The sequence below is a fragment of the Notolabrus celidotus genome, chromosome 12, assembly GCF_009762535.1.
Source record: "Notolabrus celidotus isolate fNotCel1 chromosome 12, fNotCel1.pri, whole genome shotgun sequence".
Classification (NCBI taxonomy): domain Eukaryota; kingdom Metazoa; phylum Chordata; class Actinopteri; order Labriformes; family Labridae; genus Notolabrus; species Notolabrus celidotus.
Window position 1 is genome coordinate 29,546,615 of NC_048283.1, and position 122,294 is coordinate 29,668,908.

At 41.4% G+C, this 122,294-nt stretch overlaps 2 protein-coding genes across 2 annotated transcripts; both read right to left on the bottom strand.

Moving 5' to 3' along the window:
* Positions 1–29,696: 29,696 nt before the first annotated feature.
* On the bottom strand, positions 29,697–113,132 carry LOC117823220 (eukaryotic translation initiation factor 3 subunit H). The gene is made up of 8 exons (XM_034698322.1): positions 112,969–113,132; positions 95,934–96,090; positions 61,949–62,116; positions 54,439–54,538; positions 50,095–50,244; positions 38,746–38,866; positions 30,477–30,609; positions 29,697–30,013 (listed from the first exon to the last, which is right to left on the bottom strand). Exons 1-8 carry the CDS (start codon positions 113,068–113,070, stop codon positions 29,919–29,921), a joined length of 1,026 nt encoding a protein of 341 aa, XP_034554213.1. The 5' UTR covers positions 113,071–113,132; the 3' UTR covers positions 29,697–29,918.
* Positions 113,133–114,243: 1,111 nt separating this feature from the next.
* Positions 114,244–121,503, bottom strand: LOC117822626 (double-strand-break repair protein rad21 homolog A-like). The gene is made up of 14 exons (XM_034697461.1): positions 121,185–121,503; positions 119,646–119,836; positions 119,426–119,555; positions 118,548–118,647; positions 118,321–118,427; positions 117,953–118,150; positions 117,705–117,830; positions 117,474–117,599; positions 117,094–117,317; positions 116,400–116,553; positions 116,101–116,246; positions 115,767–115,937; positions 115,432–115,515; positions 114,244–115,192 (listed from the first exon to the last, which is right to left on the bottom strand). The coding sequence occupies exons 2-14, from the start codon at positions 119,787–119,789 to the stop codon at positions 115,001–115,003; spliced, it is 1,902 nt and encodes a 633-aa protein (XP_034553352.1). The 5' UTR covers positions 119,790–119,836; positions 121,185–121,503; the 3' UTR covers positions 114,244–115,000.
* Between the last annotated feature and the right edge of the window lie 791 nt (positions 121,504–122,294).

A 122,294-nucleotide genomic window follows, 5' to 3' on the forward strand; every position in this document is an offset into this window, starting at 1 on the left:
GAAATAAAAGACCCTGGAAACTTATTTACTTAGCCAGTCTTATTGTCAGTGGCAGGAGGAAATATCCAGATGCTTAATTTTAGGTACTAATGCTGCTCTGTAATATCACTATTAGGGTGTTTGGTTCAGAAGTCTAACTTCACACTGCTTGTGAAGGAAAAAAAGGAGGAAAAAATCCCCACATTGTGGAAAGTGGAACCAAATGTTTCTCATTTTATTGTCAAGAAAAACATTTTTACATCTAAAGAAATATTTCCAATTTATTTTCTGTCAATCCACTAAGCCATCAACAAATTATTACGGTTCCAGCTGTATGTTTGGATAGCTCAATCTTCAAAAACCCATCTCAGTCTTTCTCTTTCTTAAGTAAACCCTAAAATTTGAAATTCAGTATGAATCAAGCCATCAAAAAAGTGAACAGAAACGCTCAAGGCAAGTACAAGTTCCTTGGCTTAATGTGAAATCCAATATAAAAATGACAAATATGCTTTGTCTTGTGAAATGATATTATATAGATACTATTTATTGTATGGGTTTACTCCATAGACTGTATAAAATATGGACGTAGTATCAGTGACGTCACCCATCTGTTTCTGAAGCGCTGTTTTGAGGCCAATCGCAGCGAGAGCCATATTGCTGCTGTCGAGTGATTGTGACGTAAAGAGGCGGGCTTTGAGCATCCTAGCAAACAACTACAGTGTTCCCGCCTGTCAATCAAGTCAGTTGTGCCTCTCACTGGAAGACTCCTAATCTAAATATCTTCAAAATTGATGTGTTATAAAAAAATTCACCCCCGTACAGTGTGTGCCGATCGAGACATGAGCCATCCAGACTACACTCGTCTTTTGTACCAGGCTGTAAACATGTTTATTTCTGCTGTAAAGATCGGCTTTTTTGAATTGGTGTGTTAGTGGTTTACAGTGTTTCTGCAGCCAGCCTCAAGCGGATCCTCGGTGAACTGCAGTTTTAAACACTTCCGAATTTGACTCATATTTTGCTGGTTTACTCTTGTATTTCACATTGGTCCAAGGAGAAAACTGCCAGGGTTGCTAAACTTTTGAGCAACAGTCCAACGACAGTCATGGGATCATAGCCCAAAAAAAAAGACTGTTGGATAACATGGGGTATGGTTGTCCTGCTGTTTCAGGTAGGACAACTTAACCTCTTTAAATCAGCTGACAAGACAAGTCACAACAACATCATGTGACTCCTCTGAGGAAGACTGCATGAAGTTTGTAGTTGAAACATGTCAAGGTCAAAAGAAAAGACTAGTAACAAGAACTGTCTTACTACAAGTCACAAGACCATATTTTCCCAATGAAGCAGATTAACAGTTTCAAACTCTTACAAAGTAAAGCCAGAAAGGTGCTCTGGCATTATGTACCATTTCATAACATCTAGAAATGTATCAGACGGTGTAAAGACATCAGTAAACTTTAACTGGTTAGCTTACTCTGAATCTGAAAACAGCTGGTGTGAGGTAACCTCTCTCTTTCTTCAGGACAGTGAACTTATCACACAGAGACGAGTACTTGGGTTTGATAAACTGACAGAGTGACAGGGATGAAAAGAGCCACCTGTGGACGGACTGAATCACTGATCACAATGGGAGATGGAGAGAGAGAGGAAGAGGGAGGAGGTGAAGAAACAACACACACTAAGAAAAAACACTCATGGAGGGTTTGGTGAGAATGAGAAAGGAAGAACAAGAACAGGATGACATAACCCACAGAGAGATGGCAGTGATGACCGAGCAGCGGTATCAGTGTGATACAGCTAATGAGGTGGTGCTGAGTTGTTCTGGTATTTCAGCCTCCACGTGGCGGTCACCTCTGTCGCCACTGATCGCTGCAGGCGAGGGGCCATAAACCATGTTGAAATATACATCGCTCTGCAGTCATGGTCGGGATACAGGTGTGGAAATTAGCCAGTCGATCCACTCGCAGTTACCTTGACAACCAGCTTGGGTATTTGCTACTTTGTTCTATGTTGCCGACCTGAAAGTTACCTCTATGACAGGGAGAAATATGAACCACACTTTGTACTCAGCCTGGCCTTTCCTTTCAATAACACATTTTATTTTTATCTGAACTTGGATATTAAGGTACTCTAAAGCGCAGTGAGTTCATATGTTTACTCGTACTTAAAGCTGGGGTTGGTAGTCAGATTTAGATCCACTTTTTTGTTATGCTGGTTAAAATGATCTTTATATCCTGATGGTAATCAATACATAATGTGTTCTTAAAAAATAGTGAAAAAAAGCTGCTATCTACAGCCGGAGTAAACCTGGGAAAACACCAACCAATCCCTGCCATCAGGAGCCAAATTATGAAACCAATCAAATCCCGTCCTGCCGTTCTGTGTTTGTTTGTTTGTGTTTTTAACTTTCACTATGAGTTGACGTAGTGCAAAACACAAACGATGTGCTGAGGACCCGTTTTGGATTAGTCACCATCATATGGTCGTGAATCAGCAGCGCTCATGCATGTGAGGGGGGGCGTCGTTTTGGAGGAGCTCCGAGGGGGGGGGGGGGGGGGGGGGGGGGGGGGGGATAGACGGAGTCCTGAGGAAATGTTACATTCAAATTCATGCTAGTTTTCCGTGACTACCAACCCTAAGAATAATGGTTCACTTTACAATGTTACAATGTTACATTGTTACGATGTCATTTGGCAGACGCTTTTATCCAAAGTGACGTACATACGAGAACCAGAACAACTCAAGCAAAGATCTAGACAAAAGGAAACAAGGTCAGTAAGAGTAACTAAGTGCTGCAAGTCCATTTGGATGCAGGTACTGCCAAGCAGTGTAAAGGCAATGCACAAAAGCAAATACGTTCTGTTTTTTTAAAGTAAAGTAAAATAAGGAACATCTACAATGAAGCAACCAAATATTTAAGACCTTTGCAGTAATTCAAGGCGCAACCAGGGACGTGTCCAGACTTTTTTGACTGTGGTGGTCAAATTGGGGCACTGATTTATGTGCAGGGGAGGCATGAAGTAGATGTGTGCACAAACACGGATGAAAAGCAATTCTTTTCACTTTCTTTCTCCACTTATCTTACAATTACAGGTACTGAAGAATCAGATGAATTATCTATTCTTGTGTTAACACTCTTAATTTTGAAAAGATACAGATTGTCATTATGTAAATCTTCTAAGCTTGATTCTTTAAATACTCAACAAGAGGATGCATGTCCAAAGTCACAACTAAATGTATTAGAAGGGAAAATGTGCTGCATTGAAATTCAAAGACAGCTACCAGCAGCTTGTTGCACCACAGATCAAATAGTGGATCTAGACCATAGACTGTATAAATAATGGACGTAGTATCCGTGATGTCACTCATCTGCTCCTGAGCGCTGTTTTGAAGCCAATTGTCGGCGGCAGCCATATTGGAAATGCTGAACTCCACCAGGCATAGTGTGAGGTAAAGAGGCTGAGTTTAAGCCTCCTAGCCAACAGCTATGTGTCTGGGAGTCAAGTCCGTCATGTCCTTATTTGGGCAAAAACTCGTAATCTTAACATCCTCTGAACTGTCGCATTAGAAAAAAAAATCACCCCCGTACAGAGTGTGCTGATAGAGAAATTAGCTATGTAGAGACAAGCCGTTTTTTGAACCAGGCTGTAAACATGTTTATTTCTGCTGTAAAGATTGGCTTTTTTGAATTGGTGTATATGTGGTTTACGGTGTTTCTGCAGCCAGCCTCAAGCGGATGCTCGTTAAGTTGCAGTTTATAACACTTCCGCATGGGCATCATATTTTGAGACCGTAGGTTGCAGCTTGGTTGCACTACAGCTCAAATAGTGGATCTAAACCTAAGTCCTGCCTCTCATAGGGTAAATGGCCAATCATGGTTTAGGATTCTGGGGCAGAAAGCAAGCAGGCAATCAGATTTCAAGGTGGGGCCTTCCGGGCCTGAAACTTAAAGTAAAGGTTGATGTGCTTAAAAAGTGCAGTACCTTGATTTGCCACTTGAAGCTTGCTATAAAGGCAAGTCAATCCCCATAGGGACCCATACAAAAATGGCATACTTTACTTTCTTGGTCTCTTTACCTGACTTCTCTATTCAAGACCCATGTATGGGTAAAAGGTTTCTAACTGTTGTGCTCATGTTATGTGAAGATACAGCTCACAGTCATGAATTAGTTGGGGGCACTGCTGCTTTGAGGGACAGTTTGGTGATGCTAGGTCATATGTGCCTGACCTGATTCAAGACACTTTCTCTATGCCATTTTCATAGCTGGTGCCTTTGGGAGATTTTTCATTCAATCATCAAACAAAGTCATACCTTGCAGTGTTGTTTACAGCGCTAACTCAAAGAAGACTGTAGTAATGAAAAGGGTAGTTATTGTAGGTTACCCAGTCCTTGTTGTCTATGTTGCTCGCTCTCCCACCACAATTATAGATTAACAAGCTGCAAATTCTCAACTAACCACTCATTGATGTGCATTTTTCTCAGTCAAAAGAGCTCCAGTCATCAAGCAACACAAATAAAGCATCATGCTGCAGGGAGAATGACAGTAAAAATGCTAATTTACGAGCTAATGAATTAGCCATGGGCACAGACTGTTGAGCTTTGATATCTTGGCTAACCTTGCCAACCCCTTTGCTCCTGTCCTCACTCCTGTCCAAATATTTGTCACTCCTAGCTCTGGGAAACCAAATATTGGAAGGCCAAATATCAAACCTTGAGGCCTCAAAACAAAACTTTATAAACCAACAAATGACGTCAAGGAGGCTACTTCTGTTCTTTTGAGTCTATGCACTGCAGCACACTCGCAGTCACAGAGTTTGCTTAAACCCACAGTAGCAGACTTATTTAGAATTCCAGTGTTGTCGACCCTTTTCGCCACTTCTTTTTTCATTCTCCGCAACTGTTGGGTCTGAGGTGGAGGCTGTGTATTCATTTTCTTTTCTCATTCGTCTCCCTTCACAAAATGGATCAGAAGTGGATGATGCTATTGTGTGCATTCTTTGCCTGCCTGCTGAAGCCCCTGGTGGAAGATTACTAGTCTTCTGTACTCTGTAAAGTTCAGGTGCTGCGTGCTTTGTGCTTCATCTCAAGGGAAGTAAGAAGCCCGAGAGATAACTTCAGACAATTTGTACATTTTCCATTTTAGACATTTAGCCGATACACTCATCCGACACAGCATATTACAAGCAGAGTGCAAGTGGGACAAACACGAGTTCATGCCTGAATGGGTACATTTATTCTTCTTTTTCCCATTAGGGGATTAACTGCATTGTCCCTGTCTAAGGTTGCAACATTTTTATGCATGAGGCTTAAAAGATTCCATACAGGATGGCATTCATTATAGTCTAAACCAATCCATCCGTCATAAAGTTTATTCTTTATGAAAGCTTGGTTTCAAAGCGACTGAAGATCAAGGTGATTCGGAGCAGAATAAAGTAAAAGTCCATAACTTTGATTCAGTCCTGCAAACATCATACAATATATGACGTAATCACTAATGAAAATATGATTAACATAAACTCAGATTACAAAGATTGTGAAATGCTTTGAATTTAGTTTCATTTCCGTGTTTCTAATGGCTTTGGGCATTCATGTACTTGAATTTGTACCATCCTATCTCCACTGGAAGCACTTTTGGTATGGCCCAGCAAACTTTTGATCTAAGAGGGGGAAAAGTGTCTTTAATCTTAATGCAACTGTGCTCAGCAAGTTGAGTCCCGGGGGTTCCTGGTGAGAGCGGTGGAAGACTGAGTGGCAGTAAAGCCAGTGTCATCAATGCAGAGCCAGGCTCACTGATTCCTGGTCTTATAATACAGCACGCTGCAAGGCCTCAGCTGTGTTCTTGCTCCCCTCTCATCTTGTCCATCTGTGTCTGGGACCACAAGGGCACTCCAGTCCTTTACCTAGCTCTCTCTATATCCACATCCTCCCTCCATAATTATAGAGTGGAGCCTAAAATATAAAAGAGCCTGGTCTTTGAGTGGGTTTATTAGGGATGTATCTGAACCCATTTCTTTGCTCAAGAGAGACAAGCTGAGTTTTAAAAGCTGAAACCTTTTTTTTTAGCTTTAGTATGATTGAGCCTACGTGTGATGGTTCACATGTTAAGACAAACTGATTGACAACAACAAGAACGCCCTCAAAGACCCCCAAATCTCTCTCCCGAGTGTCACTAACATTTCAAAGCATCATCAGTGAGTAATTGTGCACGGATCCGTCCAGCTCGGCAGCACCCTGGTCGAGGCCACACCAGGTTATCAGTAGAGATTTTGAGCTTTGGCTGACTCGACAAGAGAGAGAAAGGTTAGTACGAGAGTATTATGACACAGACATGCAGCAGCCTGATATGTTGGCTGGCTTATCATTCAAGCAAAAATGAAAAGACACAGCTTTTAAATCATCCTCATTTAAAGTTAGATTAATGACAGTAATACACTTCTTAGAAGCAGGATAGTCTCTGAACTATATTTAAATTTATTTTTTGTTGAAGAGGATATTTTTTTCTCAGGGAATCAACAGCTCTCTGTTAAAAATGAAACAGTAAACAGAACAAAATCATAGCCTGTGTTTTGAACTATGCGTCACTGGCTTCTTCTACTGATCAAATATTCATATTGCTAGTTCAAATATTTGATTGGCTTTAGCACTGCCCTGTCTCAGCTTTCTTCTCGCTTTTTAAATCCCCTCCTCTGTAGCGAGAGCATGATTCAAGAACACACACCTCTTTATTATTGAAATGAACTCCTACATCATTAGTATGTGAAGACATGATTCACATTTAAAATGCTCACCTCTGCTCATTAAGCTCACTCATTCTGTAATTACTCACCGGCAGGGCTTGTTCTGAACGTGACCAAGGTTAGGAACAGTTACAGCAGTGTAATCATTTTCACTGTATCTCTACATGGATACATATCCACACCGTGTGGTAATTGAGCTCGTATCACGCGGCTTGGTTTAATTGCTGTATAACTGCTCAAGTGTCCATGGTAATAACATTCGATGAACCAAGCCTTGTAATGAGAAACTTTTTCTTCATGCTTAATATTTGCCTCCCAGGTGATCAATATGGGACTCGGTGTGTTTGCAAAAAGAAAACTTTGTGTTGTTTCAATGTTGAAGGGCAAAGACAGCCAAAAGCAAAATATGGACCTAAACTAGGGTTTAATTAAAATTTAAAAGGTATTACTTTTAGAGTGATTTAAAGGTGGTTATTGAGATTCAATCCTACCTGTGGGGGCAAGTCTGATTGTAGATTTATTACTTAGAAACTTTGGTCACCAAGTGCAAGATAGGATGCACCAAGTTCATTCATAATTTCAAGAATTAATGAAAATCAAACATGTAATGTAGCAACATCAATCAAAAGCAATCAAGCAACAGAAATGTACCCTACCATCATGAGCTTCCAAATAACTGCCAAACACTGTGGACGACCAACCAGTGTATCAAACTTAGAATTTATATCAGAGGTAATATTACTCACGGTCTATAAAGAGCAGCAAATGTCTGATTATGCTACCATACCTGACGCTATGTAGTAGCTTCAAGTAGTGTTATTTTTGAAGTATCAAGCGCACTGTACTGAGAAAATAAATCGCCCATCTTTTATAGCTAAATGTAATTTGGGTCAAATGTCAGGGTTATTTACTAAAGCAGGGTGCACACTACAAGATAACCAGGCTGATCTTTGATCCTGCAAGACTGTCCTGTGGTGTGAGGTATGTTTAGAGTGCTTCATCTTCCCTTGATCTACTCAGAAGAAGATTATGGCTACACCTATTTGAATTGTAAATGTTATGCATGTTAAATACTTATAATCAGATATCCTGTTATGTGTGCGAACCCCAAGGACAACTTTGAGCACACACTCTCTAGACTGTCCTGTGGAATGGAACCATAGCCAATCGGGATGCAAATGAAACAAACGAAATCATGGCGATCCTAATAAACACAAAGCAGAAAGTTAGATAAATGTCAGGAATGGAGAAATCATCAAAATGATAAGGAGAAGAGTTGGACAGACATTGCTATCACAATGGATGTACCAGGTGGGTAAGCAGCTAGCAAATAGCTTGGCAACTGCCCACCAGGTTTGTTTTAACTAGGGTTGCCAACTTTCTACTTTCTACTACTAAATAAGAGATAGGTGCACGTGGCCATGGTGGTGTGAGCACGATGTGTGAATTCAACACATATTCATATTCTGATTCAACTGGAAATGCAGAAAGTGTGTATACTCCCTTTAATACTTATGGTATCATTATGTAACCTCATATGAACAAACCTCAAAGAAACCAAAGTTTAGCTCTTTACATCAAAAAACAGGCAAAAGACAAATTGAATGCAAAAGAGGAGTATGACTCACTAAATGTATTATTTCCATGGATACTTTTTGCTGCTCTTGACTGACTCAAGCAGTCTTTTGTCTTTTTGCACAGTCAGAGTTTTTGCATGACTTGGCGCATTTGCGCTGTGTACAACTGATGCGCGTGAGGGGGCCTGTGATTGGATGACAGGCGGTGTGATTGGCACATGATCTGCCACTGCTGTTTAATCTGATCTAGGATCTGTAGAGTGCAGTCTGCTGTATATACAGGAGTTAATAGTCAATATATGGGACAATTGAGGTCCTGTATGAAACAAACCAATTTAGCCCAATACATGGGATATTCCGGCTAATGCAGGACAGTTGGCAACCCTAGTTTTAACTCTTAAGTCACATTTGTCCGCAAGAGATTTCGACTTTGACTTTGAATTGGATCTGTAAGTGTGTGGTGCGCTGGGTTGGCTATTTAGTTGCACTCCACACACATTTTGAAAAAACTATCAAAATCTGTCATTATTTGTCATCATGTGAGGGGTGACACATTTTCAACATCTGTTAAGATTTTAAAACTCTTTAAGCATAGGCCAGGCCAAAGTGGGAACTCACTTAAACTTCAGTTGTTTTTCACAGCCATTATTATTATTAGCATGCTAGCATGTTTGTTAGCATTGCAAGAGCTACACCTGTGTTAAGCATCATTATATTTTTATGTAGGAACTGTTTTGTCCGATGCAACCTAGTTTAATATGGTAATATGTGTGTCTGCACTCAGTAAACACTTATGGTATACCTAGGCTGAGCCTATTAATAGCTTTTTGAGAGGTGAGGTTCAACCAGCTCCAGGCAGCTAGCACCCTCAAAATGTCAAAGGATTAATTAAAAACAATGACATCTGAGCTCACTGCTCTTCATCTGACAACATCTGCACGGAGCAGTGATGTATATGAAGAATACATTTTACTGCTAAACCAAAGTAAATTATTTTTCTTTCTGGCTCATATGAATGAGGTGTGGGTGAGGATGAAGGTCATTAAAATCAAAGTAATGAAGGGATCTGTGTTAATGTCCTTTTGTTGAAGCATTACATTTTACCTCTTCTTCCTCTGGGACACCATTCAGGCCCATCAATGAGGTTGTTAATTTCTTCTCCACGGCCTAATTGTCTTTCTTTTTGTCTGCTTTTTATCTGAGGCATGCAGTCTCTGTTGCTTCAGTGAATTTTTGCCGGTGGCAAAAGGTCTATTACGTGTTGATCATGGCTTTTTAGTGCATCATTTGTGGGAGTTATGTGCAGAATAATGCATTCAAATGAGGTCATTTGAGTCTGTTTGCCATTGAAAGGTATTCTAGATGTCCCTTAGATAGCTGATAGATGTTCTGGGTAAACATCCAGCTCAAAGGCTAAATAATGGTTGTGTTTGTTATGCTAGCTCTGAGCCCACCAGCGGAGGGATTTCCCTCATTTATAGCTCTGTAATGGCTTCTGTTTCTGGCTTTTGCTGCTCCTCTTTAGCGGCCAAGGCTAATGTTTATCACCACCACCATCATAATTCTGAATAATCACCCTGGTACTCCATTTTTATGTTGGCTAGTAAAAGCTCAAATGGGATAATATCTGGTTGTCGAGGAGGGCGAGTGTAGTGCTGTAGCCTTATGATGGAGTAAAGAAACCATGCATAAACAGCAGTAATGATATCTTACTTGATCCTAGCCCTGGTCTGTCCGCCTACTGTGGAAAAGAACACCAACATCTAATGTGGATCAATGAAACATCTTTCACATCTTATTCTTTGATTCCCAACACAGTCAACAAGGTCTAGCTGCTACTTTACCACAGGGACACGAGTTAAATCATACATGTGGGTAAAAAAATGTCCATGTGGTGAGTCTTGTGACATAAAACCATATAGTATAGAATTAGATGTGCAAAATCCTTTCATTTCATAGACTTAATTTCAATCTCTGGTACAGGGGTTAACAATAATCATAAAATAATGCATTTCAATCCGTAAACTGTAAGAGTAAAACCTCTGAAATTGATTTTTAATTGGCAAATATAATGACAGAGCCTTTGCATCACATCTTTAACACTATTGATAGCCTACAGGCTCATGTTTGATGGCTCGAGACCCTCGTCAAAGCCTTTTATGTTGGGTCCCATGGCGGTGTGATTAGACTGATTAAATGCAGACTGCATGTATGAATCAGATATATGAGCGGCCATGGGAGACTAAAATAATGAACTGACTGCAGCATCAATTAGCAACAACCATGAGGCAGTCTCAGATAATGCTTAGTAATGCATTCTGAAAAGTCAGCCAAACTAATGGGAGTGAGCTGCAGCGTTTGTGTGTAAATGTGTGGGTTTGTGTGTAAGTGTGTGTGTGGCTGAAAATGAAACAATAAAATGAGTTCTGAAAAGAGATACATCTGACTGAATTTTGCCTGAGCCTTGAATCCTGAGGCAGAACAGAAAGTAATATTTTTTCTTTTGGTTAAATGGGCCTGCAGCTTGATGGATTTCCTGCAGTGTGTGTGCTTTCTTAAGAAAAACTTTTTAAGGGAACTAACAGCAGCTGTCACTGCCATGTCAAAGGTAGGGAGCATGTAATGAAATTCATGGTGTGTCTTCAAAGTCATGGCGCAGAAGACGTGTGGACCAATGGATTAAAAGCATCCTACTGCTGACCCTCCAGGAGCCTCCAAGGTGAGCAGCAATGACTTGTGCACACTCCCTGCGGATGCTGTAATTGCTCATTTTCTAAATGCTGCTACGCTGCCTTCACTTTCCCTGCATGTAAAAGCAAGTTAGTTCAGAATAAAGAAAATACCTTTAGGATAGTAACAGAATTTTGAGCTTCAAAGTTTTAAGTGCACTGTTTGGGGGTCCTTTGTGTTATAAATTAAACACGCTGAAATCATTTTTAAACAGGACTCAAGCATTTAAAATCTCATACTTTATTTCCACTGCAGTATTTCCCTCACATATCATGGCAAATTAGGTAACACTGAATTTTAAAGCAACAAGCCTCCTAATGTTTGGACTGTCAGCAAAATCTGCCTTTACATTTTGAGTTTGAAATAAGGGTAGACAAGATAGGAAGCATATTTTGTTGTTGTATGTGTTAAGAGCAAAAAGCCTTTCCAAACTTATCAATTATTTGTTCTGCCTGTGCACCCATTCGACATGACTAGAGTCTTACACACAGTTAGAGTCAAAATTTAAGTTACAGAGCTAGCTGCAATGTGATGGCACAAAAAGCATGTTGGCTACTGTCAGCAATGAAAACGTCATGCTGTGCTCGTCTAACAATGCTCTCTCATACCGCGTCATCCAGCATCAGTCAGACAAGCAGTGCTGATCTTTTTTGGGCTTTTGCTTTGGATGGAGAACTGAAGAAAATGACAAGGATTCTTCTGATTTGATACTTGTTTACTCATTACTCCAAAGTTGCTAACTCTAGCTTTAAGGGGGATTATTTTCCAGATTTGATGTTAAAAAGCTTCTCAAACACCAGTTAAATCAGATTATAAACCATATCAGAGCAGTAAATCACCCTGTGGAAAGATGAAAAACCCATCTCTTTTTCCAATCTCAATCCTTTGTAGAAGACAATTCTAGACACAATAAACCGGCTCTTTGATGGGAGAATCACATCCATTTTATCTCCCCATGCTGCAATTTCACCGATCCCAACAAAAGTTATTTTCTCCTTCTGCTCTAAACTACTTCTGTTCAATATAATATCCAATTAACTAACTCCGGCTTGCCTCTGTGTGCTCTCCTATCCCTCTGCAGTCAATGAAGAGAATCAGCCCACAGGCAGACTGCATTGTTGACTTTCTGGCTCTGATGTTGGCTCAGATTAATTAATCAGCGGATGTTCTTGCACTGCTGCAGAGATGTGTTACAGCAATGAATGGTGCAAAAGAGGATCTGCTACATGGAGAGGCAGGCTTTGTAGGTTCGGTGACCTGGTGTTGTTCAGTGTGAGCCGGCCGACAGGAAACAGGCTTCTAAGTGGCATGGGAGGTTGCCGGTGGGTGTGAGACTGTGCCTGACCCTTTTATCAGGACACAGCACTGAGCTGCAGACCACAGACTGCCACGGTACTAATCACCCAGCCGCCTGGCAGCAAAAGAATAGGCTAAAGCCGGGGCTGGATTCATTCAGCCAGCTAAATGACAGCCTGGTGGAGAGGAAATAACTGCTTTCAGATCAGTATCACTCATATTAGTCAATAAACACTGTGGGCTTTCACCTGCACCTATGCCATCAAATTTTCTACTGCACAATAAAGAGACCTTTAAGATGCTTGGCTTGAGATGGGTTTTTTTCTTGTGACTATTGGCAAGCAGCTAACCTGAGGGAAAACAAATCATAACATTGCGTGGTGCCAGATGACAGCTGAAGTTGAATCTCTCGTACTCGGCCCGGATTCAGATGCCGTGATACTGTCAAAGCATGAAGAAAAAAAAACAGCAAACAAGCAAGATGCTAAAGGTTGCAAGAAACTGGCAAAATCATCACACTATATCTGCAAGCCATAAGAAGCGGTCTAAATACTTGTGAACATATCTAACCTGCACACCTCTAACAGCTGACATTAACATAGATAAAGTATTATTCTGAAATTAATGTTACATTTTTATCTTAGCCATAACTTTTGAGAGTGTGCTCTGACCTCCATATTCATTTCATTTTCTGGCCCATTAAACACAGATTGCAAAACCTGAGTGAACGTTTTCAGCTCATTCAGATGTTAACAACAAGTAGCTTATTTACACATCCAGCAGATACAGTCTGACATTAGTATTCGTTCCAAATCATGTTTATGGCCGCCTAACGATTATAAGTCCAATATTCGCCGCCATTTAGCTCTGCTTTTAGTCTCTACCAACTCCTGAGGGAAATATCTGCCTCTTTAGCTCTAAGTGTTAACTATAAACACTGCTTTTTCCTCAAACTGGTGGCTTACAGCAATGTTTTAGAGCTTTGTCACTGAGAACAGCAGTCTGCTGCAGTTAAAAATAACAATGTGAGAGCAGTGAGAGTGAACCAAACAGTAGAGTTGTGAGCTGACAGTTAAACAATGAGCCGAAACTTGTTTAAAGCTCCGTGAAGTAGGCGGGAGCTGAAGGTTGGGAGGTTAATTCTGTGTTGGTAAATCACTACAAACTGCCCTTTTTACAAAGTCAGGCTGTTTTCACAGGCTGTTATTTCGAAAATATTGGTCATAGCAACTTTAACAAACAAACAAAGGGATAAGTGTGGCTATAAGCACTACAGTCAGAGCTAATTATCAGTTTTTAATGAGCAGGGTGAACAAAAATAGGGCACATTTACCTAAATGTTTGGAATCAACATGGAGCTAAAGACAGTAGCTGCCTGAGCGTTGTACAAAGAAAGGGTAAAACAGTGTTGTTCTGTTAAGACAATGAGCCATCGTGAGTTCTATCTACCTAGAAGGCAAGTATTCAAATGATCTGTTATCACTCACTCAACTTTATTTATATAGCACCTTTTATACATATAAACATGCAGCCCAAAGTGCTTCACAAAATAACAGTAAGACAGAAAACAACAGCAATGGTACAATTATAAAAGGCATGATTATAAATTAAATATTTAAACATAAAATAAAATCAATACATCAATATAGTTATGTTAAGTTTAACTATATGACTTAGAGCTCCTTGCTTCAGGTATTTTCAGTTTCAATGCTGAGTAATAGTAACATATTATGCAGTATAATATGTAGCCACTATCATATCAGATTAATGCAGCAGTAAATGTGCATAGAGTTTTACACAATGTCTTTCTCTACTACTTCATCCATTACTGGCTCAAGAGGTCGCTCAAGAAACGACGAATGTAAGAAGAAAAATTAAAACTTAATGGTGTATAAAAGCGGTCAGCGATCTTCTGTGTAAAAACTGTAGATGATGGGTTTAAAGATGCAAAGCCGGCTCTACGCCCTCTTCAGATCTTTTCATTATGCGTGACTGTACTTACAATCCAGACATTCAAACTTCTCATTCAGTTTTTAGACTCAGATGTCATCTTTCCCCGTCTGATTTGTGTTAAGAGAAATATAAAGTCGGAGATCAGTGGCCTTCTGGTCAGGGTCGGTGCTGATTGAACAGTTGAAGGAGACGTGTCAAATGTGATAAGCTTGACTGCCCACACACCAGCTAATATTCATCTCAGCACTTAATCCGTGATATTCTCTGTATGATCCCTTCAAAGAAAATGGTGCAATTGAGTTTTTTTCTCTGCAATATCCAAGCTATTGAATTTTAATTGAATTGAAAGCATACCTCACACAGTTGACATGTAATGCATCCAGTATAATTCCATTTGCCTGGAAACTTTGAATTATACCCACTACAAAAGACATCGTTTCAGTGAAGGGCAGACAGTATTACTCATATTAATGTATGTCTTTATATCGGCAACTGTAACTTTCATATCTCTTTACAGAGTTTCCTTGACACTTCATGTTAGATACAATAACTACAAGCTTTTAATAAATATTCTTCATAAGTCAGTGCACCAATTATCTTTGTGTGGGTTTGACAAGGTCATAATCTGTCTTCTAAATGATCCCATGTTCAACTACTTGTGATGGGATGTGAAAAATGGTCTAGCTGCATTCAGGCAAAATGGCTAAAATGTTGTACAGGATGTTGACAGCGTGTCAGGATTTTACAGACTTCCTGTGTACCTGTTTATAAGCCTAGGCTACCTGTCCAGTTGAAGCGAGCCTTAAAGCATCAGATATGCTCCCTGTTTTGTGCACAGACCGTGTCAAATCAGCCCTGTGCAGCATAGCCAATTCCTTTTAAATTGGGTGAAAGATTCAGAAATTTCTCTTCACTGAGTATGTGAATCAGGTGCCACACCAAATACACAGAGACAAGCCTCCAAACAGCAATCTTGGACAATTTTTAGAGGTCCAGAAATGAAAAAAATAGAAGCACAAAGAATGACCAATTTCAGCTCTGAAAATTGTTCAAGAATGGATTCCAGCCGAGGCTGAGAGAAGCGATGTGGAAAATGCTGACACTTTGAGAAAATTTACAACTGCTTGGCCTTGGCCCATGCTTCTCCTGCAGAGGGTTGGAGAGCATCAACCTGATTTTCTCTAAATCACTTACCTGCAGGCCATCATGCCCTTACAAAAGCCTGTTATGGCTGCTATAAGCTTACGCTCTATCACACTCCTGCAGTTACAGGTCGGCAGCTGCATCCAAGTGGTGCCGCATCGCCCTTCAGGTGGCTTGGGAGTGATTGAATTAAAATATTGAAGAAGGGGATGAAGTGCAATCCTCGATGCCTGCTTTGTTTATTGATGTGCATGTGATTATCTCTGCTGCTGGTCAGGGTCTCGCCGTGAGATTCAGTCAGGAACGTCTATGTCCTGGTGGTTTGATTTACACAGCCCTTGTCATGCACTGTGTAATGTGCGATTCAGGTCACAGGTGGAGGCAGCGAATCATTGTGCCAAAATAATGTGATTGAATGTCAGTGGGCTTGCTGGTTCCCTCGAAGGAAATAAATGGGCACCAGATGACAAGGTTCAGGGCCCAGGCATCAACATCTGTTATAATCAAAATGTGTTGGGAAAGAAAAAATAAAGCTGAAGGTGAAAACTGCAACCAATCTTTTAAGATGAGCTTCTATACAGGGTTTATATTTGTGTTAGTCAGTCTTAGAAGCTCAGGGATAAAGTGTAGTTCGTACAGCTAAAGGTCAGTGACGTCTGCTCGGTTTTCCTCTCTGACACATGTAACAGTCTATGGCCCATATTTAGAGACACTCAAGTGAGCAAAGATCTCATTTCTTCAACGTTGATGCACTCAAAAATGTTTAAAGCCAACAGTGCAGCTATTTCTGCTTCAGACATACAAAAGATCAGAGAGACGACAACCACAGAGCGAAGCGTACATGTTGCTGCTTGTATAGTAAAATCTGACTTACAGCGATGAGTCAAAAATAGATGAAAAAGCTGAAAAGCCAGAGGGAGGAACAAAAAGGAATCAGGAATGAAAGGGAGAGCGCTGATCAATTCTAAGTATGTTCATAGTTCAACAGTGCTCAGCATGGATTGTATGGAAGCATTTCTATTGTCTTAAAGGGTCATATGAATCTCCAGAAAAACTCAAACTGAAAGAGTAGTTTAATTAGCACTTAGCATGAAGTATCAGCGATGACAGTTGCCTCCCTAAGTGTTTACAAGTGGAATCGTTCTGACAGCAGGGACGCGTTCACTGACTGTAACTCAAAATAATCATCAGCAGGATTTTGTGAATCAAACCAATGAGGAAGCCTCGAGGAAACGTCTCTCTTGAAGTGACAAAATTAATCAAATTTAACAACATTTTTACTACCCTGTACCCCCTAAGACATCCAACCTCTAACCCATCACAGATTAGAGGTTTAAAACATGTATACGGTATTTTTCCATTTATCAACAATTTGTTCAATGACCTAAGAGTGCAATTATCACATCAAACAAAGTATTTCATTGAATCTGGTGTTACATTCTGTGCAATCTATGTTAAGCACTTCAACACTGTGATTTATTTTTATTTTTCCTAAAGAATCTGTACTTTTTTGACAGTTTTATCTCTCATTTATTTTTTATGAACCCAGGTAAATAAAGCATTTTTGATTTTAATTAACCTGAGAAAAGCAAAGGACGTTTTTGAAACAGTAAAGTAGAAGATATAAATCTCTCTGAGCTCGGCACTTCATTATCCATCAAAATGTCTTCCTGCTTCCCTGAAAATCTACAAGTCTGATCATCACCACTCTGACTGTGTTTAACATCAGCCCCTCTAAGACTAAAATCTTTTGCTTCAACGCTTCCATGGATGTTACTTACACCACAAGTTGTAAAGCCCTGCAGGCTATAGAGGATGCCAGGGCAGCAACATCAGCAAATACGACTGCATGCAAAAAGAAATCCTGTCTTAGAGGTCCAAGTACAATCTGATCTCTATCATCTGTTCAAACAAGCTCAACAACACAACCCTTGTGTTCCTCGAGGTCAGTCATCAACCTCAGTGTTGGATTGGACACATTCTCAAATGCCCTAGAGTCAAAACGAAGTTTGTATTAAGATGGACTCCCCTGCCGATAGGAAACCTAGTTGCCCAAAGAAAATGTAGTGCAGGACAACATAAGCCTGAAGAAATGAATTTTTTATGGGTTGAGGTCCAACACGAGTCGAGAGACCAGAGTGAGGGGCCAGCAGCGGTCAAAGGCTAGTGTTCCACTGGATGGAGGGGAAAATGAGTAGACCGTAAGGATGGGGGTTATTTTCCTGTCCAAAATATACAAATATATATATTTGAGACAAAGCTGAGTATAAAGAAGGAATGAAGAATAAAGAATAAAAAAGCAGAGAAAGAGAGAGAGAAAAACACACTGTCCATTTCCTGTACTATGTGATGAATCATTCCAATATAAAAGGATGCTCAGTTCATTTGTCCTGCTGATACGCAGCATGAAAATAAACACACTTAGATTAGGTGCTGGTTTCCCCTGAGAATGTCTGTGTGAAACAGACAGGCTACAATGAAGCCAGAGTGAGGAGGAGTGAATGCATAAGCGGAGGGAATGTTAATGTTTACCTGCGTAGAAGAAATATTCAAATGCACATCAGTCATTCTAAGGACACAAGCTGAGAGCGAGGCGTGGAGTGCATGATTGAGCATCAAAGGGGAGGGTGCTATCAGCATTTATCTTCCAGAGTCACAGCTGGGAGATAAGGCGCGCTTTAATTGTGGGTCTGTCTATTGTAGGTCACAAGCACCCCATCAATCACTTACTGAGGGTAACTTGGCATCTCCAGACTTTAAGGAAGAAGAGGGGAGGTGATCATGAATTATAATAAATTACTCCGCTTGGCATTTTCTCATTTTCTTCATTAGGAGGGGAAATATGATAAGCCAGCAAAAAGAGGGAAAAAGGGCAGAATTTGAAATTCAAGGTTTCGACAAGGATGATTGATAACGTAAGTTGTAGCGCTGAATAAAAAGCAACAGGCGCATAAAAACATCTTTAGTGGAAACTGGAGGTCACAAACTGTGTGGAATATGATGAGCAGAGTCTTTAACAGGGGGACAGCTGGTATTTGTCGTACAGTTACACATTCTTTGTCTAGGGTCGCCAGCCATCCCGTATCGGCCAGGACTTTCTGTGCTTTGAACTAAATTGGTTCGTCTCCAGCGGGATGCCCCTCGTCCCAGATAGTGACTTTATTTCTCTGTAATTACTAGGTGACACTCTACTGATGCTAGATCAGCTCTGACACAGCCAGTAGTGCAACATGTCCATAAATTGACACCTGTCGTCCAATCACAACGCTCCTCACGTGAATCACATATGCCTATACTTTTAAGGCACCAAATCCTGCTGAAATGAGTTGCATTCATGGATGGTGTTTGACCAGCTTGTTGTGCACAAGTGTGAATTAAAAAATGGATAAACCAGCAGAAGAGAAAAGACTTTGCAGCTTCAATAAGCAACAGGAAGCAAAGATGACGTGGGCTAAGCTGGACAGAGGACTTTATATGAGCCTTCAGCAGTTCAAGGCTGTGGGGATTGTTCAATAAGCCATGGAGGTGAGTGTGACCTAACACAGGGTGCTGCTACAGAGGTGCACAAGAAGGTCTTGCTGGTAAAAGGTGCTAGTGATATCTATTATTCATGGTTGCATTCACTTTCTGGAGGTCTGTGGTCAAATTTGTCAGTTAATGGGGTCTTCATGGGAGAAAGAGAGGTTTATTAATATGAACTCACATTTTAATAGATTAACTACAGATCAAATACACATTTCTTGTTCATGCGCTACTGAGTACTCTAACACAGGGGTTCCCAAAGTGGGGGTTGCGAGAAACAATTTTTTTTTTTTTTAAGTTATCTAAAATTAGTACATTTTACCCATTATAGTAAAAATATTGATAAAAATAGTAGCTAACCTTTAAATAAAACCTTGAAAATAGAAAATGTAATGAGTTTTCTGCCTTTCGTTGTTGCCAGATGACTCCTAAGTTTAGGGTTAGTGAACAGTGAATTATCTCAAGCATCAGTAGCAGTAGGTTCATTCATAATGGCACTGGAAACACAGACACATGCTCATATAGGTAGGGTCATTTTCTGCAGACCAGCTAAATGAAGCCACATTAAATCACTTTGAGGCACAGTGGGGGTCGCAAGTCTTTGGCACCTATATTTTGGGGGTTGCTGGCTGAACAGTTTGGGAACCCCTGCTCTAACACATCAAACCCAGACCGCTGTGGCACTGAGCTCCAAACTTAATATTTAGCCCCTTATTTAGCACTGTCTCTATCTGTGTCCGATGAGCAGCTAGCTTACACAGATAGCAGCAAAAGCAGGGGTTTGATCTCTACTCCGTTAAAGACAGATAACAGCTATCAGTAGAGAGACATTAGTATGATGCAGTGTAATATCTGTTTACATCTGGGGATCTGCCTTCACTATTAAACCAGCAATGACTGAAATTTAATTCACTTGGAGGCAGCAGGAAAAAATCAGAGAAATCATTAGCATATTATAACCTCTAAAGGTGTTCGGTTTACTTTTTAGCTGCTGTCATTTTACACATCCTACAGTCACCTCATAAAATATGTAGTCCATTATACACTCTCCTCTTTCACTCTGTTCTTGTCCACACGTTCTTCTGAAGAAAGCTGTAGCTTCCAGATGCCCCCCTGTTTACAAGCTAGCTGCTAACTACTTCTGTCTGCATCAGTAGGGAAGGCTGATTAAATTAAGTTTTTAGGGATTATTAAGAGAAAACAGCTGCTGTGTCTCCAAGCAGTGCTAATTAGAGTAACCACAACATTAAGGTTATGGATTGAAAACCAAAACAATTAGCTTAAAAGACTAAATTGCCACATAGAGTAATTCTCTGTGTTCCCAATTCACTTTAATTTAAATTGTAAGTTGTAATATGAGATATTTTCAACATGATTATATTTGACACTTATAGCTGTTTTAACCCTCCTGTAATGTTTTGGGTCAAATTGACCCTTTTTAAAGCTCAAGAATCTAAAAAAAGAAGTTAAAAGTATTTATTCGGTATGAAACATCTTTGCTTGGCTTATTAGGTGAAATCAAAATATAAAATCAAAATGGTTCATTTTGCATTTTAAGGCAATATATGCCTTCCAAACCAGCTAAAAACAGCCTAAAAAGCTGGGCAGCATGTGACAGAAGAGGTGTCTCATGTTAATTTATCAACATCACTTCATAAAAAAATTATAATTCAAAATAAAATAAAACAAAACCTGTCATATAAAACTATTGTATTTATATTTAGGTCTTTCCAATGTACATTTAAAAAAGTTTTAACAAGAATTTTCATAAAGAAACGAGTGAATTATCCTCATTGAAGCATGATCCATGAGAATTAAAGATCACCAATGCACCAAATATTGATTTAAATGGTTAGTATTGGAGTTAATAATGAGATTTGTTTATTGGGATTTTTTGGGGTTCTGACACTTTTGGATAATTAAATATGCCCCAGGTCAAATTGACCCAGGAACATTATTGCTGTCCCTAAGAAACATACATAACAGGAGAGTTAAAGGAATTTTTCCACATCTTACAATGTTTGCAGTGATAACTACTCACAATAGCTTGTCCGTCAAATATTTGATATAGATTTAAACAAATTTACATGCATTTATGCTGATAATAAAGCTCTTTGCTAATGTTTATTAATATTGCCATGTATGTTTTGTCTTGTTTGTTTAACTCACACAGAAGTAAATAATCCAGGAAGTTACACACCTGAACATGATACGAGCATCCAGGCTCCTGAAGTCTTGTCATCATGACTTTAGTGGGATTAAACAACGTGTGTCAGATGAACCGGGAGAGATATTAGTTGAACTGTGGTTGAAGTAAGACTGGCTGTTTTTATTCACTCCCCTACCTCAGGTTGTCATGCTTAAGCAACACTAACTGACTCCTTGCTGTACCTCTCAGACGTGACTACAGTGGCTTTAATCTACTCAGATAACAAAATGGCAAACTATTCTTCTAAAAGAAATAAAACATGCCAGCTAACAGCCCTGGATTAAAAGAAAACAAGAAATAAATAATACATCAGATAAATAGACTAACAGGCATTTCTTTCAAAAAACATTTTGACTTCAAGATCAAGACATCAATAAAAACATAATGAATCATGTGTTACAGCAAAGACCAGCTCTGAGTATCAATGGCAGAGACAAAGCGCAGCTGAAGATTACACGCAACATGTGATTGATCTTCAGCAGAAGGACATCCAGTGCATTTGTCTTGGCGGATGGGGGATAAGACAAGACGTGAGTGATGGAGTGGGATGACAACAATGCACTGTAGCCTTGCCTGAAGCCCACGGATGCATGTGACAGACAGGGTATCATGCTCCGAAACCCTCCTTGAAAGGCTTCTGATGCTGCTGTTGTGGGGATTAAACCAGCCTCATAATGGCCTGTGGGATTTGTGCCACTGCTGGGTGACAGCCGTCGAATTGGGTGGCAGGCAGAGACGAATTGCAACTAGAACACAGTGCTCGATCCATACAGTTGCCAATCACGAGCAGATCTATTGACCGGAGATAAGGTAAGTACAGAGCTGCCTCAGTGACAGGTGGAGCATTGTTATGTGAAGAGCTGTTTTTACACGCTGTTTGTGTCAGTCCTGAGTGAATAATCCCATAGATGGTAAATTCCCCCTAACCAAACCCACCCTGCTTCAGAAACTGCATCTGGCTCCCTTTCTGCTCTGGTTTTGCGGATTTGCAAGATTATTTTTCCACAAGAACTACTTTACATCCTCAACAGCTACTCCATACAAGATCTACAGTTGCCATGGCAATATCTGGGGCAGAAAAAAAGACACAGAGAGGGAGCAAAAAAAAGAGAAAAAGTATTCAGAGTTGACAGGGAAATAACTGGTTTCATTATATTCAGCCAGCTGATTCTCTCGATCACCGATGACAGGGCGACGGCAGCACGGTGAGAGAGCTTGTGTTTGTGTTTGAGCGGTAATAAATTACTGCTGGGGTCAGGGCTGTGCAGGCCGCACTCCCTGATTAAATGAGACCAAACTTATATCCCTCTGACATCTAGCAGCCTCCTTCTCAGGAATCTGGAGGTGCAGAGACAAATCCCATAATCCTAATTAAGTATTTCCTCCTATTGCAGCGTACAAAACTCCCGGCTGTTTACACAGCTAAAGCCTTCATTCGGTTCCCAGACTCAGTTCAAACATGTAGTTTAGGGTAATCTGAGCAAATGTTGAGAAGAAAAGTGGAGTGATAAAAAAGATAATCAGGATAGTGATGAGTGAAATCACTCAGAAGAAGAAGGGGTGGAAAGTTTAAGCGTTGCGTAAGCGGACCACAGGCTCGACATCTGAACTATCCGTGGGTGAGGAAAATTTGTCTCGTATTTGAGGACGTCGCTCTCATTTCCCCGACTTACTGTAGTCTCACGGTCAATTGAGCTGGGAAGTGTGGGAGAGAAAACCTCAAATGCAGCTGCTGCTGCTGCTGCTGTGGGTTTCTTTTCCAAGCAGTTTAACATTTCAAAAGGAGCAACACAATGAAGCAGACACTCGGCACTTCTAAATCTGCATCAGAACTTCAAGTGGGCACATTAGGTGAGGCGTCTGTTGGTATGGAGGGATGCAAGTGTGTTTCAGCAGAAAGTCTTTGTTGCATTATTACAGAGTGCAGTCAATGAAGGAAGATGAATTCACTCCAAACAAGAACTAATTATTCCTGTTCTATGGGAAATAATACAACAGAGAGCAGCACTTAACTTCAAAACCTCTTTTTGATTTGCATTCTTAGCACAGTGTCAATCGTAGAATTCACCCCATGGTAGCTCTGGCATTCAAAAACCATCTTCACTGAATATTGTTGTTCTGATACTAAACTGTATGTGCAGATTTGAATACTGACATGAAAGAAACTTAAAGCTGTATGCAGAGTGTAGTTATATCTAAATCACATGTTTTCTGTCGCTGATATTGAATGGCGTTGAAAGAAGTCAGTTGTCCTCTTCCACTGAGGATGCCATCGTGCACCTCCATGTTTCTACAGGAGCACAGAACCAACAAACTATAAACCTGTGTTTTGTTTTATTTAGTCGAAAATGCACCAGCTAGAAGACGAAGAAGAAGATGAGAGGAGTGGTTGTTCTGTGCAAAAGGCTTGTATTGATTTATGTTTTTTAAAGGTAAAAACTTCTTGTCCTTGAAGGCCACCGTGAGAAATATCACTAAAGATTCTCATCTCTACAGACTGTACCTTTAAGACGGGTGAATACAGTGAAAGTCTGACATCAACAGTGTGGAAACAAATGCTGATCTGGCATGCATCTTACATTACTGTGATTTATTTAAGGGGTGAGACATAGATGTAGCAGTAAGACCAATAAGAAATTAACATTGAATACTTACCCGTGAATGATGTGTATCCATGATTTGTATTTGACTTTAGTTTAAGTGTTTCCTTTAGGAAAGTCATAGAAGTGCTTTTAGGTTTGAAGTTTAATCCTGGAGACCACATTATTTTGCCTTTAAGACCTCCTGATTTATTAGTAATAACCATAAAAGGTGAATACATCATCTTTATCTTTGTTTAGCATGACAGTTTACAGCTAATGTCATGATTTATAGTGACTGCTGAGTAATGTGGAAGCAAAACACCAGTTTGACTCTCATGCACTTGCACTCTGTTGCCCTTGAGCTCTGCCGTGACTACATGAATCAGTCCAAACTGCTTTCCACGCCAAACAAAACACTGTCACTTTAAATACAAGCTGAGCCCTTCTGTCACCGTGTTTGCACTCTGCAGGAGCGAGCGAGGCCTCGGCGGCTCCACACATCGCTCCTCGGTTCTGTTGAGGGCATTTTAAAGTTTGTAATTCCTCACACATCTCAGGATTAGGGACATGGGGGGAGGCTGTGGCCCCAGACGGCCCTCAAGGGCAACGTCCCCCCCACAGAGCCGCTTCAGAATTACAAACACAGATTCAGCTTAAGCAGGAGCCACTCATCACACCCCAGTCAATACCTGCTTGGAAGAAAGGCCTCACATCATAAAAGACATCAATCATCAGCACAGGTATGCTGTCAGCACAGCAGATACCCCAATTAATAAATATAAACTGATCCCTCTGCGGTGAATTAATATATGCCATCCTGCCAGCCCGCCGGGCAAACATGTTATGATTTGGGGAGGAAATCATTTCCGGCTCGAGTGTCACTGTTCCAATAAGCGTTCATCATGTTGCTCGACTTGTAATTATTGTTAATGACATTGTGCTGATGACAAGCAGGAGCACTACAAGTTATTACTCGACTAGGCGATGCTGATGACAAGTTAAATAACATCATCTGCTGAATTAGATGATGCTGTTTAACCACAGGTCGAGGAAGAACAACGGACACACTCGCGCACACACACTCACACACTCGCACACACTAAGATAGAGCTGCAGTGTAATTATTATACAATGAACCACACGCTGGCAGCTTCTTTATTAAATGGAGCACGAAGAGCCATCATTTCAGCCTGCTGTTGTTTGGCTGGAGTGGACGCTGGTGACAAGCTGCACAAATGAGCTGGGCTTTTTATGGCTGCAGGAGTAATACTACGATATGTGATGCTCTGCAGAGGATCAGCACCAAACAGCTTACAGAAACATGTGAGGTATTTAGCTGATGCTCTCATGCAGGATTCAGAGAGAGTTAGTCGGTAGAGTTTCAGACTTGTTCAAGGACACAGAACTTGTTTACTGACGGACACACTCAGTCCTGCATCATCCAACAAGTTATTCCTTGGTTTCGCGTCAGCAAAAGTTCAAGGATGACTTTCCCCATCACTCTGAATGGCCTTCATAAAAGTTATGATAAGGGTTCATTTCATTAGCAATGCCTTATTTCAATTTCACTTCAGCTGTGGATGTTTTACAACACCACAATGCAGTAGTCATCTTTATTTATTCCTGCCAGGATGACTGTACAACACAGTCCACCTCCAAAGTCACAAACATGCCTGATGACGAAGAAAACACATTCAAAATCCATGAGTTTCAAAACCATTTCCAACTTCTGGGAATAAAAAACTAAACTTATCCAAAGTGACAGATGTAATGGTGGCACAAGGTCGGCAGCAAAGGCTTTGGGGAGGGGGGACACAACTCCTGGCAGTGTTGTAGGACTAAAGTCAAGGACTCAGATTTGAGTCTGATGCGGGTCTGATTATCAGGACTCCAGCACAAACAGCATTCTGTCCAGGGAGATGTAGAGGACATTGACTTATGTATTGATAAAGACTGTTATTTTGTGTTATTAGTTTTTTGGTATACAGTGCTAATAATTTGTTCAGTTTTCAGTAAAGGCTGGCCTGTGTGTTCATCTGCATGTGCTTTCATGTGCTCTCTTGTTCAGCAACAGTTCCTCCCAGGATTCCTGAAGAGGCATCACGAATCATGAGTTTGCTTTTATAGACTTTACAGCGAGCAGTGTGACATGTGCAATATGTAAAAACACAAAAACAAGGAGAAGATGTGGACAACCTCAAAAAAGTTTTAAATTGTCTTATCAAAAGTTTTTAACATATGCTAGCAAAGCAGTGCTGACACCCACTTTAGTCAAGAAAAACACTGACATCAATGGCCTTTACATTTGGTAAAGGATTTTCGTCTATAATATTAATAATGTTTGCGTATTTATGGTTTGGATTTAAATGTGAGCACAGATGTGGCATGGTTCAGGTATGATTGACACCCTGCAGGTTGAAGCAGAATTACTTTGGTGATCAGTTGTTTTTTCTACATGTTGTTATCAGGTCAGTATGTTGTTTATGATCCTACACTCACAAAACTGTTTACATTCCTATCTCAGCTGCACTTTGTATTCAATGTAAATGATTAAACATCATGAGTAAACTCCATAATAACATGGGCATGTCAATTATGTTTGCATTTTCACTTTTGAGTATGTTGTGATTCTGATAACAGCCTTTAAATGAAAGCAGGATTATGTGGACATACAGCCTCAAAGGGCCATCGAGCCTTATCTGTGTGTTATGGTCCAGGCTGTATTTTCAGCTATTTTGACTTTTGTGTCAATCGTCTGTTTGTATTCAAGTGTGGGCTTTGTCTGTTTTGTGGATCGCTGGCTGTCATCCTGTTTTGTGTGTTTTGAGAGTGTGCTCTGTGGGAGTGTGTTGTGTGTTGGTCCGTTGTCACATCCAGACATTCAAAAAGAGATGTTTTTTCACTCTGGTTTGGTTTTTCTCAACAGCAGCTTGTTTATTCTACAAAACCATTTGCAAATTTTGATTAGTTTGGAGAGAGAGGTTTTGTGAAAGTTCTTTGTGTTTGGTTTTACGTTCCATTCAAGATTTGGGATATTGGTAATTCTTTCAAAGTCTGAGAGTGAAGTAGTTTAGTGTGACCTGCTGTTTTCTTTGAAAGCTTTTAATTGGGGATTCAGGTTTAAAATATGTTTTCTGTTTGAATTAATTTTATTTTAGGAACAGATTTTACAGGAAATAGTTCTTTTGTATGTTGTTCTAGCCTTTGTCCACCCTCAATTATTATTTGCTATGGTTTGGTTTTTGTAATTCGTTTAATAGTTCTCACTTTTTGAAAACATTGTCCAGCCTTTGGTTTGGGGACCAAGGAGGGAACATCCTGTTATAATTTTCAGTTGCACTCCTCCCTCCCTTGACGAATGTACAAGACCGTAAAATCACTTAGCACTCCCTTGAAAGCGGTGTTGATACTAATAAAAAGTATAGTGAAATTGAAATTAATCAAGGGCAGCATGGTGATTAGTACTGTCACCTCACAGCAAGAAGGTTCCTGAGCCATATTTCTACTCGCAGAGTTTAAATGCTCTCCCTGTGCAGAAGTGGGTTCTCTCTAAGTACTCCAGCTCCTGTAACAGTCCAAAAAATATGCTCCTTAGTTGAGTTATTAATTCTAAAGAGCCTGGAAGTGTGAATATGTGCACAGGTGTAAGTCTCTGCAGCCCTCTTTACAGTGAGGTTACACTGCAGGGCCTTTACAACTCTGCTGCCACTCTGCTGTTGTAACCTCACATTAAACCCCACAGCGGTGTAATATTGTTGCCATGGTGTCTCTTTTTTGTTGCAGAAGCTTGAGACACACAATGTGTAAACTAAGAGTAGGGGCCTCACGTAGACCCAGAACAGACCTATAATGCTGGCTCTGACAATTAACAGGGAAGTTTGTACATCTCTGTGATGCCTCTGTTACGACTTAAGATGCCGGCTCAGTAGGGAAACGTTTAAGCCCAACCATTATTAAATATTATATACTATTTTGTCATACTACATTATTGTTTACTGCAACTGATCATAGTACTATTATACAGTCATTTTTATTTTTACTATTCTCTTTATCTTCATACAGTCATGTTATATACCCATATTTATTTATATTGCTTAATCCTTCATAACCAAACCATAATCACACCATGTCAACCTGTCACTACTGAAACATTTCTAATACTGACTGTAATTACTGCTATTGAAACCATTTGTAACATTTGTATTTATCTTAAATCAGTATTCTTCAATTTATCTATATTTATTTTTAGTTATTTTATTTTAAGTATTCTTGATTGTACGTCTGGGTTGCTGCAAAAAACGAATTTCCCCACAGGGATCAATAAAGTAATATCTTATCTTATGCCTCACGTCTCCCACGTCTTGTAAAGAAAACAATAATTAAAAGAGAACACAGCAGTCCAAAAGCATAAAATAAACACTGGCGTCTGGAGATGTTGGAAGGCTGATGAGATGAACCTGAGAGCGTGCATGTTCTCCCCGTGCGTGCATGCATGAGTTTCCTCCGGGTACATGGTGCCTCCTCTCTCAGTCTAAAGATGTACTCATGAGCTGAACTGATGACTCCAGTTTGCCTGTAGGGGTGAATGCGATGACGTGTCCACTTCTTTGTGTCTGCCCTTTAACTGACTGTTGACCTGACTGGTGATTGTACACCCCACCTCCTGCTCAAGGACAGCTGGGATTGGCTGCAGCTACCCTTTAATTCTAAAAAGGATGAGTATAGATAATAGACGGATGTAATTTAATTAAATATAGTGAAGGTTCACAAAAGCTTAAAACAAACTATAGAGTCTGGAGTGGATGAAAGCAGATTGCATGGAGACTTGACATTTCCTACTTTTTTTTTTTTTTTTTTTTTTTTTTTTAAGACAGAGCATGGCATCATCCTGCTTCCTACAATGTGGTCTGGTGGGTTCAATAGGCTCATTGATTTCATTGTCACTTGTTGCTCACAAAGGAACCACTATGTTTGACTTCAATAACAACATTGTTCTGGCTGTTTCTGTCTCTCTCTGATAAGCCGTTTAACAATAAAGAGGTAACAGACTCTCAATAAAGGATTTGATTAATGTAAGAGTGACAGAGTGAAGAGAGTCAGGTGTTTGAAGGTGAGCGTTGTGATGGCCACGCATCACAATGAGGTGGGAGCAGACTGTCTTAAGAGGTGTTGATTGAAACCATCATCATGTTCTCTTTGTTTACCTTTAAGCATTGATTATTTGTGTATTTTTAAGAATAAAATTCAACAACATTTAATTGGTTCCCTAGTTGTTAATTTCTCTGAAATTATGTTGCCAAATAATTTGTGTTTTTGGCAATTACAGACACAACAGCGCTTAATAAGGGGCGCCTCCTTGTACATAGTTTTTCCTCAGACTTTCATTTGGCACACCTGCAGCTCCTCTGTCAAATGTTTTCTCCAAAACTCAACAATGGAAGAAACCTTTTATCTGAGCCAAATTTCACTTCTGGGGCATCATTTATGCATCCCAAAAATAAACGTGTTAATTGCTACCTGCATGGAGGAAAGGCAGGTTCTGATGTGCTGGGTAATTGCAGTTAAGGAAAAAAAGAAAAAGAAAACAGAATCAAAAGTCTGTTTAGTGCTGTGAGACGGTGTGAGCAGAAACATGGAGAAGGCATTTTATTTAACGCTTAACTTTCAGTTTTCTCTGCAGCACGTCTGTTTACAAGGAAATCACTGTTCCCACCATGCAGACCCACACTTCAGCAAATCCACTAATAGTGTTTCAACCCGCTTGATGTTTGAACCACAAGATGAAAAGCATGCAGCAATAAAACAACATAAATACCATTGTACAGTAAGATTATTTGTGTAATTCCCATTTAAGAAAAGGTTCTTTGAGCAAATCACGATACTCGTTCCCGTACGCAGCAATTACCTTCACAAGCAGAATCAGTTCGGCTGTTAAATAAATAAAAAAATAAAGCAAGAGCCAAAAGATGTGGAGATGCAAGAATTTTATTGGATATTTATTTGATCATGGGATCTTCAAAGATAGTTTTGTTTAAAGATGGGGTTACTCATAAAAACAATGTATAAATTCTTAGGAAATAATGAGGATAGTAATGTTCCTCCAGTTGCTGAAATGGTTTTACATCTCTTCCTGCGCTCTGTTCCTCTTCTCTTCCTCTCCTGCTGATGGTTTCACTCCGTCTGATTCCTCTAGTTGTTCTCTTGGAGAGCCTCCGCCATGAACAGCTTCCCGAGGTTCTGCGATGTGAACTCCTTCACATTCTGGCAGTAGTTGTTAATTTGCCCTGTTGGAAGGTAGCAACATGCATCCACACACCCCCACACAAAAACACACCCACAGACATATGCATACATACGTACATACATACATGTGTACACGGATATGTACACAAACACGCGGGGGAGGCACAGGGAGGGGGGGAAACAGCAGCACAGAAAAACATCAAATTAGTGGGGGAGCAGAGTAAACGGAAGGATCAGAATTGTTGTCAGAAGGCGGAGGAGAGCTGAACAGCGTGAAGCGGCTGGGGAAGGGGCGGTCGAGCTGGAGATTGAGTCAATAAACTTTAAATTAATGTAATTTCAAGATAATGGCGGAGATAATTACAAAACAGAACCTGAGCTCCTGTGAGAGGAGCAGAGGCGGCTGATGGAGTTCGGAGAGAGGGAGGGGGAGGGTCTCTGTGGTGGAGACGACGAGGGCTGTGCGTGTGTGAAGGTTGTGTGCTTCTGTCAGTGTGTGCGTACCTGCGATGAGCAGCGTGTCCATGCGTGGAGGAGGCTGGGGGGGCTTGAACATTTTGGAGATGTCCTCTTCAGGCAGCGGGGGCTCTCCTCTGCTCTGCCTCTGGGCGTTCTCCTGCTGACGCCTCTGGAGATACTGGAGGGAGAGACAGAGAGAAAGAGGGATCACATTAAAGTTTTGAGAGGGCACGAGAGAAAAGGAGAGATTAAAAAAAAACGTGTAAAGAGGAATGTGTACGGGACAGATTATCAAAGAGAAAACGGAGGAGGGGAGCGGGAGGGGAGTTGGATGGTAGGATTAGGAGACAATAAAAGGGGGAACAACAGCCACACATTTGGTAAACGTGTGAAAAAACTGACATTTTTATGTCAATAGTTTACATAATGCCCGATCCAACACATCCTGATGTTTACACGAGTCTGAGCATTCAACTGAAACAGCGTGTGACACACAAGAGTCATGAATACATCATGCTTTTGTTTTTCTCAGGTACGACCTTGCATCACTGACCCATTGAGCAATATCTTTTTGGGATGAGTTTGATCCATCCTTGTAGAAGGATATCTTTAGTCTGTTAAGTATAGTATTTGCCAGGGGTGCAATGGACCACAAACTAGGGATGGGTACCTTTCACATTTGAACCAATACGGTACCGATACCCGGTACCTGGGAATCGGTACCAATTTTCAGTACTTTTGTGTGTTTCTGTGGTAATAAATGTTAATTTAAAAAAAAAAAATCTCAAATTTGTTTAATTTAACATATTTATTTAATTTAACATGAAAAGAACAGAAACAGGATTATATAGGTGATTAGATATATTAGCTGACACGTGCTCGTGGCGTCTAATTGCTCTTTCTGGAGTTTATCAATGAACACACATGAACGCCTGCGGACAGGAAAAAGTCAGTTCTCCGTCTCTTTATAATAACAGGACACACAACTTACTTGTTGGGCATTCGCGCACACAGGAACGGTTATAAACAGGGCAGGTAGTCGGAGCGAGAGGGTGAGTCTCAACCATAGACTGTATAAAATAAAATTAATCCTCCTGCAGCTCTGCCTCGCGGTGAGTGTGTGCGCCCGTCAGCTGCAGCTCCCGCGCAGATGCAGAGAGCAGAGAGCAGAGAGCAGAGATGTCCACCCGATCAGTCTCTGACTTTATTACAGGGCGAAAGTATGGAAACTCGCCTACTCTTCCACTCCCTCACAGTCACAGGGATGCGTTCAGGTACCAAAACATGGTACCGTTTGATTTTACGTGAGTCGGTACTCGGTAGTACCGACGGAATTCGGTCTGTACCTATAAAAGTACCGAATTCAGTACCCATCCCTACCAGAAACCCTGTGGTTTGGATTGATCAGGGATTGAGGATCAGGGTTTGAATCATTGTTAGATCAGTCCAAAAAAAAGGAGTTATTTATAAAACTTTGCTGCTCCTCAGTAAGCCATCACTATGACTGTTCATTTCAAGTCTCAATTAATCAAAACATCTCCAGAGAGTTTCCTGCCAGCATTCTTCAACCAAAGCCTGAAAAAGCTGTACCCAATGAGTTAGAGGACTTTTGGAAAGACTATTTCATTATTGCTTTTACATTAAATTATCAAAATTAACAGGTAAATCCCTTGACTTAAATCAAAGATCACCTTAACTTCTCTTAATGTGTGTGTGTGTCTGTGCGTGCAGTGTGCACACTCTGGAGCCATAATATGTTTTCCTGCACTCATGTTGCTGTGACTCAGTGAATTAAAGGTCTTTGTGTTCCCACTCTGCTCCAGTTTTGGGACTTTTACCGTGCAGAATTATTGTTCCCTCTCTCACACAGAAGTGTTTGAGTGAGTGGAGTGTTGCTTTTTCTCTGGCCAGCAGCTCAAAGGAGGAGAGGACCAATACGGTGCGATCTATGTTTACATCAGTAAACAGCTAAGCTGTCTTTATCACTTCATCAATAAATGTCTGTGTGGCGTATTGGGAAAATTTTGTGTGGGCATCACGTTGCTGCCACCATCATCCCTCCCAGTGCAGCAACATGCAACCGTTCTTGTTTTAGTTTTTGTTCACACCGTATTGAACACTGAAGTTTGTGCCGAGTGCTATCCTCTTCATGCTTGTATTGATTTCAATTAGAGGGCACTTCAGAAAACCGTAAAAGCTTGGCAACTTGTTATTTTACACCATGCTGATACATTGTCCCTTGACTCGCAGATCGAAGAGATAATGATAATAATGATCCATTGAACGGCTAGTAATTTCAGTGTTTCAGTGAAGTCTTAGTGACAGTCATTTGTTTCTGAAGAGGCTTTATGAAGCCCAAAGATGGCCGTCACTTTACTGGAAATACTGACAACTAACTTGAAGCTAATCTAGAAACCAGCAAAGAGGTGCAATATCTGCCTTAGAACAGACACAGCGCACCCACCTGTCAGTCAAACCAGCCAAGCCCCTCATTACACAAAACTCTGAGCCTCCAGTTGATCAAATGGATGAGTTACAAACAAAAAACATTTGTCACAAAGAGACCAGAATGGTTCCTGCACCAGGCTGTAAACATGGACGTGTTAATGTGGGTTTGGATTGGGTTTTCTTTCCCGGCTCTTGGCTTTTCGAGCAGGCCTCGAGTGAACACTTGAGAAACTGCAGTTCTTTGCACTTGCACATTGGCTTCATCTTTCAGCACCAGAGGTTGCCACTTAGTTCGCCAAAGCTCAGCCTAAAACAAAGTTTGTTTCCAAAAAAGCATGAACCAAAGCATGCAAGTCAAGATGGAGAATGAACAAGGCCAGGAAGTCTTCAGAGTCAATCTGCTACATGGTACCATTTTACTTCTGATGATTCATGAGTTTTTATAACAGCTAAAATCAACACGTCTGAGCTTTCTTATCCTGACGGAGATATTTATGGGGGAGGGTTTTTGTTCTGTTTGGGCTTTGGAACGATCATATCTGAATATTGAGCTCAATGTTCAAGGAAGGTAATGATGTCAAGAAGATGAAGTATGGGAGTAGCAAAAGTGAGGATGAAGAAGGAATGAAGAAAGGAAGTCAGGAATTGGGAATATGTGGAAAACAAAGGGAGAAATGAAGTTACGAGTTCCACAGAAAGCACTGACAGCTGATAGTAGAAAATGAAAAGGGAAGAAGAAGAACAAAGACAATGGGAATGACCTGAAAACAGTAAAAGGAAGGGAGTGAGATGTAAAGAAACATAGTGATGAAAGAAGAAACAGACACACTGAGGGTTATAAGTGCTGACAGGGGTGGAGTGATTTGTGGAAGGCTGACAGTCGGTAAATCAGTAAGGTGCCGGGTCTCTGGAGATCCTAAAAGCCTTGTTAATTTGTTGAGATGGAGGAGACACTGATACAGACTGGTGGATTGGGAGACTGCAGCAGATGAGGAGGAAAAATGAGGTGGGAGCAGCGGGTGCTTTCGACTGAACATCCCACAATGCACCTGCACGGGTGACTGAGGCTGATAAAAACTGCTAAGACAAATAACAAAGACAAAATGTAACTATTTGTTCTAATGAATCGATACTCCTCCGGTTTCTTTTTTCTCCCAATGTGTCACATCACGACTGTGCATCATCAAAATGCTAATGTATGCAAATTTAGGAGACAAGGAAACAAAGACTTTTGCAGTTGTGCTCCACTTCTCATATAAATATAGACAAACAGAGCTTAAAATGTCCTCACAACCCCCACTGGAAGTAAGTATCAGAGTAAATCTATTCAACTGATCTAATTTAAGAAGAAATATGAAACGCTCTCCTTTAAGTCAGCATTTAAAAGAAGCATCTATTTTCCTTTATGTTCTTCTTTTAGAAATGGCTCAGGCGATGTGAGGTTTCATGAGGCACAGCGAGGGGGTTTAAAGTCCAACAAAGAGTCTGAATTGGATTGAGGTCTTGACTCCTGTGGAGCTTTGCTATTATGTTTGAGGGCGTTGTCTTGATGGAAAATAATCCAGTCCTGAGTTGCACTTCTTTACAGACTGCAACAAGATTTCTATGGAGTTTGTTATATCTGTTTCCCTCCTCTACCTTCACAAACCTTCCAGGGCTGGCTGCAGGGAAGCATCTCCTCAGCATGCTGCTGGAACAGCCACACGACACGCTGAGGATGGGGTGTTTCTGGCTAGTGCTGGTTTTGGCTTTAGTCTCAAGGGTAGAAAGTACAATACCAGGATCTGGACAAGAAGTCTCCTCAAGGAATCACGAGTTTGAAGGTGACGACGTCAAAGGTAGCATTGGCGTTGTTCTTCTGTAGGTTTCTAATGACCTGATGGTAGAGGCCTTCTCTGAGTGTCTTAGCGCTCCACTGATTCTTATCTGGTATCTTCTTCCTTAACACATTTCAGACTCTGGATTCATTGAAAATTGCTCTCTCATTTTTCAGTACCAGGCATCACCTCATCCCCTCGGGTTTGCCACCTGGCAAGCCAAGATCCTGGTGTTCAGAGAGGTGATCATTTATCATTTGATGTGATCCTGAAGTTTGTGAAAAACCGGCAGAGAGCTATTCTTTTGGACTCTAGTTAATGAACAGACTCTCACATAGCTCCCTCTCTTGTTCAGTTGAGACACGATGGTGTGGAGGATGTGCTCTATGATGTTGATGTTGGTGGTGGGTTGAAATATGTATTTAGTCCAGTTTGCAGAGTAGCGAGGAGCAACTGAGTCACAGGATGACAGGATTCTTTTGCAGCACAGGTTTATGAAAGGCAGAGCCATAGACAGGATGAATATCACCGTTTGTCGCATTGTTAGAGAACTTCTTTCTGCTCTTTCTGCTCACAGCCTTGGAGTCATCAACAGAAATGATTCTGTGGATATCTGCAGTCCACAGCGTCACAGACTGTTAAAATGTTAATCCAGTCGCTGGACACTGGACTTTGAGTTTTAGTAAAAGGAGAAAAATCAGGTTCTATGATTTGAATTTAGATCTCTGGCTTTCATTTTCATACTGAAGGTCTTTTAATAGTGACTAATTGCTAATGGATGGTGTGTATTGTGATGTTGCCTGTTTTGGTTGACTGATCTGGTATTACTATTTTGTGATTTCACACTGAACGTCGTCTCATTTTCAAACATTTAATCATGCATGTCAGCTTCATGTTATCAGACCATTAAACTTCCACACACTTATTTCTGTTAGAAGCCAGGATGAGATTTTCTACAACAATGAAGCTGGAACAGATGACCTTTTCGCTGATTTTCTAGCAGATCTATTTTTCTTCTACTGCATCAAATTACCCTGAAGCATGATTCCACTTGGCTTTCATGTATTTGTTTTCTGTTAGCATATGCAAAACATACATATAAAGCTAAGAAGTAATGACTGGAAAATTATTTCTGAATCATTAATGGTGAGTGAATTGCATCGTTAGCCATAAATCATGATTTAATGCTTCATAAGAGTAACACATTGCTCCATATCTAATCTAGTGCAGAGTGTTTTTCTGTGGATGGAGGAAGAGAACAACATGAAAATAACAAATGAATAAAAAAGGGGCCATGAGACATACACTCCTGAGTACACAGAACTACTTGGCCTCAGATTGTACCTGGGTTTCTACTATTCACCAAATTCAGAGAACTATAAGTGATAAATGGAGCCCTCTCAGCACGGCTTCTTTTGAAACTTTCTATGATGATAAATACGGTTCCATTTTGCCGGGAAGCAGCGGGGTCAATAGCACAAGATTGCATGGAGCAAGTGTAGCGAATGTCTAAAATGTGTATTAGAGGCTCACTTCGTCTCTGTGTGCGCTTGTTGGTTCATTGTGGTGGATTGCATAACACATGAAAAAAGTAAAGGGTTTCTGCTTGTGTGATATTGTGTATGACAAGAGTGTGTGTGTGTGTGTGTGTGTTTGTGAGGGGTAAGGCTTTGGGGCCGTGATGAGAAGGTCAGAAGGGAAGCATGATAGATCATAATGGCTGCAGTGTGGGTGACTGGCCGGGGGATGTGTGGCTGTGAAGGTGTGTGTTTCTCAGCGGTCCAGGTTGTAAATGTGTTGTGCGCGTTCGGCCGACAACCTGTGGTCACAAATTCATGTTTGTTACGAGCCTGCCAAATGTGTGCAAACTTGGCTGCGGTTTTATCCTCTGTCGGCCAGAGAGATGATGACTCAGTCGGATTAACATTAATATTTCAGACATTCCTCGTTTGCACTCGCAGAGGATAATGACAGAATAATGTAGTTGTTTAAACGTAGGTGTAAGTTGGTATGCGCTCACTCGGCGCACAACAGTGAGTCACCTTGAGCCTCTACACTTCCATTTTCCTGAGTAATGAGTGTGTGTATGAGTGTGTGTATGAGTGTGTGTGCCTCTGTGTTTGCATGTGTTGCCGGATGTTTGTGATGCATCTGGCTGAGGTTGAAGTTGCAGATGGTACATGGCTGACTCTTCATCTCTGTGTCTGTACGTTTTGTTCTGGTCTTTTTGGCGCTTCAGGGTGAATTTGGGCTTGTAGGTGGTGTGAGTGTTTAGTCTTAAGCACATGGAGCATGTGTGTGCCTGTGTTTGTTTGTGTGTGTGTGTGCGTGTGTGCGTGTGTGTGTGTGTGCGAGATACTGCTGCTTAGTAATGGCTTCTGAGTTTGTGATGTGTCTCGATGGTACATTAACAAAATAAAAACTGGATTTTATCTCCACTTATTAAAATTAAAACTTCATTTATTAATGCCACAGTTGAGTCTGTATGAATCAGGAGTCCCTGGGTGTCACTGCTATTTGAAGACTCTCTGAGTGTGACTCATGGTGTTAAACCTTTTGAACCTCCTGTTCTTTATAAAAGTATAAATTAACATCTGCATCACAGAAGCACCCTTGTGGAAATATAAAATGACTGACTCCTGATGGAGGTAGTGGGGAATAATGGGAGTTCATTATCACCGGAGAGACAAAGAAACATGACCTCGGAACTTAAATTTAAGAATGATCCAGTAGTTTGAAGGTTCAAACAGAATTATTGCAAAAAGATTTCACAACTTTGGAAAGTAATTGCCACTTTAGTAGTGACACTGAGTAAAAACACAAGAAAAAAGGTTATTACTTTAATAGAAGTACTCTAAATCTGCACCCAAGGCCTGATTAGCTTGAATACACTTTGGAACCAGTCCACTTTGGGTCCTATGTCCAAAACACTTGTGACTGAAATCAGAATCAGTCATCCAAAGCTTTTCATTGTGTTGAAGTAATAAATACTGCATCATTCTGTCCTTATAGAAACACCCCATTCCTGTCCTTAGCCCATGTTTTTAACTCCCCACAAATCACACAATTACAGCCACCATCGCTGGGACAGCCAACAGTCTGTGATTGTAGAAAATGGGACCTGGCTTTCCCTTCTGGCGTAACCTGCAGAGCTTAAGTGATTTAAAAAGGTGCTCAGTGGCGTAGCGGGTGAAAAATTGTGAAAAGCATTACTGCAAATTTCCTCCGATGCAATGTGAACAACAAGCAGGTGAAAGCCAATCACGCTCATTTTACAACCCGCAGGAAAACAAGCACAGAGTCGTTTACAACGTATGGGAGGGAGGATGACTTCCTGGGCAGACACATGACTGAAATGCCAACCAGTCCTGTCTGCTCAGGAGTCACTGGTGCATTCCAACAGTGTGTAGACCACATGCTTCACTGATGATCGTCTTTACCCTGGAAATAGCTGTGCTACAGCCGATGAGTGATGAGCAGAGTACGACAGCTGTACATCAATGCGAGCTGGATGCTGCACTTATAGAAGTGGATGTTTTCTCTTCTATAACCTTTGCTGTTTACTGAAGTTGCTTTTGCGTTCAGAGGTTGCACCTGTATATGTGAACCTTTGGTATTATATTTTCTGAGTCCGTGTGTGTGTGTGTGTGTGTGTGTGTGTGTGTGTGTGTGTGTGTGTGTGTGTGTGTGTGTGTGTGTGTGTGTGTGTGTGTGCTAGTATGTGTTTGTTATTTTGCTACCTGGTGCTTCTGCTGCTTGCCTGCTGAGATTATAGCTGCAATTGGTTGTATCCATGGCTCCGAGAAATATTCCTGCTGTTTTCCTGCTGAGCTTGTGGCTGTAGGTGCTTCTGTGCATGAATGTGTGTGTTTGTGTGTTTGCACTTTTTCCCTTATATGCATTGTGGCAAGCTGATGTTTCTGCTGCAGTTGCTTGCTCATTGCATCTGCGGGAGGTGTGAGCCCTTCAGTTCATAAAAGCCTGTGTGTATTCCGAGTGTCTGTGTGCGTGTGCGTGCGTGCGTGTGTGTGTGTACGTGCACGACTTACCTGGTGTTTCTGCTGCGACTGCTTACTGACGTTGCGGCTGTAGGTGTTATATTTGACAATTTCTTGGCTCATGTCATCCACTCTGTCCATCAGCAGTTGAAGGCTCTTCTCCAGGTGGTTGCTGGAAGAGAGATGTCAGAACGTCATTCACATGTTCTGTAGTGTCATCAGCAGCAGTGATGTTTAATAAGTCTTTCACTCCCTTAGCCCATGATTGTAGCCTAAAATAATCTTTACCTCCTTTTAGCACAGTTTGAAGATGGAACTGAACTTATTTTTTAAAGGGGCAATGCGACTTGATTTAGTTCCAAGACTTTCCAAGGCTTGATATCTGGGCTAATTTGATTTACGTTGGTAATATCATCTTGAGTTGACAGCTATTTATGGTTAACTGTTTGTCTGAATTTAGATCTACAGTGTTGTATGTTAAACCTGCCGCTCACCATGCTTTCAGTTTCTCATGACACACAATTGCTTGGAAATATAAAGCTATAAAGCTGGTATATCTCACAAAAAATGAAAGCTGCTGGTCTGACAATGGGGAACAATTATTGGTTAAGTATCTCGCCCAAGTACACTTCAACGTGTGGCAGTTAGAGCCAAGGCTCAAACCAACAATCCTGTGATCAGTGACAGCTTTGCTGAGCTCAGCTCTCCACCATCTCCAGCCTGGGCTTTTGCAAGTTCGTCAAACTGGGTGCAGCAAACGTCTGCAGTCATGAAGTGGTGGCTGCTGCGTATACTAAGTATGCCTTGAAATATAAAGTAGCAGTCTGTAGTAAATAAGCATTGGATGGCTTGGTCTAGGTCTTTCCTGACTTCAAGTCTTTTCCACCTCAATTCTTAAAAAAGAAAGAACAATGAGGGAGCATTTTAAGAACAACGTACAAACTTTATGTTGCGACTTGTCTGAGTAGATGCATTTTTGGGAAAGCAGTCTATGTAGAGAGCTAAAGACGTGGCTGCATGAGCTTCAGCTCAAACACAGAACTCACAGGCTACCTTCAGGTGACAATTTACCTTTTCATCTCACTCTACAAACTGATATCTACGTATAAGAGCCGATTACAATCTGGTGACAGACGCCATCTCTCAACTCTGATCTTGCTCTCACTTCAAGTTGCAAGCAGGATTTGAATCAATGACCAGTTCTAGAAAGAGGATATCATGATTATGATATCCTTCATTGCAGAATTACTAGAATATCATGACTAAACCAGAACCACCAAAACATTTGTGTCAGCACTTAAAGACTATATAGTCCTGAAACTAGTAGGTCTGCGTGTCCTGTGAAAATATGTGATTTGTTATGTTGTTCAATATCATGATCACAACATTAACAAATATTAAGAGTGGATATTAGCTGTAATGCAACATTAATAACTGTTCATGTTTCACACAATATCTGTGTTTACCATTTGATCCTCCTGAATCCAGAATAAATCCTAATATTGATATGTTCTAGATCAGCTGACTATTGAGGTTATAGATGACTGTACTTTTCAGAGGCTGTCCACTCTGCATTTTAAATCCTCGGTTTGATTGTCTTGAGGAAATATTCTAATAACTTGAGATATTGGATTTCTTGATTTTCACAAGCCATGAGCCACAATCATTATTAAAACTAAAAAGGATTATAATATTTCACTTTATGTGGATGGAATATGAAATTTAACTGTGTTGAATTGCAGAACAAGAAGTCATGATAGTCTAATTTGTTGAAAAGCCTCTTTAGTACACAGTCAGCAGTTATGGTCCATTTGATAAAACATGGGTAGACAAGGTCTCCTGGGTGAAGTCTCTTCTCAACTCTATAACCATCTCCTGTTCAAACTGTCACAATCTCATCATGTCACATTTCAGGACAGATAAGGAGTACTCTGTTCGAACAAGCAGCAACCTCTATAAATGAAAACAGTTATTTATAGTCCTATTCAAGCTTTTAGGTCTCCTCTTCAGAAACCTGTATTTGTGATCTAAAAGTGCTACGTACACATGTTTCAGCAGTCTGTGTTGGTGATTCAGTCTGACCTTCTCTTTGAGTTCAGCTCCTGTTTGATACGTTTTCTGGTTTGTCTGCCGAGACTTCTGACACGAAGGCTCTCTCCAGGGGTCTGACAGTACTAAGACCTCCGGACCTTTATTCTCCTCCTTGTGCTTCATTCCTCTACTCGGGAATCACATCCCTCATCTTTTCCCCAACGCTGCCATGCTGACAACACGCAACTCCGCCAGCCTTCCTGTTCTCTTCCTCCCATGAGCCCCATTTTTAACAACATGTCTCACTACTGCCTTAAGTTCAACCTTGACAAGGCTGTAGAGCTCTACTTCACGACGTCTCCCTCTTGTATGCTCCTCTGTGGGAATATAATCTTTCATTTATGACTGTTTGGGTGCTACATAATGCAGCGTGTACTGTGGGAAAACAGATTCTGACTGTTTATTTAAATGACAATTGTACCCGCAAGGACTGCCAGCACCGTGTATGCTTTGGCTGTGTGTGCTCTTTCGCTGACGAAACTGTTGTGTGTGTTTGTTTGTGTGGGTATATGTGGGAGAACTGTGTATTCTGGGAGATTTTAGTTACTTTATACTTTGCTGTGAGGTTTTTCAATAAGTAATTTTATAAATCGATATCTCTCTCTTCCTCCCAGCTCCACAGTCTCTCCTGTGCTGCAAGCAAAAAATGGTTGTGTCAAGAAATAATGTACCCTCCCTCAATTTTCTCAGACTCTCTGAGGTCTTGGATGACGAAAATTGCCACTAACCATCTCAAAAACAGCTTCACATTTTCTAGCAGTAACAGCTTATTGTTAGAGGATGAAAAAGATTTTGGTATAAACGAGTGTCGATGTAACTACAATTGACCTGAGGAAAACACATTTACCTCCTCAATTTGTGCCAATTTGTCTCTTATTTAAAACTTGAGTCTCTTTGTGAGGCAAACATTTTTAACTTCCATGTTTAAATCCAACAAAGAAGCATATTTGTGCTTTGACTGTGATTAGAAATATAATTACGAGAAGAGTTGAAATGGATTTACATAATAAACAAACCACAACACAACATACTGATGAAATCAAACACAGTTTTACATCAAAGGTACCAAAGCTCTGACTTTTTTACATCAACTTGATTGCAGAATAAACCCAACATCTGCCAGCATTTAAGCGATGTTTAAATGTAGTGGAGTTTTCAGTGATTGTCAGAAAGTGTTAGTGAAATGCCAGAATGTGAAAAGACACTACAAAGGAAAGTAACACTACATATATGTGCATAAAGTGAAGCTTCCTCAAGAGTAAAATAATGTAAAATCTGCACGTCCTGGAGCCACTCATCATAATCATCTCAGCTAAACATTTGGCTGACATCAACCCCCGTTCGGCTGATAACACTTTAATTACATTTACAAGCAAACACGCATGCATATGAAGTCCCTCAAGCTCGCATGCACAGACAGGAAAAACTAATGTACCCACATGGATACAGATAATTGTATGAACTCTGCTGATGATGATTTATACAGCTTTTCTCACATGCTTGACTTTCTGTAACACCATCCATATTACTACCTGGCACCTGAATGAGGTGCGTTTTAGCATAAGTGATCAAATAATCAGACTGAACGCCCGCCTGCTGCCCTCATTTTGCAGGATTTCAGGCAAACCAGGTTTGTGGATGAGGATCGCAAATGGGTTTTCAGTCACATTTCATTGCTTGTTTCACCTTTTGGAATAAAAATATGTGAGGAGTGTATTGTTTTTCACAGCTCCCATTGTCTCTCCCGTAGTTTAGACTGCTGAGCCGTTTCCTCTCCCATCATGTTTGCCTGTGAGGGCCGCTGTGTGATCAGTTTGTCAACCCTCCACTGCGGTGTCAGAGTTGCAAACATGAAAACTGATGGCCCAGGACCAAACCTCGCCATAACGCTTCCCTGCTGCGTCCCTCCGGCTGTGTCAAAATTGATTCTCGCTGACGAGAGCCCATTTAAAACTATTTCATCAAGCAATATGGTAGCTAATTTGTGAGATGTGCATTTATAATATATGCAGAGGAAATCGTTTAGTCAGAGCAGGATCCTTCAAAACATCTGCTGTTTATATATGTGTTGAGTGTTAAAGCTGGACCAAACACAAATGTGGGAGTCTGTTTGTGTGTGTGCATGTGAGTGTGATTGAGAGTGCTGCATTTGGTTTTCTTTGGTTATCAGTATGTACAGTAGGGTGTCTATTTCAGTCAAACTGAAAAATAATGTTAGATTTTAAGGGCTTGTGTTAAGTCTTTTACACACACCAAGTACAGAAGCTTTATTTATTTAAAGCCCGTGTGAGTTCTTAGCTACTTATGAAATAGACTGAAATTAATATGAATACCTTTTTATGACCTACAGAAGTCTATCAATAACAGAACTGACAAATTCTGTTTTATCATTTTAAATGTCTGTAACCACCACTGGGGGGTCGGTGTCGGAGCAGACAGCTGACGGCATAACGAAGCAGTCTGACTCGAGTCACGTTTTGCAGGACTCGTGACTTGACTTGGACTCGAGCGCTGATGACTCGGACTTGGGGTCGGACCCGAGCATTGACTGCAAGGGACCCGGATGATAGAGAGGAGGACTCGGGCTTATATATTGATGCAGACTGTTTTAATGTTCATTTTATATTTTGTATGTTTCATAAAATGTATTCCGTTCAGAGCGAGGGCTGGCACAAGCATTCGCCTGCATGCGCGTTCATGTAGCGCCTGCCAGGATTAAAAGACGCTACCAGCCGTGCGTTTTTCTTTCAAAGATTTTACAGTAAATGCAGCGAGAGCAGAGCGACATGTTGGAGATTTAAGAGACCCACCAAGGAAAGGAAAGAGACCAGCTCAAACTTTAACAGACATCTGTCCAGGATGAACCTCAAAAGGTCCCACACAGCCAGTCTAACAGTCAATAGTTTGGATTTTAACGGCTGCCCTCCTTGTAATTTATAATATTACCGGTGAGGACCTGACTTGGACTCAGACTCAAGTCAGGAGGACTCGACTCGGACTCAGATTTTTCTCTGGTGACTTGGACTCTAACTCGAACACAGAGGACTGAGGACTCGACTCGGACTCAGATTTGGGGACTAGACTAAAACACTGTAACGAAGAAACAAGATTATTTTACTTCTCCACAGCAAGTACTCACACTGATACTGTGAGTGATACTGTTGACTGTTAAGAGAGGGCAGGATGGAACATTTGTTTTGTCAGAAAAGACTACTTTCAAATGTAGAGATCAAAATCAGTAAAGAGATGACAGATATCACTCTGTCCACAGGGGGAGCCAAAATCAACACAAACAGAAAGTTCCTCAGGAGCTTTACAGAGATTCACTACTTTGATCTTTTAAAAGGTAAAAATTGCGAGAGTTTGAAAAGTTCTAATAGACCTACTTTCTCTTGATGGAAAAAAACATTGGATTGGTGGATTTATTTGATCTGTCGCTGAATGTTTGTATTAGTACTTTGATGTTTCCACTCTTATCTGTGTGTCTATTGAGGATCCAATGAGCATGAACAACACTACGACTCATGCATAGGCACACCTGGATTGTTAGGGTTCTCAAAAGTTAAAGGGAGTATGAGTACAGAAGCAAAACTACATATTTGTAAAGTCTTTACTGATATTCTTATAATATAATTCTTGTTCATGTTCAGATGTGTCTGCACTCTTGCTATGAATACTTCTGGTTAACATTTCATTGGTTTACAGAGTAGGGGTCAGACAAAATATGAATATGGCAATATGTTGGTGACCTGACTGGTGTGGCATTTGATTACTATTAATATTTATTACTACTACTATTTGTATAGTAGTATTTTGTATCCTTTCACCCCCTGTGTTTTATGTACTGATCTCTTTTTGACTACGTTTTATTACTTATTAATGAGCTGCTTTAAGTGAACTGCTCCTGTGGGAGATCAAGAAGCTTATCATATTCCATCTTCAAATGTAATGTTACACATTGGTTACACATGCTAATAGATTTATCATGCTGAGTAATGCAGCCTGCACTGCACAGTGTGTGGTCACAAACCACACAGGGTTAAATTATTTAGACGGGTCAGCTCTTCGATCAATCCTGAATTAGAAATCAAAGTCCAGCGAGGGAATTCCTGTCATCACTGATTCTGTTTTAAGGTCAAATTCAATGGCAGCTCATACAGTATGTATGTGTGCTCGCGCCTGTGTGTGTGTTCGTGTCCACACAGGACAATGGAGGACAAACTCTACAGCTGTATTGATGTGGGAGCAAAAATGGGCTGACATTCAGTAAATTGAAAGTTCACCGGATGGTTGTTTAACAAAGCTGTCACAGAAGTGACTTCCATTCTTGTAATGAGTGTTTTATTCTGGCGGAGCCTGTTTTTAACTGATGGAGTGGGGCGTGATACGGGCTCTCTGGCGTTTTCTCTGCAGCTGAATAATATATTTTAAGAGGTCGTGAAAAAGCCTTAATCTGAAAGTGTCCGCGCAAAAATGTACAGCATTATCTCAGTGGAAATATTAAATAGAAAGTATGACTAACATTTTGGCAGACGTTTCTATGCTTTATATGACTGAATATCTCACAGCTCGGTAATTTCGGGTTTAAATCTCTCAGTCCTCCCTTCCTTTACATTTCCATTACTTTAGCAAAAAAAGAGAGGCAATTATCAAAGAAAACTATTATTGGCTGTTGATCAAAAGTTCTGCCCCACTGAGAAGTTTTCCTCTTGAATGTCATTTTTTTTAATGCAGAGCAAAATTCTGTCATCACCTCCTCTGTGACCCTATTTCCAGTTATTTCTCCTCACAGTCCTCACTTGACTCACTCCTCCTACACCTGCAGCCCTCATAAAGCCTTACAGTTCCAGTCTTTTCTCTTCCCTGCACCCCTCTCTCTTATTGAATTCATATCATCCCGGTACTCCTGTCAAGCATAAAGCAGTGTTTACATATCCTTACTCTGTCCGAAATTTTTATGCAGGAGGCCAATTACGCTAATCAGACTGGAGGTAATGGACGGAAGAGCCGCTCATTCACGCAGAACAAAAAGTAAATATGAGGTTTAAAGGATGATTTATAATGAGAAATGTGAGCCACTCGACACTGAACATATTCTTAGACAGGTGCAGACCACATACCACACATGAGAAGCTTTGTGACCTGACATAACATGCTGCTTTGTAACATTACAAATACAGGGGCATTTTAAGGCTGTTTAGGGGGGAAAGGGTTATATAAATGAATCTACGTTCATGCAATCCATCACCACGATCAACATCATCATCTGGGGTAAGAAAAACCCTGTTTGCTGGAGTGAAACTGCATTCACTCAGCCTTAGACGTCCATGACATTGACAAATGGGGCTGCAGATTGGAAAATGAGACAAAAGGAAAAACATTAAATAAAACCCATTATCATTATCTTTTTTTTTGAAGGGGTGGAAATGAGGGAAAGAAGGTGGGGCTGTCAGGGGAAGATGTGAAGAGAGGGACGCCACAAACCAATACTAGGAAACAATTTCATCTCGTCTGACATCCCGTCGGCAGTCATGCTGGGGGAACCTTTGGGGAGGGCCGGGTTGCTTCCTTCCGCCCACATTTTAGGTCATATCAAACGCGACGCCTCAGCATCAGAGTAGTCATTTGGAAAATGGAATAATATGCAAGAAAAGTGAGTTCTTCCTCAGTCTATTTGACAATTTCTAACAAATGACTGGTGCCAGGCTTGGTCAACCACATGCATGCTCTCCATGAGCTCGGTGTACGTCTGGAGTCTTCATTTAATTCATGACTTGGTAACTTGTTGGCTGTTTCAGGACACAGACGAGAGGACTCAAAACAAGCCTTGATGTGCTACACCGAAGTGTGTAAGTAAGCACAGTGTGTTTTTGCGTATGAGCAGTGTGTAAATCAACACTTTGAGTCGTTATTGTACTAATTTCTCACACCTGCCCCTGGGAAGCTTCACAGCTGTTGCTCCACTTGCAGCGGTTTATCTCCATAAATGATTGCTGATAAATTCTCCTGAGACGGATGCTGAGCGCCTCTGAGACCTAAACGAGAGACTTAAAGTGCCAGGCTGTGAGCTGAGATGCTGGCGTGATATTTGTTCATATTGTGCTCATTAGTGATGGAAGACAAAGTTTGAAGGCAGTTTCCTGTTTTTTTTTTTGGAGACATTTCTGAATAAATTGGTTTTGACATTTGGATGTGGCATTTACAGCATCAAGTTTTGGACTGTATATCCTCCATCAAACATTTGATGGAGCAGGAAGGTGCACTGGAAAGTTCCTCAATCAGACAAGGTGTCAGAGGCAGAAAATGCTAAATGTATATGTGGACTGACCTGTTTTGGTGCGGGTCACACTTCTGATCCAAACAACAAACTGTTGTTTTTTGGGAGGGTTTGTTTTATGCACAATAAAAAGTTCAAGTATTCAAAAATCACAGAAAACATTTAAATAACCTGTAGGCAGTGGTTTAAAGGAAGGAAATAAAAGTACTTTGTTACAGTACTTCGGCAGTTTCTATACTTTACTTGAGTTTCTATATTTTTTGCAACTTTCACTTTTACTTCGCTACATTAAAAAGAAAAAAAAAAGATCATTTTACTCCGCTCCATTTATATTGTCACCGTCGTTACACGCTACAAAATAAAAATGTGAATATAATTGTCTCATGATGTTTGGATTATCAAGACTGTGCGTGCTCTTGTGCGAATAACTGGCACTCTCCAATCAAGCTGGGGCTCATCTCAGTGAGACCACACAGCCTGTGAATATTCATCAGTCTCAACAGGATGATGGAAGCAGCCTCGTCCACTGGTGATAGTGGAGATACCGCCACTCCACCACCTGCTAGTTGTGCTTCAGGAGAAGACGGACTCCCGTGGCCATATCTAAAAAACCTTTTCGCTTTTGCCGGGATGAAAGATTCATCCTACGGGATGAAGTGCCTCCTGTGTTTGCAGAAAAACACAGAAATAATGGCGTTCCAAAACTCATCGTCAAACCTAAAAACACACATTGCAATAAGTGAATGAACTAATCGCAGTAATAAGTATGTTTACCATATTGTCAATACAGAAATGGTTCCCTGCTGTCTGCAAGTTGTCTGTGAAGCTGAACCCACCTCGACCTGCCTCTGTAGCCTGTCAACGAATATTTAGCAGTGCAGGGCTTGTCTTCAGCCCACGAAGAGCAAGACTCAACTCTCACAACTTTGAAAACCAACTTCTGCTGAAGATGAACCGCAAATTTATGGGCTTTAATTAAGGAAGGGAGGGAGCAGGGGGGAGAAAAGGAGGGAGCACGAGGAGAAGGAGGAAGGGAGGGAGCAAGAGGAGAAGGGAGTTGAGGAGGGAGAGAGAATTAAACTTAATAAAGCTTGTGATAGAAACAACTATTTCTATCTGTTTTGTTTCTTTGTACTTTTACTTTTGATACTTAAGTACATTTAATTTGAGCTCCTATAAGACTTTTACTCAAGTGTTTTTTTAATGGGTAGATTTCAAGTAAGATATCTACTTTTACTCAAGTATGGCTTTCAAGTACTTTATACACCACAGCCCATAGGTTTGACTTTTTGAAATGATGATACACTTTCCATCACACGGCAGTCCTACAAGATCAAAAGAACTTACAGTACTTGGATTGTGGTATTGTTTGTATTTCTGTATTATTAGGAGAAAACCTCATGTAAAGACAAAAACAAGTAGAGAAAAAGTTTTGTCTGTTGAGCTAAAGCCTCGTAGATGATGCTGAAAACTATAATACCCACACATTAGAGCCGTGGTGCTGTACTGGGTGACATTTTCCTTCATTAAGACAAAAACAGCCTCTGTAGTTTCATGTAGTTTATACACTCAGCTCCATATTGTTGTTTCTTCTAGACACTGCTTCTACAACATCACAGGTCCACTGAATCTGTCTCCTCCTTCATTATTATTGTCAACCGCATATTTATACTTGTGAACTGATCTGAGTCTGACCCAGGCCGTGCACATCTTAATGATAATTCTGCAGCTAACGACAAACCGTAATGCAACCTAACAAAGCAGGTCAAACACAGAGCAGCTTCTGTAAGCATTTGTTAGCAACAGATCAAAAATGCATCTACTGTTATTAGTGGATGGTGTTGTTTCTCAGCAAAGTGCAGCAGCTGTGAACATTGTAATGAAGGAATATGTCACCCAGTAATACAGCTTTTATGAGTTCTTTTATTTGTTTTGGAGATAATGGCACAGAAGTGTGAGCTTTGGCTACACAAACAATACTTGTTATGAGAAATGTTAAAAAAAATGTAGCAGGATTTGGTCTTTCATTAATTTTTTGACACTAATGAAAAGATAAAATCCAAGCAGCCCCCCGTAGAAGTCTTTGTACAGCACTGAAGCTCTGTATGGTGCCTGTACATGGGACCAAATACATCAATAGTGCTTAGTCTTTCAGCCAATCCTGTACACTTCAGATGCAGACTAATGCCCAGGAGTTCTCCAACGTCAAATCAATTTTAATTTTCAAACAGCTTTTACTCATGTCTGTGAAAGCAGCCTGCAGGTTCAAAGAGATACCATGACATGGTTTTAAAGCTTGTCAGACACTTTTAAGAAGACGCTATTCTTCACCAGATATCTTTGCACAGAGCCATGGAAAGCATGTGCAGATGAATAAAATCAAAGTGACACCTGTTTCTGGAGCTGAATTGTTTCGTGATGATGAAACATCCATCAATAAACTGTGTTTTCCTGGATTTGATTTGACTCTTTCTTACATTTATTTGTCCTGTGTTAGCTCTCGCTCGTGTGCTTACAAAACACAGTGATGCAGGGGGCGCACTAAAAATAGGAGGCTGTTATGTTACCGTGTCCAAAGACTGAAAAGCCCCCGAACAGTATGATCTCACAGAGGTTTCTCAGAGTGCAATACAACATTATTAAACTCCAAAATAAACAGAAATAAGATTTTCATTTGGGAGTAAAAGACGTAGGAAAGTGGGGAGAGAATCTGAATCACTCCTGGGTATATACAGCAGTTAAATCTGTCTCAATCACCTAACATGCTCCCTACAATGTTGGTGTTAAGATTGGAAAATTTACAGCCAGACTGAAGGTCAAGATTTTTATTGGGGACGGATGTTGATAAACCCACGAAATGGCTCACAACACCACGCAGAAACATCTTGTAAATGTTTTTCCCCTGAGAGAAAGCTGTTGGAAACAGCAGCTCAAGAAAGCAATTGTATTTATACTGAATGCTAACATATTTACACAAAAGATGTCTGGCTTCAGACCATCTTTGTTAATGTCTACTTGACGTCGTGGCTCACCTGCTGGAGAGATTGAGCAGTTCGTGCTTGTCTGCGACCGTGGACTTGTCCTCCAGCTCCCACAGCAGCGCACTGATGAGGTGTGAGTTCTTGATGATAATGGGCACCTCCTCGAACATATGCTCGAAGCCGATGTTGGCCTTCTTCAGACTGGAGGGCGACAGGACGAGAGGGACAGAAGCAGGGGGAGAGAAATTAAGTTACAATTTGCCTTCAATATGAAAACAGACAAACTACGTGACATAACAGTAATGTTTGGGCCTCTTTCAGTAACACTTGATCACTTCCTGTTTACATCTATTTTCTAAACTTATAAAGACTTCAAACAATTCAACACAAAGAATCGCAGAACAAAGTGCAAAAAAGTGTTTTTTATTCTCATGCATTCTCTGTGACTGATTAGAGTGAATACAAAATAAATTAACTTGATGTAAATGGTAAACAGACTTATGTCTAGTCTTTTGACCACTCAGTGCTTTTACATTAAATGTCACATCCACGCCACATTTATATGCTAATGGCAGAGGCTGCTATGTAAAGAGCCCATTAGTATCAACTAATCCCAATCACACACAGGGGCAGCTCAGGGTCAAGTGTCTTCCACATGTGTTTGTCTTTTTTGTAAAATTCGGAAAAGCCGTCAGAATCATAATATGAACAATTTTTTATTGGTGAAACTGAGTGAAAAAATACAACTAATATTAAAAACACATTCTAAAAAGCTGAAATCAAATTCAACATTCCTATGTGACATCACTCTGGGGAAACATTATGCTATACATGCTATATTGTGTTTTCAATAACACAGATTTCATGATGAAGTTAATGTAAGTTTATATAACTTTCTTTATGAAAAGCTGACAGCTTGCTTGTCACATACATTAAATACCAGAAAGGCATCCAATAAAAAAATGGAAGCTCCCCAATAACATATATTCAATGACAGGACAGGACTTAAGCTGTGATGAAAATGTTCAGGGTTCTTTTTTTCAGAAAAATCTCAAAATGGAATCTTTCTTTTGATATACAGGGGGAAGGATGCAAGAAAGTTTCAGTGATGGACAGGGAATATCCTGTAACCTCAGAGATAAACAGAGAAAAAGATTGAGACATACACAGAGAGAGACAGAGAGGAAGAGAGATGCTGTGCTGCAGCTACTGAGTTCAGGACCCTGGCGACATTAAAGCCGGTTACAGCTTTTGTTACCAAGACAGGCGGAAACGAAGCGCTAATTGTAACCGGATTATACTTTATTAGCACCATGTCTCTGGCTGTAACGTTAGGAAGCAGCTGATGGACCATCGTACTCTGAAGCACATGCACAGCCTGCTAAAAAACCCAAATAGCCAACATGGCCCTCTGCTGTCGGTCTAAGACGGGTTGAGTTAAGGTTAACACAAACATTAGCATGAATATCACATTTTAGCCTGCAGATGTCCTGAAATCCTCCTCATTTCACCGTGCAGTTTATTACCCGCTTCATTCTAAATACATTAGATATCCATGATACGTATGATTCAAAGGTCACCTCTTCAGGAGGAAAAATCAGAAATTCAGCATAAATTTGGACAAATCAGATCCCTGAAGTTACACAAGAACATAAAAATGAGAGTGACTCAGTGTGGAAATGAGCCCACTGTGAAAGGAAAACCTAGACCTGATCCTACGACAGACATTTTAACACGATGTCAGAGAGTGAGGTTATTCTATCTGAAGTTGTTATCAGTGTCCTTTAGTTGTTTACTGTAACTCAGCATGAAATCAAAAGATAGAAAGAAGTTCACTGCTTCACTCACTGAAGCTGCAGAATGACTCCTGAAGGAATTATAATTACCCAACAAACAACAACTGCTGACTATTTATACACTTCTGGTTGCGGTCTCTTACCTGTCCACCTCTTTCTCCCTCAAGGCCTCAGAGAATGTTCTTTGCATCCGTTAATTATCAATACTCAGTGTATGACACTTGCAGCAAAGTGATGCGTCTCATGGCAGGTGTAACTTTTTGTACTCATGTGTGTCACATCAGTGTTTGTGTTGCTGTGTGCATGGCATGAAATGTGGGGAGGACCCGCAGGTCACCTGTCATGGCTGATTAGAGTGAGCATTTTGATAGCTGTCAGTAGCTGGTTGATTAACGCTCATCTTCTAATCACCTCATAAATAACTGAATGTACAGCTCGGTACTGTCAACACGTGACCTGCATCAGAGCAAATAAAAAGAATGCTGTCCCACACAATTACATCCCACTTAGATATCTGACACTGTGTGATACAATCAGCTGTCCATACTGCAAAACGCGAGCACCACCAGACTCAGTAGCCTCAATGACTTTTTTATGGGCTCTGCTGAAAAGTGTGCAATGCATCGACCAATTTTAAACCACCTCTTCTTGTTCCCCAGGAGCTGAGAGCTTCTCTCTGTCTCTCTCTCACTCACTCACTCACTCTCACCCTCTCTCTCTTCCTCTGACATGGGCCTGTTAACACAAAATGGAACTTCAAACTTTGCTTAATGTCTCACATAAATCCAATAGCATTGACTGACTGCATTGGTTCAGCCTGTCACTTGTGCACAGGGCATGATACAGCGACAAACTAATGTCTGTATATGTCTAATGTTAGCTTGTTAGAGGGCTCTTGTCTGTTATGGGATCAATAAGCTCTCTGCATTAATTCAGTGTGTGCACTGTAGCAGGAAACAGAGATGTTTATGTAACGCTTGTCAGAGTGATGAATCAGGGCTTGAGACATCATCTGATTGTGATGAAGTAATATAAAAATTCAAAGTACAGCCTCACCCCTGCAAACTTTAGAGGAAAGTCTAATGCAACTAAAGTGGACATCCCTGCCTCAGGCAGTGGGCGAGGAGAACTAAAATCAGTATGGAGCTCTGCAGCCTATAGGGGAAATCTATAGTTATATAAATACAGTTGGTTATACATATTGGCACAATTATCCATCTGCAGTGCTTTCAAATATTTCCTGGAGATTATGACCTTTTCAAATGCCTGCAGAGCCATCTAAAAAAGATGCCTATGAGGAAATGGGAGTCCAGCACATTTCTAGGCAGGACAAATTGCTCCAACCCTACTGGACTTTGGCACACTTAATGCCATGCTCTTTCCAAGCATGGCCCCGCTGGACAGAGCCAAAGGTTGACTCCACGGGCCGACTAATTTGAGGCTTCATATTGTGTGCTGAAGTGGAGGCTATTGACCACTGCCTCCATCCGCACAGCAGACTGGCAGGACAGTTCAAAGGGACGGGTCTATTCAACACTCGTCCATGCCTGCCTTTCATTTCAGAGAGATGCACAATATATGCACGCTTAACATCAAATATACCAACATGAAAGAGATTGCTTTTTCCACATATTGTGGAGGGAGGGAGAAACCAAACGCTTTTGAAGTTTTGCGTCTTTAGTAGAAAAAAAGGAAGCGTTATTAATATTCAGATTCTATCCTGAAAATAAAAGGACAGGACAAGATTGTTGTTACGTGGTGATATTGTCCTTTCCTGCCTGGAGCTGCCCTCTTTCAATCACAGGTTTATTGGGAACAGTGATAGCTACAGATTGGAGCTGTAATAAATCATAGGAACTAATGAAAAGCTGCAGAAATGAGAAGGTTCCTGACTCTGGGCCAAGCACACTGGGTCAATAACCAAGTAGTTGGCAATAGAGACACACAGGTGGAGAAATATAGAGGAAAGAAGAGAGAAAAATGAAATGATGCAGTTAATTTGTCCTTTATCCCTCCTAATCTACTTGCTTTTAGTGGATTTAAAAATGCATATCCAAATGTTCTGAATGGGTGGCAGTTTGATACTGCTGGGACTTCTTCATAATTCTGTTTTCTCAGTGTTTGCACAGCCACACAGTTGCATGTGTTTATGCATGTATGAGATTGTGCACTTGGACTAAACTGAACTGCCTTGAAAATGGCCTCCTCATTACATTTATTTTTTTAGCTGCAATTTAAAAGCAATTACAATAAGCCTTGGGGTCAGAAAAAGTGTAAACACGGTACATTTGTTTGTCGGGCAAGGGCGGGCTGATAAATCATCAGCATCAGCATCAATCTCCAACTACAGCTAAATGGCTCCCCTGTGGACACAGCAGCCAATATTTGCATCCATTGAATAAGTGGAGCCAAAAGAGCAGAAAGGCTCAAATTCTCATTCTGTGTTCCTGTAAGAAATGTGAGCCCATTTTTCTATAGACTATACTGTGTATGCATACATAACAAGACAACTTTCTGAACACCTCTCTTCATGCATTTAATCATGAAACTCATACATTCAGTGTTTTAGTTTTGTGTTAGGTGCTATGAGCTCACTCACGCCTCAGGTGTAAAATCCTTCTCTTTGCAGATCTCCATGAGTTTAGGGGTAAGCCTGTAGGCCTTGAGGGACAGGGAGCCTTGGGCTGTCTTTATGGGATCTGCAATGAAAAGAGAGAAAAGGAATGAAAGATGAGGGTTCAAAAGAAAATATTAAATTCAGTAGACAACAATCCTGGCACACATTCCATTTCAGATATTTAACAAAAACAAAAAGAGTTTTTTTGATCAAGCTTTTTAAAAATGTCAGACGCTTTTGGCTTTCTTGTTGATCCTAAGCAGTCGGTACTCTCTTTATCCAAAATGATAGAACATATCTGTCTTCAGAAACACACAAACTGGTCTCTAAGCGCCCACTGAAGATTTCAGGGGGTAAGTGCCTTGATAAAGAGAACCTGAAGGACGATTGAATGAGTTGGAAACGTTCACTATTCAGCATCTGCTTCCCACGTTTTATTACAGGTTGATGTTTCTGCCGCATGCTCGACTTCTTCCAACTGACAACTCTAATTCTTCTAGTACATAGAGCTAAAAATAAAAGCAATGTCCAAAGTTTATTTGCAGCTCTAGATTCACATTTCAAAAGTGTCAAGCATCAATTTAAAAACATAGGAAGGAGTCTGAAATCACAAGTTTCCATGGTGAACATAAGTAAAAACAGATCTCAAGAGATGGGCTGCACAACAAATCACAGTGTCATAGTTATCAGTCTGATGTCTGCTATAAAAATATAGCAAAAGTCTGAAGTTTTCCAAATAAAGGAGACTAGTCAATCGATGTAAACAGGCAATGCTTTCTTACTCAGCGTGCATACATTTGTATCTGGCAGTTGGAGACCTGGGTTTAACAGCTATGCTTCTGCAATGTTTTGATGCAGAAGGAAGAAGTCTGAGCAAACTCAGCAACCCTCAGAGGAGTTAGTGGTATTTCAATCTTGGGATATAAATGTGTTGGGGATATTTTGGGGGTTCAGGAGAGTCATTTTGCAAACAGGGATAACATAAGGAACAAAAGATAGACAGAGAAACTATGGTCAATAGATTTGATCAGGATTTTTAAATCAGTGCTTTTTAAGACCTTCATTCGACCTCAACAAGGTCGAATGAAGGTCAAGGTTTTCAGTGGTGTGAGTCCCAGGGACCCACAAGTGGTGGTTTTAGTGGGTCCCTGGGTATTTCAATTATTCACAGAAGTGTTTGTTTCTTTAGAAATTGGGGCATTAAATTAACTTTTTGATGATAGTATGGTGTGATATGTTTACAACCGACTTACAATTCAAAATATGGCTGAAATTGAAATAAAATTCAAAATCTGAAAAGTTTGTTTGGAAAACATTTGTCAAATTTACAAGACATACAAAATTCAAATAAAATTGCATTTCTGCAGCCACATAAATGACACCAATACAAATTCTCACATAACAAGGTTAATATTAAAAAGGTGAACAAGATGTTTTTCCTGGTCTTTGGTGGCATTTGTACAATGTGTTGTTCTCACTGCTGACATAGAAAAGAAACAGATCAGGCCGGTTACAGGACGAGGTCTGCTTGAGGCTGGCTGCAGAAGCATTGGAAACCACATGCAAACACATATTCAAAGATGACAACCTTTACAGCAAATATTTAAAATGATGAGTTTCGAATAATTAAGAGCATGGCCAATTAAGCTGACATGCAGGCACACTGTAGCTGTCAGTGAGGTGGCTGAAAGATCACCTCACCTCAACTCGACCCGTTTCCCTCCTTATAGGTCATCAAAGAGTAAGGCTGAGTCAGCATTTTCAATACAGTGTCTGACGACGATAGGCTTCAAAGACCAACGGGTGATGTCACGTAGACTACGTCCATATATTATAGTCTATGGACACACCACATGACCAGCAATTCAGGTTGGGAATAATAAAAAATGCATTAATTGGTTTAATTGACTAGTAATTCTGGTGCCAATTAGTGAGGGTGCCTACGTTTAATCATTTAGCTGACTAAACGCACACATCAAGAGCTCTTCCTACAGCAATACTGACCAATCCAATCACAGATGGTCCATTTGTCTCATACTGCACAGGCCCACTTAAATGGTTCTAGCTGGAGAGGAGCTACTATAAAACTCATCAGGGAAAGAACACAGCCTCCACCGTGTGTCCTAATCAGCAGGTTTACTCACATTACAAATGATTGTGCCTGTAAGGAAAGTCTCTACATGCTTAGAAGTCTGAGCAGGAGAGGGAGGGAGTGGAGGAGCGAATGGTGTGTCAATTCCAAGAAGAAGGTGCCACAGCTGAGGTTCTATTATAATAAATCAATTGAACAAACTGAAGGGTAAAGTTACACTTTTAAAAAGGCTGAAAACTTAAGAGCATCTAGACAGACTCTGAGGAATAACTCTGTCAAATTCTATTTCACTTCCTGCTTGCCTGTTTATGCTGCTTGCTAAAGAGAAAAAAAAGTGTTTTACTGGCTCAGGCTGGAAAGGCTGACAGCCAGCAAACCGCAGTCTACCAAAAATCTTAGTGTGACTTATTCACTTCCCAAAAGCCAACTGTGAAAAGCCATTTGCCCAGAGCACAGCCGATCTCAAACAAGGCGCAGCCAATCTCAATTCATGCTGGCCAATCTCCACTGAGGCTGGATGGTGACAGCCACATTTGATTAAGACAGCTCTCTCCTAGCAGTTGGAAGCTTGGCGACTAAATTAAAATCTTGCATGGTCTAGCATGATGGGTATTTTTAATTTGAGAAGGGGATGCTTCCAGAAAGGGAAGGCTGGTCTTTATGAGCGTTTTATTTTTATTTTGCACACATTAAATATAAATGTGTTTTTTGTGAATATAAAGAGGAAGAACTCTGAGCAGATCAGGGAGTAGGCTTGTTTCAGATTTTTCTTAAATATGACAAATTAGAAAAGTGAAATACCAAAATAAAGTTGATATTTAGGCCACAAAGCTGATACAGGGGTTGGGAATTTCAAAATGTATCAAACCAGAATAACAAAAAATTCCAGTAAATAAAGAACAGCCTATAATAAGGTCTATGTTGTTTAAATCTCATGAATATTGGTCACATTTGAAGTCTGACTCGAGCATTAATGTGGACAGTAAATTGAGACGTTTAAAGCTTAATGCATTCAGTTACAAAGAACCATTTAAGCTTTCCTTTCCTGATGTTTGAGGCACAAACTGTTGTACTTAATGTCCCCGGCTTGCTAAGAGCCGTGGCAGGTTTTCTTTGCTCCTGTCGATTCTTACCTCTCCAACTGTTCACCTTTTATAAGTAAAGTGTTTCTAAGGCAAACGTTTTTAGCCAATTGGTTTAACAACCTCCTCTAATTCCAAACTGTCATTGGACGGAAGCTATTAACTCGCCGGTTGGTCACTTGACTGATTTGTCCCTCGGCATTAAAACGACCGGGGAGCTAATGACGAAGGGAACAAAAACCAAATCCATTTTCTTTCTCTTTGACTTTAAACAGAGATAATGTCAATTCCTTTGAGGTGCTTTGATCCATTAAGCGCTGCATTATTGACTGACATTAACAGGAGAGCTCGTTTAGAATGAGAAAGAGCGGGATGACTGACTTCCTTCCTCATGGCCGGCTGGATGGCAGCACTAGATTGAGGGGTTCATACTTCAGCTGGTTAAAATTAATCTTTGTCTGTCATGGTTTTATACGATCTGGGAACATGACAACCCTGAAAGAGATAAAGAGCAGGGCCTGGGGAAACATTGATGAAATTCACAGCTTCTTCCATCAGTTTGTAAAATGACACTTTGGTTTGCCGGCTCTGTCTTGACTTGAGGTGAGTAGATAAACATTGAGCTGTTTCAATAGAATATCGTATGTCACTCAATTATTATTTTGAGTTCATAAATCTAAAGGATGGGAAGTCTGCACATTAAGAGGTGTACGATCTCAGAACACACTGACTATCCACTGGCAACAATCTTTGCCTCTCATAATGATGGCCAACCTTTCAGGCATCCCAGATAGGTTGTCAAAATGTTCAATACTTTTCAACACCATGTGCTTTTAAACAATGCTATATCTGTCACATTTACATTTGATAGTACCTAAAAACATGAAGCCTGTGAAAAAAGGATCCACACTCCAAGGGCATGAAAGTGAGAGGGGGCCGGCAGTAGCGGCCGATCAACAGAAATAATGTTGAGCGAGATCTTTGTAAAAGAAAACAATGCAGCAAAACTGGAAAAAGAAAGGTTATTTGCTGACCATTTTCAAGGAGGTAGAAGAGTCATAAAGCTAAATATCCTTTTGTCTTGTCACCAACGTGCAAGGAGGGGCCAGATTTACTTTGCTTGCAGCTGAAAACACACTTCATCCTGCTTGGTGTGTGTGTCTATGTTACAACCACCAGTACAGTCTCTACACAGCTAGCTCTCCTCATTCATTGGTCAGCAAATCCTTACTATCTGTTAAGTCCTTTAGCATTTCATAAAGACACACACGTTTATGTCCGTTGCAGACAGACCGAGAGCAGGGGAGCGAGACAACAATGTCACCCAGTCCTTACATGTTTTCTTTCAGTCCTGACCTGTTGACAGGGAGCTTCACAGCACAGCACAGCACAGCACAATGACCATTTTATCAAGTAACTACATTTAACATGCTTGTTGGTTTCACGGAGGTCAGACTGATCGTCTCTGATGCATCCTCGAGTGACCGGTCCAGAATCTGGAAATCTATGCTGATTGGCCTCTGTGACCCGGGTTCAAGCCGATGTGTTCAAATTCAGAACAGATTAGCTGCATTTGCATGCAGATACCTGTTTAGAGAGATAAATAAATCATCATCACATTAGGTGATGGGAGCCCAGATGCCATTGAATGGATTCTGTTCTGCCTGCTTTTACTCTCAATATAGACTGTGATCCAACATACAAGCAGGCTGTTACATGATTGGTCAACTTCCCATGCTGAAATCCAGAGCCCCACTAACAGATCACACATTTGTATGAAGAATCTGTTAAAGCAGATTAGAGCTGTGTTAAAGCGGCAGGAAAACAGCCTTGGTTCTGTAAGGGCCTTTTGTGTGTATGTAAGTAGCTGGTATGTGACTTACTCACCAGACTTTAAATATAGACAAACATTCATTGTACTATAAAAAGACAATAATGTAGTCTTGTTAATTTGTGGTGATGAATTAGAATTTCGTGAACACAGAGGAGTTAAATGCACGCTGTTTGAAAGTGACAGGTGTTAATTTGCTGTCATCTGAAAGAAAGCTTACACCATCTGGGATGGCATTTGTGGTGTGGTAATTATGTGCAGCTCTTAAAGGTTTTTTCTGTGAGGCAGGTGCATACACATGATGCCCATAGGTGTCATGTTAGTGGCTTCCAGCCTCCCTGTTAATCCCGTGTATTTTCCCTGTTTTCTGAATGTCATTGCCTCCCACGCTGTCGTCCTTTCATTTGCTGCGGACAGACATGTGCTACACCTCCATGAGACAAGGCGTCACCTGCTGCTTTCTTTAGCTGCCATTGATGAATTACTGGAACCACAGGTCTTTGTGGTGTTTGATGCAGGGGTAGTTATTTGCAGGTCCCCGTCCCACTTGTACACTGCCACTGTGTTCTTTGATAGCATTTGGCAGAAAAGGACATTTTTCCCATCAATTCTGCACTTAAAGTAAGGCTTCATCGTTTTTCTTCAAGCTGTGAAGATTAACTTTGATGTGATGTGAATGTAAATGCTGGCACGATTTACCTTGAAACGGAACGACTGCTTTTTAAATATTTGCTAACCTCAACTAATCTTTTGGAACACCTGGAACTCCAACTTTTCTCAAAGACTCTCTACACGTCAGTCACATCGGAATATTTTAAAACTTCTATGAGGCGGTCCTATTTTGGGGAAGCTTTTGAATAAAAGAGACTAAATTTAACTTGTGATTGTTTGATCATGATATAAATTAATATAAACTATAAATGCCTGCTTCACATCAATTGTAATGGTTCCATTTTAGAGCCTCAAAAAGTCAAACAAACACTGACCTGACTTATTGAACCTCAGCATGCCTTTGTGAGTTTTTTTCCCCATTGTTACAAAAGATTATAAAGATTTGGTATTTCTTTGTGGTGTAATGTGCAAATCTAAACTATGGCTTCAACACTTCAAGCCTGTTTCCAACATGAAGATTTGTCATTGGTGGTCGCCTTGAATGGCTGAATGGCCGGACAATAAAGAAGCAGATCTGACCTCTTGTTCTTTTACAGCTTTGTCAATAAAGCTTTGTCTGCTAAAGACGGCAACAGATTGTTAAAATTAGACCCGCCTATTGAACCACTGACTGTACTGACCCACAGTTGAACCCGTCATGGCTTTTTAAGCACATTTCATATACACACAGGTTTCTGTTTTAAAGAGAAGACACTAAGACGACTAAAGACACTTACCAGAAAGAGACAGACTAATATTTTCAACCTTACAAGCATGTCAACTATGCTGCTATAATAGACTATAAATCCTTTTTCAAATATATTTGATCAGGGCTTAAAGTTCTGTGTTGTAATGACACCACAGAACACTGATAATAATTGTATTTTCAACTCACAGTACGTAGTAGGGTGAAATATCCATGTTGTCTTGCTCTGGAGTTTAATTGATTATGATAGGCTTCTTGTAATTCACCCAACGAAATAGTCTGAAAGTTAGAGGGGGCGATTGTTCAAGGTGTTCTAACTTTTAAATGAATACAAGTCATCAAAGATTTGAGTGATTTATCTAGTTGGGAAACACCAGACTGGAATCTGGTGCAACCTCTTGCCTTCAGTTAAACTGTATCCAACAGATTTCTGCTTTTTGAACTTCTCCTGTTAGATATTCAAAAAAGCCCAAATGAATCCCAGATAGGTATAGATTATAACACTCTAAAATGTCCAAGAGGGTTGGAGACTTGTGTACGGCAAGGTGATGGTCTCATCCAGTGAAACCAAGCAGCAACCTCCGGATGCGAGAATTGAAGCCAATGCGGAAGTGTTAAAAACTGCAGATTGAGCGTCTGCTTGAGGCCGGCTCTGGAAGTACCGGAAACCACATACACACCAATTCAAAGAAGCCGATCTTTACAGCATAAATAAACATGTTTACAGCCTGGTACAAAAGACGAGTGTAGTCTGGATAGCTCATTCCTCGATCGTAACACACTGTACGGGGGGTACATTTTTTCGTAACTCTGCAATTTTGAAGATATTGAGATTACGAGTCTTCAAATATAAGAGGCACAGCTGACTTCATTGACAGGCGGGAACACTGTAGCTGTTGGCTAGGAGGCTCAAAGTCCGCCTCTTTACATCATGCTTGCTCAACAGCACTTATGTTGAGTTCAACATGTCCAATACAGTCTACTGTATGTGTGAAACAGAGAAAAACATATTCTCTAGAACTTATTCCAACAGTGTTTGTCTGTGGCCTCCTGACTGAGGGTGATGATATAATTTTAAAAACAATCCTTCATCACAGTCACTCTCCAGTAGTTTGTGTGGGTCCTCTTACCATAGATGAGAACAACTGACTCTTCAATGGCGTGCTGGTAGCTGAACTGGGAGTCGAGGAGCGCTCTGCTGACAAAGGAGCCATAGAAGGTAGACTGGTACCAGCCCACATGCAGATGGTCAATGTTGACATGACGCAGGGAACGCATCATCTCCATCTGGTACTGGACTAGAAGCAGGAAGAGAGGTAGAGAGAGGGATGGGACAAAGAAAAGGAGAGAGAGAGAGAAACCATTAAATTAAGAATTTCACTTCATTGATATCAGCTTGGTGGTTTTTCTTTTGGATCTGTGAATATATCTGATCTCCATCTGGAAGTGGACATGGTGTACGAACAGAGGGGCGGAGATTGAAGATGTGAGAAATACAGTGAAAAGCTGAGCAACGAAGATGTGAAGGACAAATGCACCAAAACAAAAGGAAAAACAAAGGCTTCGTCTCTTGTTATCAAGGAGCTGTGGTGGAGATTTCTAAAAACAAACTTCAATAAGGGATCACCAGTCATCCTTTCATTCCTTATGTCAGCAATATATTCTGGTAGAGGGAGAAAGACTTGATAGATACACGGGCAGGCTTCAGCTCCCGCAAAGAAAGCCAGATACATTGCAAGGGGAGTCATTTCATTTCGCCTGACACATCCTAAGGACGCACAGCCAGAAATATAAACAACCTGCCTCGTCGGCTGTAAGTAACAACACAAGCAAGCGAGCAAAACAGCATCTCCATGCAGGCTGGCTGGAGGAGGTTGATAAATCAGGGTGTTATTGGGCAGCTGTGGCCCCCTAGACCCCGGCCTGTGTAGCACATCCCTCTCCTGCTGGAGCTGTTAACGGGAACAAACTGCGAAGATGGAAAAAGGGATGGTGGGGATCAGATGTAAAGAAAAATAGCAGAAGCCGGGTTGTAGAGAATAGGGAAAAAGAGGAAGAGGCTGGGAGAAGAAAATAGAATAAAGGAGGGGGGGTGGAAGGTGGAGAGTCTGAAAAGGGAGTAAGTGAGGGAACATGTGATGTCACTTTGCAACAAAAGGTGACATTTCTGTGTTGGCTCCTTTCTGAAGTCCTGAATTCGACCCCTGGTTGTGGCGTTATGTAAAGCAGGGGGTGACTTTGGTCAAAATATATTAACGTTTCAGTTGGTCACTTCTAGGCATTTGACCTCCCAGAGCAATGTCGCACTCACAAAGAGGCTCAGAACTGTGTTTTGGGATCAAGTGGAGAGGGAGTTTGCAGTCACGCACACAGCTTTTTCCGGTGTATTTGGATTAATTTATACAGCTTTTAACAAACCTCCCACAAACACACACACACACACACACACACACACACACACACACACACACACACGCTTCTCACTCACAGTACATGCCGCTGCCTCTGCTAAACTCAACGCAGAAAACAAACAGCAATGTTCTGCCCACGAGAAAGGCAGAGCTGAAGAGCCTCTTCCTCATCACGATGAAGTCTCACTGAACTGTAAAAACATCTGGATTGGAGCACATGTTGGGGACAGACAGGCTGACAGGCAGAGACACTCTGCTCACCGCCCATCCTGTACCAATCTAGCGGTTTAATCTAGCCTTTTATAAAGTGATTGGCATGGTCAGTGAGACAAAGTAAGCGGGGGAGATGGATGGTGAACACAGAGAGGTGGGGAAGGGAAGGAGGGAGAGGAATGGAGAAAGATGGGGTACATGAAGGGGGAAAAAGAGATTACAGTCCATGAAGCAGTTCTGTGACAAACCAAGGGAGAGGGAGGAGGAGGAGGTGTCAGTGGTGTCTGGCTCTGCATGTCTTTCCTGGCTGTGATCATAAGCATAGTGACAAACCCACTGCAGAATGCAGTATGCTACCTTTCATAGAGAAAAATTAGCGAGTAGGGGTTAGCAGGTGGGAGAGGTTTCAAGTGTTGTCTTAATAAGACAACTGAGTCTGCAGTGACAAATGAGAAGAAGGGAAGACACACGGAAAAAGAAAGCTAAGTAACAGAAGTGGAAAAAGAGAGAGCCGGATGAAGGTGGAGAGTGTTTGTGGCACTGAGTTTGGAGCAAGTGGCTCTGCCCAGGGGCAGGCCAGCAGCAGACCCAAAGACACACAGAGCTCAATGGAGAGGGATGGCAGCCGGCCACCAAAACACTGTATTTGCACTTCTTTGCCATTCAGTATGTGTAGTTACCTCTCAAACACCACTGATGCGTATACGTGCCCCAACACCCCTTCATTAGCAGGGAAATTGAGCACAAAGTGATCCGTCTCTGGAGCGAACTGAAGGCCGGAGGATTGACAACAGAGGCAGGAAAACCAATCAGCTCTGTCCTGTCTTATCCAACTGTCAACTCGCTGCACAGTTCATTATAACCTGACAATGTGAACAATTTCTTAATGTGCAGAGTCACATTACTTTGGATTAATAAAAACAAAATCAAGTTTAGAAAAATCCCTTATTAGATCAATAGATTGGATTCGTTTCAGGCTTTCACCTACAAGAGGACTCTGCTGTCCATCTTCTTTATCCATCAGATACAACAACATCGACAACCCTGCAGACTCCTGTCCAATACAACATTATATACAAACTAAATAGGCCTGCACTGATGCTTTGTATGCTGTTCACTTATTGTACTAAATGGCGTGGCATGTTAATCCTAGTGATGAAATTACAGTGGAAATGCAAGCTTATGATAGCTTATTATTCGCCCTGTAATGGTTTAGAAACATTATGGGTACAGATGAAATACTCAGTTTCCCACAGAGAATGTAAGTTGGAAGGACATTCAAGTACATTTTTAGATGTTTCTTGTTTTAACTGTATAGGATTGCCATCCAGGATCAAAGATTTAGAGGCTCTCTCATCACTCTACCCCTTACTATGCACTGCAGGTGATCAGACAAATAGAGAGGTGCTGCAGTATGCATTCATTGAAGCCTGACGTCCCATGTTAAATAAGAAACTTCTCATACCGCTGTGTTAAAAGTTACGTGCAGCTGGTTGCTGCCGATGTCACTCTGCACACTTAGTTTTGGATCGTTGCCGGTCATTACCGAGCCTCGTTTTCACTCAGACCACCTGTTGTGATAACCCAATGTGGAGTGATAGATTGATGGCTGTCTTTATAAAACCTGCTGCTGATGAATGTTGACAAAAGTTCAGACACAAACAGTGAGGGAGAACGGCAGGAGGGAGGCAGGCTGCTGTGTGAATAAAGAAAGGAAAGCTGTTGGTGCTTTAGGGAGAACAGAGCTGAAGAGCTGAACAAATTGAAGATGTTTGTGAATGTAGACTAAAATAAGCTGCAGAACAAATCACTATTTATATTAAACTAACCTTATAGCATTATTAGTAGATATATGGATAGATATAGATACTAAAGAAACCATAACATAAGTAGGGTAATGAATTTCAATATATTCACGTCATCAAAATGCCACTGGGAGTTCTATGCAAGTAAGCTCAATCTGCCTGTGTATGTACACAGGATTCAAAGGCATGGATGTAGAACATGTCATGGAATAACTTCTAAACTGCTGAGAATTTCAATAGCGAGCACAAATTCAAAGAAGCCGAGACAACACAGTGTTTTCCCTGAGCTGGCAGGTCAACTGAGCCTCTGAGAGCCACGGAGTGACCAAGAGCCCACCGAGCAAACACAAGCGCACACAGAGAGAGATTCTTGGCAGAAATTAAAGATCATTCTGCAGAAACAGCAACATGTAGCTCTTCACAAATCAGCTCTAATTTGTTATGGAAACAGAAAGGGAGAGCCAAGTGGACGTGCTAACGCTTGAGGTTCTTGTGTATCACAAATAACTGTATTTGGATAACGGTTTGTCCTGCTGGGATTTCGGGGGAAGATTTCTGCTCTTCTGAAACTATGTCCCTGAGCGTGGAGCTAAAGCAAACAAAGCATTGGCTTGAAATCAATTCTGCAAACCCACATATGCATATCTTTATGTTAATTGAACGCTTGCATTTGCTTTGGGTTTTTAGTTTTTTAATTATCTTGCATTTAAAAACATCAGTGTTGCACCGTGATATTGAGGTTATATTGAGTTGTGTTGTCACTTTCAGTTTGGTTGTCTCTATAGTAAGACCTTCAAGAAGACTAACTCAACTTCTACAGGACTCTTTGGCAGACAATCAAACAAACAATCTATTCCTCGCTGTACCCCGGTCAGAAGGAAATAGACTGAGGAGACACACAGACACACACACACACACACACACAGAGCAAACTGAAATACAGCCTGATAGCTTAGCTGAGATTCAGATGGCAGAGTGAGAGAACAGGCCAGTGGCAGAGCGGCCAGCTCATCCTCCACAGATCCAATCCAGAGCACAGAGCCCGGGAAATGCCGCAGGATCACTACCTTGTTTGTTCATGAACCAAGACCTACAGCTGCGGAACAAATAACAAAACAAACTTGGGGACCGTCTGACTTAAGTTGGTATATGGGTGTATGCACTCCACAATATACTTCAAAGTTAAGTTTTAGAGAACTCGCACAATATGAAGCAGAAGAAGTAAAGTAGGGATGGGCATTTCAAGCCAAAATAGTATTTGATAATCATTGGCATCTATTCAACACTTATTCGAAATTTTTACTTTTAAAAGGAGAAAATATTCAAAGTAACACCTAAGTTTTTACTAAGTGAATAAATATTCAAATATTCAAAAATCATTGCCCATCCCTAAAAGTTAGGTGTACATATGTGCACTGTTTCCCCTACCATTGACTAGGGTGGATGGTATCTGTTTATACATAACTTGTTGTCAGATCATCATCGATGGAAGGTGGGACGCCATGATGGTGGATTGTCTGCCTGCTTTTGCTCTCCTGATAACCTTTTTGGTTTAACTTTCAACTGACACAAGAAGCAGTTTTTCCTGTAAACTGTATTGACCTTTGTGATCTACGCTGTGTTATCATTAAGTCAAAGTTGGTTAACTGAAGGGACGGGACGTCAGCAGCACAGTGCCATAGGATTATCTCTACTTCGCAGACCACAACTACACAAGATACCAGCATCCACGAGGGAAGAATTGAAGCGTTCGTTTCAGCAGAGGGAGGAAGGGGAGATGCACGGTCCAACCTTGCAGTCCATGGTATGATGTGATTTACTACCAGAATATAAGATACATAGGAGAGGTACCTGAACGTGACATATCTGTGCTTTACCTTTTCCCTTTGTTTCTTTAACAGCCACCCTGAGTCAAAGACCTGTACAAGAAAGATCCTCAAATGATGAAACTGCTGCATTATATTTAACATAATCCAGAGTGTCCGTAGTAAGATACAACTGTCCTATAAACAATAGAGTCAATAGAGCCAGTAAACAAAGCTAGATTGAAGAAGTCTTTCTGTTCAAAGAGTAAAAAAAAGGGACTTCTTGCTCCCCATTAATGCGTTACCATGACAGCTGGTAACATTGCGTGGATGTTAATGGCAGCATTAAACAGAAACAGCCAATTGAACAATACCATCAAAGTGCAGAGGTAAGAGCATGCAACACTGTTTGCTTTCCTTCACTTATTTCTGCTGCCCTGCTGCCTCTCCTATCAATCATTCCAGGTCCTGGGGCCAGGCAAAGAATGAGTCTGCCTGTATCACGCCTTGATTGTTCATGTGAGTGTGTGTGTGTGAATGTGCGTGTCTGTGTGTGTAAGACAGAGAAAAAAAATTAATGTTTATTTAAAAGGAGAGAGCCCATGGAGAAGAGAGGAAAATGTAGGAGACGGGATGTGATTCGGAGTGAAGGTGCAAAGTGTTGGAGAGCAGGGGTGTGTGTTTTTCTAAGCATGTGTGTGGTCTTAAATGTGTGGCAAAGCAAAGTGTGAGATGTGTGAAGCCTAAGGATGCATGTTCTGCAGCATGCTGTACATCTACAGGGGAGTGTGTGTCTGTGTGTGAGTGTGTATGTGTGTGCGGGGGAGTGAGGGTATTTATCAGCTTCGAGCTAAACTCCTCACCTTGGGCAGTAATGTTAAGAGTGAAAATCAACAAGACACTACCAGCATGTGTGTGTGTGTGTGTATGTGTGTGTAAGGGTATTTGTGTGCCTGTGCATGTGTGTGCCTGTGTGTACAGCTATTTGTGTGTTTGTGCATGTGTGTTTGTGTGTGTCTCAGCAATGAACCAGACAGATAGTCTATACTCTAATACTCAATGACACAAGAGGTGAACTGCATCAGACCTTGCATGCTGCTGCAGGCCACAACATCTCGGCACGAGCAGCGGGACGTGTGCTGGTGCGTGTGTGTGTGTGTGTGTGTGTGTGTGTGTGTGTGTGTGTCTGCATGTAGGGATGCACGTATTTTTGTGTGTGTCTGTGTTTGTGTGTGTCACAGCTAATTCTAATCACCCCCTTGACAGGCTGACGGGTCTTGCCTGGAAAGTCTGCAGCGGTTTAAAACATACATTATCACACACACCCACACACTAGGCAAAGTTTATTTCCACTTAGGTTGAGTGGGGCGGATAAATAATAAGACAAAATGATGTTAAATGTCTGTGACTTGTTGCTCAGTTTTCTGAAGAGAGGTTGTTAAATTTTTAAAAGTGGTTACAGGGCAAATAAGACCTTTATAAAAAAAATATTCCCGCTCATGGATGCAACAACGGTAGAATGATGATTAAGGATTTTGGATAAATGCTAAAAAAATGATCTTCAAAGCTTAGTTTCATAACAAATCTAACTGAACTCTGGAGAGAAGTAGTGCTGTTCAGCCTGATCAAAGTCAAACAGTTTATCCCGATGCTTACTTTAACATGAAAATGACTTCCCTTACTCTCAGAGCTGACACTAAAAAACAACCTCTTCTCATGACTTGTAGGACTGTGATTTTGCTTATTTTTGCAGTGATGACAGCAAAGCATGCTCATCCTGGCATTTCATAAATACTTCAGAACCAAGAGAAAAACAAAACAAATGTTTATGAGCATTACGTATTAAAGACACACTTTATTATACCAGTGTTCGGCTGAGTGCAGAAGGCTGTAATTCCATGGCTGCCTTGTTTTTTTTTTTTTTTCCTCTTGCCCTCACACTTAGTACACCAGGCGTTATTTAACACACTCTTGACCCATTCACACGCGACCTCCTTTCCCTCTGCACACTGTTCTTCTGACACACATTTACTCTTCAACACAAACTCAGAGCTGTTTGTAACTTTAAATGAAAAGTGTAAGCTTCTGTAACTCGCTTAAGCATTCTACAAATACATCTGGCCTAACTTTACCCCTTGTAAAAGAAAAGAAAACACTACATGTGTTATTGTCTACTATGGAGAATAAAGTGAATTTCGATGTTTGTAGACCTTGAGACCCGCTGCCTGTTCCGCCTTGTTGTTGCATTGCTGCGATCCTGTTTACTCATCATCCTCTAACCTTGCTACTCCTCTTATATTCCCTGAAGAGGAGTGGAGAATACCTGATGATATTAATGTGCTTTCCCTCTCCTCTGAGTGAGTTTATCGCATTACAAATCCCTGATAAACTGTAGAGTCCTAAACTCCTGAGGACCCGGTGTTTCTGTGGTGCCCTTTGCATTTTTAGGTCGATATAATTCCTATTTGAGACGGGAGATGTAATTCGTTTTTGAGGGGAAGCCGGTCCTCGTGGACTGAAATATAATCAAGCAAGAGAGTGAAAACAATGTCACCACAATGAATGGAAAGGATGGAAATGACGCAAAGTTATTCTCAAGGACACTTCAGATATGAAATCTGCAAATGCATAGCAATCTCTCTACCCTGCACCCTTGAAGTGACACGTTTGAAACAAATGCACAGCTGAGATACGTTTGACATTCTTAAAATGCTTAAAACTGCACGAATCCTTTCCATCCCCGCCCACCTTTCCCATGTGACAGAGATTTAACATGATAAAGGCATTGAGAAGGTGTCTGAAAATCTTATTTTCTCCATGGCCAGACACTGAGGGGGAAACCTTCAATGAGTTGTCAGGTTCTGTCCAAGCCTCATTTGTAAGGCTGAGCGTCTTTGTCCCAACGGCACAATACAATACGCCAATTAGGCCTTGAGCTAACAGACATTGCCCTTGAGCAGGCTCATAAGTGCTACCTACATAAGCCTTGCATTGATTCCTTTTATCTGTTCTCTCTTCTCTCTTTCTCTCCTTCTATGAAAAACACATCCAAAATAATTTTTGCTTGTGGCCAGAAGCACACACAAAAAGACACACCAATGAACGCACACACACAGACACATGCAGGTACTTCAAAAATAGAAGACTGCGCTGACTCATGTGCTGATAAAGAAAAGCCAAGCTAAAAAAAAGGATGAAAAATAAGCTGTATTCAAAAAGAAAATGAAATTAACATCAGACATACCTGAAGGCATCGTCAATAATTAAGATCAGTGACCCCTTACCAGAAATCATTAAAGGATTAAGGAGTACATTGCTTACTTTGTACAAACAAAAAAGAGCTAGCGATAACAAACGGATACAGGGTTGAGATAGTTAGCTCAAATTATAATTTATTCAAATAGTAATTAAAAATAATTGAAACTAGGGATGCAACAATCAGAGATTTTGGTGGTATGATTCTTGTGAGAGAAATAATCACGGTTTCAAGATTACCCCGATTATTATGCATTAAATTTACCAACAGGTCTTGAGGGTCCTTCCCCAGAGCATTTAGAGTGACAAACACGTTATTTGTGTTCTGGAGTATTCTTATGTTCCAGTTTGTCATGAAACTGTCAGCAGACACAAACAGCGACAGCTATATGATTGATTCATCCACAGGTCTAACGTGCACTCAGAGATCAGCGTGTTATATTTTAATTTCCGCACACAGGTATCATAGGGACGACCTCACCTGTAGAGAACAAAAGAGATGCACTCCGTGGAATATTTATTTAGTCCTTTTTCTTCTTGTGCCGTTTTGGCGGGGCCTCTTCAGCTGCACTGGACAGATTTTAAAGGTGACATATCACGCTTTTTTCATCAATATATATTGGTCTAAGAGGTCCCCAAAACATGTCTTTAAAGTTTATGCTCAAAAAAACACTTTGAAATCAGATTTTGGCATGCCTAAAAAAAACTCTTTGTCAGCCCTGCTCAGAACGGTCTGTTTTCTCTCTGATTACGCCCTCTCAGGAAGTGGATGTGCCCTCGGCTCTCCGGCCCTCGGCTCTCCGGCACGTTGATCTAATGTTTACATGTTGGCTGAATATACACGGCTGCTCACAGACCGCGTTACTTCAACCCTCTGAATCTGATCCTGACGAAGAGGTGCCTGCAGCAGGACCTTTCTGAACGATTGTTCACAGATTTAGTGTTTCTTGTTTTATTTGTCAGTATGTAGACCAGTGTCTTCGTACACAGCTACTAACATGTAGCTATGTGGCTATGCTAACTAGCGCTAGCATTTATTCATGATAAATAAAAATCCTCCACTAGATCTTCAAATCTGCAGACGTGGGGAGTAAAACCGACCTTTGTGTTTATTAAGACAGCCTACAACTAGCATGCCTCCCTCCTAAGCTCCTTGTTACCACACACGTGTGCAGGGAATGAAAAACGGAGGAGGAGTTGAGTTGTACTTTATACATTGTATGGGCTGAACAAGCTCCGAGCTCTGACTCCGTGACAGACCGGATATTGTTGTTACGTAACAAAAACACGGAAGTCTGAAACGGCTTGTTTCACACACATTTACAGAAAGGTGGAGAAATCAGAAAAGGGGCAGAATGGATTTTTTTCATTCTCGGGGGGTTTGTAGACATGCCAGGGACACATATTTCAGGTAGAGAACCATTAGAAAGTCCATTTTGCATATGTCACTTTTAATAAAACGCCACCAACACATCGATGTAATGTTGCAGTTAAAAATGGAAACATTGTTCTTCACGAAAACACTTTCTGACTCTGATGGGACCTTAACCTAACCGTAACCTTTTGTTTACAAGTTGCGCCGAACATAATGTACCGGCCCCTTTTTGACAGAGACCATAGAAACACTTGGTGTATTGGGGCCTTCACGATTAGATTAACCGTGACACTTTTAAGCGTGGTTAATAGTGAAACTGGTTAATCCCGACATCCCTAAATGAAACAGTTAAATAGTTTCCAAACACAAACAGTTAAAATACGAGCTAACAGGACTTGATTATAGTTTGATGTGTTCTTTAAGCATTGGATCAATGTTTGGATAGTGGGCTTCAAAATAGTTGATAAATAGTTAGAAACTGGAAGCTAGTAGAAGTAAAGTTGTTTGCAGTTATCGGTCATGGATGATAGTTTGAAATAGCTGGCTAAAAAGAAGTAGATTTTATATGTTGTTACAAGTGTTGGATAAAATCTGCTGTTGCTAGCTAACTGCATCTGAAATATCTTATTAGTTGTTAGTTAAAGTGACTTTATTATGATTGAGGATCAGGGTTATTGTTGAGAAAGAAGAACACTGAGATTTCTAGATATTAAGTCAGAAATGAATGAGGATAAAGAAGTAATTTTACAAGATTGAAGTCATAAATGCATTAGAATTAAGTCATCTACTTTGGGGAATAAGGTTGTTTGATTCTAAGGTTAGCATGTATGTTATTCTGAAGGGGAGATGAGAGCAGCCAGCTACCTGCATTAAAATGAGGAACATGGCGCATCTTGTGAAGTCATACAGGGTACTTCAGCATGGATGTCATGAATGACTGAATAATCATTCCTCTGGGTCTTCAGCTCCTCGTCAAAAGTATTAGGTTTCTGAAAAGACTGTACAAAAAATTCTGAATCCATTCCTCGGGAGGGAAGTCTGATAGGCAGTAAGAACATTTTTATGTTAATGTTTTAAATATGTTCAAGATTTTAATCAGCTAAAGAAAAACATCTGAGACTCGACTGTTGACTCAAGTGTGCTTGATTCTGTCACACAGGACAGAGAAGACACATCAGAAGAAGAAGAAAGTGGGGAGCGGGGGTGCACATACAATGTTCGTATGACATCACACCCACTAGATTAATGAGGACCACCACTTAACGTCATTGTGACATTCATAGAGGAGAGAGACAGAGAGGTGACCGAGCTGCGTGACCACGAAGAAGTGATGCGAGAAGATGCAGAAGAAGGGAACGAGGAAGTGTGACAGGTGAAAGGAGAGATACGACGGTGACGGCCTGTCTCTTATCTGTGGAGGCAATTTGCTAAATGGAGCACACAGTGGGGTGTGTGTGCGTGTGTGAACGTGTGAGGCAGAGATAGCACTAGAGAAGCTGACCTTTGACACAACTATTGATCTTCAGAGATTCAATATGGACAAGAAGATTAGTCATGGTCGATAATAGTCTGACTTTACATTTGACAAAAATATGTATTAAAGAACAGCAATAATTATTACTGTTTATGACCAATGTGTATGTGTGTTAATGTGTATGTAAATATGTATGCATCAAACTGCAGCAGACCTTCCAGGCAAGCCCCATCAGCTTGTCAAGGGGGTGATTAGAATTTCCTGTGACACACAAACACAGATTTGTGCACCCCCACATGCAGAGACACACAGATTTGCACGCGCCACTTTTGATCATGATAATGTGGGAGGTTTAGATTTTTGTTGTAATCTGGTGTGGAGTGGGAGGTAAAGGGTTAAACTCTTCCTTTAGCTGATTAACTCTCAGGGCTTTGCTTTTCCTGTTTGAGTTTGGAATTTTGTCTGTCTTGCTAGTATTACAAATACTTTCATCATCATCATTGGCATTAAGCCATCTGTCGGTATTATCTGTTGTTCTTGTTGCTGTTTGTTGGTGCCTCTATCATTTTCTCGCTGCATCTCCCTCCAACCTCCTTTTTTGGCACATCCAGTTATTGCAGAAGATTGTTTAACACATGTCTGGTTCAGCTCGAGGGTTCTGCCTGTACAAAGGAAGTTCTTCCTCGCTGTGGCTGCCATATGTTGCACAGGGCTTGCCCATGGTGAAACAGTGTTGGCTCTGTGTAAATATGTAAGGTCTATCTGGACAAAGTAAAACCTCATGATTGCCATAAACAGTCACTGAGGAAGAGAGAGTAACAGAGGTGAGGTTTCATAATAGCAGGCTACAGTCAGGTCAAGTAAACAGATGGACATATCAGTGACTGCATTCAAGACCTGGGAATGGTATTGCCATGGACATATGGCTGTAGTGGAAAAACAAAATAAGTCATTCTCATGACAACGTTTAACAGTCCCTCCAGGAAGTTGCGATTTCGCGATCGCAACTATCAACGCAAATTCAACCAATCAGCGCGATTTTTTCGCGGCCTTGCAATTTTTTACAATCACCGCAACTTTCCCGCAAATTTGACCAATTACATTAATCTCAGCCCCTGTACGTCATCGGTTTTGTCATCAATTTGACTTCCTTGGAACATAAACACAAGTCCTCACTTGATCGGCACTTTTCAACAACAAAACACGCACAGAGAACGGGTGAAAAGAGGAGACAGCAGGCAGGACAAGTGACCATGACAACGTTATTATTTATAGATTGAGGGGCTCAGTGTTCGCTTGGTCTCTACCTGCAGCAGGTGTGCTTTATGAACCAGCTCTCCTCACCTCCATGCATCTGTCTCATCTTCATTGATGATTTTTATCCCCGGTGTGCGTTAGTGACAAAGACACAACCGGGGGACGTCTGTTTACTATTTGATGTTTGACGTTGTTGCTGTGGTTACCATAAAAAGCTCTGCGTCTACAGCTTGATTTAATCCAGTTTGGTGAAACATCAGACACAGTCAGTAAGTTTTGATCAACTCCTTGCCATCAAAGATGCAGATTAATTTCAGAGTGCCGTGAACTGACTGTGCATCAGTCGCTGCGAGGTGCATTCAGGGACCGTCGTAAATGTGCAATACAGCCCTTTCATGGCATTTTTCTGTGAATCAAGAGAATCAAAATACAGTCAGTGGCCACATCAAGAATGTTTTCTAAAAACAACTGTGATTTAGCATATTTACTTGCCCCTGAGATGTTATTGGGGGAAAAAAGCAATAAAAAAACAATCGCAACTTTCACCGCAATTTTTTCAAAAAGCTGTCGCAAATTCAGGCTTTTTGGGCCGCAACAATCACAAACAAATCCCGCGAAATCCTGGAGGGACTGGTTTAATAATGCTTATGACCCGGCTTTCTTACTGATCTTACTGTTGTGTAATAAGTTTGATTCTGATTGGTCAAAACTAGGGATGCACTGAATGAAAATTCTTGGCTGAAACCGAAAACCGAAAATGAGGAAACAAAGGCCGAAAACCGAAACACGGAAATAAATAATTTTGCCAATTATTAGTAGGGAGACCGGGGACAGTTGTAACATTTCACTTCTTGGATTTAAGATTAAGCCATGCATTTTCTGTTTGCATTGCACAGGCATTTTCTAGGCCATTAGCAGACACTTGAAGCTAGTTTGTATAGCAGTTTGAACACACTGGGTTAAAAGAGCTCAAAGTTATAGACAGAAATGTCAAAAATGTTACAACTGTCCCCGGTCTCCCCTTCCATTGCATTTATGGCTCCGACTGTGTACTAACCTCACTAAAATCAAGGATCTCATTGAACACATCAGACAGTGAGGGTGTATGCCCCTCATCTGGTTCAGAGACCAGTCCTTTTTTCTGTGCTCTGTTCTCTTTCTCCTGCGCTGTGCGCTTCTCCGTCTCCAAGCGGGTTCTCTGCATCCATCGCGGCCTGGATCATTTCTTGTGCGCGCTGCTTTATTCCCACATCCAAGTAATGATTTTTATAACACAGAACAAGTAAAGTCGCGATGAAGTGCAGAGGATCTGAATAGATCTCATTGAAATGTGTGCTGACAGACTAAGAGTGTACTTTTCATTGTTTTCACTCTGTGGTCCGTCTCAGCCTCTTTGCTTAGAAGACACTTTAGTGCTGCAATTAAAGGAAGAACGGATGCAGACATGTTGGCCCTTATCCAGACAAGTGCGTACTGGCCGCAGTTTTTGCTTGTGTCATCACAACATTCTGTTTTGGCGATGTTGTTTCAGTGATAAAAGTATTTTTCCACCTTTGGGACATTTTTGGCTGAAAATTTTCGGTGGCCGAATTTTCAGTGCATCCCTAGTTTACATATTGGATCCTGTCCAGCATTATTAGCAACTGCAGCGGAGCAGGCGAGAGCCACTTTACGTTACCGATCTCTACAAAGAAAGTTAAACCATAAGCGGTGGTGATGATAGCAGCAGGGTTCAAAGTTGTGACATTTGCCTCGTTTGTTTTTAAAGGTGTGAGAACCGCAGAGCTCAGAGAAGGAGGAGAGCTGGAAGAGGACAGTTTCCCCAAACTGTCCGCACTATGTACTAAACAGGTGAATATGCTAACAATTAATAATTCAGATTATATCATTATTAATTTATGTAGCAAAACATTGACATAACCCTAGTATTATTATTTTAAGTCAGCTTATTGCTGCTCTTATCTCTCTCACCACCAGCTCAGTGAAACTCTGCTGTGCCTCAGATTTCAGGGGTTCCTAAAAATGTGCTGCATCTGTCAAAGGCGCTCAGTTTTAGCACTTTGATTCTTTTGATTCTCCTGCTACTCGAAAGAGAACAGAGAACAAACAGCTTCTTTATACATATTGTCAAGGTCAGCTGGTGCTGATGGGAGAGAGTAGAAAGCTCATTCTTCTATCATGGCATTCTGTCCATCCACGTGTTCATCCGTCCGACAGAGGCAACAGTGATGAATGTGGGAGTTGTCGGGGAGTAAATGGTGGTATCGAGTTGTGGTCTGGTCCGGGGTGTCAGGAGAGGTACGAGGCTAATTTTCAGCAGCAAGGCTATAATGGGATGTGTGTGCCTATTTGAGCCGTTTGTGTGTTTGTGTGAGCGCACCCACCATGGTTCTTGTTCCACCTGGCACAGTGGATTAGGTGCAATTAATCTTAGTTAAGCAAGCCCTGCAGAGAGAGACTGTGGCTGGTGTACACGCGCATGCACAAATAAACACACAAGAGGCGACAAACAGGCAAACAAACACACTCAGTGATGCACAGGAGAGAGAGAGAGCACAGTGAGGCAGCTGCTGTGTGTGTATAACACACTGACGAGTTCAGCATATGCACATCCACAGCGCCGCTTGTCACAGGGCTTTGTTTTTACAGTGGGAATAGGGAACTGATGTGGAAGGGAACATTTTGTGTGCGTGCTTGTTTGCTAACATAAAGACATATTCTACTTTACAGTTTTAATGGGAGGAAGGAGAAAATGATTCTGTTTGATGTCTTAGTCAATGTTCATTTAGAAAGTATATATTATATTGAGGAAGTACAGTGTGCATGTATAGAGTTGGTGGCAATTTACTTCTGCTGTACTTTTTAAATGTCCGAGCACATTTTAGTATAAATAAAGGCCCTGAAGGAGCTATGTATATCTCTTTACGTTTAACAGATGCCACTGTACAATACAAATAAACTAGTGTAGAAGGGACATGCAAGAAAGACCGAATACCTCTTAGAATTTGGAGAAAAAAATTAAAGCGTGACCGTGTTTCTCACCCTCCCTGCCAAAGCCTTATGTGTCCTTCCCTTGAACACCATCATTATCCACCATCTCCTCTCTGGCGCATTTTGGCCTCCACCATTCAGTCTTCAGTGCCTATCTAGAGGTTATACTGTGAAGCATCACCGATTCATTTGAGCCATCCATATCTCATGCGGTCTCAGCTGTTAAGAAAGCACATATCTGTGAGACATACACGAGTGCACATGAGAGCATCAATACCACATAAAGAAGCTTGTTTAAAGGAGGACGTCCGAACTAGGGATGTACATTTCAAGTATTTTCCGTCATCGATTTTTGGAAATGTTAACGATCAATTATCGATTAATTGATTAAAAAAAAAACATTATTCTTACGTCAAAAACAATGCCAAATACGTTGTTTTCCCCCTAAATTTTATTTTCTACAGCAACAAAATGCATAACTGACGGGATTGAATACGGGTATATGTTTGACACGCAGAATATCAACGATCAGGCTCATTAAAATATTCTCCGCGGACATAATCTTATAAAGTGAAGGCTCATAATACTAACAGAAAAGTACTTCAGACTCATAGTGTCCAGTTTTCTGTCTACTCGTTCTTATTGAGAAAAATAAACATGTGTATTCGGTCAGGTGTCAGCCAGGAGCACAACCGGGTCATAATCAGTCCCGCTGGAGAAAAGCCCAGACGGCTCTGATGTTGCTGGTCTGTAAGCGTAGCGTACCAGAATTTCCCACCTGTCTGTTGCCTTTGTATGCAAAGGTTAAAATGTCCTGTTTAAAGCTGTCAACCTTTGTGTCCGTGTTGTTGTTGGCAGCAGTTGTATTGATCCTCTTTTAAAAAGCGCACGTGGAGACCTGACGAACAGCCCGCCAGCTGAGCGTCTCCGCTGTGCGCAACACCTTTAACAGCTGATTCACATCAAAACATGCTTTAAACTTAAAACACCTCCCTGATAGATGAGTGTAATATGAGACCACATGATGTTTGTTCCACGTGACGGAAAATTGATAACAAAAATGTGTGTTTCGAGTAATTTCTTAATCAATTAATCGATAGTCGATTAATTGTGGTCATCCCTAGTCCGAACATACATTCTCTGCCTGTTTTCAGCATGCGAGGTATGAGCTCACAGGGAAACCACCTCTTAGGCTTGAATGGGTAAGATGGTTGAATTAAGCAGTATCACACGATGGGATGTTAGACTGAATATCAGCACTGCTGGGATTCAGTGTCCTATGGGAGGCAAAAACAGCTGACTGCGGATAATCACGGCGTGCTGGTATTTGGCTCGTCTGAAGTGTGATACTTAGTGATGCACTGGAATGGATTTTTGCCAATATTCGATCTGCGGATACTTTTAAACTGATTTTGGCTGACATCGATACCAACACTGATACCAATCCAAGTACATCATTAGCCTGTGGAAGACCGCATCTTCCACCCCACTGAAGAGTGGGTAACAAGGGAAATGAATTCAGTGATTTTCTTGTTAAGCACCTTTAACCTTTGGGTGTTTGCTTTCTTAGCCGTTGAACGACTGAAGTAGAAGCTGCTGACAGGTTTCCACTTTTTCGCTCTTACTGTCAATTATTTGACAGTCAGCATGACGGTTCTTGAGGTGCAAAACAAATTGGTGATAATAAAGTGGTGTTGTTTTGCTTCTCGCATCACCCCCTAAGCATTGCAAACAGATGTTTATGCCATCTGTTTCCAAAACTTCAAGATACTTCCATACAGCTGACATGTTGAAGCCCTTTGTGGGTGCACGTAAGCGGTCATGGCATGTGCATCATTGATGTCACCTTATCGGACTTACATGTTGGCTAAAATTTTCATATCAGCCGGTGCTGAAAATGAATCTTTTGAGTTTCAGTCTGCCGCCGTCGATATCATGCCAATATTATCATGCATCCCTAGTTAGACTGCTTCAGTATAACGGTTGTAAAGTGGCAGATAGTAATGGACAGTCATTACCTACATCAGATTATTTCTGCTCAACTTTTACATGTTCAACACAGACTGAGTACTGAGTAGGATGAACAACGTGACCGCTCCCAAAAATGAAGGCAGAGGATTTAGAGCTCCTCCTGCTGAGTGGCTGCAGTTTAGGTTATAAAGCCAGCCTCCTCCATGTCAAACAGATAGATAAGAGAAGACATGAGTTGAACTTTAAAATCAAAATGGGACACAGTTCAGCTCTAATACTGGAGCAGACGCCCCATGTACAGAAGCTACAGTGCTTATGGCACTGGTTGTGGGATTGGTTCCCAGTAATGCATGATTTTCTGCATGTCAGGTGGAGATGTGTGGTCCAAAACATACATTGGACAACAGTTAAGACCACATTAGTTATTTAATGAATCTTATAGGGACAAATGTTTCACAGTCACAAAAGTTGAATTGGGAAGTGAAGCTCTTACTGTGCTGGTTTCACCCCAACGGGGGCGAAGAGATGATTTGTTACTGTTCCCTTTTTAAAGACAGTTTTATAATAATGGTGTCTGTTTTCCTCCAACTTTGCTCATCATTGCCACTTTCCTTCCTTCATTTACCGGCTCCATGTTTTGCTGTTTCTATGCCCCAGCATCTGTTTACTTCTTTCTTTAGTTGTTCCTGCCCTAACTCTCAATCTTTTGCTTGGCTGAACTCATTTTCCTTCCTAACTTGCGCTCTTTCAGCATCTCCTATCCTTACACCTCAAACCTTCCTTCCTCTCTCTCTCTCTTTCTCTCTCTCATACCACCCTCAGCCCTTTGCTTTATTTCTCCCATCCTTGTCACATCCTTCTCGCCTTTTTTACCTTTCGCCCTCCCTCTACTCCCACCAGCCCACCTGGATTAGCAGCCGTCTGCAGTAATGCATTGTGACCACCCCTCTCCCCTGCGCACACAGTCACACACAAAATTTAATGTGGGGCAGAATCGTGATGAGACAAAAGAGCGGATGAATAAAACAGTGGAACTGATGGCGATGGTGACGGCACCCAGGGGACCCACACTCTTGATTTATAACGCTGGGTGAGCATTCAAAAGCAGATACAGCCCCAGCTCGCTGCTAACAGCAGAGTTCAGTTGTATGCTAACGTGGGAGAGACAGCGAGTTCAGACGGCGACGTGGAGAGGGGGAGGAAGGAAAAGTGATAGGCAGGGGATATGGAGAAAAAACAATGAGTGAGATATTTTTTGAGCTTGGGGAAAGGCAAAGGTGCCATCTTGAAATCCCAAAAATAACAGCTCATGTGATATCTTCAATGTTTATTTATCTCCCATAAAGGTGGGCTGCCAAGTGATTTCTAATTAGCCTTACTGAGGGAGTGCAAGGAAAACGGAGGAAATCAATTTCCCATTTGGGGCAGGTAGAGTGATCTATTGAAGAGCTAACCCCAAGGAAGACCTTATCAGACCGGGAGAGGGCCATGCTTTTTACAAAACACCCCACACACACACACCCACACACACGTCTGCCTCACTGCATACTGAATAGTGTATTTACAGAGAAGAGTTGAGAGATCATGGCAGAGACGTTTTTAATCCCCCTGACTTCAATTAACCCACCGTGAAAATGTCCGCCACAGACAACTATTAAAGTCCCAAAAATGAAGGACTAACCTCCCAGACCCCACTGCAGGAAAAGGCTGATGTAATTGGCCTTAATTAGCTCCGTTTGTGTTTTCACTTCCATTGCTTTGCATTACTGTAAGAAGATTAACATTATTTATTTGTTTTTACAAACATTCCCTGCAGTGGACACTTGCCAACAACTTTCATAATCATTCAAAACAGTGTAGTAAACCAGCTGGAAAAGAGACACACACAAACAGGATTTTCAATCTCACCCAGCTCTGTTGTCCTCCACTGCAATCTTATGTCTTTTAAATGTGTAGCACAGCACAGCGTCGTTGTACTCTGTGAACACTATTTTAGTTTTTGTGATGACTTCACTATACCATGGAGAGAGAAAATTAAATCTTGGCCAACTATTGTTCAGCCTGGTATTGGGTCCATTTCAAATTTGGCTTCTTTGATATCCCCCAAAAAAGGCAAGGTAGGGGGGCTCTAAATAATGAAAACACCTGCTGCAGACTGAAGGAGCCAGAAAAAGAGAAAGGGAAGGGTGGATAAGAGGATGCTAGGAGACTGCAATCATCTAAAATCTCAAGAGGAGTAGAATATCCAATGGAGGTAGAAGAGACGAGTGGATGGACAATGATGGGTGGAGAAGAGCCAAAAGAATCTGAAGCAGATGATGCAGCTTTCCTGCCAGCTACAATCAAAGAAGAGTTGAAGTTCCCCCAACCAAACACTCTTACACTCCCTTTTCGACCGAGGCAGTTTCAGGGCCGGTTCGGAGCCGGTGCTCAATTGAGAACCGGTTTTTCGTGTTTCGCCTGTGAGTGAATTGGCTCCCGGCCGGGAAACCGGTTCCAGAGCGGCTCCAACTCTTTGCTGGTCTAGAACCGCGAATCGTTCAGGTCAGGGGCGATGGGAGGGGTTGCCGTGATCAAAAACCAAACGTGTTTGTCCTGCAGCGAAAAAAAATAAAAGAGACTAATGGATTCCTAGACAAAGCAGTGGTCGGCCTAGGAGACAAGCTGCTGTTGTCCGCCATTGTTGTTGTTGTGAGGCAAAGTTTGTGCTAGCACTGCTGGGAAAAGCGGGCACGTAAATCTGACGTCACGGGAGCTGTGTTGGTTCGTGAGTTCAACCAGCTCTGAACCAGCGGGAGCACCAGACCTAAAATACAACCTGGATTGCGTTGGTCGAAAAGAGGTATCAGTATTCCTTCATCTGAGCCAAATGTGAACCATGACATTAACACAAGTCGTGTTGATTTCACTTCAAAACATTGACCCAAGGAGTACAGAAGGAAGACTGTCTGCTACCTGATGGTTTTTCCATTTTGCAGACATCATGAAAGCCAGGCTGTGCTGCCTGGGCTCGCTAACATGCAAGTAAGCTGTAGTGACCCCCCTAAAGTGACTGAACAAACAGTTAAATACTAAACTGGCTGTCTTACATTCAGTGTTTCTCAAAACAAAGCTCTTTGAATATAAGCAATGTGGTAAGAATACAAAAGTGACCTGACATGTACAGCCACGCTGAGAGCAATAGCGTGTGTCTGCTAACTACTGCATCATAAATGTCAGGTCTGAGGAAAGAGTAAAATAAGACATGTTGAGTTGTATTTATCCAACAGTTACGAGGTGACCTTTAATCTGGAAAATTGCTTTCATATTGTCTAACATGAAAGGTCACACCCATTATAGTGTTTTAGAGCAGACTGGATGACGACAACGTGAAATGTAGCAGTAAATCAGGCCGACCTCTTTAAACTGCACCAGGTGGTTAGTCTCAGGAGAATAGGATCGTTGGCTCTTGATACACCAACGCCCCTCAAAGAGCTTATACCAAATACTGCAGTGAATAGACCAGCCAATAGATGGACTCATGAGAATCTGATTTAGAGTGGGTACTCTGCACATTGGACGTGGTATTGTGTTTGTGAATGACTTGAGGGGTCTTTTACACCGCTTTAGCACTCACTGCTGTCACACATGACCATGACAAATGATGATGTTTAAAGACAACACTTCTTTGCAGGTGGCACTAATAGCTCTCTCTCCTGTACAGCTTTCATGAACATGTTAAATTACATATATTCAGTTTGGCATGAGACGTTTTCAGCCTCTTTGCAGACACTTTGTCTTGCAATAACATGATTTGCTAGAGTGCAGTAGTTTTCAGTATGCACCATAACACTTGGATCAAACAGAGGCTTTCTTGAGAAAAGTGCTTCAAACGAAAATTGAACTCTTTGGCCACAACCACAGAATGTAGAGGTGGCGAAAAGAAAGAGAGACAGAAAAAAAAAATCCCTTTGCAAACTGTTAAACATTGCAGTGGATTTATTATTATTTGGATTTATGCTGCAGCCAGAGGCACGCAGGGGGCAGACTTTTCTCACAGCAAACATTTTGACTTGACATTCTGGAAAGGCACAGGTGTTCTAATAACATTAATGATTGCTCAGTGCAATTTAGGTTCCAGCACCTCCACACTGAAAGCAGCCATGATTTATGTAGTTAGTTACACCTTGTCATGTCAGTGTGCCAGGTCTGAGAAATGGCTAGTTCTGAGACTTGTTTAGAATATGCTTCTTTTTTTTAAAAATGCCAACAAGTCCAGGATGTTAATGGTACAGAGGCAGAACAAAATTGGAAACTGCTACAAAACAGGGATTATTAGCATGCTTTGAAATGAGCAATAATCGGGACCAATAATTTAATTAAAGCAGACCTAAATGATGAAAGTGAGACCATATGATCTGTTAGATTAATTGATTAAAGCAACACTGAAACATCAAATTCCATTATGTGCTTTGTAAGCGTTGATTAAATCACTAAACGTGTAACTGATGTGAAGCATAAGCTGTGTCATGGTTAAAAACTGAATTAATAACAATGGTTAATAGTTGTTTAAGACACATCCATGAAAACAAAGGAGCCTCTGGGAGATTTGGCGCTTTGTCTCTAGTCTTTCAGTTTCTTTTTTCTGCTTTAGTCTCAGCAGCCAGATATCCCATGCAGGGAGGCAGTTCTCTATCTCGCAGCCCAATCGTATTCACTTCAATCCAAAGTTGTGTGGCTAATTAGTTTCCTGAGTAATTCAAAGCATGGCAGCAGGAGTGACACAAACAACAAATAAACTGAAAAAAAAGAGTGCCAATCAGCAAAATCAACCCTGGTAATGACTACAGGTTGTTTATACATCATGACAAATTTCCATGCTCTTTTTAATTAAGTGTCTCATTAAGCCTGAAATGCGTACAACCTTTAATATGTTTTCTTGTCAAATGACCAAATAAAACACTCAATGGCCAAAATAGGAGCTTGGTGAGGAAACTAATGGGCAAGATAACCACCAAAACATTTATCTTATTACTGAAATCAGGACACACAGCAAAACAAGCACCCTTAAAAACTTGTTTTTATTAGCAGTGTGACAACTGTTCCTCTCCTCTGAGCCAATGTGAAGCAAGATGCGAGCCCAGACAGGGGGCCTGGCAGCCCCTACCACCTGTGTTGGGCAGAGAGTGAGTGAGCAGCTTGGCATGGAGAAGCAGGACAGCCAGAAGGAAGTGCAGATTTAAAAAATACTTTCAAGGACTAAACAAAACAGACATACATGCATGTAAATTATCCCTATGAAGTTTGTAAAATGAATTTTCTCTTATATAAAGTGAAGAATTGAAAAGTGACATTTCTGAATTGAAGGAGTATTTTTCTATGGTTGTCTTCAAGGAGAGTAAGAGGAACTGTATGAGGATCAAACAGAGAGAAAACTGTATTTTCTCGCATGAAATTCATGAGAATGCTGAAAGCTTGCACAGAATTTAAGACACTGCCAAAAATATAGATGTACTAAATAAAATTTTGAAAGCTGTTAAAAGGATTGGCTGCCCTGCTGAGCAACCTGCGACGTGAAATATACTTCCTACAAAAGGTTTTCATAGAAACGTAAATCTAACACAGCGGAAAAGAAGCAATCTGTTAAAATATCGGAAAAGGGTAATGGATGATGAAGTTGCTAAAGAGGGACCTGCAAATGATGAAGATGCCAAAAAAGGGTGTTGTAAATGATGAAGCTGATGCTTTTTGGATGATAATGATGAAGATAGTAATAAAATGAATGAAGATAGTGCTGAAACTGATTAACTAGTTGTTGAAGGTGATGCTGAAAATGAAGATGATGGTGAAGATATTGTGCGAAATAATTAACCTGTTGCTGGGGGTGATAAAGCTTTCAAAGATGATACTGAAATTAATTAGAATAAAAATAATAATAATAAATTCTATTTATAAAAGCGCTTAAACAATTTCTCAGACACTTTACACAAAAAATAATTTATAAAACAGATAACTAAAGAAAAGCAAACCAAAAAGAAAAAAATCAATCAATTATATGTTAAAAGCCTTTCTATATAGGTGGGTTCTGAGTCCGGATTTGAATGTGGTGAGTGAGAGAGAGACTCCCTGGCCCTGTCCCCCCAGGTTCGGTGCTTGGGTTTGCTGAGGTGGGGTAAGGAGGTTGGCATTGGTGGAGCGGAGGTTGCAGGAGGGATTGTACGGCTGCAGAAGGTCAGTGAGGTAGGAGGGAGCTCGGTTATGGAGGGCTTCATAGGTGATGAGGAGGATCTTGTACTGTATTCTGGAGGTGATGGGAAGCCAATGGCGGTTCTGGAGGACTGGGGTGATGTGGTCTCTGGAGCGGGTGTGAGTGAGGAGGCGTGCAGCTGAGTTTTGTATGTATTGTTATTTGTTGAGGAGGGTGTTGGGTGAACTGGCGTAGAGGATGCGATTGCAATAATCAAGTCTTGAGGTGATGAAGGCGTGGGTGAGTGTTTCAGCAGCAGTGAAGGAAAGGCAGGGGCGTAGACGGGCGATGTTTTTGAGGTGGAAGAATTCAGTTTTTGAAATATTGTTAATGTGACCTTCAAAGTTGAGTGACTGATCAAAAATGATACCAAGGTTACGGATGTGGGTGGATGCTGGAACAGTGGATTTGTCAATGTTGAGTGAGAAGGTTGGGCAGGTGGATTGATGGAGATTCTGATGAAATGATGGAGACGATGATGAAAATGTTGAAGATAGTGCTGGAGATGATAAAGATGTTGCTGAAGATGATGCAGAACTTGACAGTAGTACTAGAAATTGAAGAAGACGATGGTGAAAATGACGAGGATGGTGCTGAATCAGCAATACTAATAATAAGTTTAGTTTTGTAGCACTTATTATCATGTACCGCTTCCTCCCAAAAACAAAGCCTCCGCCGTCTATTCAAGCACACAATGTTCTTTAAAGTGATTGCTGGACTCAGGGACATCATTATCTCAGGAGGACATTGGTTGGGTTGTTACATCATTCCTCACTTTAAATGTATGTTGCTTTATCTATCAAGTAACTTGTGTTGAGAACAGAAGGTCAATCCGGGGGTAGATCAAACAATATGGTGCAGCACAAAGCAACGTGGGATAATGAAAGAAACCAAGAGAAGTACTTAAGGAAGTAGAGAAAGAAAGAGAGGCACATGGCTGGAGAGCAGGGCGGAGTGCGGCCTACTCACCTGCAGTGGAGAAAAGAAGGGGGGCGAGAAAGGAGGGAGAGGGGGAAAGTACTGAAGGATGAAAGGAGAGAAAGAGCAGGCTAATTTTGTTCTACCTTCAGGATACCTCGTCCTGCTGCTGAACACTGGTGACACGGGCTGAATATCAAACACACTTACTAAAAGTGGTGCTGAGCGACGCTTAGTTTGATGTAATCCCTCCTTACGAGTCAAACAGGCAACCCAATCATGCTTTATAAGCCTGCGAATTGCAGTGAGCAACACCCCATCAGCTGTTTAACAAAGTGGAATTTACAATTTACCCTGGTTCTTTTAGTGTTCACTGGTTTCTCTGTCAGATCTAACCAAGGAATCGCATCAATAAACACAACATCACACCATTGGATTGGAATTAGGTTTAAAAAGCTTTAATACGGATGAATCCTGGTGTCAGATTTGACCTTTTGACCTGAACTTTTGTTCTTCCTAAACTTCTCGGCCCCAGTCAACACTTCTTACAAATACATTACCAAAAGTATTCGCTCACCCATCCAAATGATCAGAATCAGGTGTCCTAATCACTTGGCCTGGCCACAGGTGTATAAAATCAAGCACCTAGGCATGCAGATGGTTTTTACAAACATTTGTGAAAGAATGAACCGCTCTCAGGAGCTCAGTGAACTCCAGCGTGGAACTGTCATAGGATGCCACCTGTGCAACAAATCCAGTAGTGAAATTTCCTCGCTCCTAAATATTCCACAGTCAACTGTCAGCTTTATTATAAGAAAATGGAAGAGTTTGGGAACAACAGCAACTCAGCCACGAAGTGGTAGGCCGTGTAACCTGACGGAGAGGGGTCAGCGGATGCTGAGGCGCATAGTGCAAAGAGGTTGCCGACTTTCTGCACAGTCAATTGCTACAGAGCTCTAAACTTCATGTGGCCTTCAGATTAGCCCAAGTACAGTATGCAGAGAGCTTCATGGAATGGGTTTCTATGGCCGAGCAGCTACATCCAAGCCATACATCACCAAGTGCAATGCAAAGCATCGGATGCAGTGGTGTAAAGCACGCCGCCACTGGACCATAGAGCAGTGGAGACGCGTTCTGTGGAGTGATGAATCACGCTTTTCCATCTGGCAATCTGATGGACGAGTCTGGGTTTGGAGGTTGCCAGGAGAACGGTACATTTCGGACTGCATTGTGCCAAGTGTGAAATTTGGTGGAGGAGGAATTATGGTGTGGGGTTGTTTTTCAGGAGCTGGGCTTGGCCCCTTAGTTCCAGTGAAAGGAACTTTGAATGCCTCAGGATACCAAACCATTTTGGACAATTCCATGCTCCCAACCTTGTGGGAACAGTTTGGAGTGGGCCCCTTCCTCTTCCAACATGACTGTGCACCAGTGCACACAGCAAAGTCCATAAAGACATGGATGACAGAGTCTGGTGTGGATGAACTTGACTGGCCTGCACAGAGTCCTGACCTGAACCCGATAGAACACCTTTGGGATGAATTAGAGCAGAGACTGAGAGCCAGGCCTTCTCGGCCAACATCAGTGTGTGACCTCACAGATGCGCTTTTGGAAGAATGGTCAAAAATTCCTACAAACACTCCTCAACCTTGTGGACAGCCTTCCCAGAAGAGTCGAAGCTGTAATAGCTGCAAAAGGTGGACCGACATCATATTGAACCCTATGGGTTAGGAATGGGATGGCACTTAAGTTCATATGTGAGTCAAGGCAGGTGAGCGAATACTTTTGGTAATATAGTGTATCTGGATATCTGTGAACAGCTGTATGTTGGGCTCTTCTTCCCAGCCAGCTGTTTGAAGCTGGTCAGTGAACTCCGTGCAGTGTGCCGCCGTTTGCATGAGATTGTAAAAATGGGAGCAGCTGCCCGCAGTTTTTTTTTTTTTTTTTTATCACAGCGGTTTAGAATATGAAAGATTGAAGACAGACCTCTGTAAACCCGTATGAGAATAGACAGGTGCATGGCGGAACATGCGAGGTTGAAACCAGAAAAAAATAAACGCCCACACGCTGTCAAAATTTGAGAGTGCAGTGACATTTTCAATAAAGGTACTCCCCATGTTGACAAGGTGAAGAGGTTGGGAACAGCCAACGGGAGTCAACCATATGGACCGACACACTGAAACAATGAGCTCAAGCTGCAGATGTAGGTGTCGCTTCTCAGTGGGATTGGCAGCAGAGATGCCCTTAGTTGAAGATCTAAAATTAATATTGAAGTATTGAAAACGTAGCTTTCGGCGGCGTAATAAAAGATGTAAATTTCATGTTGCTGTAATTTCTTTATTAAGGAACAATTCCCTGTGGTAAACTCTGCTACAGCCCTCCTGAATCAGCACACTCCCAGTGGAGGTTGTCTTTTTTGTGCCTGTTTGAAGGGAATAGAGGGATACAATACAGTGGTACAATACAGGGCTTGATGTAAATTTCCCATATGTCGTCATTGTGAACACTGTGTGTGTGTGTGTGTGTGCCAGCACAGCTCTTAGTTTTATCCCTGCAGAGAAGAGAACCACAGCAAATTAATATGCAACTTGTGTTCCTCCAGAGCACAAAAAGCCTCAAGAAAAACGGCCTGCACTTCTACACACCTTACCCCATATGTTCTGAAAATGATACAAGGACAGAGTATGCAAGGACATAGGAAATAGGAGGATTGGGGTCCGGCCAAGGTTTTATCTGAGGCCGACTGCTGCACGCACTCGATTTCTCTCTTTCTGTATCTTTTTCTAACTCATATTGGTCACACTGGCTGCCATCAACTGTCCTGCAAGTGCAGCTCCACAGTGGCACCTGTTGATAAAAAGCAGCATAGCAGAGACACACAGAAGTGCTTCCTCTGACACACACACACACACACAAAAAACACAGTCACGAATCCACCAATCCTGTCCATCTTTCTTTAGAGAGATTGAAGGAGAGGAGTAATTTAGCTCTGAGAGGCCTCTAGCAGGGAATGAGTCAGTGTAAGATGATACAGGTATACAAACACTGACACACAGAGACAACCCTGGTTCAGGCAAACACACAAACATAGAGCAGAGAGAGGTGTTCACACGTGCAGACCTGGCAGCTAAACGTGTCTGGAGTGTGTGGTTGGGGTTGAAAAGAGTGTGTGCTGCTCTGCTGAGTCTTTCTTGCCCTAAATCTGGAGCTTTATCTAGGGATGTAACGATTAGCTGGTGCGTATCAGAGAGTCAATACGGCAGTCAGAGTCAGGGCTCCATGGATAGAAAATACAGATTCAACCAAATTTAGCGAGAAATTAATTTTGAGAGCATTTGATGGCCCTCCCTTCTCCGCCAGGCTTCCAAATCACACACCTACTTCAGGCTGCAAACTTAAAGAACAGATAGAGAGCAAAATACTGAAGACTTATTGAAAAATGTACTTTTAGTGGATGGGCACTTCTGTACTAGTAACACTGGAGTTACTCCTTTTCACAGCACAATGCTCCTTACTCCAACTCCTCCTATTGAGGCCATTATTTAAAGTTTCTCTTTTTGCCAGATCATTATTTTTTCTAACTCAGTTATAAACACCAACTCTGTCGCTGCCCGTCTGCACCAGAGTTCGTGTCCAGTGAGACATCTTCAGGGACTGTTTATAATGTTACTCATTCAGAAGTCACTTTGTTCATCAGAGCTGATGTAGCATCAAGTATTGCTCATGCATACATGTAGCTTCAGTGCGTACAAGTTTAAAGTTTCAATAAAGTTCCAGGTTTTTGTATCATATAGATTTTGCATAGCTCGTTATCAGAACACCAGTGCTTGGCCTAGATATGGAGAAGAAGTTATTTTGCAGGTTTTCCTACAGTTTTTTTTAAGTGTGTCATTTCCTGGAGAAAAATGTTGATGAGTCATGCTGCACCTGGGGATGTATACTGATTTCTCATTTAATGGAATGCCTACTTGAATTTTGATGTGAGCCAGCTGGCAGTAATAGACTGAACTGTGTTTGTAGTTGATTTTTCTCATGGCACAAGCAAAGTCTTTATTTAGAGAGCAATTTTTAAATCTCCCATTAAAAACAGAAGGGGGTGTCCCAATCAGCTTTTATGGCCCTGATTTGATTCAGCTTTTTTCTGCCAAAAATTCCTGATCCAATAATTCGATATGCCCAGATACAGACAATTTTTTTTTTTTTTTTTTTTTACAGTAGAAACTATCATAATTGATCAATTATGAAGCATAAACTCATAATATTCAAAAAGTACATTATCTACTGGACTTGTCTATCTTTGTATTTGGGATCCACCAGTGTTGCAATTGAATTCTGTGATTAGTCTCATTCTGGCTGATTGTCGTTCCATGGCCTCAAGTAGAGAGCTTTTAATGGTCTTCATCACCTGGTCAGTGATCTGCTCTGAGGAAGAACATGTTTCAGGGCTGTTAAGGCTCACATCAGCTGTCTGCAGCTTCTGCACTTACAACCTGCATCAGCTCTTGAAAGAGAGATAAAACCTCCCCTGCCTTCTCCATTGATGCTGCTGGTTTGCTGTGAGTGATGTTGTGAATATGCCCTTGCATGTTACGTTGTTTGGACGGTGTATCAAATTGGTGGTATTGAATGTGAAACTATAGCTACCATTTGCAAAACACTCATATTTCATATATTATGGGTGACTGTTGCTCTCTAGTTTAAGATGCACTGCTGACATTATACCCACAGGGTTGCTGATGTAACAAACTGTCCTGTGTTTGGTTTATGATTTCACCTTTTGAACCATGTGTCCCTGGAGAGGAACCATTGGCTGACCTAAAGTGGTTGGGGTTGTTGCAATCTGGCTGGCTGTGCGTGTGTGTGCAGTAAAGTTTGAGCTGTGGATAGAGTTCCAGATCGATGTCCTGTTTATATTTTTCTTACTAAGAACACTTGGTTACCCTAATGTTAAGTTACAGCCAAGCACTAATCAGTTAAAAAATGCCACGGTCGGCTCTGATCCAATAGTTTAGATTCGTATTGAGACATCCCTAAAAAGAACCATACAGAAATAAAAGAAAGCTCACAAAGTTCAGTGTCACAGGCATCTGGAAATATAGCCATGACCAGTCTCACCATAGCTTCCCCCTCAAGAGCAAACATGTAAATATGCAGAATAAATTAGCACTGCTAGCTAGGGATGTAAGGATACACTCAACCCACGATTCGATTCAAATCCCGATTTTTGGTTCAGGTTACGATTCACTCACGATTCTCTAACGTTTTCAAGAAAACTGGATTGAACTCAAAATTTAAATAACTTCTTTTATTTCAATTCTCAGATATGGACAGTTGCAATATTTTTCTCTTATATTTCTTTGTAAACATAGTAATCCTTTTTCATTTTTAAGGTGTGTTGTAACTTAAATAAAACCACTGCACACTTTTTTCAGCACCTTCAAAAAAACTCAAAATGACTGTTCAAAAATACCTTGTTGGAAAATTTCAGAACAATTAGAGAAATGGAAAGTGAACGATTCCCAAATGAAAGTATTAAATATTAAATATAATGCGGTAAATCTTTTTAAATAGACTAAAGTGCAGATTATGCTCCTGGTTTGGAATTGAAATGTTTTTCTACAGGAATATCAGGGAAAGCCAAAATGCTGCCGTACCTCAGACTTGAAACACAAAGGTGCATCCTGACCTGCTCAGTCTTCACCTGCTGCCGCCATGTATGTTACGCTCAACTCAGCGAGTGACGAGAGAGCAGCACAAGAGACTAAATGATGTTGAACAAGCGGAGTATAATGCAGATAGCTTCTTCTATTGTTTAAAAATAATATTGCAACACAAATTGTGTTGAATGGATTTTAATCCACCTGTAGTGGCTTGCTTTCGCCAAACGAAACAAAACACCTATAAGCCACTGAGGGGCTGCTTTACCGGGACTCAGTTGACGCGTCCTCCTCGTCAGGATGAATGAATGAAGTCCGCTCGTGCTCTGACATCAACAGGTTTATTATACCGACATACAATATACGGACAGCCGATCAATCCACACTTGCATCTAATCGAACTTGTAGAATTACAGGCTTACATCTATTGTAGACAATACGATGACAAAACATAACGAAACGGAACGAGATGGAACGTGACGGAACGAGACGGTCAAAAACTGTTTGCTACCCGGTAGGCAGCTCACCTGCCACTGATTGAGTCTTCTTCCCTATATGCTTTCTAACACCTGGTTTGACACACCCGCCACCTAGTGTCCACACAAGTGCATCAAACACACAAACAGTCCACACATAATATTGACACACACATGGCTCTAACACCACCCTTATTTGTATTGATATTTTACCGTCTTGTGATATATCCTTACATCCCTACAGCTAGATGTTTAATGGGAACTCGTAACCGATCAAACATTATTTCTAAACATGGGGTTGTTCGGGCATTTATTTCACAGTACAGCGCATCTTTAAAAAGTATTCATGCTCAAGGATGAAGTTTAAAGATCGTCAGTGAAGATGTGACTGCTTTGAAGCCCAACTCATACTTTCTGTACAGACTGTTGTTCTGGCATCGAGCCCAACATCAGCACTGATGAGACACTGACAGTTGTGAGAGAGCAAGCAAGAGAGTAGAGAGAGTGAAGGAGAGAGAGAGAAAGAGAGAGAGGGAGAGGGTGGTATGGCTGGTCAGTTGTGTGCGTGGGAAGACAATTCCGGCTGAAGTAGGAGAGAACTAACTGAATGTACAGACATAAAATCCATTTTGCATGTTGCAGTGGGATCATTTCGAGTTGCATTTGTTTCAAGTAACTTCTGTTTTCTGTGGTTGTGACTGAGTAAATAAAATTCTGGTGTGGAATGCACTCATTTCTGCAAACAGAGACGGCTGCATCCTGACGACTGCACCGACATCTACTGTACGCTGTGCTTTTCACAATTTGAAATCGTTCCGACAACACGCGACATAAACAACATGGCTGACTCCCAGCAAATTATCATGTCGACTGTGGCTGTGTAGTGACAGTTCACACAGAGTCGATGACATTCTGCTGCTGGATCCAAAAGCCTGTTGAAGTGCTGTACGTTTTTAAAAGATTTCATAGCGAGGCGCTTCTCACTGAAGACCTTGTTAACTTAAAGAGAGTGACAGATGGAGAATTTTGCGCATCAAAAGTCAACAACACAACAAGATTGGACACTCAGCAGCACAGACGCACAGGGTGAGCTGACACTAACGACCTTTAGCCACCACTGCTGCTTGTGTGTCTGGGAGAATTTCTGACAGTTGCTTGTTAGCAGAGGAGGCCTGTTAGAGCAGGATTTTCTCCCTTTCCTCTGTTTCCCACATCTCCTCACCTTCCCATCCGTCTTCCTGGCTCGCAGCAGATTTTGTTGCGCTAACAAGGAGCGGGTAACAATGAGGCAACATATGGCACAGGTTTAGGTCAGAGGACACGGCACCCTTTGTTACAAGAGCTGATGCGACGTGGGAGGTGAAAGAGGAAAGCGTGCGCGAGGTGATAAAGGCTAAATCAAATCCTGTGCACGTTTGTACCACCCACTTGTAGCACTAACTCAGGATGCATTCCATCTCTGCACCACTGCCCTCACACATCAAGCCTGCTACTGACAACATAGGACACTGAGCTCCTACTTAGCTTAGTTTAAAGTCAGCGTTGTCCTTAACTCTACACCTGGGGACGTCTTATGTACACAAACCTCAGAGAAAACACACACTGACAATTCAACAGCTGCTGATATGACTGTTTTCTGGCTCCAGGCATTGGTAGTCTTTTCTGACTCCTCCAGCATCGCTCTCAAAAACACATCCAATGAACAACACACAAGTTGGCATAACAAGGAGCATTTCAACCATGAGTTCTGGGGTCTTTTAGCCCCCTGACCTACTTTCCCCTGAACTAAAAGGTTCCTGTGCCCCCCATTGTTGTCTGCATTTCAACCACAGGCTGAAGTCTCGGGTAGATTGTGCAAATCAGGCCAGTGACGTATGGAGGGGGAAAAAAGGTAAATGCACTACACCACCAGACCAGTAGAGGGCAGCAAAACAAAGATGAATGCCATTCATACAGATGACACCATAGAGGCAGACGGACAGGCAGGTATCATTATGAGTAACACAACAGTTAGCATGAAGAGACTCAGCTGGCGCTGTTTTAGATGGTGCTATATTTCATCAGATGGATTCACTGAATTAACACGAGTCGCCGGTGATTTGGTTTAAACCGCGACCCTGTTAACTGGAGACTCTCAGTCGGATGCATCCCTCATAAACGTCTTTAGACGATCATTAAATATCTGATGAGGATATTGAATCTTAAAACTCCCTCAGTGTTTCAAGAGCTGTGTAAACTCCACACACACCGTTACGTTCAGCTGAAGGTCTCCAGTTTACAGGGTCACTTTTAAAACTGTAACACCGGGAGAGACGCATTCACAGTGGTCTGACAGAAGACTACTGTTACAAGCTGCTAAATCAAGAGAATCACAGCTCCTTCTTTTGAAAAGTACACACACATACAAAAAAGATAGAACAAATAAAAACTAATGAAAGAAAGAGAAATCAAGTGAATCACAGATGTGTGTGATGTTATTGTGGACAGTGGGCAGAATAAAAACACCCACCCATTCAGCATTGCAGGCCCTGCCCCCCGGAGGTCCCGTGACCTTTGAAAAGTACTACCCCCCTAGCAGGGGCTTTTTAGGGAGGAGATTATCTACCCCTGAACTAAATTTAGACCCTGGGTCCACTGGTCGAAACGCACTAGTTCCGGGGTGAAGTTCCTCTGGTTAAAAAACGTCTACAGTGATGCTCGTCACGCCTGTAATTTGGGTGGTTGGAGGTTACCTTCCTGGATACTGCTGCAGTTTTTCAGGGACCAGTCCCACCTTGTGTCCAGGACCAGTTGCTCCCATTGATACTTTAATTGCTTTTTCACTGAATTTGTTTGCGGCATTGTTCGGCTCTTTGCAGCTCACCTGTCAAGGGCACGATCCAATTTAATTAAACAATGACCCACAAAAAGTTTGTTAAACCAAAACAATGCACCATTTTACACTTAATAATTTCAGAGCGACTTGGTGAGTGGGTGAACACTGCTTCTAAAAAATGAATTATCCAAATTCAAATTCTTCGTGGCCTTCAGTCGAGTTTAAAAAACAAAAAGACATCAATAATGATGTTTTTAAGTTGGAAACAAGCAACGATAAAAGCCTACATTTCACTAAACCAACTCCATATCCACCATCCCACATATCCCCTGAATGCTGTCAAAAGAAGTGTAACCAACATTTGTTTATTTGGCATAGTTCTAACCTTGTGTGAGTGATGAGTGCGTGTATTTCCAAGCTGCAGGAGAGGGTTGAGGGTTTTAACAGAAAGGGAACACTGCTCTCTTACCTTCATCAAAGTCTGCATCGTCCTCGGTGTGCTGGGGGAAGGGGAAGCAGTTGGTAATCTCCAGCCGGTCCTCGACTACCAGACCCAGCAGGACTCCCTGAACCACCTCGCTGCCCTGGCCTTCTTCCTGGTAGTGCTTGATAATCTTCAGCACCACCTGTGAAAAAAAGAGGAGAGAGCTCTTTCACTGAAGTACTGCGACAGACTTGAGGTAGGGAGCGAGGAAAAGAGGCTTTACCTTCCTTTCAATAACACTTTCTGGAAATGATTTTATTTCCTGAACCGAGGCTAATTTATTTATCGCGCCGATTGTTTGTTCATTCTGTAGCTGCTGCAGCTTTTCTTGTTATTGTATTTTACCCTCTCTTGATTCATGTTATTCAATTCAATTGTGTCTCTGCTCGTCATGTAGATTTGTACTCATTAGCTCGTGTTAGGGTTAGTTTGCTTGAGACGTTTTATGTTTCTTCACAAACCCCTCAGGTTTTCATGCCTCTTGCAACAGATTTCCCTCCTAAGTTCTTTTGCACATGATGTGGAATCAAAGAACAAATACAGAAGACCGTTTAATTAATACCAATGGGAAACAAATGTAAACACAAGTAATGTTAATTTATCCAATGTGTCTGAAAACTGAATTCCTATGTGCTGAAGAGTATCTTAAGTTTGAAGTGTTGACTTTCAACATGATTAGGAAAACTTGGTGTGCTTTGAAATGCGAGTGCGCTGGAACAGGAAGCACACTTTAACTCCACTTTAAGAAACTAACAGTGAGTCTTTAGTCAATGTTAGCACAACATGGAGAATTTAAAGAATCAAACATTAAGAGCTGAGTGGAAACCTCTTCAGCAGCATGAAAAGAGTTGAGTCTCAGTGTGTGGCCGCTCACATTCAGCTCACAGAATATTGATGTAGTGAATGTGTGAAGATGAGCTGGAGTTAAGGATGAACCTGGCGTGCAGGGGTTACATAAATACTGCTGCAGCGCACTGGAAACAAATCATTAGATTTTACAGAGATGAGCTCTTGTCTATTGACCGTGTTCTGCAGTTACAGGTGCTAATGCTTACATTGGCCGGCCCACCCTGGACTGATTTACCACCTCCACTCTCCTTCTCTACATCTGTTTGGTTGAGGCAAAAAAACAACAACACAATGCTGGGGAGACCGTTTGATACATTACCACTCAAATGTGTTACCAGAACTCATGTTTGGAGACACAAGTGTGTTGTTACTCCAAATACTTTCCTCTCTGGTAGACTTGATTCTCATTATAACTCACTGGTATGCAGATACCTTGCATTTAGGTAGTTACCCAAGATGTGATAGGGAGACATTTTTTTAGACATATTTCAAAAGTGTTACCCAGTTTATATTTAAACTTTAGAGAAAACGCATCTCTAAACTGTTTATGTGATGCCTTCATGTTGAATTTTTACCACCATATCCCAAGGTTACTTTATTCCTGTTTTGATAAACATACATTTCTTTTGAAAGGACACAAATACTTTCACATGACATTAGAGTTATGTTGTAAATAAAAACAGCAAAGAATATCAAATGTTGGAGCGCTGGTTGGCCTGGAGAATGGAGCGTGAGTCCCATGTACTGAAGCTATAGTCCTTGTCACAGCGGACATTGGTTCGACCCCCAGCCTCAACCCTTTCCTGCATGTCCTCCCCCACTCTGTACTCCACACACTTCCTGTCTCTCTTCAGCTGTCCTATCCAATTAAGGAACAAATGCCTGGAAACATCGCTTTAAAACATGTTCGATGTATAAGCACCTTCTGCAGAGACATCAGCTCTTAGCCGTGACACAGTTCTTCTAACCACAGAGTAAAAACACAAGTGTTGTGTTTTTTTTTAAAGCTCATGAGAGAAACCTTTGGTTTGCATTGATTTTGGCGCCCCTTGGTGTGGGAAATAAACAAGGGCAGTTTCTACAGTGTCTTGTTGTATAGAAGTAATCTCATTTGTTGTTGATGATCTTGTTTTTTGTTGGAGGTTACAAAAAGGCACCCCTCAAAGTTTTAGTCTGACCCGCTAAAAATTCCTTAGAGGAGCTTCAATAACTACTTAATGTATCAACTACATTTTCAGATCGAAAACTAAACTAAAATATATTTTTGGGCATTTTTACCTTTATTGATAAGACAGCTGTAGAGAGACAGGAAATGTGGAGAGTAGAGAGTGGGGGAGGACATGCAGCAAGCGGCGAGGACCATAGCCTCTGTATGTGGGGCGCTTAGACAGCTAGGCCACCAGCTCACAACAGAATAGATTTTTAAGGCAAAAACTAACTTTGAGTTTAAAATGTGCATTTATATTATTTTTTTAGGCCTGGTTGTAGTAGCTACTTAGCATAGTGCTTCAGCACTCAATTTGATAGGATGTCACTCGAGCAGGTTACTAAAACCAGATTATTGGGAGTCATTCTAGAAAATCTTCTGTCCTGGTCAGACCACATTGATTATAATGTGTTGAGGATGGGAAAGAGCATTGCGGTCGCAAGGAAATGTTCTGCTTATGTTCCACAGTCTGTTGTGATTGATGTTGTTCAGTCACTTGTGCTGTCACATTTGGAGTACTGTCCGGTTATCTGGTCTAGCTCTGCTGAGGAAGCACCTTAAGAAACTTCAACTGGCGCAGAACAGAGCTGCCAGATTAGCGCTACATTGCAATTTCCGTACCAGTGTCTGTGAGATGCACAATCAGTTACATTGGGTGACTGTGGAGGAAAAAATACAAACAACTATCCTGTACTTCATGAATAACGCAGCCTGGAAAAACACCTCAATCTTCTTTCAAGAAAAGCTGGTGGTTCGTGCCACAAGCACACTATGAGTCAAGTGAGTTCAGAGCGCCTGGCTTTACCTAACCAAAGGACAAATTCCTTGATGCGAACTGTTTTATATAGAGGATTTACTGCCTGGAACATGCTTCCCATCGCTAATAGAAAACTCAAGGACAAAATGTCTTTTAAAAAAGTCAGCAAAAGATTCCTTTCAAGCTTGAGGTAGATTCAATTATTACCTGTTGTGATCTTCTGACTGTTTTGGTATTCTTTGTATTATTTTCTATTTCTCTTTTAGATTATTTCTTTCTCAGGGTTGCTATGGCTTATTTCATGTCCAGCAACATTTTATTATATATTCTAAGATGTTTTGAATTGTGGTTGTAAATTATTGTTTTTTATTGTTATGTGTGGAACCCAGGAAGACTAGCGACCACGTTGTGGAAGCTAATGGGGATCCGAATAAAGAATAGTATTCTAGCTTCCAGTTAATAAGTGAGGCAAAAAGTGAACAATACAACACATACCCTGAAATTTGATACTCAAAAAACTTCAATGACTAAAAGACCATAACTCAACCTAAAGGCATTTTGTTTCTGCCCCTCAAAGGTGACTCAGCTACAACATGCTGTGGTCGAGTCCACCGAAGTCAACAGCATGTCTCTTTGCACAGCAGGTCTGCAAATGTCAGTCAGACTGCTGCAGAGGGAGCAGCACACAATGAGTGGACACTGATCAGTGAGAAAATACGTCTCATCTGCTTCTGACATCTAAAAGAACGGGCTGCAGCGTTAAGAAACTTCACGCGTCCGTGCTCGTTCAGTGAGAAGACGTAACGTTTCAGTTAGACTGGGCACACAGCACATCGAATGTCCAGAAAATCTACCTCATCCCTAAAACACCCTTTACATGGATACTCAAATTGCATCATAACTCCTCAGGCACCGTTCTGCACTCCTCTCCTTCTGGAAGCTCTTATATAAAGCACTGCCAAAAACTTGTTAAAGAGGAAAGTCTGGGACAAATCTCAGACAATCAGCAGCGGGGTTGAGTGGTAAGTTAAGTGGTAAGCACCACCTGCAGGCTTCTACACTGGTGCATCACTGATCTTTGTTGCGTACAAAATGGTAGTTAGTATTCAGCACGGCTTAGCAATTTACACCAGGGAGAGGGAGAGAGAGAGAGAGAGAGAGAGAGAGAGAGAGAGAGAGAGAGAGAGAGAGAGAGAGAGAGAGAGAGAGAGAGAGAGAGAGAGAAGGCTCACATAAAGAATAAAACCTGAATTCAGTGAAATTTCATGAAAAATGCTCTCCTCGTACTGTGGGAGGGTATATTTGGACTTGTAGTCTGATATCCCACTGAGCCGTGCCTCATCTGAGCAGGGTGTCCATGCATCATCGTGTGTGTTTAATTTTTAATGCCAGATAAAAATGGGCCAATAGGACAAGCCTCCACATGATTGAGGAGCTGGTTTAAGGTCTGCTTCACCGACACCAAGGACACCAGCCTCACACACACACACACCTACACGTCACGAGACACACTGACCGGCAAAATGCAGAAAGCAGCCAAGGCGGGCGCGGAGAGTGAGGCGGAGAGCGTCTGAATGAGCGCGAGGAGGATGTGAGGCAGGAAGCACAGCAGTGTGTACGGGGAGAGCATAAATCATGCTGATAACCATGTGGGCAGGTCACAGCCGGAGGCATTAATAATACACACATACACACACATAGACGAAAGAACAGGGTGGTAGTCCTGGGGCCACGCTCGAAACAAAACACCCATCATCACCATGAGGAAGCTCTTACTTGTCTCGCGAGCTCCCACACACACGTGCGTACACACACACGCAACTGTCCTGGGAGATGATTTATTTCAATAGAGTGCTGGACCTGTCATGCAACAAGTACAAGGGCCAGGGGTGGTAGAGGAGCGGAGCAGAGAGACAGCATGGGAAGGGGGGGAGGGAGGGAGCGGGAGGGAGGAAAAACAAATCTCATTCCCTGCCTGCCTGCCTGCCTCAGCTCGTCTGACGGAGAGGAGAGGGAGGTCTGAGGAATAGGTCAGAGGGGGGAGAGAAATTGATGGAGAGAGGGGGAGAAAATGTGAGAGTGAGAATTTGATGGGGAAAGTGGTGGAAGGAAGGGGAGGTGGGGGGGCAGGAAGTGCAACCATGAATATGTAAGAGAGAGAAACCTTGAGGCCTTGAGGAATTATATCAAAAAGTGGGCAGGTAGGTGGGCACAAGGAGAGCAGACAGGTGAAGCAATGACAGTGAGGCAGTAAAAGGGGTGAGGGGGGGTGTGTGTGAAGGGGGCCAGTGAAAGTCCTCAGAATCAGCAAGTCCTGGGTGCTTTACAGAGCCCACTGCCCCCCCACCCCACCCTTCCCCTTTGAGCTTTGGCTCCTTTTTCTGCCCGCAAATAGCTTTTCAAGTCTCCCTCCATCAGTGAGAGCAGATAGCACAGATACACAATGCTTCTGCTATCTAACTCTTGGCAATCTGTTCATCTCACACTTAAATAGCATCCGTCTGGGAGAGGAGGAGATGGGAGATGGACTCATGGCCAAAAACAACACCAGGAAGGTCAAATAAATAAAGCTAAATTGGTGCACAGCTCTAAGAAAAACTCCTGAATCTACAGAAAAGCTTTAAAGACGGGATGTGAGGGAGCGTCTGGATGAAAGGAGAGGGATGGGCGGACGGAGGGAAGGAAGGAAGGAGGTTTCAGTGGATTTGTTCTGCAGGCTTCCTGATGCTGAGTAAATGCCATCAGGTATTGTAAGCAAAGCCTTGAAAGTCCCATGTTTGTGCAAACCTGCATGCACACCCACGCACACGCACACACACACACGCACACAGTCATGGTTTCTCTGCCGTACTGTCTGTCCTGCTACTTTCTCTCACATGGTTTTATTGATCTAGCTCACCAGCAGCTAGCCGAGTGAGCTCGCCTCATGTGGAGAGGCCCAAGATTGATATGTGGACAGCGTATTATAAATCAACAAGCTTAAAATTGAATTGTGCAAAATCAATTGCGGTCCAAATCCCCCGTTGGCTGCCTTTAATTCTCATCATAAATCTTCTCTCTCGCTCACACAAAAGGGCCCGCATTCCCGCCACAACAGAGCTCAAGTTATGAGAAAGTACAGCAAGAGAGACGATCCCTTAATGAGTTTTCTTTTGCACCGCTGATGTGGAGACCAACTCTACAATCAACACTGGCTGCAACATGCTCCACAGAGGAACACTTCTGGGTAACGCTACAGATGAGGAAGACTACGGTGTCTGCAAACTGAGGCTGTGCAATAATTCAATAATGATAATTATCATTATTAGGGGTGTAACGATTCATTTTAACAACGATTCAATTCGTATTATGATTCTTGGTTGCCGATACAATTAAAGGACGATATTGGTTCATTTAGAACAATACGATCCAAAACGATTGAGTGACTTTTTAGCCAAAAAAAATCAACCAGTGTGACTGTGAGATAAACACCTTGATACTGGACAGTCCTAGATTCCTGTTATTGCCATGATGTTTTTGGCCCGAGCCGAGTTTTGTCCTAGTCCCTCACTAAACATGCTGGCGAGGCCTGAGGCTTCTGCAGAGCTGATGTTACCTTGATGAACACTACAAGAAGTGCCTGGACGGTCAGCGTTGTGTGAAATCCCATGGCGCCTTAGTAGGCGGCTGGATAGATTTGTTGTATTGCCGTGGTAATTTACTTGACCTTTACATATCCTACAAACTAGGGCTGTCAAAATTGCTCCAAAATGACCTTCGAATATTCACTCTTTAAAAAAGCCCATAGGTTCGAACCATTCGAATATCTATATTTGCGCATTATGTCAATAACAGGTGGACAAACTGATACAAGGAGACATAAATACTTGTATATGTATTTTTATTTAAGATATAACATGCCTAAAACATACCTACACTTACAAAACAAGTAAATGACCTAATGGTCTATACCGTAACACTTTGAAGACCTCTCGCTCGCCCCCCTCCCCTCTCTGTGCGCAATGTGCTGAGTGAGTGCTGAACAAGACTTGTGCGAGCAATTAAAGGTCCCGACTCTTGTCCCTAATATAGGCAGGCTTCATTCAGTGATTGAAGCAAATATTATTAACATTAATTGAAGTTTAAGATGAAAAATGAAAAAGTAGTTCACTTACATTCTTGGTGCTAGTATGAAAAAAAAGGAGGAAAAACTGCATTTTATCCCAGTGTCACTGATTGTTGGGCTCTTTTAGTCCACTGTCTGTAGGGTCTTAGGCCTGACAGGTTATTTGCCAAAAACACAAGACAGTCCACATGTGAAGAGGCCAGTGCCGATCTCTTTTTATTCACTGTATTCCCAGCGGAGGAAAAGACGCGTTCAGAGCGCACTGAGGATCCGGGGACAGAAGGATTTCTCTCTGCAGTCTGCTTCACGCTGTGCATGTTTGACTCCTGTGACCTGTCCCTGACCCGTCATGCAGTGCGCCCACTCGCAAAACAGCCGCTGATGTGTTTTTTTCCACAATCGAATATAAATTTTCACAATCGAATCTCCGTTTTTTTTTAATATTCGAATATATATTCAAATTTAGAATATTCATTGACAGTCCTACTACAAACAGTGAGCAACTTATTTAGATCATCTCCGTCTTTGCAGAAGCCAAAGTGTTTCCACACGCTGGACCCATAGACTGTATAAATAATGGACGCAGTATCCGCGACGTCACCCATCTGTTCCTGAGCGCTGTTTTGAAGCAAATCGATGGGAACAGCCATATTGGTAATGTGGAACTCAACCAGCAGAATGTGACGCAGTGTGAGCCTCCTAGCCAATAGCTATGTGTTCCCGACTAGGAGTCGCCTCAGTAATGTCCTTATTTGGGCAAAACTTGTAATCTTAATATCTTCTGAACAGTCACGTTAGAAAAAAATTCACCCCCCCCGAACAGTGTGTGCCATTAGAGAGATTAGCTTCATAGGGCCAAGCCGTTTTTTGAACCAGGCTGTAAACATGTTTATTAATGCTGCAAAGATCGTCTTTTTCCCATTCATATCTATGTGGTTTCCGGTGTTTCTGCAACCAGCCTCAAGTGGATTTTCGATGTATTGCAGTTTATATCACTTCCAAGTGGGCTTCATCGTTTGAGACCGGAGGTTGCCGCTTGGCTGGACCCCAATGGTGGCTTGATAATTTCTCACTCCCCAGCTTCTCCTCTGCCATCCGCCATGCTATGCTGTATTTTGTTGTCTGCTGGCGCCTGGCGATGACATCACAGACAGGCAGCCTGAATTGAGTAACGTTTAACGCCTTTATCATTAAAAGTGCAAAAAAAACCATCCATATAAAGTCTGCCGTGCTTAAATCCAATGTGTTATTTCATAGTATCGATAAAATCGATTTATTACCTTTTAAAAGGATGACGCCAACTTGCCGAGCAGATCAATGTAGTCTGATCATAGGACTATAAATCGATACATCGATGTAGTAGTTGAATTGTTACACCCCTAATCATGATATCATTTTCAAGAAGCTTCTCAGGGAGCTAAATCCAGATGCAAGCCAAGAAGCAATCTGGTTTCTTCAAAGTTTAGTCAGGACCAAAAATCTGCCTCGAAATTTAAATGAAATAATGATTTCATATTTATCGTGATGATTATCAATAATTATCGAAATTGTATCATGATAACATCTTTTGCAATATCGCCCAGCTCTACTGCAAACGTTCACTTGTTGGCCTAAGAAGATCTTCATCAAACATGCCATGACTCTGAAAGTACATTTCATTTTAGGGACACTTTTTATCCTACAGTTTAAAAAAAGATAATGCATATTTTGGCAGATAACATCAGTCGACTTGATTTAATCAAACGGGGTCCTCCAAGTTCCTCATGAGAAACCAACGCTGTAAATCTACTTCAGAAACATCTGATCACAGAAGCAGTTTTTGGGTCTCAGCCTCACAAACGTTCACAACCTCTGGCTACGACAGAGTAAAGACAGAACTCAACTCACGGAGAGAGATTTTAGCGCCGGGTGCCAAAGACGCTCAGTTGGCTGAATGAGGTTTCATAAAAAAAAGATCACAGTGGTGGAGGATTTGAGATGCTGATTAAATAGACGAGGCAGTTTATGGACTTTGGCACGTCTCGTTTTTCAAGAAACTTCCTCCAATACCTAAAGGTCCTGATTCCCAACTGTTAGGCTGCTGAGCTTATTGCAATTACTCTAAGTGGGTGAACTGGCGTGGCTGTGATGTGTTCAACAAGACGGTGTGAGTCCAGAGAAGACTGGAAGCACGGGATCCCTCAGGTTTAGAACGCAGAGGCGTCACAGGCGGGGAAGTCTCATTGATTTTTGACTTCTGTTAAGTGTGTCAGACGTTGCTCTGTGTTTAGTGACCTTTTCCAAAGCACGATGTACAGTTTGGAAATCAAAATAACAACAGAAATATCAATATAAACCAGTCTCTGATGTCCTGGTGTTCATTTCTCGTTGCCCTGGTATCGAAGCAGTTATAAATATTGTTCACTTTTAACGAGCATCGCACATTCTGCTACTGAGACTTCTCTAAATGCCACAACTTTAATAATCAATATAAGCAGTCAATTTAAAAAGAGACTCAAAAATCTGACTGTGATATAAAAATGCATGATTCAGAAACAGTATCAGTAACAGTGTTTGTTGAGAGCATGATGTACACACAGGCACTGTGAGAGTGAGAGGAAAAGAGCTGAAGAACTGTTTGATGCAGCAGCCTTACACACAAATATCAACACTTTAAAAACATGACCTGTGTGAAAGTTTTCACTAGGCTCTGAAACTAAATCAAAAGAAAAGAGAGTGAACTGTCTTCAGATTTGTACGGCAGATCTCTGTTGCACCTCCAAGAAGGTCTCAACACTGAATTGTTTTTACTGAGACTCTGTTCGAGTGTTTATTGGCCTTAAAGTTATTGTACAGTCATGGCCAAAAGTTTTGAGAATGACACAACTATTAATTTTCACAAAGTCTGCTGTTTCAGTTTTTATAATGGCAATTTGCATATACTCCAGAATGTTATGAGGAGTGATCAGCTCAACTGCAATTAATTGCAAAGTCCCTCTTTGCCTTGAAAATGAACTTTATCACCAAAAAACACATTTCCACTGCATTTCAGCCCTGCCACAAAAGGACCAGCTAACATCATTTCAATGACACACAGGTGTCACACACATTAACACAGGTGTGGGTGTTGATGAGGACAAGGCTGGCGATCAATCTGTCATGATTGAGTGACTGGACACTTTAAAAGGAAGATGGTGCATGACACCATTGTTCCTCATCTGTTAGCCATGGTTACCTGCAAGGAAACACGTGCAGCCATCATTGCATTGCACAAAAAGGGCCTAACAGGGAAGTTTATAGCAGCGAGTAAGATTGCACCTCAGTCAACCGTCTATTGAATTATCAAGAACTTCAAGGAGAGAGGTTCAATTGTTGCCAAACAGGCTCCAGGGCGCCCAAGAGAGTCCAGCAAGCACCAGGACCGTCTGCTGAAGGTGTTACAGCTGCGGGATCGGGCCACCACCAGTGCAGTGCTTGCTCAGGAATGGCAGCAGGCAGGTGTGAGTGCATCTGCATGAACAGTGAGGCGAAGACTTTTGGAGGAAGGCCTGGTGTCAAGGAGGGCAGCAAAGAAGCCACTTCTCTCCAGTAAAAACATCAGGGACAGACTGATATTCTGCAGAAGGTACAGGGACTGGACTGCTGAGGACTGGGGTAAAGTCATTTTCTCTGATGAATCCCCTTTCCGATTGTTTGGGGCATCTGGAGGAAGGCTTGTTCGAAGAAGACGAGGTGAGCGCTACCATCAGTCCTGTCTCTTGCCAACAGTGAAGCATCCTGAGACCATTCATGTGTGGGGTTGCTTTTCGGTCAAGGGAGTGGGCTCTCTCACAATCTTGCCTAAAAACACAGCCATGAATAAGGAATGGTAACAGAACGTCCTCCGAGAGCAACTTCTCCCAACCATCCAAGGGCAGTTTGGTGATGAAGAATGTCTTTTCCAGCATGATGGAGCACCTTGCCATAAAGCAAAAGTCATAACAAAATGGCTCGGGGAACAAAACATTAAGATTTTGGGCCCTTGGCCAGGAAACTCCCCAGATCTTAATCCCATTGAGAACTTGTGGTCAATCCTCAAGAGGCGGGTGGACAATCAAAAACCCACAAATTCTGACAAACTCCAAGCATTGATTATGCAAGAATGGACTGCCATCAATTAGGATTTGGTCCAGAAGTTGATTGACAGCATGCCAGGGAGAATTGCAGAGGTCTTGAAAAAGAAGGGTCAACACTGCAAATATTGACTTATTGCATGAATTCTGTGTAATTCTCAATAAAAGCTTTTGATACTTATGAAATGCTTCTCATTGTATTTCATTATACCATAGAAACATCTGACAAAAACACCTAAAAACCCTGAAGCAGCAGACTTTGTGAAAATGTAATATTTGTGTCATTCTCAAAACTTTTGGCCATGACTGTACACCATGATGTCACATTTTCCATAGATCCATGGATGATGGTGTATATACGAGTATGTCAACAGACACAAACCTGGAGAGGTAAAGTGACTTTTTACTAACTTGCTCATCAGTTGATTTCAGTATTTCCATCTCTGCGTTTTTTCAAAGCTTCAACCTTCGGTCTCAAAATATGAGTCCAATGCAAAAGTGCTAAAAACTGCAGTTCATTGAGGATCCGCTTCAGAATGGCTCCGGAAGTACCGGAAACCACATACACACCAATTCAAAAAAGCTGATCTTTACAGCAGAAATAAACATGTTTACAGCCTGGTTCAAAAGACCAGTGTAGTCTGGATAGCTCATTTCTCGATCGGCACACACTGTACATGGGTGAATTTTTTTCTAACACAGCAATTTCGAAAGATATTGAGATTACGAGTCTTCCAATGAGAGGCACAGCTGACTTGATTGACAGGCGGGAACACTAGCTGTTGGCTAGGAGGCTCAAAGCCCGCCTGTTTACGTCACAATCACTCAACAGCAGCAATATGGCTCCCTCCGACGATTGTCCTCAAAAACAGTGCTTCAGGAACAGATGGGTGACGTCACGGATACTACGTCCATATTTTATACAGCTTATGGTTCGTTCCTCTTTATTCTGCTCTAATCAGTTTTCATTTGAAACTCTGATTCTCTCATTAGATATCATGAGCTGAAACTTCATTCAGTCTACATAAGTATGCAATTACAATTTACTTGAAACAAATCCTGTACACATTTTCTTTAACTGTTATGCAGTCAGGATGCCATTAAAATTCAATTTACATGAAAACCCTTTTTTATGCTCTTTATGTACTACAAATTTGAGAGTCATAGACATTCAGTGTATTTACATTCAGTAATTACCTCTCCTTACTTTTCATTGGGAGTGTTGGAGTCCCGGGATGGAATCAAATTGCTGTTGAGTGCTCGAGGGATTAACGGGAAACAATGCAGCATGTAATCCACTTTTTTAATTTATCGTATTGATATAAGCCTCACTGTTTACTATTCTCTCTCCCAATACTGTATCAAAGCTGAATTATGTTGCTTCTAATCCAACATTTCCTGCAGCTGCTTCACACTGAAAGCATGAACGGTTACAGATGGAGGTGTTTTAACTCAAAATGAAGAAAACACAGCAACTTGAGCTGATCTTTTCTGGCCCAGTCAAACAGCAGTGAGATGGGATCAGAGTGAGGCTGTAGTTATTTTGGGTGGTCTTCTTACTTCAGACACAGGTGTGTTTGGTCTCGCTTCAAACAGATACTCAGAGGCTCTTCTGTTGCACTCGTGACTAACTAGCTGCTCCAGAAGCTTCTGAAGAAGGACTTGTTACCCTTGATGATGATGATGAAGGGAAGCTGGGTGGTTAAACTGAATGAATCAAGACTGAAATTCTTACAACTTTCAAACACTACGCTGACATCAGCTGCAGATTCTGCTCTCTGAAGACACAGAGGAAGAACAGCAGCTAGTGAGAGTAGTGGACTGATGGGAACATGATGTCTCTACAATGGGCAGTAAGCTCTCTCCTGTATGTGTCCGCGTGTGTTACAGCTGATATGTGTCACATTAGGTGGTGTGAACAACATCCTGAGGAACCCGGGCTTAAAGACCTGAGGCAAGAGGAAACGCCTCGGGGGGGAAGAGGGGACTGTTCTAGCACAGTTTTTTTTACTCTTTCACAAATTCACTTAGAAAAACAAAGAGAGTGTCTACCACTGTGAAGAGAAGTGTTCAAATTAAACTGATTCAGACAATCTCTCTGCCTTTTTCATCCCCTCGAGCTTGAAAATCACACTGCCATGTCCGTTCAAAAGGCCTTTGGCTATTCCTTAATCCATGTTGCCTGAAAAGGGCCCGTGTCTAACGAGCATCGTACGTCAGAATTATTGAATCAAGTCTCTTTCAAACATTCAGGCAATTGTGTGATCTCTGTAGGTGTTTAATGGAACACGTCGCTGTGCAGCACTCCACTCCTGTGGCAACGTCAACCATTGAAACCTCTTCAAAAGCCAGGAAACAACCCAATTCTATTACACAGCCGTGGTGATGCTGTCTGTGGGCAACCCTCCAGCTAAACCTATAACAGACGGGTCATGACGCAACACAGCAGCAACTGCTGCATATCAATGCATTCAGGTGGAACGCACTGCACAGCTCTACCTGAAATAGACACCTCTCACCTTTCTGTATGAATCCAGAGTCGCTCATAAACTTAACAGCTCTCTGCTGCTCTTAGTTTAACTGCTGTGATTAAAATGTTTGCTTGATAAGGCTGAGGAATGATTATGAAAATCTCATTAGAGGTCTAAATACTACACATGGAGGTGAAATATTTAGATCTGAAATTAGGGTCAGAGACTCCAGGGCAGCTTTAATGAGCAAGATAAAAGGCAAGCAGCAGCTGGCGAGTGTCCTGCTACTGCGTTCAGGCACGCCACACAAATGAGCTGCTTGGTGTCCGGTGTAGTTTAGGGCAGGAGAAGGGAGGAAAGCAGCGCATGGCAGTGAAGCAAGTTTGTCCTCTGCTGTTTGTACAGAGGTACTGCAGAATGAAAACACTACAAACTAAAGGAACTGTGCCTGAGAACAGTAGCAACAAAAACCTAAATGTTCTAAACGCAAAGGAATACTCCAATTTGTTCACTTACTGTTTCTGAAAGCATTAACAGTGAGTTGGAGGATGACTCTGCACATCTGCTACTTTACTTTTACATAAAACAAAGCCACTCTTAGTCTTTGGTCGGTGTCTTCTAGAGCAGGGGTTCTCCAACTTTTTGGGACCAGGGACCCCTCACAGGTGGGAACATTTTCCAAAGATCCCCTCATAATTGCAACATCGATTAAGCACATGCCTGCTACCATTTGAACTCTCAGATACATTTTGAATAGGGATGACCACAATTAAATGATTATGGATTAATTGATTGTTAAGAAATTACTCGAAACACACATTTTTGTGATCAATTTTCCGTCACGTGGAACAAACATCACGTGGTCTCATATTACACTCAGCTATCAGAGAGGTGTTTTAAGTTTAAACTTTAAAGCATGTTTGGATGTGAATCAGCTGGTAAAGGTGTTGCCCACAGCGGAGACGCTCAGCTAGTGGCTGCGCGTCAGGTCTCCACGTGCGCTTTTTAAAAGAGGATCAATACAAAACTGCTGCCAACAACGACACAGACACAAAGGTTGACAACTTTAAACAGGACATTTCCCCACCTTTGGATACGAAGGCAACAGACAGGTGGGAAATTCAGGTACGCTATGTTTGCAGACCAGCAACATCAGAGCAGTCTGAGCTTTTCTGCAGTTTGACTGATAGTGACCCGGTTGCACTCCCGGCTGACACCTGACCGAATACACATGTTTATTTTTCTCAATAAGAACGAGTATTCTGAAAACTGGACACTGTGAGTCTGAAGTACTGTTCTGTTAGTAGTCTCAGCCTTCACTTTATAAGATTATGTCCGCTGAGAATATTTTAATGAGCCTGATTGTTGATATTCTGCGTGTTAAAAGTGTGCCCGTATTCAATACCGTCAGTGATATGCATTTTGTTGCTGTAGAAAATACAATTTGGGGGGAAAACAACGTATTTTTCATTGTTTTTGACGTAAAGAGTAATAATGTTTTTTTTTTAATCGATTAATCGATAATTGATCGTTAACATTTCCAAAAAATCAATCACGGAAATACTTAAAATGTACATCCCTAATCTTGAACTATTTGTATTGTAAATATTATCAATCTAAACACTTCAGACCTGTTCCACAGTGATAAACAGAAAACACTTCACCATCTGTGTTTTCTGGCGGATGTATTCCTCGCTCTTTCGCTGGAAAATGTTTTTAGTTTTGTCCTAATATTCTGGGTGATCAGATGTCGCTTTAGCTTGGCTGGCTTCATAGCTTTGATTGCTAGCACCTGAAGACACATGACGCATTTTGACCTCCTGTCACTGTTCTCAATAAAACCAAACTCTATATACCTGTCGCCATATCGTCTTAATTTAGCTAGCTTGGGCTTAGCATCATTTGACAATGTGAACCGATTTAGAAATGGCTCCATGCTTGCGAGGTAGTAAGCAAAGCTAAGTAGTTGCAGGAACAGTTGTGACCGGCGTGAAGCGTGTATGAGGGATATAATTATTTCACGGACCCCCACGCTATGGTTCGCGGACCCCACTTTGAGAACCACTGTTCTAGAGCAGGGGTTCCCAAAGTGTGGGTCAGGACACCCTGGAGTGTCGCAAGACACAAATGGGGGGACGTGAGATGTCCTCCAGAATATTTTCTTTTTTTTGAGTTATCTACAAATAGTTCATTTTACCCATTATAGTAAATATGTCGTCAAAAATAGTAGCTTAACTTGAAACGTAATGAGTTTTCTGCCTCTCTTTTTGCCAGATGACTCCTAAGTTTAGGGTTAGTGAACACATAATTATTAAAAGCATCAGTAGCAGCAGGTTAATTCATAAAGGCACAGGAAACACAACCACATGCTCATGGAGGTAGGCTAATTTTCAGCAGACCAGCTAAATGAAGCCACATTAAATCATGTTGAGGGACCGTGGGGGTCGAGAGTCGCTGGCATCTATATGTTGGGGGTCACTGGCTGAAAAGTTTGGGAACCCCCTGTTGTACAGCATTAAAGTGAATCTATTCTGGAAACAAAAACAGGAGATGGATTAACTGTGTGTCTTCATGCACACAGACACCAGCTTCATTCTGTGTTTACATTTCATTCACTTTCAGGGTTTAATCTAGAATGCAAAAAAAAAAAAAAAATTCCTTACTTATTTTTGTGCATTGCCTTTACACTGCTTGGCAGTCACTGCACCCAAATTGACTTGAAGCACTTTGTTACTGTTGCTGATCTTGTTTCCTCTTGTCTAGATCTTTGCTTGTGTTGTTCTTGTTCTCGTATGTACGTCGCTTTGGATAAAAGCGTCTGCTAAATGACATTGTAACAATCTGTGAAAGAACTCATGGTCATATCCAGGTCTCTGATTATCTGTTCACATGTGTCTTGGTCTCCCATCATCTCACCCAATGTGCTTGCTACCCAGCAAAATACCATCAGAAAACTAGATACTGTGTTTACATGCAATGGCTGCAAGTTCGGTTGATATCTGCAACAGATAGCATGCCAATTATTTAATACCAGATTCAATATTTCTTAAGGTCTCATAAAATCACAAAGAGGGCTTCTCAAAATGATCATTTACATATATAAAGCGTAACAGGCATACTTCACAATACCCATTACTCTCCATCGCAATTAAATAACTACATTTCCCTAAAAGGTTAGCAATAGAAACTGCCTCCTTATCCCATTGTGCTCCTTGAACACAAACCTGGGGAGGTCCAGGTCTTCAAATTAAACGCATCTGTACCTTTAACTAAACCCTATATAAAGAAATTCACTCTTTTTTGAGAATAGTGTATATCTAAGTGGTAAACGTAATTTATTGAAGTACATACACTAAAGGTGTGGGTTAAATTATAAGAGTAATGAGAACGGAAACACAGACCCGTGAGATCTGTCCGCCATGATGATGCTCACACATTAGCTAACCGTTAGCATGCCGTCTGGTTACATTATGAGCCGTTTTCTTTGTCATCAGCGAACAAAATCTGTACAAAGCTACAAAACACAATGAAGACACTTACCAGACCCTCAATCTGGATCTGTTTGACTGGAGAGTCCAAGGTGCCGCTTGTAGAAGCCATCGTAGGTGTAGGTCCTGGGGTGGACTCTTTACGTGCAGCCATGGAAAAGCCGATACACGCGGAAAAGGGGAGGACGACTTTCAGTGACGGAAACTTCCGGGTAAAATGTTCCGTCCCAATATTTGTCCGTAAAGAAACAAAAGCTCCATGACGCCGGCTACGGATGGTTGCGATTTATCAAAGTCTGTTTGTAGTGTAGAGAGTTAATTTCACTTCGCAGGATAATCATGGTAACACTAAGGGTGTAAGAGGTTCATTTAGTATTAAAGAGTCCTGTTTGTGATGTTATTGATGTCTATACGTTGCTTCATGTGAATTGTTTGCAGTTAGTTTAATAATTGATAGTCAGTGTCTGATGCAAATGTGTACAGCACTGTTAAATGTTGTCCTGTTTTGTCTACTTGTGTCTTCCTCAACATTTCCTTATTGCTGCGTCCTGATTGTCTTGCTCCATGTATTTTATGTCCATGGCCACTTTCTCGAAGACGGTCATGTCATCCCCTAATGTAGCTTTTAGTAATTTTAACAATTATAGTCCTATTTTTACTTTTCGTTTTGTTTTGTTTGTGTTTTGGGTTCTCCTCTCCCTTCTTATTTTGATTTTATTTTATTTTATTTTTTGTTTAATCTTGATCTTTTTAGAGAGACTTTTTAACATCTGGCAAGGGACTATGGATGTAAACCACCCTTTTGGCTAATTCTGGCATATTACAGAAGTGTTAATTAATATGCATGGTCCTTTTAAATGGAAAAATTAAATAAATACAATATAAATATCAATAACTGGCTAAAGTTCAACTGTAGACTCCAATTTGTAATAGCACCTATGACCTCGCTGAGTTTAGCTGAATACTTACCCTGCACTCTCCCAATGCCACCATCAGGAAATATTTAGTTAAACTGTGACCATTATATATTCCAATGAACAGTGTTCATTTATTATTAACAATAAGATAGTTGAGTCTCTTTTATGGGGGGCTGTGCTGTAGCGCATGGACTACTTTAACTACTAACATCAATATTAAAAGTAAAAAACCCTTATCCTGTTATCAAAGGAATAGTTATCATTACTGGCTTCTTTAAAGCAGAACTCTTTAAACACTTTATTTATAAATCAAATAAACAATTAACAATGCTATTACTATTACTACGGTCTTCTTCTTCTAATAATAATAATAATATAACTGGCACAATCAAAAATGAAGAATATTCAAATTACCAAATACTTAAAACACTTTATTTCAAATCTTTACAGATGTATCACAACTAGAAGTTACCCAAAGACTAAAAAGGTGGGATACTGAACTTAACTGTAACAAGTACATTACCTAGTTACATAATGCAAAAAGGTGAATAAGCATAAACAAGAGGTACAAAAAATATTACAGAAAACTTAACTGGTAAACTGCTGGAATTATACATCTGAAACATGATATCTAATGCCAGGTGAAGATTTACCAATGTGATGATGGATTATGGTTTTTGTTTATCATGAGAGAACAAGTGCAACATGAACAGGATGGGAGAGGTTACACTTTTGAGCAATAAAACAGTACCTTTCCTCAACATGTACAGAGTTTTGTGAAATACAGAGTGCCTTGTCTAAAATCTGCAGTCGTTCAGGTGTCAGAGGGGCAATGGTACAAAACTTCTGGAATGAGCAGACGATGGAAATCTAACTTCCAAGACAAAATAAAGCAAAGCTTACAAATTGGTGGCTGAAAAAGGTTGCTTTATAAATATAATTGTTAAACATTCTCCCCATCGCCTTTTTTTAAACAAATGAGTACTGCATGATTCCATCTGTAGTACAGTAAAATCCATTTTTAAAACTCTCCAACCCATACCCTGCTACTCCCCCCTCCCTAAGAAAAATGGGCAGACAGGAAAACACAAAGTAAAAAGGCAAAAGGTTGAGTAATTAAAAAAGTAGGTCTGTTGCAAGCAGAGTGTTTTTCTGTTCTTCCGGTGTCTAGATAAGGTGGAATCTTGGTCCAGCGGTGGCGACGATGTCGCTGTAGGGCTCAGTCTGGGTGACCTCGATGGCTTGCTGCTTCTTGAGGACCAGGAAACTGTAGAACTTGGCGGCTGCCTGTTTCTTGTTGTTGTTTCGGCACAGTTCGAGGAGGCTGACTGAGTCTGCGCCGGTCTTGGCCATGACGCGCTACAGTGACAGAAGCAAAGGGTGTCAGTACAACTCAGTGGGATCAATCAAATGTAACATGCTCACCATGTCTCTGATTTTAAAATCACACTGTTTAACTAGAACACAGATGAAAATCAAAACTTTGTCATATTGAAATCTTTTACAGATTGAAGACATTTAAAAAAAAAGAGAAAGAAAAAAGTATGACTTTTTTTTAGATTCAGTAAAATCTGTAACACAATGGAGGCTTTCCTCACCTGAAGACCGTGCAGCATCTGCTGGGTTCTCTTGTTCCATCTCTTCTCCTCCTGATCCTGATCTCCGCCTTGGCCGTCCTCTTCCTGAGAACCAGAGACAACAGAGTCATCAGCATCAACTGTCACATAGCTCATATCAGTCAAAAGCACCAATGCTGTAGTCTAACATTTCTATACGAACTAAGACTTCTTTTGAACTACAGAACAGATTACCAAACACTTCTCATACTTCTACTTTGAGTTTTGTCAGTTAACAGTCATTTCCAGTTATTTCTTATGACCACTACAAACTACAGATTTTCAAATCAACAGGAAGGAGATCGTTTCCAGCTCACCTCCTCTTCATCACTGTCATCCTTCTTGTCTTTGCTCTTCTCTTCGAGCAGGTCGAGCTCTGGTACAAGCTGGGTGAGGCTGAGGTTCTCCTCTGGGGGCAGATCCACCTGAGGCATGTCTAACCTCTGAGACAACACGGAGCGGTCAGCCGCCTGCTCCAGGGGAGCCATCTGAAAGAGGGGGACACTCATCAGGGACCCAGTGCAATCAAATACATGAATTAAATTTCATATTGACTCTTTTGAAGTGTTACATCATTCCCAAACCTAAATTCTATTGATAATATAAAAGACAATCAACGAGAAAAACAAAAGCAGCTGCACGAGTACTCACAGGAAGGGCGCCATCTTTGTCGAGGGTCTTGCGTTTGACGCCGCGGGGGGTGGAGGGAGGGGGCATGGCCGTCTCGTCCAGAGTCGTCCTGCTGCCCTCCATTGCAGAAGCTGCGAGCAAGCTGGGCTCCTCCATGATAGTCTGGTCTGAGGGACACATGGAGTGTTTCATTAAAATGTAGAGCAGTGTGAAAGTGAGCACAGCCTTGTTCAGCGTCCCTGCCTCTCTTCCTCTCACAGAGCTGATGACATGTGTGTATTGGGATATGACCTCCTCTCATCTCTTCCAGCAGGACTTACCAATAACATCTCTGTGCTGACTCATGACCTCCTCTCTTGGCACCTCTGGGTTCTCCAGCTCTTTGAGGAACTCATCCAGGCTGTCTGCTTCTCCGCCCTTTCTCCTCTTCCTCATCTCGTCTGGCACCAGAGGCGTCAGGCAGCGTGTGAACATCTGACATCAGAGGTTAAACGGTTAAACTTGGAGGGAAGTTTTATTTCATGAAAAAAGAACAAACTTCACGCAAAGTCAGGAGAGGAATAAGAATTCAGAGGCTGTTAGGAGGGACTGATGCTAGACAAAAAGGAGAGATGCCTGCTAAATTATGCATCAACACGTTTTCAATTTAGTATTCTGGAGAGGTTAACGTGTGGGAGCGAAAGGAGGGGAAAAAGAGAAAACCAATCACTCCCTCAACCTCCTGTTCTTTCATTGTTCTCGTTTGAAATCCCTCAACCTGAGCAGAATGTCAATGAAAGGTACAATATCATAAACTCGCTCCCTCCTCTGACAGTTAACAGTGCCTGAGTCTGACCTGCTTTGAGAGCCAGAGCTCCAGTGTGGCTTGTTCATTACCGACTCTCAAGTGGTAATAGTGTTTAATTGATTTCACACCGACAGATGATGGTTTAATTATGTTGTCACAGAGTCACAAGCAGATGTGTGTTCATACTTATCCACAAATGCACGCGTCTTTCTGACAAACTTTGTTACCTTGAGCAGCCTGGCGTTCCAGAGGGGCTGAGCGGGCAGAGAGAACAGCTTCTCCACTCCTCCGGTCTCCTTCCACATCATCAGCTTCTTGGTGGGAGGAGCGAGGTCTAGTGTGGTGACGATATCGGAGTAGTCAGAGAGCTGGGCCCTGATGGTCTTGCTGTCGAGCTCCTTCACGCTGTCCACAATCAGCTTCCTCTTACGCTTCGCCTTGGTCTCTTTCACTGGAGACAGGAATTGAAAAATCAATACTCTGTGGCGGGTTGCAAATTGTAAAGTGTTGAGAGAAGACTTTCAACAAAAACCACAAAGAGAGGAAGAAATTTTAAAAAAAGCAGTTTTTCATACAAATATATAAATAAAGCAAATAAAAATCTTACCAGTGATGTCAATGGGCTCCAGGGCAAAGGCCTCCTCCTCATTGTGGACCAAAGTGGTCTGTTCTGTCTGGTCGGCCATCGCTGGCAGGGGCTCTGCTGGTCCAGAGTCTGGGCTGTCTGGCCCCGCTACACACACACACACAATCTCTTATTACACAAGACTCTTAGCTACCATAGATTATTTTCTCTCCCTCTTTTTTAAAAACTGCATCAGAGCGTTTGTTTGCTTACGTGACTGGAGGTTGTCAAAGTCGTCTTCATCGTCCCCGTGGTCTGGAGGCATCATAACACTTCCTGTGATGGCTGGAGGGTCGTCAAAAATACCACCTCCATCTTCAGAGCTCAGTAGCTTATCAACTGAGGAAGAAGAAACAAGATCATGTTAAAGTGCACGCCATTACCAAATGAAAGATCTCACAGGTAAGCTGTAACGGCTCATCAAACATGCATATGCTGAGACCAAACATAAAACTACAAACCCAGCATTCCACCATCGCTGTTGCCCAAGGAGGCATCCCCAAAGTCGTCGTACTCCATGTGGTTGGACTTGTCGGGGAGAGTTGCAGGACCAGGCTCGGCCTCCAGCAAAAGGTTAGAGGCTGTGGCTCCGTGCATGATGTCCTCCTCAAACGTGCTGGCATCACGCATCATCTCCCGGTCATCCATGCCGAAGTCAGCTGAGAGAACAGCGAGTTGTTAACACAGCATCATCAACAGTGTGTGTTTCTCATTTTAAATCAACACCATGTGCACTAATTCTACAGTCATGATGAATCCATCTACACACACACACACACACACAAAGTGTATGGTATGCCTGTGCAAGTAAGTATCCGTAGTGTCCTACCGAAGTCGTTGTCCTGCAGGAGGTTGAGGTTACCGACGTCTTCCCTCATGGTGATCTCCTCCACTCTGCTCTGGTTCAGAGTGAACTGCTGCGCCACATCTATGTCACTGTTCACATAAAAAATAAACAAACATGCACACAGATAAATAGATGAATAAATAAGAACATTAGAGATGAGTGGATCGTAGGAAAATATGAGATGAGGGCAGTAAATGTAGTTAACTCACTCCAGGTCTGGAAGCGGCTGGTCGAAGTCGTGGAACTCTTCCGGTAAGGTGATAGCATTGTACGCTGCTTCTCTGTTCTCCTCAGGTAGATCCACCACACCTACAATCAGATTCAAGACATTGTTATAACACATAACAGTACTCTATGATGACAGGTCTCTGACACTATGACACATAAGAAGGAGGGATGTCAACAATTAATTGAGTATGGATTAATTGATTGGTAAGTAACACATTTTTTGGTTTCAATTTTCTATCGTATGGAGCAAACATCATGTAGTCTCATATATTTAAAGTATGTTTTGATGTGAATCAGCTGACTGAAGGTGTTGTGCACAGCAGAGACGCTCAGCTGGGGGCTGCGGCTGAGTGACAGGTCTCCACGGGCGCTTTTTTTCATCTGCCGTCGGACTGATTCTGACCCTGTTGCGCTCCCGGTTGACATCTGACCATGTTCACATGCTTATTTTTCTCAATGAGAATGAGTAGACAGAAAACTGGACACTCTGAGTCTGAAATATGTTTCTGTTCAGTTCTCTTGTTGAAGTCTGAGCCTTCACTTTTATGACTGTATGTCCGGGGAGATTTTGAGCCTGCTCCACATGTTGATATTCAGCATGTTTAACGTTTTGAACACCTCAATACGATCCGTAGCTATTCAATACTGTCAGTTATATACATTGTGTCGTGGAGGACTTTTTTTTAATGATTAATCGATAATTGATTGTTAACATTTCCAAAGATCAATCATGGAAAATACTTGAAATTTACACCCCTAATAAGTAGTATACAAGCTCTGTCTGTGTTTTATCAAAAGAAATCTTAAGAGCAAAACAACAGAGTAACTATCTGGACTGTGTCTGTTCTTTTCTCCTTACCTGGCCTAAAAGCCATTTTGATCTTGATGAATGCTTCGTTACAGTCAGCCAGCAGATACTTGGCCTTCCTGTGGTAGATTCTCACCACCCCGAGGAGCAGGTGACCTGATGTACGGAGAGCCATCTTCACCTAAGAGACCAGAACACACATACAGTCAGTGATCCACAGTTCAAACAGCTCTTCAGTGTGTCCTTACAATGTTCACTTTTATTTCGTTACCTTCGGTGAGATGATGCTCTCCACGCTGCTCTCCAAGTTGCATTCAAACACGTGGGCCTTGGTCAGCTTCTTGTCCCAATGGGCCGCTAGCCAGATCTTGGCCAGCGGCCCACGTTTGCTGAGGACAAAGTGGGCGTAGAACATTGCCCCGGTTCCTCTGGCTCACACACTCACACTGCTGTATGGCTCACCTGAAAAACATGCGGAGAAGCAATTCTAAAAACAGGTAGAAACAAAGAGACTGACAAAAACATGGAACAAATACGCATCTATGAAGAACTGATCTGTGCTTTCAAAGATGTCAGCAATACAATCTTTAATACATCTGATTGTCAAATAAAGAAAATGCTGCAGGTCATCACAGGGTTAGCACTTTATAATTCTGAACAAATTATTTATCAACCTCAAATAAGAACAGATTGATCGTCACTGTATGGAGCACAAAATGTCCAGGGGTCGTAAACAATGGAAAGGTAAAAGCTGCTGGTGCTCAGATGATCACAATAGAGGAGCGAGCACATCAATGAGTGGATCTGTTGTGATGATTGATGGAAATATTAAGGTCACACAAACTGAAACTACTCTCAGGTTCACAGATGTTGATTGTTGAATGTAACATTGTGTAAGGAGCAGTTTAGTTACCTTTCCCCTCTTCACAAAGATAAATCCACTCTGAGTGAAGATCTGATAAGACACTTTGCTGTTTTCAATCACTATTAACCTACAGATTATTAGAATGAAGGGTGCCTCTCAAATAAACTCCTTATATTAAGAAAGCCGAAGTTATCTCTTGTTTTACTGAAGCTTAAATCAATGAGACTCAGTTGAAGCCTTTCTTTTGTTTCGGTGTGTTTCGGTCAATCAACTGCTACAGTTTTATTAGTTGATTAATCGATCATCGACCCTGTAGAATAAGTGTTTAATAAATATGTATTTGATCTGGTAAAGACCTGACTACACAGAAGTCCCTCCTGTTTCCCTGTTAGAACACAACACAGAGACTGCACATGTTTGACGTTAACTTACCGATAGTAACAGAGCTTTTCCCCTAATGTACTTTAAAATACACTATTAATGTAGCTGCATGAGTAAGTAAGACAATTAAAATGCCAAACTCTAAATTGTGGTGAGTATTCACTTTGTATATGGTGATACGTTAAAAGCGCCAAGGGGTTGGTCACGCCAGTAAATAGTCGGCGCCATCAACTAAATGAAGTTAGCCGCTAGCTAACTACTCAATAAGAAATCAGATTCTGTTCGTTACAGGGGAAGTTTTCACAGATATCACATCTAAGGTGAAAAATACAACCACTTCTAAGTAGTGGATAAAAACAGAATCCGAGCACGAAGAGAAGGTAAAGCTCGTAGTATGCTGCTCAGACTTGTTTCGTCTCCCAACACTAACTGTCCTGTTAGCTGGTGGCTAACGGCTCCTGGTACCGTGAAGGCCTCGGTGAATAAACACAGACGTGCACGCTTCTTTCAGAACAAAACACACACTAATCTACGAGACAATATTTAATCTGCAAGTACACTTACCGACTGGGCCCCTTTATGAGTGAAAATTCAAATTATTATGTGATATCTCCCAGCGAATTCTCCCCTGTTGTACTCATTAAAACAGCCAAGATGGCGCCAGTCGCCTTCCTCCCGCTCAACGCTGTCCTTTTAAAATCGGCAGGATGTTTACAGTCAAACATGGCGGAGGAGGAGTCTCCGAGGGGGGTAGAGGAGGGAGAGGAGGAGGACTCTGACAGCCAGCCTGCTGTGAGCACCGCAGAGAGATGGGGGGCGCTGTGGAACAGGGCTCTACAGAGGTGAGAGGCTGGACTTGGACAATCATTAAATCATATATAATAATGGTCTACGCTTTGTTTTATTGTAAAAATACATTAATCCCAACGAATCCAATATGGCTACTATTATAATAATAATAATAATAATAATAATAATAATAATAATAATAATAATGATTATTATTATTATTATTATTATTATTATTATTATTATTATTATTATTATTATTATCATTCTTCTTCTTCTTCTTCTTCTTCTTCTTCTTCTCTTTTTATTATTATTATTATTATTATTATTATTGTTATTATTATTATCATTATCATCATCATCATCATCATCATCATCATCATCATCATCATCATCATCATCAATAATGTGAAAAAGAATGTAAATATCCTTTAATCACTTTGCACTACTGTACTGTATAGTCTAATGTATACCATAACCATAGTCATAGCCTGTTCATAGCCTGTACATACCTGTAGCAATAGTCAATATTCACTCATGTAGATACATATTACATGATATTTATCCATCATTCATAACTCTGTATATTCTGTATTATTTATATTATTCAATTTACTGCTAAAGCATTTCTGGTTAGATGCAATCTATATTACATATCTAATAATATATCTAATAACTATTATCATTATTATTAGCAATTTTTAAAAAGTAATTAGCAATTAAAATGAAAGAAGTAAAAATAAGCATATCTTACAACGTATATACACAACTAAATAAGTAAATTTACAAATATTTACAAAACCAGTGACGCAGTGAAACATTTGAACAGACTTGTAGCATAGGTAATGTTGTTGTAGTTGATGTTATTATTTACTTGGCAGGATA

Excerpts from the sequence above, each read along its gene's own strand:
- LOC117823220 (XM_034698322.1), bottom strand. The coding sequence starts at position 113,070 with ATGGCTGCACGTAAAGAGTCCACCCCAGGACCTACACCTACGATGGCT. Across the intron at positions 30,610-38,745 it reads AGTCGCAGCAGAAACACCAG|TATCTCCAGAGGCGTCAGCA; the intron begins GTAAGTCGTGCA and ends CTCTCCCTCCAG. Across the intron at positions 30,014-30,476 it reads GGACACGCTGCTCATCGCAG|GGCAAATTAACAACTACTGC; the intron begins GTACGCACACAC and ends ACCTTCCAACAG.
- LOC117822626 (XM_034697461.1), bottom strand. The coding sequence starts at position 119,789 with ATGTTCTACGCCCACTTTGTCCTCAGCAAACGTGGGCCGCTGGCCAAG. Across the intron at positions 119,556-119,645 it reads AGAGCATCATCTCACCGAAG|GTGAAGATGGCTCTCCGTAC; the intron begins GTAACGAAATAA and ends CTGGTCTCTTAG. Across the intron at positions 116,554-117,093 it reads GGAACGCCAGGCTGCTCAAG|ATGTTCACACGCTGCCTGAC; the intron begins GTAACAAAGTTT and ends CTCTGATGTCAG.